Source organism: Mobula birostris, chromosome 15, assembly GCF_030028105.1.
Source record: "Mobula birostris isolate sMobBir1 chromosome 15, sMobBir1.hap1, whole genome shotgun sequence".
Classification (NCBI taxonomy): domain Eukaryota; kingdom Metazoa; phylum Chordata; class Chondrichthyes; order Myliobatiformes; family Myliobatidae; genus Mobula; species Mobula birostris.
Window position 1 is genome coordinate 56,054,130 of NC_092384.1, and position 144,179 is coordinate 56,198,308.

The following is a 144,179-nucleotide window of genomic DNA, read 5'->3' on the forward strand; positions in this document are numbered from 1 at the left end:
AAGGAAGCGTCCATCGCCTGGCTCAGAGTTGGAGACCTCTCCCCAGAAACAGAGGGATTCCTTGTGGCAATACAGTTCCAGGTGGTTAACACAAAAAAAATTATCAAAAATACATAATAAAAGACCCACAAATAAAAGATGATAAATGTAGAAAATGCCGTGAAAAACCAGAAACAATCCAACACACTACGGCATCCTGCAGAAGTTTAACTCAATCTGATTACTTACACAGGCACAATCAAGTGGCAAACGTCATTCATCAAAACCTTGCTTTAAAATACAAACTCGGAAATGAACTCAAACCTTACTATAAATACAAACCTGATCCAGATTTAGAGTCAGAATACCACAAATTATATTATGGATCAGTTATTGCAGATAGGAAAATCCATAATAACTGTCTGGATATAATAATACAGGATAAATATGCAAGAACAACTTATTTAATAGATATAGCCATTCAAAATACACATAACTTACAGAAATCAAGTGAAAGACACCAGAGTTATGCTGAATTAAAAGAGGAAATTGAAAGACTATCGAACATGAACAGGGTATACATTGTCCCGATAGTAATATCTACAACTGATATCATCCCAAAGTCACTACATAATAGCATTAAACAATGAGGCCTCCACAGTAATATTTATGTAAATCTCCAGAAATGCACAATATTAAACACTACTAGAATAGTCCAAAAGTTCCCAGCAATTGACAAATGAGAAACAAGGGAAAATCTGCAGATACTGGAAATCCGAGCAACACACACAAAATGCTGGAGGAACCCAGCAGGCCAGGAAGCATCTCTGAAAAAAAAAGTACAGTCAATGATTTGGGCCAAAACCCTTCAGCAGGACTGGAGAAAAAAAGTTGAGAAGTAGATTTGAAAGGTAGGGGGAGGGAAGAGAGAAACACCAGACGATAGGTGAAACTTGGAAGGGGAGGGATGAAGCAAAGAGATAGGAAATTAATTGGTGAAAGAGACAGAAGGCCATAGAAGAAAGAAGAAAGTGCGGGGGGAGCACCAGAGGGAGGCAATGGGTGGGGATGGAGGCATTACTGGAAGTTTGAGAAATCGATATTCATGCCATCAGATAGGAGGCTACCCAAACGGAATATAAAGTGTTGTTCCTTCAACCTAAGTGTGACCTTATCCTAGCAGTGGAGGAGGCCATCGATGGACATATCGGAATGGAAATGGGAAGTGGAATTAAAATGGGTGGCCACTGGGAGATCCCACTTGTTCTGGCGAACGGAGCATAGATGCTCGGCAAAGCAGTCTCTCAATCAACATCAGGTCTCAACCAATATACAGGAGGCCACATTGGTGCACCGAACATAGTATATGACTCCAACAGACTCGCAGGTGAAATGTTGCCACAGCTGGTTTGGGGCCCTGAATAGTAGTGAGGCAGGAGGGTTAGGGAGCAAGTGTACCACTTGTTCTGCTTGCAAGGATAAGTGCCAGGAGGGAGATCAGTGGGGAGGGACAAATGGACAAGGGAGTCATATAAGGAGCGATCCCTGCAGAAAGCAGAAAGTGGGGGAGGGGAGGAAAAGAGGTGTTTGGTGGTGGGATCCAGTTGGAGGTGGCGGAAGTTTTAGAGAATTATGTGTTGGACACGGAGGCTGGTGGGACGGTAGGTGAGGACAAGAGGAACCTTATCCCTGGTAGCATGGTGGGAGGATGGAGTAAGAGCAGACGTGTGTGAAATGGAAAAGATGTGGTGAGGGCAGTGTTGATGGTGGAGGAAGTGAAGCCCCTTTCTTTGAAAAAGGAGGACATCTCCTTCATTCTAGAATGAAAAGCCTCATTTTGAGAGCAGATGCAGTGGAGACAGAGGAATTGAGAGAAGGGGGTGGCGCATTTACAAGTAGCAGGGTGGGACAAGGTATAGTCCAGGTAGCTGTGAGAGTCTGTTGGTTTATAATAGACATTGGTGGTTAAGTTGCCTCTGGAGATAAAGACAGTGAGATCAAGAAAGGAAATTGACAAATGAGTGTGCTTGGCTATGCCTGTACCTTGGGTGTTACCAGCTTGAGCCGAGATAAAAATCATAAATAATATATAATAATTAAATTGACACTTGGGTGTGTTTGGCTATGCCCTTACCTCAGGTTTTACCAGCTTGAGGAGAAAACATAAATAATAATAATAAATTAACAATAAATATCAAGAACAGGAGATGAAGAGCCCTTGAATGTGAGTCCATAGGTTGGGGGAACATTTCAGAGATGGGGCAAGTGAAGTCATCCACTTTGGTTCAAGATCCTGATAGTTGCAGGGTAGTAACTATTCTTGAACTAGTTTCTGTGAGCCCTATGGCTCTTGTACCTTCTTCATGATGGCAGCAGTGAGAAGAGAGCATGACCTAGATGGCTGGGGGTCCCTGATGATGGATGCTACTTTCCTACAACAAAACTCCATGTAGATGTGCTCTATGGTGGGGAGGGCCTTCCCCACGATGGACTGAGCTGTATCCATTACTTTTTGGAGGATTTTCCATTCAAGGATATTGGTGTTTTCATATCAGACTCTGAACTTTATCATTCTCCTGCAGGACTGTTCTGATATCAGCTATCAACATGGAAGATAAAGAGGACAAGCTACTAGAGATGCAATTAGGGCAAGTTTTGGTACTTGGGGTCAAAAACATCTCTCTAGTGGTAGTGTAGAAATCTTTTTACCATGATACTTCTCTTGTTGGATGGTGCCAGCCATCATTTTGTACCTAGCAAGCTGTAGCATCTGATCAATTTAGATGATCAAAGAAACTTACTTGACCCAGCACTGGTCACTTTCTTGGTCATTATTTTCCAGGGGGGCAAAGCAAAATGTTAGTTGGGAAACAAAGGAGTTTAAATTGAGGGTCAGGCAGAAAATGTAAGTGTAGTTCATTTGGAAATGAAGCAGTTCTTTTTCTGTGTTTTAGTCTTGCCATTAAAATGTTTCACATCAGGGAAAATTCCTCTTTAATCAAGTAGTCCCCACAAATGGCTTAGAATCTTGTTACAGAAAGGCATAATTGTTACTTAGGTGGTAGGCAATGAATAATGAGCAGTGCTTAAACAAACTGTAATGTTTATGGAAGTAGATATTCCCTTTGTGCATTTCATGAAAATGTTGCGTTCCTGGATTTTTTCCTTCCGCACATTCCTTTCCTGAAGTAATAATAAATGAATGTGGAATGCAAAGAGCAATGCCCTGCTCCAATGCCCAGAACATCACTGAGGTTAAAACTTTAATATTATTAAGTGATCTAGGGGATTCTAGGATCAGAACCATTTACTCATTTTCCATTTTGTGAAATGTTTATACTCAAGCCAATTTTGGTAGGTTGCCTAATCGAATTCGTATATTTAACAAATCTTTCAATTCACGTTTAACCTAAAAGGAACCATAACACTGACTTCAGTTGACCAAATGGCAAACAAGTTGTTTAGTTAAGGAAACCTTCCCACCAAGAAGTGTTTTGGATAAGTATTAAGTTCACATATACCCCTATGAAGTGCTGAGCCATTTATTTTTATTTGCAAGATAATATTAGAACAAACCTTCCTAAAGTCATATGGATCTCTAAGGGTTTGTTTTCTGTTTTAGTACAAAATTCCTAACCAAATGATAGATCTTTATTAAAAGTGCCCAAATTGAGACCACCCTGATTCAACATTGCCATAAATAAAACAACTGTCAGATGCAGCAACGAACCGGGAGGTGATGAGGGTTGGTTGACAGACATTGGCACTGGTGGACTATTGAAGTGTGGGAATACAGGAGACAAAAGTACACACTTTAAGCATCAAAAGACCTCATATCCTGGCTGAAAAAAACCCACTAAATTCACTGAAGGAAGTCTTGAATGGATTGATTGGAAGCCTTGAGTGTGGAGTCCACTAGGGAAGGTGACGCCCAGCGCCTGCAAATGCACAAATCCACAGGAGGCTGGAGGCTGGAGGCCGGAGGCGGCCTGTCCTTGGGTTGGAGGATGGTGTTTGTGCGCGGATGGTTGCTTGTTGGGGTCTGTTTAGATGTTCTTCTGGGCATAGTGGGCATGGTGAAGTACACTGGCACCAGAATGTGGTGGTGACGCTTGCAGGCCGCATGTTGCTTATTAACACAAATGACACATTCCACTGTGTGTCTCGTCATGCTTGTGATGAGTAAGATACATCTGAATCACAATCTGAATAGACCAAAAGGCAGATACTGGCTATCAGGAGATAAACTGAAAAAACATAGAAAACCTACAGCACAATACAGGCCCTTCGGCCCACAAAGCTGTGCCAAACATGTCCTTACCTTAGAAATTGCCTAGAGTTACCCATAGCCCTCTATTTTTCTAAACTCTATGTATTTATCTCTTAAAAGACCCTCTCGTATTCGCTTCCGCCACCGTCGCCGGCAGCCCATTCAACGCACTCACCAGTGGGTGAGTTAAGGTCCTTTCCCTTGATATCCCCACTCATCTGAGAGTCCTCTGTCAATAGAGACCCAGCCAGCCCCCCCCCTCCCCCCACCGCAACCACCCCTACCCTGCTCCTTCTCCTGGTGAGTCTTGTTCTCACAATGAACTACTTCCTCTTTCATTCCCTGCTCATTCTCTGAATCATGCAGGGAACCACATGTGTCTACACTATGCCTGCCTCTTTGCGGGATGTTTGTAAGAGTTCTTGTTTCAGCCCACTCAGGTCCCCTTCCTCATCTCTTTATCTGTCCCCTTTAGTATTGCTTCCCATTGTCCGACAGAACATGAAGGTTTCATCACCCTGGTTACAAATTTCACTCTTCTCTCTCTTACACGTGGCCCATCTCTGACTTTTCCCTTCCTTTCCAATTCCTTTTCAAAGGAGAGGTTTATGACCAATGTTCATGAGTCTAACTGCCGCCTTGACTATATGTTCTTTTAATCCACCCCCTCCCAGAATTCCATCCATTCTGCCAGTTTCTCCAGCTCCATCTTACACCCTCTGTGGCACTTAATTAGGTACACCTATACACCTGCTCATTAATGCAAATATCAAATCATGTGGCACCATAAATCAATGCATAAAAGCAGGCCGAGGTGGTCAAGAGCAACAATTGTTATTCAGATCAAACATCAGAATTGGAAGAAAATGTATTCTCAGTGACTTTGAAGGTGGAATGATTGTTGGTGCCAGACAGGGTGGTTTGAGTATCTCAGGAACTGCTGATCTTCTGGGATTTTCAAGCCCAACAATCTCTAGAGTTTACAGAGAATTGTGTTTTAAAGAAGTAATCCAAAGCGGCAGTTTTGAGAGTGAAAATACTTTGTTAATGAGAAAGATCAGAGGAGAAAGACCAAACTGATTCAAGCTGACAGGAAGGTGACAACAACTCAAATAACCATGCATTAAAACAGTGGGTGCAGAAGAGCACCTCTAAACACACAACATGTGGAACCTTGAAGTGGATGGTCTACAGTAGCAGAAGATCTCGAACATACACTCAGTGGCCATTTTATTACTTACAGCTGGTACTTAATAAAGTGGCCACTGAGTGTATGCTGTGATAACAAGACTTCCCACACATATATTCTTTTTTCTTTAACAGGGCGCTTAACAGCATCTATTCTATTTCCTTGCACTTCTCACCTCTTCACTTCCCATCTGCAGCAGCTTAGGGTTCCACATGTCCTCATCTTCCACTTCACCAGGCTCCACACTCAGTGTGATACCATCACTGGATACCCTTCCTCTTTCAGCATCTCAAGAAACCTGTTCCCAGAGGATCTTCCTGGATCACTCTTCCATCACCTCATACTCAAATTCCACTCTTATTTTACCTTCTTTTCCAGAAGATACAATAATGGTCCTTTTAGCCCTTTCCTCGCCGACAACCAGAGCCCCAAAAATCCTTCCAGGTGCACAACTTAGCACTCACGATACGGTCACTTTTACAATGGAGGAATATAGATTGGGCAATCACTTTGCAGAATTCCTGTTTGGTCTGCAAAGGTGACTCTCAGCTTCCAATGAAGTCCAGTATAAGATTGAGGAATGGTATCTCACGTTATGACCGTTAGGGCATATTCTGGAGTTATGGAATATAGCAAATACTAATTTCAACAACAACCAACCTTCAGATCTGAATGTGGATTGTAGATTGAATTTAAAATGCAGTTCAGAACCATGGTATTGGGGTCAGTTGCAAACCATTGACCTGAGATGTCTGCAAATGCATGAATGCAGCTCAGAGACAGTGGTGATTAGCATTCATTTTAGGGTGTCTTGAGTGTTGGATTGAAGATCTAGGTATCTGAATCAAAGGAAGCAGTATGAATGCATTGTATCTATAGAATTTTCCTGCTGTTACTTTTGATCTTGAGCATATAAAAATGTAATGCAACGTGGGGTCAGTGAGCCTCTATCCAGAGCGACTCCAAATGCTGCCAGCTTGTGCATGCAGAATGAAGATATTTTTATTGCCAGCTGCATCTCTCCAGTGGCTTTATTTGACAGTCATAACAATGACTACTTAAAGCCCTTGGGACAATACAGTATTTCCATTACAGAAAGAAATGCGTAATCTTACTGATTTGATACTTGCTTAATTTAGACATGGTGTCTTCTGAACAGGATTAACTGAATACCCAAAATCTCTTTCGTTCAGCTCGAAAACTGGGAATCACACATATAGTCTCGGGTTGCGGGGACTGAGATGGTGGGAAGTTTGTTTACACAGAAAGCTGTAAATATTTGAAATATTCACAAGATCCTGCAGCTCAGTTGATGAGAATATATAAAAGAAGGGAATCAGAAGAAACGGTGATCTGGCAGTAACATGGACAAGACCAAAGGTTAGACGTGTTTTTTTTTTGCATCATTTGAATAGGCCTGAGGAGATTAACAGCCATTCCTAATCTCCGTGTTTACAGTCATGTGCTTTTGAATTATGAGAAGATTTGTGGTGACATTGTTGACACAGCCTTTTAATGGAAGGGAGTAGGGCAGGGGTGTGGTCAGGGCTTCTGTCAGTGCCCACAGCAAACAATGTCTATTTATCATAAGAGTGGTCGATCTACAATGAATGGTAACCATAATTTATGACAGAAACTAACACGACTTCCTCCAGTAAATTTTACAGAAACATTCCAAAGGATCATTAAAAAACAAACTCAGTCACTAAAAACAGTGAAGTCACCAAGCTTTTAGCAAAAGAATTAGCCAATCACTTCTACTCTTCCTGCACAAAGCATTATCACTACATACACGACCATTTTATTTGCTAAATAACTTGATGATCCAAATTTTCGACAGAGCAGTTAGTCCAGCATATATATGACAATTTAAAGTTGAAGATAATCATGTACAAAGAATGAGAAATCAGTAACAAATGAACTCCGATTCATCATTGCATTCAATCACTAACTGAGGACACATAAATCATCAGCACCCAAGCCTCTTAGTTCTGATTAGGCTCGTGGTTCTCATGGCCTACAACTGGATAGAGCTATTATGCCTATTTTCTTCCGATTACTGAAAGTGAAATTTCTTCATGGGTGCCAGGAATTGCCAGCATGGAATTTTATAGGAGAAAAAAAGTAAAAAGGAAACGATTTTTCTAACTGGCATTTGGGGTGTTCAGCATAAAGCAAAACAGTCCAACTCTCAATATACCACAACAGTTGATGAGAAATCTTCAACCACCTGTTGATTTAATGAAATTTTAAATTCTAATACTTGAACAAATATATCACAAATTGCTTCAAATAAATAATAAAATGAACTGCATATTTTTTTAAATAATAAAAAGACCAAAGAGCTGATTGTGGACTTCAGAAAGGGTAAGACAAGGGAACACAAACCAATCCTCATAGAGGGATCAGAAGTGGACAGAGTGAAGAATTTCAAATTCCTGAATGTTAATATCACCGAGAAGCTAGCTTTGTCCCAGCATACTGATACAGCTGCAAAGCAGGCAAGACAGTGGCTATATGTATTTCATCAGGAGTTTGAGGAGATTTGGTTTGTCACCTAAAACACTCAAATACTACAGATGTACAGAGCGTTCTGACAGGCTGCATCACCGTCTGGGATGTGAGGGGCTACTGCATAGGATCATAGGAAGCTGCAGAGAGTTGCAAAATTAGTCAGCTCCATCATGAGTACTAGCCTCCATAGTATCCAAGACATCTTCAAGGTGCAGTGCCTCAGAAGAGCGGTTTGCATCATCAAGGACCCCTCAACACCCAGGACATGCCCTCTTCTCATTGTTACCATCAGGAAGGAGGTACAGAAGCCAGAAGGGGCACACTTCAGGATCAGCTTCTTCCCCCCTCTGCCATCCAATTTCTAAATGGATATTGAACCCATGAACACCACCTCACTATTTTTTATTTATTTATGTATTTTCACTACTTATCTTAATGTACCTATTTAATATACAAATATATGCTTACTGTGATTCAGTTTTTATTTCTGTATTTATCATGTATTGTATTGCACTGCTCCACAAATTTCACGACACATGCTGGTGATATTAAACCTGTTTCTGATGGAATAGCACTTTCAAATCAATGTCAAGTGAATATTCAAAATACCTTCCCTCACTTCACAAGTTTTGTAGAACTCTTCACCTCTTAGTTCAAATATTCCAGATTTGCATTTGCTTACAGTATATGGTGCAATCAATTTTGATTGAAGTACAGTGTTTAGTTTGCATTCTGTGAACTATGATTAGATCTTATTAGGCAGCCTCTCCAGTTCAAGCATAACGAGCTTCTCCTCATACAGTGGGTTCAGAGGAGCCGAGGTCTCCAAAGAGGGATCCACAGATTCTGCCTTGATCAAGTGGGACGAGTGGATGATGTTATCGATCACTTCTTTAGCTCTTTGGCACATGGCCTCTGTGTGCTTCCACAGGAGAACTCAATGGCTTCCTGAAAGTCCTTTCTCCAAGCTGATCATATGAAGGGTCTCAATTCGAAACACTAACTCTCCATTTCCTTCCCAGAATGCTGCCTGACCTGCAGAGTTCCTCCAGTGCTTTGTGTGTGGCCCATTTATTTTCTCCACTATCGTGGTAGATAGTATATCCCGACTTCTACATCATCCAATGTGAGTCCTGACATAGTACTGAAGTAGTGCCATTGCCACTGCAACATCAGTGAAAATACCGGGTGGTCAGCAAGGCCTATTCAGGACATGGATACACTGTCCTGTGTAGAGCCCATTCTAGGGACATGGATCAATGGAGCCCTTGCCAAGGCAACTAGATATACAGTATGAGTGGGTAAACAAAGAATCTTCCAATAAACCCCCAAAGCTTAGACAAGTTTACGGGTACAATTTGAAATTGTAGACTTTCTATTAACCTATAATTCCTTAACTCATTGTTCATTATGTGTTGCATCATATGACGTAAGCAATCATGGTCGTTCCATGACCACGATTGTCCTTGGCAAAATTTTCTACGGATGTGGCTTGCTGTTACCTTCTTCTGGACAACGTCTTTACAACAGCCATTACCAATACGCTTCAGAGATTGTCTGCCTGATGTCAATCGTCGCATAACCAGGACTTGTGATCTGCAGCAGCTGCTTGTACAACCATCCACTACCTGCTCCCGTGGCTTCACGTGACTCTGATCGGGTGGGGGGGGGAGCTAAGTAGGTGGTGCACCTTGCCTAACGGTGACCTGCAGGCTAGCGGGATGCCTTACACTTCTTTTGGTAGAGACATATCTCCACCCTGCTACCCTTTTAAATCATAAAGAGAATAAAACATAGTCACCAGACTGATCGTTGGGATGACAGGACTGTTGTATGAGGAGAAATTGGGTCACATAGAAGAATAAGATCTAGTCGAAATTACAGAATTACAACAAAGGCTGACAGGCTGCAAGGCAACATTTTCAATATGGACAAAATATGAAATTCCTAAATTGGTTTATTATTGTTACATAACTCATTTTGCATGTCTTCATACAGATAATTTCATCACATAAATATATCAAAGCAGTACAAGGTAAAATAAGAACAGAATCCAGAATATAGTCTTGTAGTTACAGAAAAAGTATAGTGCAGGCTGGCAGCAAAGTGCAAAGCCATGGGATAGGTTGTGAAGTCAGGGTCCATATTATCTTACAAGAGGTCTGTCACAACTCTCTTCCAAGGACTCCTCATCTCATGTTATCAATATTTATTGTGTAGCCTGGGGCAAAGTACATACACGGGACAACAAATACTTTTTTGGATTTTAATTCCTTTATCTGTTTTAGATGTTTAAGTGCCAGAAGAGGGTCGCAAAACAAAATGAACGAATTTACAACCAGTTCCTACCATTACAATCTCAGTTTAACTTTCGATCCGTACCCTTGTGTATGGACAGAATTGCGTATGCAGTATAAAAAATACCAGAACTAATAACGGTACTAATACGGTAGTGGCAATCCTTTCCTCACCATGCCCAGCACACTCTGGGAGGACCTCAATTCCAACGCCCTACCACGTCTTCAGCAGAAAACAAAATGGTCCTCCCCCACTATCCCGCGCGTGCGTAATGACATCACCGTCTCTCTTAAAGGCACGGACAACTATTCTAGCATTACCCAGATGGATGCCTAAGTACACTTTTAACAATACTGAATAAGATCTGACAGTCACCTGGTTACATTCTCCCCTGCATTCAACTAATTGTCCTCGATTACTCACTCACTACAAGGGTACTTTTAACCTCCTTAACTGATTCTCTAAAGAGAACTGAACTGAGACTAGCCAGTCACGTTTCCGGTCCACCGTCTGTTCTTGCCCCAGCAGAGCATCCACGGGCAAGTGGGGATCCACCCCAAACAACAGACAGTAAGGCGAGCAGGCGGTGGTTGTGTGAGGTGTCGCATTGTATGCATACACCAACTCAGGTAGATGTTCTGGCCTTCTGCGCTTCTTTTCTGGGAGGCAACATATGCAACAAATCATGCATTGTCCTGTTGAAATGCTCGCACTGCGCGTTGCCAGTAGGGTGATGAGGTGTGGTATGGCGGTTCTTTACCCCGTATAGTTTGTGAAGCTCCGCAATGACCTCACTCTCGAAGTTACGGCCCTGGTCAGGATGCAATCTCTCAGGGACACCGTACTTCATGAACCATTCCCTCAAGAGCACCCTTGCTGTGGTGTCCGCCTTTTGATCCCGAGTCGGAAATGTTTGGGTGAATTTAGTGAAAACGTCCGTGACCACTAAGACACTCTCACGCCCATCAGTTGCCGGCTCCATCACAGTGAAATCTACAGCTACAACTTCAAGCGGCCTAGAAGCCAGAAATGACTTCACGGGAGGACAGATTCTAGACTGCAACATCTTAGTTAGTACACAACGTGGACAATTTTTGACCCACTGTGCCACATCCTCGTGCATGCCCACCCAAAAACATTGGCTTCTCAACAACTTGACTGACTGCAGAGTACGTTCTATGCCTTGATGGCCATGGAGTCATGTACATACTCTAACACTTTGCTCTTCAAGCTGTTAGGTACCAGAAGCTGGTAACACTCCCCAAGCTTCTCATCCTCAACTACCCCACACGGTAACCCTTTACGCTCCCTGATACTGTCCCAGTGCCTTAACAGAGACAAAACAGGTTTAGGCAGAGTTTTACGCTCCTGGCCACTCAGCTTCCTTTTCTGATCCCATAAGTCTCCTAGGACACCTAACACAGGGTCTTGCTGCTGAAAAGTACGCAAGTCCCCATTAGAATAACCTGGGAGGGTTGGTGTGTTCCTTTGCGTCGGACCACTTACCTCACCAGTACCAGCTTCCCAAGCTCGAATTTGCTTAACCCTACAGCTGTTAAGACCAGCGGTAACCAGTGCCGGGTCACGGGCAGTGCCACGATTGATCAAACTACAGATCGCCACAGCCCCATCGAACTCCGCACCCTCTGAGGCAGGCTCAGGCTCCCCTGCAAATGGCTGCCTAGAGAGTGCATCAGCCACGGGATTGCTCCGACCCGGACGATACTGGACATCGAAGTCAAGCGCTGCGTAGACAAGTTGCTTACACTGGCTGATAATGTTCATGCCTACAATACATGGGATAGGTGGTTCGGTGCTAACACGATCCCTGACTACTAGAAAACCACAACTGGGTATCTTCATGCCCATTGCTTGAACCTCTAGCTCTAGATACCCAAGGTAAGGAATATCAAGACCGTTTGCAGCTGCTAGCTTAAGCCAGCCAGCAGTGGACAACATACCCTCATCCTCTCCATTCAAGTGTTCTCGAAAGAACTGCTCGGTCAGGGTGCTTACCTGACTACCTGTGTCCAACAGACAACGGACAGCAACACCTGATATTTCAAGCTCCACAACTGGACATGTCCCTACAGCACGTTGCAGCAACTAGTCACGGGATAGCTGTACATTATCTGTATCTATGAGGTTCCGCCAAATTGCCCGACTCCCAACCTCTTGAGGGCAGGAGGATGCAGACTCCACTTCCCTTGCACCCCGCTTCCGTGGGCAATTCTTGGCCAAATGCCCTCCCACCTCACACTTGAAACATATTGGCTGCCCATCTTCTGTGAACCTAGGCTGTAAATTATGTCCACTGCTTGTAGTGTGTGTAAAATCCCTCTACACAGTGAGATCTTTTGCTGCTTGAGTCAATTCACAAAGGGCTTTGCCCTGCTCTGCGACCACTTTAAGGACGTCATCTAGTGTGACAGACTCAGATTCCTGAGCTTTAAGAATCGAGCATTGTGCCTGGCCACTGCTACACTTTGACTTTCCAGACCTTGTATTTCCCAGGGGCTCTTCTACGAGCCACAGACGAGCCTCCTCCCTCACTTCTATCATTGAGGACTCATGGTGGCCCCACACAAATCTGTGAAGCTCCCTTCTGAGGGAAGGATCCCTGATCCCCTCTATAAATTGATCTCTTAGCACCACCCTCTCATTGGTCACGGCATCAGGGGAGTGCTTCAGCAGCAAGTTAAGAGCTTGGGCTAGGGCATGTGAAAACTCTCTTACATCTCCACCCTCACGCTGTTTGCGACTGTAGAAGCTATGTCACAGCTGGGGTGCACTATGCTTGTCTCTACAAGCTTCCCTGAGGTAGGTGAACAAGTCATCGGCGGGGTCTTCCCCAGCATCTCTGCACATACGTGCTTCCTCTAAGGCTGCACCCTGAGCAGGGACATAACAAAGTCATACTGATCCTGGTCAGACTGATTTCTACCATGAAGTGCACGTTGTATTTCTTCAATAAAGTCATCAACAGACCTCCCATCTTTCTCAACATCCCCCATAAATGGAACAATGTGTCTTTCCCTTGGGACATATACACAGGACCTTTTGCTTAATTTATCTATGGTTGCCTTGGCTTCATCATACCTACTACGCAATTCACTAATTTGTTCATTCAAATCAAGTTCAACTGGTGTGTCCTCTGAGCGTGACATAGTACAAGCTCAAGTCTTTAAAGTTTTCACAAGCCTGCAAAAAGGAGCTGCTGCTGTCCTTTGCTGCAAACGCACTGGCTTCACGACCCGCAGTTCCCTGGATCCACGTCACCGCTCTGCGTCCTGACGTCAGTCGCTGACGTCCCAGCCCATTCCCGAGGATCCAGCGCGCTCTCCATGAGGCAACAGGCTCTCTCCTTCCACCAGACCGGAACTCGGTCCTGTCTTCACCACTACCGTATTAGGTATTGTATATTATACTGCATACCACAGTCAGAGACCCTCTAAACTGGCTTGGAATTAGTCTCACTCCTCCTACCAGATTTTGTAGCCTGGGGAAAAGTACACACGCAGGACAACAAATACTTTTTTGGGTTTTAGTTCCTTTATCGGTTTTCGATGTTTAAGTGCCAGACGAGGGTCGCGAAACAAAACGAACGGATTTACAACCAGTTCTTGCCATTACCATCTCAGTTTAACTTTCGATCCACACCCTGGTGTGTGGACAGAATTGCGTGTGCATTATAAAAATACCAGAACTAATACAGTACTAATTCAGTAGGGGCAATCCTTTCCTCACCATGCCCAGCAAACTCTGGGAGGACCTCAATTCCAACGCCCTACCACATCTTCAGCAGAAAGCAAAATGGTCCCCCCACTATCCCGCGCGTGTGTAATCACATCACCGTCTCCCTTAAAGGCACAGACAACTATTCTGGCATTACCTAAGTACACTTTTAACGATACTGAATAAGATCTGGTTACAATTGCTTATTTATTTATATTATTCCTTTTGCATTTGCACTGTTTATCATCTTCTGCACTCTGTTCGAACCCCCTATTTGGGCAGTTACTCATGGATTTTGCTATAGTTACCATTCTATAAATTTGTTGAGTATGCCCACAAGAAAATGAATCTCGAGGCTGTGTTTGGTGATGCCTACATACTTTGATAGTAAAATTGACTTTGAACTTTGAACAGTTGTATAATAACAGTGGGATAGAGGCTATCCTTCAGCCTGGTGGTACATACCTTCAGGCTTTTGTATCTTCTGCCCAATGAGAGGAGGGAGAAGAGAAAATGACCAGGGTGGAAGGGGAGGCTGGTTTCCGAGCTGTGTCTTATGGAAGCAGCTCTCTGCAGTTTGATATGGTTTTGTGCAGAATACTTAACTTCGCTTTCAGATTTTTAAAAGTAACTGGGGATTAAATTGGAAAACCCTTTCCTAATCTGTCCCTAATGAACTTTAATAATCAATGTTGAAGAACAATAAAGTATGATAGAAAATCTCAAAGAAAAATGCTATCTATGCTTCATACTTTCAAACAAAGAGATTATTCAGATGCTAGAAATCCTGAGCAGTCCACATAAATTGTTTGAAGAGTTGAGGGGAATAAATAATCTCCGGCTTCTACCCTCTTCCTTTCTGATGTGGTAGTTAATGAGTTCACCCTAAAACACTCAGTTAGCTGCCCACACATGTGAAGAGTTTGTATAATGTACAAGTAGTGTTATTAATAAATATCAGTCAGATACCAAGAGGGATAACTGCACTATCCCTCAATATCAAACACAATATGGTGTCAGAAGTGGTTGATTGTCACTGAATTTGTGCTACAGATCGAGTGAGACCCCCAATAAGATAGAATTTGCAGCAGGTCTGTTCTTGTCCACATTTATATGTGGATGGTGTCCAGGGACCTGTCGGCCTGGACTGCCTATGCTAGTCGCTAACCGTGAGCTGAGATCTGGCCAGGGTTGACTAGGTAACATCTTCAGGCTGTACCCAGAAATGGATACATTGTAATAATCTGTGGGCCACTAGCCTGGGGAAGTGCACAGAGACATAGACTCAGCAGGGCAGTCAGTCAAACTCTCAGGGAGAGAGTAGAAAAAGATTTTTGTAGTCCAAATAAATAAAATAATAGATAACCAAACAGGAAAATGGAGCAAATACCTGCAGTACCTACATCTGCTTACCTAATAAAGCCCCTAAAGACATTTGATTTTGATTTCTCTGAATCAGGGGACTTTCAGAGGCGACTCAGAGGCTCTGAGAGATTTAGGGTTATAAGCAATCTCAGCCAGGCTTCAAATGAGCATCAAGTAAGCACACTGATATACTGCATGAGTGACACAGCAGATGACATCATGGGTGGATTAGGACCAAAATGCTCAGAAAAAGGAGTACAAAACAGTGTGGGACAAATGCAAACAATATTTCACAGGAAAGCAAAATGTGATGTATGAGAGGTAACAAGATGCAGTCAGAAAGATGACAGAAAGAGGTGATAGAACTCCCTGTACCGACTATCTTGCTGGCAAACGTGCAGTCGCTGGTGAATAAAATTGATGATCTCAGAGCCAGGGTGCTGAATCAGAGGGCCATTAGGACCGCGTGTGTGTCCCTTGTTTCACGGAATCCCGGTTAACTCCTTCCGTACCGGATGCAGTGGTTCAGATCAACGGGCTTACTATACACTGTCAGGATAGATCTACAGAGTCTCTCAAAAGCAGAGGTGGAGGAGTATGCCTCACGATCAACTCTTCTTAGTGCACAAATATATCAGTGCTGTCCCAGTTCTGCTCACCAGACCTGGAATATCTAGCAGTTTAGTGTCGTCTTTTTTACCTACCACGGGAGTTCTCTGGGGTCATCTTGGTAGCAGTTTACATTCCACCTCAGGCCAATGTCAAGCAGGCTTTAGATGATCCAAGCAATGGGATCAACATGCACGAAACAGCGTACCCTAATGCCTTCACCATTGTTTTGGGAGACTTTAACCAGGCCAGTCTGAAAAAACCACTAAGCAATTACCATCAACAGATCACTTGCAATACCAGAGGAAACAACACACTGGACCATCGCTACACCACCATCAAGAACACCTGCCATGCTATTCCATGCCCTCATTTCACCAAGTCTGATCACCTGGCTGTGCTTCTACTCCCTGAGTATAGGCAGAGACTGAAGACTGCAGCACCAGTAGTGAGGATCAAGAAGGTATGGACAAGGGAAGCACAGGAGCACCTACAGGACTGCTTTGAATCAGTGGACAGGACTGTATTCAGGGATTCATCTTTGAATCTGGATGAGTATGCGGCAGTTGTTACCGACTTTATTAAAAGCCTGTGTGGATGAGTGTGTGCCTATAAATACTTACTGTACATTCCCAAACCAAAAGTCATGGATGAATCAGGAGGTATGTCATCTGCTGAAAGCTAGATCTGTGGCATTCAAGTCTGGAAACCCAGGCCTGTACCAGAAAACCAGGTTTGATTTGCGGAGGGCTATTTCAAGGGTGAAGAGACAATTTTGAACGAGGCTGGAGGCGATATCAGATGCACAGCAACTCTGGCAGGGTCTGCAAGACATTACTTCCTACAAAGTGAAACCCAATAGCATGAATGGCAGCAATGCTTCACTACCAGATGAGCTCAGCACCTTCTATGCCCGCTTTGAAAGGAAAAACACAACTACAGCTGTGAAGATCCCTGCTGCACCTGATGACCCTGTGCTCTCCGTCTCAGAGGCCGATGTTAGACTGTCTTTAAAGAGAGTGAACCCTTGCAAGGTGGAAGGTCCCTACGGAGTACCTGGTAAGCTCTGAAAACCTGTGCCAGCCAACTGGTGGGAGTATTCAAGGATATTTTCAAACTCTCACTGCTAGGGGCAGAAGTTCCCACTTGCTTCAAAAAGGCAACAGTTATACCTGTGCCTAAAAAGAATAATGTGGACTGCCTTAATGACTATCACCCGATAGCACACTCAACGACAGTGATGAAATGCTTTGAGAGGTTGATCATGACTAGACTGAACTCCTGCCTCAGCAAGGACATGGACCCATTGCAGTTTGCCTATTGTCACAATAACTCAATGGCAGACACAATCTCAATGGCTCTCCACACGGCTTTAGACCTAGACAACACGAACGCTTACATCAGGATGCTGTTTATCGACTATAGCTCAGCATTTAATACAATCATTCCACAATCCTGATTGAGAAGTTGCAGAATCTGGGCCTCTGTACCTCCCTCTGCAATTGGATCCTCGAATTCCTAACTGGAAAACCACAATCTGTGTGGATTGGTGATAACATTTCCTCCTCGCTGACGATCAACACTGGCACACCTCATGGGTGTGTGCTTAGCCCACTGCTCTACTCTCTATATACACGTGACTGTGTGGCTAGGCGTAGCTCAAATACTATCTATAAATTTGCTAATGATACAACTATTGTTGGTAGAATCTCAGGTGGTGACGAGAGGGCGTACAGGAGTGAGATATGCCAACTAGTGGAATGATGCCATAGCAACAACCTGGCACTCAACGTCAGTAGGACAAAAGAGCTGATTGTGGACTTCAGGAAGAGTAAGACGAAGAAATACATACCAATTCTCAGAAAGGGGGATCAGAAGTGGAGAGAGTGAACAGCTTCAAGTTCCTGGGTGTCGAGATCTCTGAGGATCTAACCTGGTTCCAACATATCGATGTAGTTATAAAGAAGGCAAGATAGCGACTATACTTCATTAGGAGTTTAAAGAGATTTAGTAAGTCGACAAATACACTCAAAGACTTCTATAGTTGTACCATGGAGAGCATTCTGACAGGCTGCATCACTGTCTGGTATGGAAGGGCTACTGCACAGGACCGAAAGAAGCTGCAGAGGTTGTAAACCTAGTCAGCTCTATCTAGGGTACTAGCCTACAAAGTACCCAGGACATCTTTAGGGAGCAGTGTCTCAGTCCATTATTAAGGACCTCCAGCACCCAGGGCGTGACCTTTTCTCACTGTTACCATCAGGTAGGAGATTCAGAAGCCTGAAGGCACACACTCAGTGATTCAGGAACAGCTTCTTCCCCTCTGCCATCGATTCCTAAATGGACATTGAAGCTTTGGACACTACCTCACTTTTTTTAATATACAGTATTCCTGTTTTTGCACATTTTTAAATCTATTCAATAGACATAATTGATTTACTTGTTTATTTATGATTATGTTTTATTTTTTTTATTATTATTATTTTCTTTCTGCTAGATTATGTATTGCATTGAACTGCTGCTGCTAAGGTAACAAATCTCATGTCACATGCCGGTGATAATAAACCTGATTCTGATTCTGTTAGTAGAGCTCAGCTCAAACAAAGCAGACAAGCTAAACATGTCCAACTGCAGGAGATGTGGCAAGTCTCCGTTCCACGTCAAAGAGCTCTGCCCAGCAAAAGAAGTGGAAATCACAATCATAGTCATAGTCATAGTCATACTTTATTGATCCCAGGGGAAATTGGTTTTCATTACAGTTGCACCATAATAATAAATAGTAATAGAACCATAAATAGTTAAATAGTAGTATGTAAATTATGCCAGTAAATTATTAAATAAGGCCCGGACCAGCCTATTGGCTCAGGGAGTCTGACCCTCCAAGGGAGGAGTTGTAAATGCCAACAATATAATAGAGCTGGCCATGATAAAAGCCAGTGTCACTCAAAAATAGCTCTTTCGGAGGTCAAGGAAGACCATGATTCAGATGAAGGGAGCGCTTTCCTTCGGGCTCTAGATTCAAATAAACAAGGCTGTTGTTCTGCAGTTCAGTTGCAAGATGAGGCAGTGATATTCAAAATGGACACTGGGGCAGATGTCACAGCCGTCCCTGAACCTTTGTTCACAAAGCTGGCAAAGAAAACAGGTATTACACTGAACCTAACAAAGAAGGTGGTCATGGGGCCGGGGAAACACAAGCTCAGTGTGAAAAGAATGTTCACTAATTCTATCCATTAAAATGAGCAACAGTTAAAAGAGGTTGCCTGTGTTGTTCAGAATCTCTCTTCGGCACTGTTGAGAAGCTGAACCTCATTGCAAGGTTGCTCATAGACCTGGGGGTACTGAAAGAAGAGTTCCTTATCCAACTGAGGCCAGGAGTGATGCCCTACACTCTGACCCCAGCAAGGAGCATACCAGTCACATTGATGAACAAAGTGAAAGCTGAACTTGAGAGAATGGAGGCACTTGACTTCATGACTAGAGCGAATGGACCTACTGATCGGTGTGCGGGCCTTGTTCCTGCTCCCAAGCCAGATGGTGCAGTGAGGATCTGTGTTGACCTAACAAAACTGAGTAATGCAGTGAGGTGGGAGAAGCTTATTCTGCCCTCTGTGGAGCACACATTGGGTATGCTGGGTGGAGCAAAGTTCTTCACCAGACTAGATGGAATCTTAAGATTCTGGTAGATCTGCTTAGCTCCTGAGTCACAGAAGGTCACAAACTTTATCACAGCATATAGACGCTATGCCTTTTGGCATCTCATCAGCCCCTGAGGATGAACCAATTATTGGAGGGACTGGAAGGAGTGGTCTGCCACATGGGTGATATACTCGCCTTCGGCAGCTCATGACAAAAGAGTGGAAGCTGCCTTGGAGAAACTGAGACAGGCTGGAATCACCCTGAACAAAAAGAAATGCAAATTTGAAAAGTTGGAGGTGAAGTTCTTAGGCCACCAGCTGTCCTCAGAGGGAGTGCAACCAGATTCAGACAGACTGGCAGGGGTTCAGAACATGGAACAACCTACAAACGTATCAGAGATCCACAGCTTCCTTGGGCTGATAAACCAGCTGGGAAAGGTCATTCCAGATTAGGCACAGAAACCAAAGCCACGACATCACCTCCTCTCTCAGAGAAACCGGAACGCACCACAGGAGACGCCATTCTCATCACTTAAAGCAGATCTTATCTCCCCGCCAACATTTGCTTTCTTTGATCCAAATAAAGCAACCAAGGTCTCAGCAGATGCCTCTTCCTCTGGCTCGGAGTAGTGCTCGTGCAAAACTGCAGTGCTGTATGGACTTAAGTAGCATACGCATCAAGAGCTCTGCTCCCACTGAACAGCCTTATGCCCAAGTTGAAAAGGAGGCGCTGTCTGCCGTGTGAGTGTACGAACGCTTCAGCTGCCACTTGACAGGCACTAAACTCCTACTTGAAACACACCACAAGCCATTTGTTTGCTTCCTCAGCTTGAAACACTTGTAAGACTTACCTCCATGTCTGCAAGGATACGTGAAAGCTTCCCTGCATCACGGAGTAAATTGGAAGAGATTCTCGCTGAGTTGAAAAATGACCAAATCTGCAGCAAGGTCATGCAATACTGTGGGCATGGGTAGCCATCTGTTCCAAAAAGAGCTCATTGACTCAGACGTTACTGGTGCCATTCTTGATGCTAAAGGGCTCTAGACTCGTTATTCCTGCTCCAAAGCATGCCAAGATCATCAGTCAAATTCACCAAGGGCATCAAGGCTTTGAAAAATGTCACCCAAAAGCAAGGCAATCCATGTGGTGGCCTGGTCTAAGCACACAGATTATGTAAAGCAATGTGAAGCATGCAGGAAACTGCACAAAAATCATGCTGAACCTCTCTGACACACAATGTTCCTAGAATTTCCATGGGAATTTGCAGGCTGAAAAGAGACAAATACCTTCTCACTGTGAATTGCCACTCACAGGATGTTGAGGTGTCCAAGCTGTCCTTTACATCCTCAGCATCAGTTATACAACGCCTGAAAGCTGCATTCGCTCACCATGGAATATCAGAGACTCTCGCGTCAGACAAGAGTCTGCAATTCAGCTGCTCAGAATTCAAAGCCTTTGCTGGGGACTGAGCTCAAACACCAGACACGCAGTTCACAATACCCACAATGCAAATGGAGAAGTGGAAAGAGCAGTGCAAATTGCTGAGAATCTCTTGCTAAAGACAAAAGACACCTATAAAGCATTGCTAGCTTATCGCTCCATGCCGCTTGTGAATGGCTACGGTCCATCAGAGCCGTCAGTGGGCTGGAGACCGAGAACGAGCCAGCCCCTTCTTCCTTCCCGTCTCCAGCCTCACTTATCAGACTCAGACAAAGTGAGAAATATTGAGACAACACAGCGTGAGAAAGCCAAGAGCATGCATGATCTCAGACACAGGCCTAAACCTTTGTGGCTGCTCAGGAGTGGTGAAGCTATTTGGGTTTCAGGCCAATTCACCAAAGGAACAATAGTCATTGATCACAAGGTGAAATCAGGCAGAAGAGGCGTGTGCTTGTACACATTCAAAGTCCACGAAAGTTAGAAGAAGAAATAGAGTCGTCCAATCCTTATGACGAGGTCCACATACCTGTGGTGGATGCGCTGTTTCAAGAATCTCCATCCACACCAGCACTTTGCTAAACCATGACTGCTTACATGCCCCACCCCAGAGATGTACTCCACAGCTTAATAGCTTATGGCAAGTGATTAAAGAGGCAGACTAATCTTCTCACTTTGCCAGAGTATTCAAGTAGTCTACCCTAACCTCTGTTAGATGTTGTGTTTTTTTAAAAAGAGCTCTAATGTTGAAAACACTTCACAAAATGAGACTCTGCCAAGAAAAAAAGAGGAATTGCTGAAAAAAGGAAGAAAACAAAACAAGAAGCAGTTATAATATTGACAATTCTTTTTTATGGTTACGCAAGGAGTATGAATTACATACTAGGGATGAAGTGAACTGAATCATGCAATTTCAGCAATTATAATTTCAATGCAGTTCAAGAGACAAGAAGTAGATAACTAGTTTTTGTAATAAAGGGAGATGTTGTGGCAGTTAATGGGTTAGTCCTATGCCACTCGGTTAGCCGCACCCATATGGGAGTAATTCACCGACCGTACAAGCAATGTTATCAATAAAGTTCATTTGAACAGCCTGCATGCTGGCTTCTGGGTGTCTCTCTGCACACTCCCTCAATAACAAACACAACACCTTCCTGATGAAGGGTTTTGGGGAGAAATGTCAACTGTTTATTCCTCTCCATAGGTGCTGCCAGACCCCAAAAGTTTCTCCAGCATTTTGTGTGTGCTGTGTCATATCTACCTTAAGAATTTTCTCAGAATCAAGTTTATTATCACGGGTATGTGTCGTGAAATTTGTTAACCTAGCATGAGCAGTTCAATGCAATACATAATATAGAAGAAAAAAATAAATAAGTAAATCAATTACAGTATATGTATATTGAATAGATTAAAATCGTGCAAAAACAGTAATGATATATATTAAAAAAGTGAGGTAGTGTTCAAAGGTTCAATGTCCATTTAGCAGTTGGATGGCAGAGGGGATGAAGCTGTTCCTGAATCGCTGAGTGTGTGCCTTCAGGCTTCTGTATCTCCTACCCGATGGTGACAGTGAGTAAAGGGCATGCCCTGGGTGCTGCAGATCCTTAATAATAGACGCTGCCTTTCTGAGACACTGCTCCCTGAAGATGTCCTGGGTAAAGATGTAGGCCAGTGTCCAAGATGGAGCCGACTAAATCTACAGCCCTCTGCAGCTTCTTTTGGTCAATTTGATCGAGTTTCAAAGAGATGCACAACTGCAGCAAAATAACAAAGTTTAGGACTCTGAAATGAGCTAAATAGCCACGTGGGTTAGGATAAAAGATGCGAAATGGTGAAAACTGCTTAATGCCGAGTTCACATCAGGAGTTTGGTTCAAGCACGTGCATCTAGCTTAAAGGGAATGAGTAGAAACGGAGAGTTTCCAACCCTTTCTGCTTGTTTTCACATTTCCAGCACTCTGTATTTCATTTCACTTGACTTTTTAACGCAATATTATCAGTCAATGTAGATGTAGCTATGTTCAATCCACAGCTCTGCCTTTACCAAATAAACTGGTTCCTAAGCTCCGGAACCTGGGCCTCAGCACTCAGATCTGCAGCTGGATCTTCAACTTCCTCACAGACAGGATCCAGGCTGTAAGAATAGGGGACAAGCTCTCCTCTACAATCACTCTGAGCACCGGTGCCCCACAAGGCTGTGTACTCAGCCTCCTGCTGTACTCACTGTACACCCATGATTGTGTAGCCAAGTTTCCATCAAACTCAATATATAAGTTTGCTGATGACACAACAATTGTAGGCCGTATCCTCGGGTAATGATGAGTTTGAGTACAGAGAGGAAATTAAGAACCTGGTGGCATGGTGTGAAGACAATAACCTATCCCTCAATGTCAGCAAGATGAAGGAATTGGTTGTTGACTTCAGAAGGAGTAGCAGACCACACGACCCAATTTACATCGGTGGTGTGCAAGTGGAACAGGTCAAAAGCTTTAAGTTCCTCAGGGTCAATATCACAAATGACCTGACTTGGTCCAACCAAGCAGAGTCCACTGCAAAGAAGGCCCACCAGTGCCTTTACTTCCTGAGAAAACTAAAGAAATTTGGCCTGTCCCCTCAAACCCTCACTAATTTTTATAGATGCACCGTAGAAAGCATTCTTCTACTGTGCATCACAACCTGGTATGGAAGTTGTCCTGTTCAAGACCGGAAGAAGCTGCAGAAGATCATGAACACGGCGCAGCACATCACACAAACCAATCTTCCGTCCGTGGACTCACTTTACACCGCACACTGTTGGAGCAGTGCTGCCAGGATAATTAAGGACACGACCCACCCAGCCAACGCACTTTTTGTCCCTGTTCCCTCCGGGAGAAGGTTCAGGAGCCTGAAGACTCGTACGGCCAGATTTGGGAACAGCTTCTTTCCAACTGTGATAAGACTACTGAATGGATCCTGACCCGGATCTTGGCCGTGCCTTCCAAATATCCGGACCTGCCTCTCGGTTTTTGTTTGCAGTACCTTACTTCCCATTTTTCTATTTTCTATTTATGATTTATAATATAAATTTTTAATATTTACAAATTTTAACTATTTTAATATTTTTAATATTTAATATTTGTAATCCAAGGAGTGTGAAGCGCAGAATCAAATATCGCTGTGATGATTGTACATTCTAGTACCAATTGTTTGGTGACAATAAAGTATAAGGTATATACTCATATGGATTAAGCAGTGAGACGGGGTTGTGGTTTGATTCCTGCCTGCAGATTGCAGAGCTGCCACCGGATGGCGCACGAACGCAGACTCCAACACCGCCCCGCAGTGTGCCTGGAATTCTGCGTCCCACGATTCATTAGATCCCTTCACTTGAGATTTTCCGTGGACGTCGTGGCCTGCAACAGAAGTTCCGGGTGGGAGCGACATGGCGTTACCGGATCCAGGAGGAAACGCGCTGCAAAACGCCATGAAGATGGCGCGGGTCGCCATTCAACTGGACACGGAGAGCCGGCAGAAGGTAAAATAATATCACAGATGGCAAGGGTCAGATTGTCAGCGAGCGGAGTCGGAGTGGCTCCCAGAATAACAACTGGACTCGTTTCCACGGGCGGTGAGCGGAGTGGGAGAGAGGATCGAGGGGAGGGGGAGGCGGAGAGGGAAGAGGAGGAAAAGGGGTGGAGTGAGGAGAGAAGGTAGGGTGGGGAGAGGGGACTGTGAGGGGAGGGAGCGGGAGAAGGACGTTGAGAAGGAGGGATAAAGGGGAGGAGGAAGAGGTGGAAGGATTGAGGGGCGGTGGTGTCAGAGAGGGCGGGTCGAGGAGAGGAGATAAAGAAGGGAGCTGTAGGGACAGATGGGGAGAGAGTGTGGGGTAAGGAATATAGTGGGAGAGCAGATCGAGAAGTGAGGGGATAGATTGAGTCTGAAGACTCTGAATAATTTATAAACGGCTTTTTACCCTCTGCCGATGGATTTCTGAATGGTCCATGAACACTACCTCATTTTTTCCTTTTATTGCACTATTTTTGTAACTGGTAGTAATTTTTATGACTTTGTGTTGTACTGCTCCTACAAGACGACAAATTTCACATCATTTAAGTCAGTGATAATAAATCTGATTCTGAGTAGGGTGGTTGTAAGGGATGGAAGGCAAGAGGCAGAGGAGGTGTAGGGTTGGGTGGAAAGTAGAGAAGATGTGGTGTGGACAAAGGTGATGGGAAGGTTTAAATTGGAGTGGGTGGGTCAGAAATTAGGTGTAAAGAATTTAGGACAGTGGAGGAGTGAGGGATTAACAAAGTGGGAGGTTCTTCCCTTTTATGGCTGTTGGCAGTCCAACTTAAAGGTGCATTACTGCCACCAACTGGACTGGAGTGTGGTAAAAAGAATTGGGAAATAAAACCGTGAACCGTGAGTTCTTTATTAAATGAAAGTTAAATCACCCCAAAAATCCCTATAGATTGTAGGTAATGAAAGACGATACTGTGAATTAAATGAAAGTTATTCCCATAATTAGGTTTCTAAATGGAAACTATCAATCCCTAAATGCAGCAAAACCTGCATTTGATTTCTTTCAATTATATATGCAGTAATGCTATATGTTCAACTGTTTCATAATGCTGACAAAATGTATACAACCCAAAATGATGTTCTCCTACAAGATGGAAGGATTACTTAAGTATGGAATGCCCAATTTTAAGTCGTGTCAAAATAATTCCTTCCCTTCTTGTTTTATCCCTTCTCCCATAAACCCAACAGTTTAAAGGTGTCTGTAAAGATGTCTTCCCTTATGCCCATTATCACACAAATCTTGCCACAACCCCCTAATTCTTAACCCTACCAACCTTTTAGCTTCTGATTTGCTAAGCGAGAGGTCTATATCCACTGTTGAACTTTTAACAGCTTTCTTAGCTAAACAGCCAACCCACTCATTCCCCTCAACACCTCAATGTGCAGGGATCCATAAGAAGCAAACATCTAAACCAACACCTTGTATGTGAAATAATGTTTGAGGAGCTTCCAACAGTAAATCTGACCTACTGCTCGAATGACCTGTTTTAAGACTCATCAAAACTGAAAAGGAATCTGAACAAATTGCAACTTTACTTGGACAAAATTCCTCCACCCACTTTAAACCTAAAATTACGGCAACCAGTTCTGCTGTATATACTAATAAATGGTTAGTAAGATGTGGGAGGTTGGAGATGTGACGGAAGGAAGAAAGAATAGACCTCGATTACCTGAGCTATGAATCAGCTGTCTCCTAAGTAATTAACAGATAGAAAATGTTTTAATTTAGAAGTAAATGTCATCCTACAATATGTTTAAGAATTTGCTAAGGCAGTTTTTTCAATGAAATGGAGTAACTCCATTGTAATGCAAAACTTGAATACAAACCCATTGTTAAAAATAATTTAGAGGCTAAAGTTTTCTGTGAGGTAATCACATTCTCAGGAAATAGGCAAAAAACGATTTGTGCTGTCACCTGAAATGCTGGCAGAGATTCTCTGTACATGTAATGATTGTGTGTGTTAAACATTTGTAAATCTCTTTTCTCAAGTCTTGTTGAGAATGTGGTTGCTTTGTCTCCAGCACTGGACATCTTCCCCATCAATTTTGCACTGGTGGTAATTCAATGCGTGGCTATTTGAAATAAAGGTAAAATAGATTCAAGTTGCACTTGTTATTAAAATGTGTATGCAATATACAACCCTGAGATTCATCTTCCCACAGGCAGCCAAGAAACAAAGAAACACCATGGAACCCGTTCAAAGAAAACATCAAACACCCAACATGCAAAAAAAGAACAAATTGCACCAACAGCAAAAAGCAAGCAAAAAAAAAAACACAGGCTAGCTGCAAGGTGATAGGTGAAGTCAGGTAGATGGGAAAGGTCAAGGACTGGAGAAGAAAGAATATGATAGAAGAGGAGAGTAGACAAAGGGAGGAAGTGACCTGGGGGCAGGTGAGAGGAAGTGAAAGGTCGGAGTGAGAAATAGAAAAAGGTTGGGGGAGGGGGAGTTGTTCACCGGAAGGAGAAATCAATATTCATGCCATCATGGAGGCCACCTAGATGGAATCTAAGGTGTTGGTCCTACACACTGAGGGTGGTCTCATCTTGGGAAAAGAGGAGCCCGTGGATCAACACATCAGAATGGGAATCATTATTCAAATGTTTGCTTACCGAGATGTCCTGCTTGTGTCTGGTGGCCACAATCTAACCTTGTCTAAAGATACTACAATGTATTGATCCTTCAACTCCTAGGATGATAAGAACAAGGAGAAAAATGTTGGTAAATGCAGTGAAATAAATTATTTTAAAAAATTGGAGAAGTGGTCTGCATCCAGTACAAGGTTTGCAAATGACTCTATTGATTATAAATATAACAGCTATGTTACTCATAGTAACAGACCACCTTATTGGGGAAGTTGGGGCTCGTTGTCTGTCTGTTGGAGGCCCGAAGCCCTTCCTGAGTTGAAACACTGTGTGTATGAGGGATGAAGAGGGCTTGTTTTGCTGCTGTTCTTTTGTTGCTGTGTTGTTCTGAGCTTTGTGGTTGTGCTAAATTGGTGCTGGAATGTGTGGTGACACTTGCACATCCTTGTTAATGCAAACAACACATGTTTCAATGAAAAATGTGATGAATTGAATCTGAATGTGGATTATTTTAGCTAATTAGATTATGAAGACTTGTAGTCCCCTTTTATTGTCATTTAGTAATGCATGCATTATACATTATTTCCTCCGGTGTGATATCACAAAACACAGGACAATGAAAAAACTGACAAAACCACATAATTATACATATAGTTACAACAGTGTAACAATACCATAACTTGATGAAGAAAATCCGTGAGCACAGTAAAGTTCAAAGTCTCTCAAATGTCCCACATCTCACGTAGGCGGGAGAAGGAAGGAAGAAAAACTCTCCCTGCCATGCTGACCATAATCTGACACTGCGTCATCCGAAAACTTCGAGCTCTGATCAGCTCTCCGACACCGAGTACTGAGTGGCATCTCTGCCAAACGATTCGACCTCCTTCTCGGTTGCCAAAAGCAGGCAAGGCCAGGGATTTTGAGGCCAACCCTCCGAAAGATTCCCGACCACACAGTAACGACAGCAGCGGACAAGCGTTTCAGAAATTACTCCAGATGTTCCTCTGTGCTTTCACGTCCATTCTCCATCAAATCAGAATTGTCCATGGCCCCTATTTAACAGATACAATATCATTTTTCACCGGAGAGCTGCGCACGTGCAACGCGCTGCCATCTTCTCCTCCCGCCTAATTATTATTGAAATAAACATAATTTAAATACCAGGGTAGTTTTGTAATTAGGGTTCGTTCCTAGTCGAAAATGGTCATTAAGTCTATGTGTATTCAGTGAGTATTTTTACTGGGGGAAGTGTCTTGTATAAAAATGAACTGTTCTGATAATGGGGCAAAGACAAAACACCTAGTAACTCATTCGAGATTTGGTTTGAAAGGGAGAAGAAAACTTCAGCTATGAGAATCCCTGCAGCATCCGGTGACCCTGTGATCTCTATCTCAGAGGCCAAAGTCGGAAAGTCTTTCAACAGGGTGATCCCTCACAAGGCCCCGCTGGTGTACCTGGTAGGGCTCTGAAAACCTGTGCCAACCAATTGGCAGGTGTGTTTAAAAACATTTTTAATCTTTTGTTGCTACAGTTTGAAGTTCCCACCTGCTTCAGAAGGGCAACAATCATACCAGTGCACAGGAAGAGCAGGGTGAGATGCCTCAACGATGATCGTCCAGTAACGCTCGCACCTGCTGTGATGAAATGCTTCGAGAGATTGATTATGGCTAGAATCAACTCTTGCCTAAGCAAGGACCTGGACCCACTGCAATTTGCCTATCTCCACAATAGATCTACAGTGGATGCAGTCTCATTGGCTTGTCATGTGTTCTTGGATCACCTGGATAATATTAATACGTCAGGCTACTGTTCATTGACTATCAGTCAGAGTTGACCACAATCTTTCCTGCAGTTCTTATCAAACTGTGCAGCTCCAAAATCTGGGCCTCTGTACCTCCCTCTGCAACTGGATCCTCGCCTTCCTCACTGGAAGACAACAGTCTGTGTGGATTGGAAATAACATCTCCACCTCATTGATAATCACTACTGGCGCACCACAAGGATGTGAGCTGAGCCCACTGCTCCACCCTCTCTACACCCAAGACTGTGTGGCTAGCCAGAATTCAAATGACATCTATAAATTTGCCGACAACACAATTATTGTTCGCAGAATTTCAGATGATGATGAGAAAGCATATAAGAGAGACAGCGATCATCTGGCTGAGTGGTCAGTGTTTAGTAGATGCACCTTTGGTAGCAATTACAGTCTTGAGTCTGTGTACGTAAGTCTCTAGCAGCTTTGCACATCTGGACACTATAATTTTTCCCCACTCTTTACAAAACTGCTCAAGCTCTCACAGATTGCATGGGGATTCTGCGTGAACAGTCCCCTTCAAGTCCAGCCACAAATTTCATTTGGATTGAGGTCTGGACTCTGACTTGGTCACTCTGTTTGACTTTGTTGTTTTTAAGTCATTCCTGTGTAGCTTTGGCTTTATGCCTGTGGTCATTGTCTTGCTGGAAAACAAATCTCTCAAGTCGCAGTTCTCTTGCAGACTGCATTAGGTTTTCCTCCAGGATTTCCCTGTATTTTGTTGCATTCATTTTACCTTCTACTTTCACAAGCCTTCCAGGTTCTGGTGCACTGAAACATCTCCACAGCATGATGCAGCTATCGCCATGCTTCACGGTAGGGATGGTGTGTTTTTGATGATGTGTGGTGTTTGGCTTTCACCAAACATAGCGTTTAGTCTGATGGCCATAAAGCTCAATTTTGGTTTCATCAGACCATTGAACCTTCTTCCAGCCAACTTCAGAGTCTCCCACATGCCTACTGGTGAATTCTAGCTGAGATTTTTGTGAGTGTTTTCAACAGTGGCTTTCTCTTTGCCACTCTCCCATAAAGCTGCGACAGATGAAGCACCTGAACAACAGTTGTTGTACACGCAGTCTCTCCCATCTCAGCCATTGAAGCTTGTAACTCCTCCAGAGCTGTCATAGGTCTCTTGGTGGTCTCCCTCACTACTCCCCTTTGTCCACAGTCACTCGGTTTTTGAGGACAGCCTGCTCTAGGCAGACTTACAGCTGTGCCATATTCTTTCCATTTTTTGATGATTGACTTAACTGTACTCTAAAGGATATTCAATGACTTGGAAATTTTCTTGTAACCATCTCCTGAATTGTGCCTTTCAATACCCTTTTCACAGAGTTGCTTGGAGTGTTCTTTTGTCTTCATTGTGAATTTTTTGCCAGGATACTGACTCACCAGAATTTAGACCTTTCAGATACAGTTGTATTTTTACTACAGTCAATTGAAACACCTTGACTGCACACATTGATCTCCATTTAACTAAGTACAGATGTCCCCCACTTTACGAAAGTTCACTTTACGCCACTTCGCTTTTACGAAAGACCTACATTAGTACCTGTTTTCACTAACCAAAAGAAATCCGAAGAGGATTTTTGCTTTTATAAAAAAAGGCACCGCTTTAGGGCCGCAGACAGTCCTTCCAGGTGAGGCGACACTTCACTTGAGAGTCGGCTGGGGTGACATACTGCGTCCGGTGCTCCCGATGTGGCCTTCTATATATATTGGCAAGACCCGACGCGGACTGGGAGATCATTTCGCTGAACACCTACGCTCTGTCCGCCAGAGAAAGCAGGATCTCCCATTGGCCACACATTTTAATTCCACGTCCCATTCCCATTTTGATATGTCTATCCACGGCCTCCTCTACTGTAAAGATGAAGCCACACTCAGGTTGGAGGAACAACACCTTATATTCCATCTGGGTAGCCTCCAACCTGATGGCATGAACATTGACATCTCAAACTTCGGCTAATGCCCCACCTCCCCCTCGTACCCCATCCGTTATTTATTTATATGCACACATTCTTTTTCTTTTTCTCCCTCTGTCCCTCTGACTATACCCCTTGCCCATCCTCTGGGTTTTACCCCCCCTCCCACTTTTTTTTCTCTCTAGGCCTCCTGTCCCATGATCCTCTCATATCCCTTTTGCCAATCAACTGTCCAGCTCTTGGCTCCATCCCTCCTCCTCCTGTCTTCTCCTATCATTTCAGATTTCCCCTTCCCTCTCCCACTTTCAAATCTCTTACTAGCTGTTCTTTCAGTTAGTCCTGACGAAGGGTCTCGGCCCGAAACGTCGACTGTACCTCTTCCTAGAGATGCTGCCTGGCCTGCTGCATTCACCAGCATTTTTTGTGTGTGTTGCTTGAATTTCCAGCATCTGCAGATTTCCTCGTGCCTGCTTTAAACTCGTGTTTACCCCGAGAAAGACTACCATGATTGCGAAGCCTTGCGCGGACAGGTGTGTGTGCATGCGTGTACGTGCCGATTTTTTTTCTACAAATCAGTTTTGGCTAAATCTTCCTGATTCTGATAAGTGAAACTACACTGTGCATACATTGTTTCTACTTTATATAGGCTGTGTATTTATCATATCATTCCTGCTTTTACTATATGTTAGTGTTATTTTAGGTTTTATGTGCTATTTGGTATGATTTGGTAGGTTACTTTTTGGGTCTGGGAATGCTCAAAAATTTCTCCCATATAAATTAATGGTAATTGTTTCTTCGCTTTACGCCATTTTGACTTACGAAAGGTTTCATAGGAACGCTCTACTTTCAGATAACGGGGTAAACCTGTATGTGATTTCTGAAACCATTTGGCTGCACCACTGATGATTTGGTGTGCCATATTAAAAAGGGTGAATACTTTGGCAATCAATTATTTTGTGCTTTTATTTATAATTTTTTGAGATCACTTTGACATGACAGGGTCTCTTTCTGTTAGTTAGTTAAAAAAAAAGCCACATTAAATCCACTGTGATTCAATGTTGTAAAACAATAAAACATGAAAACTTCCAAAGGGGTGAATACTTTCTATAGGCGCAGAATTTCTGTTTTTTCTACTTCTGACATCACCTGACTGAACTGAGATATTAACTCTGTTTCTCTTTCCACAGATACTGGCTGACTATTAATACTGTCACCATTTTCTCACTTCAGTCCCGAATTCCAGGGTCTACACTATTTTACCTCACTTACCCATTCTGGATGGATTATTGATCCATTTTATTTTCTTATTGACAGGAAGCTTATTGTGAATACCTTAAAAGTATACACTTTATATCACAAGCTTTAATAGAAGATGCCCAAATGAAAGGTACGGTTGTCTTCTCTGTACATGTTTACTATAGACAGTAGACATTTCCTGCATATTTTTGAGTTAAGGTTTGCCTCCCAATTGAGATCAGCACCAAGTTCTAGGGTGACTCATATAAGATGCTGCAGGAATTCGGCAGGTCAGGCAGCATCTATAGAAAGCAATACAGATAATAATTTCTCATGTTTATGATAAATAGTCAATGTCTTGGGCTAAGACCCTCCTCAGGGCTGGAAAAGAAGGGGAAAGAATCCCATTCACCTCTTCTCTCACCTCCATTCAGAGCTCCAAATAGTCCTTTCAGGTGAGGCAACACCACCTGCAAATCTGTCGAGGTTGTCTACAAAATTGGTGATACCCTACGTAGATTGGGGTATTGCTTTGTCGAGCATGTTCGCTCCATCTGCAACAAGCAGTATATCCTGCTGACCAACCATTTTAAATCCAATCCCCATTTCCATTCTGATGTGGCCTCCATAAAAGGGCAGCTTTCTAGTCCAAAAGATAAAATCTCTAACCAGGTAACTTGATTTCTTTCTGTATGAGTCATCCATCTGTGATATTGGCTCAGCCTGTTTGTTTTCCTTTGCTTGTACTACTTTATTCCCTCTGGTAATGGAAGGCAGGTGTAAAAATGCTCTGCATTTTTCAAACACCATATTCTCTTATCAATGTCCTTCCTTTCACTCATTGTCCAGATAACCTTGTTTATAGGTTATCCGCATGGTCATCCCAGCTTCCCCTAATAGAGACACCCCCACCACCACCACCACCCTCCCTTGCAGCTTCTTTTGTTTCTTTCCCAGTTCTGAATAAGGATCTTCCACCTGAACGATTAACACTCTTTCTGTTCCCATGAATGCGACCTTACTTGATGAGTATTTTCAGCTTTGATGGCTTTGTCGACAGTTTGCTGCGATACAAGATAGGTGGAGGAGCAGGTAGTATTGAGGAAGCAGGAAATCTGTAGAAGGACTTTGATAGGGAGAATGAGTAAAGATGACAGCTGGAGTACAGTTAGGGGAGTGTATGGCCATACAGTTTGGTAGAAGGAATAAAGGCTATTTTCTGAATGGGGAGCAAATTGAGAAATCAGAGGTACAAAGGGACATGGGAATCCTTGTGCAGGATTCTCTAAAGGTTAACTTTGAGTTGATGGTAAGGAAGGCAAATGCAACGTTAGCATTCATTTCAAGAGGAATAGAATATAAAAGCAAGTTTGTAATGCTGAGGCTGTAAAAGGGATTGGTCAGACTGCGCTTGGAGTATTGTGAGCAGTTCTACGCCCTGATCTAAGAAACGATGTGCTGGCATTAGGGACCATCCAGAGGATGCTATCAAGAATGATCCTGGAAGTGAAAGGGTTAACATATGAGGAACACTTGATGGCTCTAAGCCTGTACTTGCTGGAATTTAGAAGAATGAGAGGGGGAGTCTAGGACCTGAGGGGGGCACCACCTCAGAATAAAAGAGTATCCCTTTATAACAGAAATGAGGAGGAATTTCTTTATACAGAGAGTGGTGAATCTGTGGAATTCATTGCTGCAGTTGCAAGTCATTGGGTATATTTAAGATGCGGATTGTTATGTTCTTAATTCATAAAGGCATCAAAGGTTGCAGGGAGAAAGCAGGAGAATTGGGTTGAGAAGGGTAATCAATCAGCCATGATGGAATGGTGGAGCAGACCCGATGGGCTAAATGGCCTAATTCTGCTCCTATGTCTCGTGGTCTTTCTGTTTTTACTAAAGTAAATGCTGTGCTGGTTGCAGATGAGAAGGAGCTGGTAACACCTGAAATGCAGAAAATGCTGAAGTTGGCTGATCAGTGCTTAGAAAGGATTAAAACCACTGCTGTTAAACTTGGTGAGTACTTGTACTTGATAGTTTGTGGTGGAGTAGTTGGTTGTCTTTCAGGAACAGGACATCTTGATCTAGAGTTGTGACATTTTCCAGGTAAGTAAAATCATTAATGAAGTTGACTTTATTTACAGTTTTTGATAAAGTAGCTAATCTTACAACGTCCCAGGCAGACGCAGTGTAAAAATTCCGTTTACGAAATTGCAAGCTGTGGATTTGCAGCCCATTGGTGTTTGCTATTTACAAGAGTTTGGGTAGAGTGCCACAATGTGATCATTGAGGACCAAAATACATTCCAGAAACTTTTAACTAAAAGCAGTGATTATAAAGCAAGAGAATTGCACTGAGATAGGGAAGGGAATGCCAAAACAATGATAAATATAGATAAAGCTAAATATTTGTTTTATTTGTCTCATGTATATTGAAGCACAGAGTGAAATTTGCATCAACAACCAACGCAATCCAAAGGTGTGCTGGGGGCAGCCCGCAAGTGTTTCTTGCACCAACATAGCATGCCCACAACTTATTAACCCTTACTGATACATCAGAGGGAGGAAAGCAGAGCACCCGGAGGAAACCCGTGCTGACCCAGGGAGACCATACAAACTCCTTACAGACAGCGGTGGGAATGGAGCTCTAATCGGTGATTGCAAAGTGTCATGCTAGATTTAAACTTAAAGATGATATTTTAAAATGGAGTGAGCAGTTTGTGTCAGCCAGCAATGAGGAAGATGAACAATAAGCTGCGCTTGATGTAAGATAGGGCACATCTTGGATAGAAGGTAGAGAAATGGAAGTCATCCAGGAGGCTTTGGAATTATAGAATTTGGACGTGGGGAGATAAAAGCGTGGAAGAAAGCCTTCCAGAAGATGGGTCTCAACCCAAGAGGTTAACTGTACGTTTTCCCCCATAGACGCTGCTAGTCCTGCTGAGTTCCTCCAGTGTCTTGTGTGTAGCTAGATGAAAGCTTCTGTGAATGATAGATTGGGACAGCCGATAAGTGGTGTTGAAGGGGGATATTTCTGCTGATGGAAACTTATGAAGAATCTCTTTAACAGTTAGGGCATTTATGGTGTGAGGCCAGTTAGATGGGTCAGGAGCGTGGGCCAGTTGTCGGCTGGAGATGGGGTGAGGAATATGGGCTGGATGTATGTCTAAAACTGGAGTTTGGTATGTGGGCCGAGCTGGAGAACAGGACCCTATATATGACAGATGCTGGTCTCCATTCATTGTGGTGACCCCATTACTTGATCAGTGTTCTGTGAAGCCTGTGTGGTTTTAGGTTTACCCCCCTGTGGTGTGACTGTGACTGGAGAAGCAGGTGGATCCAAAAGTCTTCATTCATCACTCCAAGCGAGCATTCTCTAGCAGACCCTCTTGGGAGAGTCTTCCAAACTCAAAATACATCAAGATTTTATACTCTCAAATGATAATAGGAGATTCAACACAATTTCATCATTTACTTCAATAATTTATATCTGACAAATGGTTCCATTGAGCTACATCTTTGCAGTAGAAACATATTTTAACTGATAAGACACCTTTGAATGTTCAAACACCTTTGTATGGACAAACTACTTCAGACGGATGGTCTAAGACTTTACAATGGTAGCGAAGTAGACATCCAAGATTCATGCTATAAGGGCTGGCTCTCTGAGTATATAAACATTCAAACTATTTATAGAGCAACACACATCAAAGTTGCTGCTTGGCCTGCTGCGTTCACCAGCAACTTTGATGTGTGTTGCTTGAATTTCCAGCATCTGCAGAATTCCTGTTGTTTGTATTTATAGAGCAAGTATGCTTGTGATCATGTTTGATAAGCTAAGTGACAAAACTAGTCTGGTATGACTGCCGTGCTTGAACTCTGGATGAGAGGTTCAGCATAACAGTAAGTATCTTGTTTGACGTAGGCCGATTAACACAGCTCCGTTGCTTGAGTTTGGCTGATGCGAATGAAAACGTCTCCTGATCATCTCAGGTTACAAACTGTATCTTGAGCAGCCTGTCCCCTATGATGAGCTGGCAGACTGTGATGTGTAGACAGCTTTTAATTTCAAAACAGATTGCAGGTTTTACCACACATTTCAACAAATTTTATTGTTGAAGACTGGTTGGTTCTTGTTTGCCTTAATACCTACTACCTGATACTGTAGCCTTAAAAGATGTGCCATAAGTGACACCTCGTGCAGGTAACTTCCACTCCATAATCTGCAAGGTCAGGTTTCTCATGGATGATGGACAGAGCTGAACACTGCTCAGCTGTCACAGCTCATTGACTCAAATACTTTGACACTAATTCATGCAGCAACAGCAGAAAGGAGTCTTTGCATAAGGAACACACCACCTCACAAGCTACCCATATCAGTCTTCCTGCCCCAAATGTAGAAGTACAGTACCTGCATTTCCCAACTGGAATGGAAGTAAGTCATTCTCAATCCCAAGGGACTGCCTAAGAAGATCTTTTAGATGTGCACGGATTAGAAAATCATACTAAAAATGGTTTCACCAGTTCAACCTTCTCCATTTATTTCATTAGCAAGATATTGGTGCATTTTCTGCTTTTTGTATGGTTTATTTATTTTATGTATATATAAAAAGAGGAAAGTAAATTCTGCAGGGAGCGGCTGATGTGTTTCATTGTTGTTTGATATATGTCTCAAAGGTGAAGTGGAAAGGCAGCCTGCAGCAAGCCAGGTCACCAAGCCCTCATATACTCTGAGTCATCGAAGAGTCGCCTCAGATGGGGGAAGCACGAGTACATCACTTTTGCCTCCTGAAGTCTTCCAAAAGAAGCAAATTCCGGAAACACTAATAACAAAAAGGTTAGAATCAAGAATTTAAAGAGCAAATGTACGCTATTGTTACTCAAATGAAAGTAGGTCAAGGATGGTGATTATGTTGCTTCTGTGTTCCCATTCTCTAGTTAGCAGAGGAGAATGTCAAAATGCCAAGGCAATAAAAATACAGTACGTTGTCTGGTTTATATTGCCATCAGACTCTTAGATATTACCTAATGTTTGACAGTGAGTTTGTGTGCCCCAGGATCATTTGGTATTTCCTCTGCCTTTAGATAGAATAAAAAAACATTTTGTCTTCCCCACCTCCCAAATAACTGTCCAAATACAGCCTCTTTTCCAATTATGTGGCCTCCCGTGAACAGTTCATAACCTGAACAGTTCGTAAGTCAGAACCGAGGCCAGAAGTTAAGTTCCCATACGGCAGAAGAGTCGCAGGCCTATAGCAACTGGCAAATCCATCCTGCCCGTCTCCAACTGTTCTGAAATGTGCACGGGCTGTATATAAGTTGGGTAAGTTTTAATGTGATCAGCAATTCAGTCTTTGGATTCACAGCCGCATTCTTCAGCACCTGACACGTTGTCTCATTCAGATTTGGACAACTTGGAAGTCCAGTAAACTGTTGTAGTTCAAGAAGTATCCTGAATTTCATTTCAAATCCTAATTTTTGTTAGTAAATATTTCAAAGAATATAAAGAGGCTGTTAACTGTGCTTCAACACTTAGCAAATTGTTAAGGTCCAAGCATTCTCTGGAAGTATTTAAGAGTGTCAAATCCTTCTATCTGATGCTAGACCTGAGAAGTTTATCCCCTTTCTGATAGATTTTAATATAATTCTGAACAGATTGGCTACCATCCACGCACAGAGCTCAGTTACCTGAGGAATTCAGCCTTGTCCAGCACGTGCTGTAATTTTGTTTTATTTGCACCAATTTTTAAGAATTGGTGGTAACAGTTATGTATTTTATTGACATTACTACCTCAATTTAAGAAGGTTGGATTTAGCTGAATCTGTGCAATGCCAAAACATTATATTTAATGTCTCTATTTCCTGAGGAAACTGAGGTCCTTTAACATCTGTCAGATAATGCTGAGGATGTTCTACGAGTCTGTGGTGGCCAGTGCTATCATGTTTGCTGTTGTGTGCCGGGGCAGCAGGCTGAGGGTAGCAGACACCAACAGAATCAACGAACTCATTCGTAAGGCCAGTGATGTTGTGGGGATAGAACTGGACTCTCTGACGGTGGTGTCTGAAAAGAGGATGCTGTCCAAGTTGCATGCCATCTTGGACAATGTCTCCCATCCACTACATAATGTACTGGGTGGGCACAGGAGTACATTCAGCCAGAGACTCATTCCACCGAATGCAACACCGGGTGTCATAGGAAGTCACTCCTGCCTGTGGCTATCAAACTTTACAACTCCTCCCTTGGAGGGTCAGGTACTTTCAATAGGCTGGTCCTGGACTTATTTCTATCTGGCATAATTTACATATTATTATTTAATTATTTATGGTTTTATATTGCTATATTTATACTCTATTCTTGGTTGGTGCAACTGTAACGAAACTCAATTTCCCTCAGGATCAGTAAAGTATGTCTATCTATCTAAAAGAATACATTTCAGACATTAAAAGTGCATTAAGTTGCATATTTCCTGGAAAAATATCCTTCATAATTAAAACTTGAATTCAGTGACTGCTAATTTGCTGTATTTAACTCATTTTCTTAAGTAAAATACCATTTATAATTATGTCTACTTAGAGAACTTACTCCATTGGAAGAAGCTTCAAGACAGAACCAGAAGTTAAGAGCTTCTTACGAGGCAAGGATGGCACGGTTGAATCCTAATCAGGGTATGCAGAAAACATCATTGGTGAGTAGAATTCTGTATGTTGTTCCAATAATATTGGCTTTGTATCATATTTTTCAACAAGGAAGTTCCTACAGCGTGCACATTTGTCTCAATAAAATTTAAAATTATTTCTTTGGCCCCTTTGGTGCTATCATAATCCATTCAGGTCACTTCATCCACAGCAGCTCTTTAAATCAGTCCCAGTTCATTTCCTCTAACCACCTATCCTGCTTCCTTTTGATATCATTAATCACTTACCGTTATGTGGGAAATCCCATCACTTGCTGCACAAAAAACAGTTCTTCCCCAAAATGCAGTGAATTTCTTGCAGGAAGCTGTAAATTTATAACCCCCATATTGTACTTCAGTTGGTTGTTTCGTATGGCAGGTGTTTTCTCTTCACACTTCTGATTGGTTTTTGTCAAGCCGCTCCTCCAGCTCGTGGCCGCATCAGTGGACCGCAACGGAGCCGTATCGGATCAGATGGGGTCGGATGGAGGACGTCTTGGGTTGGGGCACCACAGGGGCAAACTGGGGTTTGTCGGGCACCCCATCGGTGTAGTGTTACCGCCATTTTGGCATGTCGACTTCTGAGTCTATTTGTGGCTGTCCAGCTTTTTCTGGTAGCCGTAGTAAAGCTCAGGAGGAGCGAGTGAGATCGTCAATCAGATCTCTGCCGGGGAGGATTGGAGTGCCAGTATTGGCGCTGTTCAGTGTTTTTGTCATAGGAGCCAAGGTTTTTCGGGATTTGAGTCGGGAAGTTGGAGGAGCATTTTCGATGGGTTTATGAACTGGAATGCTGTTGGTCATATTTTGGATATGCATGTAGAATTTTGCTGAAGCTGCTCTTCTACGGATCTCCAGGAGTGCTATTCCACTCATTGTTGGGAGCCATTGGACAAGTGTGGACTTTAGGGGTCCTGAGATTATTCCCATAGAAGTATAGAGCTGTGTATAGATGATGTTTGTGTGAGCACTTCTCTCCCAGGTGGGTACACAATATTCAGCAACTGAGAAACATAGTGCTTGGCTAAATGGTCATAGGACTGACTGGTTTGTACCACATTTTGTTCCTGTTGTCTTCCTGATCATGGCCGTTCTGGATTTTAGTTTCTTTGCAACATTTTGAAGGTGGATCATATATGAGAGGGTTCCGTCTATTGTGATTCCTAAGTACAGGCGTCCCCCACTATCCGAAGGTAGAGTGTTCCTATGAAACCATTCGTAAGCCAAAATGGCGTAGAGTGAAGGAGCAATTGCCATTAATTTTTATGGGAAATGTTTTTGAGCGTTTGGCGGAAGCACTCCGGACGGAAGCACTCTCGGTGGAGCAGAAGCACTCTGGGCGGAAGCGCTCTTGGCTGAAGCACTCTGGGCGGAAGTGCTCTCTGTGGAGCGGAAGCGCTCTCTGTGGAGCGGAAGCACTCTGTGTGGAGCGGAAGCGCTCTGTGTGGAGCGGAAGCACTCTGGGTGGAGCGGAAGCACTCTGGGCGGAAGCACTCTGGGCTGAAGCACTCTGAGCGGAAGCGCTCTGGGCTGAAGCACTCTGGGCTGAAGCGCTCTGGGCGGAAGCACTCTGGGCAGAAGCACTCTGGGCTGAAGCGCTCTGGGCGGAAGCACTCTCTCCAGTAATCTTTAAACTATGAAGCTGCTGTCACCTCGGAAACCAATCAAACCACCCATGACTACCTTTAAATTCCACTTTCGCAAAAATGTCTTTCATTTATATTGGAAAAATTTTTGTGTGTTCCCAGACCCGAAAAATAATCTACAAAATCATACCAAATAACACATAAAAATACACAGCCTAAGTAGAAATAATGTATGTACAGTGTAGTTTCACTTAGCGGAATCGGGAAGACAGCGAGCTCACTGATGATGGTGTGTTAGGCTGAGGTTGCGGTGGTGGGAGGTAGAGGAGACTGGTCACTAACGTCTTCTATGTCTGTCTGCCTCGATGTCGAAGGCCGAGGTTCATCGTCTGCTGTGGCTGATGTGGAAGGCTTGAAAAAGGATAGTATGCTTGATTACTTAGCCTATGCATTTTTCTATCATATAGTTCTTTGTAAGCACTCAAACCATCCTGCAAGTGTGCCCTAAACCTACGTGCCCTTTCAAGATTAAAGCCCTACTTTTCTGCAATCATTGCAGCGCTGTTAATCGCAGTGAAAATCTCATGCAAGTGCTTCACGTTCAGTTCCTGGACGATCTCACTTTTGGGCTGTTCATTACCGTGTTTGGTTTCCATTCGTATCCTTTCCTCTTGCAGTTGCATCAGCTCTTCATCTATCAGTTCTTAGTCATGGGATGCCAAAACCTCTTCAATGTCATCTTCGTCAGCTTCAACAAACCCAGCCTCCTTAGCCAAAGTCACTATTGCCGTATTTACTGTTGATGGTTCGATGCCTTTAAAATCGTCCACTGCTTCGGGACACAGTTTCCTCCAAACGCCATTTCTTATCGAGACTGTTAGCCTATCGAGAGCATCTCCAAGGCTGGCGATTGCCAATTTTAAATTGTATTCTTTCCAGATCTCTCGCAAAGACACTGCGGAGTTGCCCTCTCTGTCAATGGTACTTACAATAAAACGCATCACATTTTGCTTATAGTAAGCCTTAGTTGTGGCTATTAGGCCTTGGTAGCACAGCTGCAGCAACGATGTCGTTTTCGGCGGTAAGAACACAACACGAATGTTACCGCCATACTCAGTAATGCCAGGTGGATGAGCAACACAATTATCAACAATCACAAGACACTTATTATCGAGGTTATTTTCTCTGCAGTATTTTTCAACAAAAGGACTAACGTATCCACTCATGTACTCAGAAAAAAGCACTTGGGTGTTCCAACCACTTGGATGTGAACAGAACACAACGGGAAATGTTTTCTTATCAATGCTTTTAAGTGCCCTCGGATTTTCTGAATGGTACACTAGTAGAGGCTTAAGGACAGCATCACCAGTGGCGTTAATAATAGGCATTAGGGTAAACCTGTCCTTTGATGCCTTGTGTCCCTTAGCCTGCTTTTCTTCTATCGAAATGTCTTGCTCGGCAATTTTTTCCAATAACTTGCAGTTTCATCACAGCTAAACACTTGCTTACACGAATAACCACCTTCTGTAATTATTTTCTTCAGTTCTGCCGGGAACTTTTCGGCAGCTTCAGTATCAGCCGAAGCACTTTCTCCGGTAAACGTTAAACTATGATGCTGCCCTCGCCTCAGAAATGGATCAAACCACCCATGACTACCTTTAAATTCCACTTTCACAACATTTTCATTACCATTGTCTAGTGCTTTCTGTTTCAGCTTATTAAAAAGACTGATTTCTCCTTAAGTATAAGATAACTTAATGGAACACCATGCTTTGTACACCCATCAATCCACTCAAGCAATAGACTTTCCATTTTATCCATTACTGGATGCCGAGTAAAAGAGACCACTTTGCTACGAGCAGAACCAACAGTAACATCGGCAGCTTTCAAGATTCTTTCTCTCTGCATGTAAATAGTGCGAATGGTGGATGCAGGCAAGTTCAACGCGTGGACAATGTCCTTACTTCGTACACCATGATCAAACCGCTTAATTACGTCCAGTTTTACACTAAGCGTAACACCCTTACAAGCTCTCTTAGGCTTTTCCGATACCTTAGAACTCACCTTGCTAACGGATGCACAAAATAAGTCGAGATAAAGCACAGATGCTTACATACACGTGTTTAAGTTATGGCGGCTAGGATGCAGTTCCGGGGGAGGAGCTTGGCTGCTCGTGGCGCATGCTGCCTTTTTTCGTAAAAGCAAAAACACTCTTCGGTTAGCGAAAACAGGTAACTAATGTAGGTCTTAAAGCAAACATTCGGAAAACAGGGGCGACCTGTACTTTGGGTATGGATCATTGGGTAGCTGTTTGTCGTCTAGTTTGTGTCATGTGTGACGCCAAGCAGAGTTCCCAGACGGATGATGCTAATGAGAGAGATAACGGAAGACTGGAGAAACATTCAAAATGCTAATGAAAGAGAAGGGAGAGATTAACGAGAAAGAAACACAATTCAGATATTGACAGACCGGTTGCTTTGAACCTGAACTGTTTGAAGTTTGATGGACAGGTGATACCCCAGCAGGGGGATAAAAGGAGCAGGTTTGCTAAGGCACGAGACACGCCACGAGACCCCTGGAAAGAGCAGTGTGCCCCCATGAGTTGGTAGGAGTGTGGAGGATCGGTTCGCGGGAACTGATCAGAGGCTCACAGGGTGTAAAGGTACGATCGGTGGGAACCTGGGGTATGTGTCTGCCCTTGCCTGGGTGCCGGGTTCACCGCGGAAGAACGATCGTATCCGGGACGGAGGGGTCACAGTCGGTGACCGCAGCGGGATTAGAAGACATCAAAAGGTCTGCCCGAAACCAACTGCAAAGACATCAAAAGGTCTGCCTGAAACCAAATGCATCTCCTACTCCTACTCCCTCTCCCTCTCTCCAACGGTATAACGACAGCGATTACTTCGAACTGCACTAAACTGAACTGAACTCTGCTTCACTTAAGACTGATCATTTTACCCCTAGACTGCGATAGAGCTTGATTGATTCCTATTACCCTATTTCTGTGTATATGTGTGTATTGTCATTGCTAACCTGTTACATTTATATCCTGACGATTAGAGTAATGTATTACTTATTTCTTTAATAAAAGTTAATTAGTTCCTAGTAATCGCAGACTCCAACGAGCGTTCCATTTCTCCTGGTTTGGCAACCCGGTTATGGGGTACATAACATAAGATACTAAGTTTCTGTTTGATACTAAGTTTAAGTTTGATACTAAGTTTAAATTGTCCAGTTGAAATACGGAAGTTACTGTTTTGTTGACATTCATATTTAGGTACCACTTTGAGAAGTAGTTGGATTGGGAGTTGATTTCTTGGGTAAGGTTTTTTTCAATGGATTCAACATTGTTCATTTGGAAGGCCCAGTCATCAGCATATCCAAATTTAGCAGACTTGGTTTTAGAGAGGTTACTGAGGTACAGATTGAACAAGGTTGGAACCAGAACACACCCTTGGGGGATGCCATTGCAGAATTTCATAATGCGACTGGTTTCACTTCCTAGGCAGGTAGGCTGGTGAAGAGGGAACAGGTGCCTGTCATCCTGTGGAGGAGACATAGGATCTTTTTACATGGGATGATTCGGGCTAGTTTTAACGTTAAGCCTTGGTTCTAAACAGTGTCATATGCAGCGGATAAATTGATGAAAATTGCTCCAGTTTTCTTTTAGAGTTCAAAGCTTGATTTGATGTAGATGTGAGTGCAAGAACTTGTTCATTGGTATTGGGGTGTTGTCTGAAGCCAGCTTATTTGATCGGTATGTAAGGATCTATCAGAGGTAATATTCCAGATAAAATAAAAAGCTCAAAAAGTTTGTAGATAGAGCAGAGGAGAGAAATTGGGTGGTAACTTGCTGGATCATCTACAGGCTTTCCTGGTTTAAGTATTGCAATGAGTTTGGCATGTTTCCAGGTGTGAGGGTATTTTCCTTTTGTTATAACATCAGTGAAAGCTCTAGTTAGCCACTTGATACTCTCTTCTGCAAGATGTTTCAGCATTTCTGGATAGATACCTTCGATGCCGGCAGCTTCTGCTAATTTAATCATTGCAAGGCGGATTTTACTTCACCTGGTGTTATTGGAAATGTAAGTGTGTCATCACCTTCTGACGTGCTATTGTAAAATTTTTGGTATTTGTGACTGACTTGAGTTTCGAATTTATGATTAAGAGTGTGCATTTCCCTTTGATGTGCTTTGCTACCATCTGCACTGACTCGATAATTGGTTTGTTACTTTGGTGCTGTGTTGGGGTCTAATTTTTTGAGGAGAGTCCATGCTGATTTGCTGGAGTGAGTGAAGTCCATGTTTTCGACAGTTTCCATCCGTCTACAGGTGTCCCCCGCTTTTCGAACGTTCGCTTTACGAAATCTCACTGTTATGAAAGACCTACATTAGTACCCTGTTTTGGCTTTCAGAAGGTGTTTTCACTGTGACGAAAAAAAAACTCAGCACGCGATAAAAAATCAGCGCACGAAAAAATCAGTGCGCGATAAAAGGCAGCACGCCCCGAGCAGCCGCTCTCCCCTGGATTCGGAACTGCTTTGCTTTAACAAGTGCCTGTTAGCAGCCATTTGCAAGATGAGTTCTATGGTATCAGAAAAGCCCGAAAGAGCTTGTAAGGGTGTTACACTTACGGTAAAACTAGACATAATTAAGCGTTTCGATCGTGGTGAAGGAAGTAAGGACAACGTGAGTTTGGCTTGTGGAAGCTGACGAACATGATGTTGAAGAGGTTTCGGCATCCCATCACCAAGAACTGACAGATGAAGAGCTGAAACAATTGGAAGAAAAAAGGATAACAATGGAAACCGAATGAGTAATGATAAAGTACGACTTTAATTTTGAAAGGGTACGTCCGTTTAGGGGATATTTGCAGGATGGTTTGAGTCCTTATTAAAGAACTGTGTGATAGAACAATGCGCGAGGCTCAGCAGTCAAGCAAGCCTTCCACATCAGCCACAGCAGACGACGAACCTCGACCTTCAACATCGAGGCGGGCAGAGATAGAAGATGAGTTGCCTGCTCTAATGGAAACAGGCGACGAGATGACACCCCAGTGTCCCACCACCCCAACCCCCAGGCCACGGACAGATACCGATTCGCGGAGAATGCAAAGGTAGCCGGGAGGCACACAGCACATCTTTAAGAAAAAAGCCGAAATAAACATGCTAATTAATTAGGTGCCACCGACACGTAATTGTCGGCCCAGATCAGAGACGACGCAATCGGAAATCGGCACTGATCTGCGTCGACAATTACGGGCGGCAGCTAATTAATTAGCATGTTTGTTTTGGCTTTTTTCTTAAAGATGTGCTGTGTACCTCCCGGCTACCGCTGGACCCCTGCATTCTTCACGGCAATATATCGCTCAGCGGCCCGGAGGGTTGGGGCCACTGCATCACCCAAACTTCGACAAGTCTGACACACCAGCATCACTGTGCTCGGTGCTGTCTTTCCGATTCCCGTAAGTGATACTACACTGTACATACATTATTTCTACTTTATATCGGCTGTGTATTTTTACGTGTTATTTGGTATGATTTGGCAGCTTCATAGCTTAAAGGTTACTGGAGAGTGCTTGTGTGGGATTTTCTGCCGACGGCGCTTGCGTGCGATTTTCGCTACGGAGAACAGTGCAGTAATGATTGTGGAAAAGTATTTCTACTTTATATAGGCTGTGTATTTATCATATCATTCCTGCTTTTACTATATGTTACTGTTATTTTAGGTTTTATGTGTTGTTTGGCATGATTTGGTAGGTTATTTTTGGGTCTGCGAACGCTCAAGAAATTTTCCCATATAAATAAATGGTAATTGCTTCTTCGCTTTACGACATTTCGGCTTATGAATCGTTTCATAGGAACGCTCTATCTTCGGATGGTGGGGGAAACCTGTATTACATCTGGCGTTGTGGAGCGATTTGAGGAGATCGTTAGCTATAGTTGTGTCACCTGTTATTTTAAACTCTTGAAATAGTTCTTCACTTTCTTTAGACCAACAAGGAATGTATTCTTGTCAATGACCTCTCAGTCTTGCCTCTTTCATGCACTTTAGCACGAGTCTACGAAATCGGTGGTGTGTGGTATTCTGCTACACGATTTAGTGACTTGCGTGGTGAATTTTTCCCAGTTTGCTTTTCTGAAGTTCCTTCTAGATTTTGGGACTGAGAGATGAGGATCCAACCGTTATTTACACGGGTCAGTGCTGACAATGAGGAAAATCACCAAGGCTTTCTCGAGTAGCTGGTAGGGGTTCAAGTTGACTATTTGTTGCTACAAAACAGAGGTCTGGTGTGAAATTTTGTTGTCATCCAGCTGTGAAGACTATCCCTTTATCATTAGGATCATATAATAGTTGAAGGTTGTTATTAATGCCCAATAACTGATTGCTTCTCCGGCTGTGTTGTTTTCTGGGTATCCCCAATCTGTATGATGACTGTTGAAGTCGCCAAAGACTGTTGCTGGGTGTTTGATTTTTGGTAACAGTGGGTTTGGCAATGCCTCATTTGGAGTTTTATAGACATTTACTAGAGTTAGATTGGCACCTGTTTGAATAGTAGTGTTGTGGATATTGTTATCTGGTGTGACATTACAACTAGTAACAGAAATGGAAGTAAATAAGTTTTTAGCATAAATGGCTGCCCCGTATTTCTTGTGGAACACACCTGTCTCTGTTACATCCTGGTATCCTATCTCCAGATCGAGCGGAAATGTCAGTAACATGAATTTCTTGAAGGGCAATTTAAATCAATGTGACATCATTGTCAGAATTTTTGAGAAGTATTCGTATTTCGTCATTCACATGCCTTCAGCACGAAGTGATAATATTTTGATTTGAGTTTCCAGTGATCTTGGTGCTGGTTTGCTGTTAGAAAAGTTACCTTTGGGTGTTGAGCTTGTCTGATATCTCGTCTGGCATCTTGTCCACAGCCATTCTAACATGGGTGGCCCTGAATTGGTATCACCTGATAGAGTCCTTAAGGTGTGCAAGCCTCCACAGAATGTCAGAGTGTTGATCCAGGTTGTAAAGGTATACTTCAGTAATAGAAGCCTTTGTCGACCTTATCTGAACCTGTCATAACCTTATATAACTCTACATTAAATGCAAATATTCCAGCCAGTCTATCACTGTCATAATGTTAAGTAAATAGCACGTAATGACAAGATAGTTGCCTTTAACATGATTTGTAGTTTGCCTGTTGTCATGGTGTGCTTGCTTTATAAAGAGCCTATCTGATGAAAATCAAACTAAAGCTTAAAAGATGAGCTTTCTGTCTTGTTGAGGCATGCAATTTGTCTTCTGCTATTTTAATATGCCATTCTACTTGAGTGTTTGTGTGAAGACAGGGAGAGAACCAGAGAGTCAAAGGAAGTAAAGTCTTTCATCTCCAGGTTAGAATTTGAGCGTTTGAATTTCTTACCTTAACCAAAATAGAACAAAAACTAAATTGATGTTGCTGCAAGCTTTCCAAGTTGATGAATAAAATAAGTTATATTCTTGTAATTACGTCCGCAGAATTCAGGTAACTTGTAAGAGTAAGTTAACTGTAAACCATGAAATACTGGCAACTCGAGTTAGTCTAGCTTTTGAAGTGTGCTATTTATGTTGCCAAAAGACCCATGTATGTACACTCAGTGACCACTTTATTAGGTACACCTGTACACCTGCCTCATTAATGCAAACATCTAATCAACTAATCACATGGCAGACAGAGTCAAAAGGTTTAGTTTTGGATTAATTGTTGGTGCCAGATGGGTTGGTTTAACTACAGTGTCTTGAAAAAGTATTTAGCCCCCAACCCTTTGTTCACAAAAATGAGTATTACAGACAGGGATTTTGATCAATTTAACTGAGAATTTTTATTTGTGAATCACATGCTCCTGTTTTCACAAAAACAGGGAAGATTATAAAGTATGAAAAACTAAAAGTTCAACAACTGTGATGTCAGCAATTCATAACTATTCATCCCCTTTTGCTCAGTTCTTAGTTGAGCCACCTCTCACAGCTATTACAGCCAGTAGTCTTTTTGGATAAGTCTCTATTAGCTTTGCAGAATGTGATGGAGCAAGATTTGCCCATTTCTGCATGCAAAATTGCTCAAGCTGTGCCAGGTTTGGTCAGGAGTGGGAGTGGACGGCAAACTCGAGGTCTTGCCAGAGATGTTTGATAAGGTTAAGACGCTGGGCTAATCAAGGATGTCAATTTTCTTCATTTGAAGCCACTCCATCTGGTAATGTGCTTTGTGTCGTCCTGCAGAAAAACAAACTCCCTTCCCAGTTTAAGCTTTCTGGCAAAGACTAGCAGATTTCTATCCAGGATCTCTCTGTATTTCAACCTGACCAGATTTTGAGTCCCTGCTATTGAAAAGTATTCCCATTGACTGATGCTATCTCCACCATACTTTACAGAAGGGATGGTGTTACCCTGCTGATGCACAGTATTAGATTTGAGCCATATGTACCCAGACATCCCACCCTGCAAAAACTCATTTCAGGGAGGTAGCACCCCCGCCCCCTGCAACCCTATATCCTTCACCCCCCCCCCCACCCCGTCGACCTCCAAGGGTGTATGTAATACTTTGTTTAGTGATCTTGTCTAATCTGTAAACCAAGTTGGGTATATGCAGCAAATGTGACATTAAAATATGTACTTACATTATCATGTTTATTCTGTTACAACTTTAAGCAAGTCTACAGGGAGTTTGGCCTCATCACGTAGGACATCAATAGCGTAGCTCCTTGGCAGCCAGCCAGCTAGTTTAGATCAGGGGTCCCCAACCTTTTTTGCACCGCGGACTGGTTTAATAATGACGATATTCTTGTGGACAGGCCAACCCAGGGGGTGGGGGGGTGGGTGGTGGTGTTAAACGCGACGGGAATATAGGTGATAAGTCAACTATAAGTCACTTGTAAGTGGCTAATACACTCAATTTCGTTTCTGAAGGGATTTATCTAACGAATTTAATACTACATACACAGCGCATATTTTCCTCGCATGAATGTAGTGATAAGTCAATTATAACAGTGGTCCCAAACCTCCAGGCCGCGAAGAATGCAGCGGTACAGTGGTAGCCAGAATGCACCCAGCACACCTTTAAGAAAAAAGCTGAAATAAACAAACTAATTGATTAGGTGCCGCCCGGCACGTAAATGTCGGCCCAGATCAGAGGCGATTGCTGATTGCGTCATCTCTGATCTGGGACGACATTTATGTGCCAGGCGGCACCTAATCAATTGGCTTGTTTATTTCGGCCTTTTTCTTAAAGATGTGCTGGGTGCGTTCTGGCCACCGCTGTATTCTTCGCGGCCCGGAGGTTGGGGACCACTGAATTATAAGTCACTTATAAGTCAATAGCATCATAGCATTTTAAGTAATGTTTGGATATTAAACACACAACGCATATTTTCCTCGTATGAACATATAAAACCATTGCAACACACCAATATTGCTGAATCAGTGGGAGCCCTGGGCTTGTTTTCCTGCAACAACGCGGTCCCATCGAGGGGTGATGGGAGACAGCGATACTCGAAGGGGATTCCTTATGTCCAGTCTATTCCGCAACTTAGTATTCGTTGCAGAAAACTCCGCTTCGCAGGAATATGTTGGAAATGGAAGCAACGTTTTCAGTGCTTTCGTGGCTATCTCAGGATATTCAGCCTTGACTTTGATCCAGAATACCAGCAGAGATGTTATGTCAAACATACTTTTCAGCCCACCGTCATTTGCAAGCTCGAGGAGTAGATCTTTTTCCCGCGCTGACATGGATGATTCACAGGGGATATTCACAAATGGGTCACGGACCCATTCCTTTGTACGTCTTGGGTCACTGATGACATTGTGTGCGTTAAAATTCAACAGTGCGTGACAGGGAATGAGGAAAGGTGCAGCTGACTCATATCGTTTCATATCGCCAAATCATATTGTTTCCTCAGTGGTTGGGGACCACTCTCAGCGCGAGGAGAGACCAATCAGGATGCTCGCTCTCCCTGTCCCTCTCCCTCTCAAAAAAATCTATTTCTGAGATATTGTATATAATTTCTGGGCGTCAGGGAGCCACGATCGATATGCGGGAGACTCCGGGAACTTCCGGGAGAGGTGGGATGTCTGTGTACCCCTAAAAAAATGCATATCCTTGCCCATAAAGACTTTGGAAATCGTCATGTAGATGATACTATAATATGTTTAAGAAAATCTTGTAGTCAGATGAGACTTAAGTGGAACAACTTGCAGTACTTCTGGTATAAATCTGCACATCTACCAGACAACACTCTATCCCTACTGTAAATTATAGAGGAAGTTGTATCACGCTGTAGGGATCCCTTTAAACAGAAGGGACTGCAAATTTGGTCAGGATTGATGGGAAAATGAATGCTTCTAACCACAGCGAGACCCTGGATAAAAACCTGTTGGCCTCTGCCAAAAAGGCTAAACTGGGAAGGAAGTCTGTCTTTCAACAGGACAGTGACCCAAGGTACACTGCCAGAACAAACGTGGAGTGGCTTCAGATGAAGAAAATTGATGTTCTTGAGTGCCCTGAAGCTAATAGAGACATTCAAAAAGACTATTGGATATAATAATTCCGAGAGGTGATTCAACTAATTACTGATCGGGTGGGGGGGGGGGGGGGATGTGTAGTGAATACTTTTGAACTGCTGACATTTGAGTTTTTAGTTTAAAATTTTCCCTGTTTTTTGAGCTCTACTGTGAAACAAAGGGACATGTGATTCACAAATAATAATTCTCAGTTAAAATTATCAAAAATCTCTGGTCGTAATACTCATTTATGTGAACAAAGGGTTGAGGGCTGTTCACTTTTTCAAAGTGCTTTTTCACTTTTTCGAAAACTGCTGATCTCCTGTGATTTTCATGCGCAACAGTCTCTTGAGTTTGCAAAGAATGGCGCTATAACAAAAAAACCCAGAGATCACTTTGTTAATGAGAGGGGTCAGAGGAGAATGGTCATACTGATTCAGGCTGACAGGAAGATGGCAGTAACTCAAATAACCACACTTTACAACAGTGGTGTGAATGCACAGCACATTGAACCTTGCAGTGGATGGGCTACAACAGCAGAAGACCATGAACCTACCTCTTGTACCTAATAAAGTGGCTACTGTGAGTGTTTTGTAAATTGCTTTGTGTGGATTGTGACATGAAGAGCAGTGCCATCAAATTAATTTATGTTTAGAAGCATGTGTGAAATGGCTTTATCCTCCCTTGGGACTGAAAAAATAATTAACCTCTTGAATCTGTTGTGATTCTGCCATCTCTTTTGAAGTGGTAGTTCAAAGCAACTCATACAGAGTCTTTGCTTCAACTATGCTACTTGCCAAGAGGGCCATGCCCTAGTGAGTTCACGACCTCAGTGTGCATTGTGTTTATCTGCCACTAATATTTGTCTAAGGCTTTTGAAATGTTTCTTGCTATTAAAAAAGCAATAATCAGGAATATTCATTCTTATGATCTTTCTGTGGTTAATCCATTTTTATTGCCTTTTTAATTTAAGTGGCGTTATCTGGCTTTAATGAAGAAACTAACATGTAAAATTACATCATTATTTTACACTTTTACATGGCCTTGTTTTGAAATATATTTTGGAATTCAAATGTTAAATGTTAAAATAGCTTGTCTTAATTTGTGATTTGTGAATTTGTTTGTCTTAATTTGTGAAAGTGATTTGAAATCATTTGTCCATGTGTAGTGTTGACAAACAAACCAAAGATCCATAATGGCTTCTTAACTGGCATTTGATCTTGCTTTGTCAGCAATGTTCCCATTATTTCTCAGTTCTGATGAAGGGTCCCAGATGTGAAATGTTAAATGTTTCTTTTTCTGTAAATGTTGACTGATCTTATAAGTATTTCATACATTTTCTAATTTCATTTCATTTTTCCAGCATCTGCATATACATGTTTGTACTTTCATATTGATCAATGGTTAACATACCATTTATAAAAGTGAATTAAAATTATTTCAGTACTTTTATAACCTCAGGGTTGACATATATCAGATTATCTGTTCCAATCCTGTTTTTTTTTTGGGGTGGATTTGTCTGATTCAGTGGATTCCAGTTAACTGGGACACTTCAGGACCAGTACATCTTGGCTTAATTAAGTGGCTGCCCCAGTTAACCGAAGGTTCATGGAAATGGTTAGGAAGAAAAATAAAAAAAGACAAACCAAGTAATAAAATAAATATTTAAATTTTTTTTAAAAACGAATTAGAAACCTACCAATGCTACTGCAGTACAGGTGTCCCCCGCTTTTCGAACGTTCGCTTTACGAAACCTCACTGTTATGAAATACCTACATTAGTACCCTGTTTTCACTTTCAGAAGGTGTTTTCACTGTTACGAAAAAAAACCAGCGCGGGAAAAAAAATCAGCATGCGATTAAAAAGCAGCGCGCGCTCTGAGCAGCCGCTGTTCCCTGGATTCGGAACAGCTTTCTCGCCGGCATTGCTGAAACACGTGCCTGTGAGCAGCCATTTGCAAGATAAGTTCTAAGGTGTCGGAAAAGCCTGAAAGAGCTCATAAGGGTGTTACACTTAGCGTAAAACTAGATATAATTAAGCATTTTGATCGTGGTGAACGAAGTAAGGACAATGTGAGTTTGGCTTGTGGAAGTTGACGAAGATGATGTTGAAGAGGTTTTGGCATCCCATGACCAAGAACTGATAGATGAAGAGCTGATGCAATTGTAAGAGGAAAGGATAACAATCGAAACGGAATGCAGTAGCGAAACAAACGTGAAGCAACTGCGTGAGATTTTCGCTGCAATGGTAAAGTACCACTTTAATTTTGAAAGGGTACGTCGGTTTAGGGGATACTTGCAGGATGGTTTGAGTGCTTACAAGGAACTGTATGATAGAAAAATGCATGAGGCTCAGCAGTCAAGCAAGCCTTCCACATCAGCCACAGCAGTCGACGAACCTTGACCTTCGACATGAAGGCGGATAGTCATAGGAGAAGATGAGCTGCCTGCTCTAATGAAAACAGACGACACCCCAGTATCCCACCATCCCACCATCCCAACACCCAGGCCACGGACAGATACCGATTCGCAGAGAATGCAGCAGTATCCGGGAGGCACACAGCGCATCTTTAAGAAAAAAGCCGAAATAAACATGCTAATTAATTACATGTCAGGCGGCTTCGCGGATCGGTATCAGTCGGTGGCCCGGAGGGTGGGGGCCACTGCACCAGCCAAACTCCGACAACTCAGCCTAACACACCATCATCAGTGCACTCCGTACTTTCCCAATTCCGGTAAGTAATATTACACTGTACATACATTATTTCTACTTTATATCAGCTGTGTATTTTTACGTGTTATTTGGTATGATTTGGCAGCTTCATAGCTTAAAGGTTACTGGAGAGAGTGTTTTTGCCAACTGCTCTTGTGTGAGATTTTCTGCCGAGAGCACTTGCATGAGATTTTCACTTTGGAGAACAGTGCCGGCAATGATTATGGAAAGGTATTTCTACTTTATATAGGCTGCGTATTTATCATATCATTCCTGCTTTTACTATATGTTACTAATAGTTTAGGTCTTATGTGTTATTTGACATGATTTGGTAGGTTATTTTTGGGTCTGCGAACGCTCACAAAATTTTCCCATATAAATAAATGGTAATTGCTTCTTCGTTTTACGACATTTCGGCTTACAAACCGTTTCATAGGACCGCTCTACCTTCGGATGGCGGGGGAAACCTGTACTATCAAAATAGTATTACTTCCTAATACTGTACTTAACAATGGAGGAATTCTTCTGCATTGTGTTCTGACTGTAAATGAATAAAATCAGTGCAGACACGTCATACAATGCTGTCGATAAGTGAATTCACCAAAACATTTAAGCTGATTGTTGATTCTTTCAAATTCTTTGTAGTTTCTAACTTGAAGTAGTAAAATCATTTTATTTTCACTCCTAGATATTTCTGACAACTCTAAGCAAAAATGCTTGAAACCTCAGAGAGCAAAACAGTTCTGAATTGTCTTATTGCTTATCTCTCACTAACTATCAGTGACAAAAGTCAGTGCGTTTTGAAGACAAACACACGCAAATGACATGATTTAAATCATTTACTCATTTCTGCATAACTCGACACGGTTTTATCCATCCTTGATCAATCCCTTCCTACCTATGTTCGTGACACTTCTCACGCTGAGAAACTTTTCGATGATTTTAAGTTCCCTGGCCCCCACCACTTTATTTTCACTATAGATGTCCAGTCCCTATATATTTCCACCCCCCATCAGGAAGGTCTCAAAGCTCTCCGCTTCTTTTTGGATTCCAGACCTAACCAGTTCCCCTCTACCACCACTCTGCTCCGTCTAGCGGAATTAGTCCTTACTCTTAATAATTTCTCCTTTGGCTCCTCCCACTTCCTCCAAACTAAAGGTGTAGCCATGGGCACTCGTATGGGTCCTAGCTATGCCTGCCTTTTTGTTGGCTTTGTGGAACAGTCTATGTTCCAAACCTATTCTGGTATCTGTCCCCCACTTTTCCTTCGCTACATCAACAACTGCATTGGCGCTGCTTCCTGCACACTTGCTGAGCTCATTGACTTCATTAACTTTGCCTCCAACTTTCACCCTGCCCTCAAGTTTACCTGGTCCATTTCCGACACCTCCTTCCCCCTTCTAGATCTTTCTGTCTCTATCTCTGGAGACAGATTGTCTACTGATGTCTACTATAAGGCTACTGACTCTCACAGCTATCTGGACTATTCCTCTTCTCACCCCGTCTCTTGCAAAAATGCCATCCCCTTCTCACAATTCCTCCATCTCCGCCGCATCTGCTCTCAGGATGAAGCTTTTCATTCCAGGACAAGGAAGATGTCCTCCTTTTTTAAAGGAAGGAGCTTCCCTTCCTCCACCATCGACTTTGCTGTCCAATGCATCTCTCCCATTTCACACACATCTGCTCTCACTCCATCCTCCCACCACCCCACTAGGAATAGGGTTCCCCTTGTCCCCACCTACTACCCACCAGTCTCCGGGTCCAACATATAATTCTCCGTAACTTCCGCCACCTCCAACGGGATCCCACCACTAAGCACATCTTTCCCTCCTCCCACCCCTGCTTTCTGCAGGGATTGCTCCCTACGCGACTCCCTTGTCCATTCGTCCCCCCCATCCCTCCCCACTGATCTCCCTCCTGGCACTTCGTAAGCGGAACAAGTGCTACACATGCCCTTACACTTCCTCCCTCACCACCATTCAGGGCCCCAGACAGTCCTTCCAGGTGAGGCAACACCACCTGTGAGTCGGCTGGGGTGATATACTGCGTCCGGTACTCCCGATGTGGCCTTCTATATATTGGTGAGACCCGACGCAGACTGGGAGATCGTTTCGCTGAACACCTACGCTCTGTCTGCCAGAGAAAGCAGAATCTCCCAGTGGCCACACATTTTAATTCCACGTCCCATTCCCATTCTGATGTGTCTATCCACGGCCTCCTCTACTGTAAAGATGAAGCCACACTCAGGTTGGAGGAACAACACCTTATATTCTGTCTGGGTAGCCTCCAACCTGATGGCGTGAACATTGACTTCTCAAACTTCCGCTAATGCCCCATCTCCCCCTCGTACCCCATCCGTTACTTATTTATATACACACAGTCTTTTTCGCTCTCTCCTTTTTCTCCCTCTGTCCCTCTCACTATACCCCTTGCCCATCCTCTGGGTTTTTCCCCCCTCCCCCTTTTCTTTTTTTCTCCCTCAGCCTCCTGTCCCATAATCCTCTCATATCCCTTTTGCCAATCACCTGTCCAGCTCTTGGCTCCATCCCTCCCCCTCCTGTCTTCTCCTATCATTTCGGATCTCCCCCTCCCCCTCCCCCTCCCACTTTCAAATCTCTTACTAGCTCTTCTTTCAGTTAGTCCTGATGAAGGGTCTCGGCCCGAAACATCAACTGTACCTCCTAGAGATGCTGCCTGGCCTGCTGCGTTCACCAGCAACTTTGATGTGTGTTCCTCGTGATCTAAATACTGTTTGCTCGAAGCATGGTGTGTCTAACGGCGACACAAGAGCACATGACTGACACTAATTAGAAACTGTTCGGCACCAGTTTCTTGCCCAAACTGAGTGGCATAATGTCTCAAATAAACAAAGGGGATCCCAGTTATTTTCTCAATTAGTTTTTGTTTGAGTTGGCCCAAATAAGTGGTTGCTTCAATTATCCGATAGCCCAATGAACCAGAATCCACTGTATTTTTGAAGTATATTAAAGAAATTGGCATATTGCTCTCCTCTTTGGCTATTGAATGAGTTGCAGAGGTTTTCTAATGATTAAAACGGGTATTTAACTCATGGAATCTATAAATTACCAATTAGCAGAAGAGACCTTTAGATATTATTCACTGTCAGTGTGCTGAAAAAGGATTAGCAAACCACATGATCCTGTTTGTTGACAGAGCAGGATCTCGTTACAATACAGCGACTTTTACTTAGTACTTCATTTCATCATCTATCTTAGTTTGCCGTGACAAAGAAAAATTTTTGGTTGACTTAACAAATGCTGCCCAAATGTCTGTTTTTGTTCCATCTTCACATTTCTCTGACCAATGAGAGATGTTAAAATAGTCTTTCAGGTACAGTAAGATTGGTAATAATTTGGTTGTTTAGCTGTTTGCTAGTCTGCCAATTTTGGTTATTGTTAACAACTGGGACAGTTTTTATCAGATTGCTTGTTTTTTTCAGATTTGCATTGTATGAATCTGTCGCATTTTGATATTTTCTGAAATTTGAACTCATGACTCAATAATATGATGCAAGTGGATTGTTGGTTTAAAACCATTTTAATGCATAATTCCTGAACGAAACAGCTTTTTAGACTTTGACTACTGTCAGATGTCAGTACTGATTAATTTTATTGAATTTTGTTATAGATAGTTGTGCTACTCTTTGAAATGAGGAATGGAGAAATGAAAGTTAGTCTATGAAACTTGAGAGCTTTCTTGTTCTTGGTGGCGGACATGGACCATGGAGATGACCAGTGAAGCATTGCAATGAGCTGTCAATATCTTTAAACATTATTCTGCTGTACAGTAAAACATTAGAAAAGGACTTGGTCAGATTATCTCTCTAAACTCTTTAAGACCCTAGATTTTAACCTTGACTAATCTCTTTAAACAAGACTAGAACCTGCAATGCTGGTAAGCAGAAATTGTATTGGACTGCTATTGATTTTTACTTCCCTTAACATAGAAATTTACCTGCACTGAATTGGAGTTGGTGTTTGTGGTTAAATGCTCCTTCAACAGTAATGACGGAAACAGTATTTTACATGTTTCATTTTTGAAAAATAGCATAATTAGCAAAGCTTTTTTTTATTTCTAAGAGTCTGTTACTCATAAGATAATGTTGAACCATCTTTTCCATCAACAATAGTGCATGTCACAATAGTAATCCTAAAATGATTTAAATGGGGAGTTGCATTAATTAATAGATTTCATTACCTATACATCACCTTAAGGTGTCCTGCTATAGTCTTAAAATATCAAATTCTTTGTTTCTATGTGTTCTTTTGACTGTGTTGAAGCACGTATTCATCATTAAAAAAATTCCTGTCTACCTTGCTGTAATCCTGCAAAAAATAACTTTCTGTGTAAAAATGTCTGCTTTTTTTTTTACCCAGCCTCAGTCCTTTGATTCATAGTATTGCCTGCAATTTTTATCCTCACTTAAATTTATTAGGCATTCTGAATTTATGTAAAACTATTGAAGTGTTACAAGGCTTTTAGGCGAGTTTTAAAAATAATGAATTATCAAAAGAAAGACTATTCTGTCATGCTATCCTTAGAAGTGGATTTCCATCCTTTTGAACTCCCAAGCTAAAAGTCAGAATAAGAAAAATGAAATAGTTTATCTGTAGCAGTAACTTAGATATCAAATTGAAAGACTTTTCAGAAAATGATTTATTTTTACAGCAGTATATGAAATAAAAGTGTAAGGAAATCAGTATAACTGAAGCCTTCAAACAAAGGAATATAGAGTGCAGCTGCCTCATGACATCCTCATGATACAGTTGCATTTCACTTTTAACTTTGTTTGTTAGCGTCAACATGTTGTTTATTAGTTTTCTTGACAAAATCTGTTCTTTTTTCAGACTTTATCTCTTCAGCGGCAGATGATGGAAAACCTGATCATTGGACAGGCCAGACAGGCAGCAGTATCCTTTTATTGGATTGATTCTCTCCAGGGAAAACAATTGCTGAAGATATTTTGGATTGGTCTGTTTAGTTTTGTTTGATGTGTAGTATAATTCTTACTTACAGTATTACTTATAATTTCATTCTAAGGAAATTGACCTTTGCATTTGATTAGATTTTAAAAAGTAGCATAATTAATATTTTTTTTAATTTTGTGATTAGTTGCTGGTACATTGAAGAACTTAAATGAAGTAAGAATTATTTGAAGATGTCACCAATCTTCATTTAGGAAGAACTTTTGAAGATTGAATCATATTAGCCCATTAATATATTTTTATGTTTTATGTTTAATATCTTTTCATAGTCACTGATCTTTGGGTGTGTACCTACTTCTTTGCCATCAAATTCTGTCTGTTTCAAAATATCTCCATTTTAACATTGGAAAAATCTTAACCTCTTACTGTAGTATCTTGTTCTCTCGCCATACGCTTCCTTGGACATTGATGTTAACAATTCACAATCTTGTCATTCTATTTATTAAGAGGGCCATTATTTAACAAATTGAAAATTCATGTACACATTCATTTGGATGTAATTGAAAACTCTTTCAGTGATGTGCAATGAATTCTATTATATTTAATAGGTCAATGTACAAACGTAGATTTTATTAAATCTTGGATCCCTCTTTGAAAGTGCTAAACTATTGGAAAAATGAGAATTTGATCAGTTATGTAAAATATTCCATTCCGTTCTCAACTTCTGCTTTTAAGATGAAAGAATATCATTTTCCATCCTGAATGGATAAACTGGTATTTTAGGTGATTGAACAGAAGAAAATAGGTAATTTTGAACATTAACTTTTGTTAATGCCCCACCTCCCCTTTGTACCCCATCCCTTACTTACTTACTTATTTATTTATTTTCTTTTCTTTTCCCTTGTTTTCCTCTTCTCCCCCTGTCCCTCTCACTATAACTCCTTGCCCATCCTCTGGGCTTCCCCCCCCCCCCTTCCTCCCTAGGTCTCCCATCCCATGATCCTCTCCCTTCTCCAGCCTCGTATCCCTTTTGCCAATCAACTTTCCAGCTCTTAGCTCCATCCCTTTCCCTCTTGTTTCCTCCTATCATTTTGGATCTCCCCCTCCCCCTCCCAAATCTCTTACTCTCTCTTCTTTCGGTTAGTCCTGACAAAGGGTCTTAGCCGGAAATGTTGACTGTACCTCTTCCTATAGATGCTGCCTGGCCTGCTGCGTTCACCAGCATTTTTTGTGTGTGTTGCTTGAATTTCCAGCATCTGCAGATTTTCTTGTGTTTGCGTTTTAAAATAGGTAATTGTTTATTTTCATTTACTGTATATAAATTCATATATTCGAGAAATTTTCTGACAGTTCTAAACCCATAGAAAGTGAGTAAATATCCATAACAAAGATTCATATAGCTGCAAAGAAAGATGGAAGAACGAAGGCTGAGACTTCAGGAAGAAGCAAACAGGTAATCAGTAAAGCCTTAAATAGGATTACTTATTTCCATTCTCTCTCCCCCCCCCCCCCCACTGCCACTTATGCTTGCTCAAGTGATGTCTGTATTCCTTCATTCTTTCATTTTAGACTAGAAAATCAGGGAGATCATAGTTCTGCCTGGAAAGATGACTTAGGCCATATTCTAAAAGGGGAACGTTGAGCCACGACTGTGGGGATAGTTCTTTGTTGTTTGAAGTAGTGACACTTCCTTCCAACAGAGCCTTTGCTTAACCTCTTGTATAGAAGGAGACATGTCCATGAATGCAGAATTATCTCATTACCAGATTGGAGTCTCATCCAAGATACTGTGGTCATTCTCAAGCTTTAGATAAGTTTCTTCACTCCTTGCTACTGGTACCCTTCCACTCATCGCCCCCGTTGCTGTCTTGAATCCATCAGACATATGAGCAGAATTAGGCCTATCGAATCTTCTCACCGTTCCATTAACTCTCTCAGTTCTATTCTCCTGCTTTCTCCCTGTAATCAAGAAACTCTCCACCTCCATAAGAGGTTTAAATACAGGCCCTTCCGGCCCAATGAGCAGCTGCCCAGTTGCGCCCATGAGACCAATTAACCGACTAACTCCTACGTCTTTGGAATGTGGGAGGAAACCGTAGCAGCTGAGGAGACCTACGTGGTCACGTGGAGAATGTACAATTCCTAACAGACAGCGGTGCGAATTGAACCTGGGTCACTGGCACTGTAATAATGTTAGTAAAGGCATCCATTTGTCTTGCGAGACCATGGATCTGCACCTGGAAAGCCTTCACTCTCCAGGGCACAGGCCTGGGCAAGGTTGTATGGAAGACCAGCAGTTGCCCATGCTGCAAGTCTCCCCTCTCCACGACACCAATGTTGTCCAAGGGAAGGGCATTAGGACCCACACAGCTTGGCACCAGTGTCGTTGCAGAGCACTGTGTGATTAAGTGCCTTGCTCAAGGACACAACAAGTTCCCTCGGCTGGGGCTTGAACTCATGACCTTCAGGTCACTAGTCCAATGCCTTAACCACTTGTTACAGGAACCTTTATGCTACTGTGCCATCTGGTATATAAACTCGCTGATTTTGACAAATCTCTATGTATGGAGCACCAACCATTAATTGGTTTTATTTAAGTGAGACTGCTTCATATAATTAATTCTGCTACATCAGTTATGTAAAATATTCCTTCTAGCTACCATCTGCTCAATTTCTGCTTAATGGCCGTAGACAAATGTTTTAACTTTTTTTCCGTTGAGTTCCAGCAATCCCAGTTATTTTGTTAATGATCTCTGTTATTTCTGGCTATACATACTCATCAAAAAACCATTTCAGTGTATCAAATCAGAACTTTGCTGGTGGTTCACTGATGAAGCTACTATTAAGTGCTATTAAAGTACAAAGTAAGCAGCAACATCTAGTGACCACATATGTAGTGTAAACCTTGGAAGCTAGGAAAGATGAAGGGTCTCGGCATGAACCATCAACTATGTACTCTTTTCCATAAATGCTGCCTGGCCTGCTGAGTTCCTCCAACATTTTGTGTGTGTTGGTTGGATTTCCAGCACCTGCAGATTTTCTCTTGTTTGTGTCTAAGCTAGGGAGTTGCTATCTATTTTATTTTGAGCCTAAAGCTGCGCTTTAAGTGAATTTTATTAAGAGACTCATGCTATAAGGAGAAGCTAGACAAAGTTGGGCCATTTTCTATGGAGAGGCTGAGGGTGAAGGGAGATGTAGAGGTTTATAAGTTGATGAGGGGACACAGCCTCAGAATAGAATGGTCCCCTTTTAGAATGGAGATGAGAAAGAATTTCTTTAGCTAGAGAGTGGCGAATCTGTGGAGTTGTTTGCCATAGGCAGCTGTGGAGGCCAAGTCACTCAGTATATTTAAGGCAGAGGTTGATAGATCCTTGATTGGTCAGGGCATGAAGGGATATGAGGAGAAAGTAAGAGATCAGAGCTGAGAGGAAAATTGGATCAGCCATGATGAAATGTTGGAGCAGACTCAATGGGCCAAATGGCCTAATTCTGCTTATGGTCATATAGATACAATAGACAACTGGTACCTTTTAGCAGAGGCAAAATGACTAATACTAGAGGACATAAACTGAGGGGTGAGAAGGAGTAAGTTCAAAGGAGATGCAGGCCAAGTTTTTTTTACATACAAGAGTGGTAGGTACCTGAATGTGTTCTCGAGGTTGTATCGGAGGCAAGTGCAATAGGGATGTTCAAGAAGTTCTGAAGTAGAATGAATATGCAAAGAATTGAGGGATATGTACATTGTATAGGCAAAAAGGATTAGTTTAATTAGCCAGTTAATTAGTTTGCCACAACACCAAGGATTGAAGGACCTGTTTCTGTGCTGTCCTGTTCTATATTCTGCTCAAACACATACAGCACTGTAATGCTGCTGTACTAATATACAGCATGTCCGTCCAAACTAACCAAAAAAGCTTGGAGCTTGTGCACTCTATCATTGGATGTAATTATGCTAAGCAAGCTCTCTGGTACTGGAAATTGCCAGGCCAAATTGTATGATCCTAATTGGTTCTTTGCAATATTCCTATAGCCATGCCATTTTTTTCCAGCTTCATCGTCAACTCAAGCCCCACATCTCAATGTCATGGATATCCAAGCAGTGCAGCCCATTTGGGTATCTAGAGCTGAAGCAATAGATCTAGGCATTGCCCCAGATTATGTTATTGGCCATTTGATAGCTCTTCAATTAGAGACTTAAAAATAGTTGAATTTGAATAATTAATTAAAACAAAGTTATCAGAAGTATATTTTTAAATGAAATAACTCTACTTAGGAATAGACTAAAATTAAAGATAGCATTTACAAACATTATGATTTTTTTTAAACAGAAAGAGACAAGCTTCAGGCATGAAGTGACTATAGCCCTCTAGCTCAAACCTGTGAGAGTACTGGGAACAGTATCAAGAACAGAAGGCCAGATCTGTTGGCATCTGAACTCCGGCATCTACCTGATTACATGTGTAGACATGAAACTGAGAAATTGCGGACGTTGCACTGTTGGCTGGCGGTTCTCCACAGAACTGCTGGCTGACTTTCAGCACTATCCAGACCAACGTTTTCAAGTGCTGGCTCTCACGACACAAATTAACCTTGGGGGATTTCCTTTTCCTTTTCTCTGTCTGAACCCTTTCTTCCTTTCTCTTATTTTACTTCTGGTGACTGATTTGTTATTTGGTTAAGTATTTTGGTTCAAACCACCTTGCATTAATGATCCTTATACCTTTTTGGTAACAATGATATACTGCTACTTTTCTATTTCACACAAACCCCAGTTTTCTGGTTTCCTGGTGAAAATATACATCACAGTACATTTTGTGAAAAAATTCTGAAGAAACATGTCCATACAAGTGTAAATGTAACATATTGTTTGTTTGCCATGGATGACACTTAATGGTTTGGTGATCTTTAAAGCTTATACACCAGCATTGCATTTGTTTTAATTAAGTGATTTCCCCTCTGTGATAAGACTTTAGCTTAGTTAAGTTGAATATAATCTTTTACAAAGAGTCATGATATTGTGTGCAAAGCAGAAAATAGATGGATATTAACACAAATGCTCTAATGTGCTTTTAAGGAGGTTTTCAAACAGTGCCATACTGACCCCTGAGGAGGAGGAGCAGAGAAATGTATATGCAAGCATTTTAGAGTTCGAGCAGGACCACGTAAGTCTCAGAAAAAGAACAATTGACAGCGGCTAAATGCACTGTTATAAAATAAGTGTTGATGATTCATGTCTCCTATAACAAAACAAAAATAATAATTCAATGTATGAGAATCACAAGAATGTTCCTTGTTTGGTATCGCTCTTATAAGATAACATTTTGTACATTTATCAGTTCAGCAATCTGTGTATAATCATCAAGTTGGTCTTGTTTAAACATGCGGAGTTGTAGACCTTAGGAAGCTAAATATTTGATTTTAATCAAGATTTGGATTACTTAGTTGACATCACATACTAATTGGATTAAGGGATCTTTTCCCCATTTATAACCAATCATAATGTTAATGTTAACAGCAATAGTTGTGTTTTAAACTATCCACAACATTGACAAATGTATTGAAGTAATTGTTCATCTTTTTCTTATATTTAGGAGTGGCCTAAACAATGGAAAATGCAATTGAAATCACAACCTAATGATTTTGCACTGGTGGCTGGCCTTGTATCCCAAATACTGAGGTATTGTTTTTTTATCCCTCTGTGACAAGTAGCACAAGTATTGCAAACCAATAGTCATGATTTTCTTAATAACTAACACATGATTATGACAGTCACTTCTTTAATTTGCAAGTTTGCTAGAAGCAGGGATAATCAGGGTCTTAGCAATTTGCCTTGTAGTTATGTGGTTGTTCTTCAGTTTTCCAAAGAGAAATGCTCTAAATACTCAGTGAATCATGTTACACCTATGAAGGAAAATTAACTCTCACCATCAGTTACACAACCTCAATGCAGAATTATGGTTTAAACAGCTGTGAGGTAAAAAAAAATAAAGCTTTTGAACTGATTTGTTTTGAGATTGATCACTGAAGGGAAAACTACAAAAAAAGGTTAAATCCAGGAAAATATAGTTATTTCCTATTTCATTACAGTATTTTTAATTTGTAAAATAGGAAATTTGTGGTAAATCACTGTTTTCAAACACATTTTCAAGGATATGCCACAAGGTACAACATACAAATGTTGATGCTGCATTGTTCATTCCTTCAGCTAATTTGAAGATAACAATTCAGTCTTCCTCTTTTCAATCCCTGTGTCCATGCATGCCCCGACCCCCTACTCACACACATGCACAAATACACACACACTTACCAGACATTTGATTCTCCAAGATTTCAAAGAACAGTTTGAGACTGGAGTACATAATCTACTGATAGAATGCAGTCAAATTAATACTTACAGGGGAAGAGTGCAGGCAGAAGGGTGTTATATCATTCTAAAGTTATTCTACTGTTTTCAATGGACATTTCAAAAGTATTCTTGTTGGTGGTGGGATGCCTTGATGTTAGCTCGCACATAAGGCTGCAATTCAGTTGCAAATTCTAGTGACTGGTATTGTAGTTGTACTGAGGATTACCAAGAACTGAGCACGACGGCAACAGACTGATTTGTTAGCATTGTTCATAGTTTTAAAGACTTCTTAAAGTATGTGAACACCTCCAACTTCAACAGTGGACTCGTTTTTAGGGAATTATCCTTGCTTCGTGATTATTAATAATTGTTCTCACCTCAGGGAGGTATGGCTTGTTTGTGCATTTGTCAGATGTCAAAATCACATTCATTTTAACTTTTAATATTTGTTATTTTTGCCCAATTATTTATCTGTGATATATCACTGCAATATATCACTGAGATGAGCCCAAGTAATTCACTGATACACTTCAGGGAAAATTTTAAAGTCCCAAATAGGGTGGAAAAAAGATTTTCTGGAATGGCTACAGGAAAATGGGACATTGAAGAAAGAGAGAGAGAGCTATATAATCTTAGATTGAGGAACTAGGTGTCCTTCTGGGAGTATGGAAGACTGAGAGGAAATTTGATAAGACCATACTAAATAGAAGTAAGCTAAGGCATTCAAACTCTTGAACCTGCTTTGCCATTCAAAAAGATCTTGTCTGTTCTTCCACTTAGCTCCACGTTTCTGCCACATCAAATTTTGCTTGATTCCTGTAATATACAGAAAGTTATTGATCTCTGTATTGAATATAATCAATAAGCGAGTCTCCACAGTCTTATCAAGTGATTAAACATCCTATAAATGAAGAAATTTCTCTTCATTTTAGGCTTAAGTAAATTATTCTTTGTTTTGAAACTGACACTGGATTCTCAACTTCCTGGCAAAGGGAAACAAACATTTGCTCCACTTCTGCTCCATCAAGTATTGTAAGAATCTTGTATGTCAGTAAGGTTACCTGTCACTGTTCTGAATTCTAGAGAGTAGAAACTCAATCTATCTTCAAATAGCAGTCATATTTACTTTAATTATTCTCATCTACCGATATTAATCTGAGAATATTAGTTTATGGGTATAGTTTTTTGAATAAAATTCCGCAGGATGCAAGATTTTGGAAGGTATGATGAAAGGTGTAATTAATCGTTAAACCGGTGATTCCCAATCTTTTTTATGCCATGGATCATTTACCTCAGTTACCATTAACTGAGGGTCCGTGGACTCCAAGTTAGGAACCCTTGCATTAAACTTATGTTAAGCATACTGTATGTTTCTTTTGTCCTCCTTACCAAGAACTGGCAATTAACTAGTTTTGGTCAATAAATTTACTTCTGCAGCTGCTCAGAATATCCAATCACACAACTACTGAAGAAGCTACAGTGCCGGATTTACAGCAAGCTTTACCCTATTGTGAAATCACAGTGCTCAGACCTGGCTAACATTACTGAACTGTGTCCAGGTTCTACATTGTACACATCGCCTGCCCAGTGCCCACTGATGCCAGATGTAGCATCTTCGTTCAACAGGGGAAGCAAGTTAAAATCTTCCAAAAGCGCATGTTGCTTGGGGAATGTTCAAGATCAGAGCAAGATAAGTTATGGTGGATTAAGACACAGTTCCTCTGTCAGCTCAGTAGTATTAAGTGAACAGAATACTGCGAGCTCAGATATTAGCAGTCAGAGTGCACTGCAACAAAAATTTGCAAGTCAACAGTTCAACCCAGCAGTGAGTGATAGAGCAGATCTGTTGATTGACAAAAACAGCCCTTTTGAAGATTTGGAACACTACGTGATGAAGTTTGAGCAACAACCAAGAAGTGTCACAGACAGCCTGACACTAATGACAAATACTGAACATCATCAAATGGAAGCTGTTCCACTGCAAGACCACCTAAAAGATATTGTGACTGATGTGCATAATTCAATCGGTAATATACATTTTTTTATGACTTTCACAATGTATTTCCTTGTTCCTATTCATGCATTGGAGAAGGGATTTGTTGGTCGGAGTGAATTGTGCTGCTTGCTCATACTATCATGTTATTACTTCTCGGTTTACATCAGTACAATATCAAAATCTACATTCCAGCTGAGTCGCAAAAAAACCACAACCCTGATTTCAATGCCCTCACCTTATTGAAATCAGCTACCAGAATGTCCACCATTCTAAGACCATAACTTTTTCTCGTTTTTAATTGCACTTTGAGCAGATATGTCCAGGAATCCAGAAGGCAGAGGATCTCTCAGTTAAGTGTTGAGAATGATTTAATCAAACACTGAAATGAGGAGCTGTAATAGCATCACTGTTGGGCAAGCATATCATTGATTAGTTTGTGGGACAGATTAAGCCCGGGAGTTGTTTTAAATTTCTAATTCAGATTTGCTAGGAGGCTGGAAAGTTCCTCCGGGCTTCAGAAGGAAACCTTCTAATGCCAGGATTCCCTCCGGTCACTTTTGATGTCTTCTACACTCTCATCTCAACAGCCACTTCTTTGCCTATTGGACACAATTCTTGTAGGTCAGGGGTTTCCAACTATTTTTATGTAATGGATCCCTGCCATTAACCGAGGGGTTTGTGGACCTCAAGTTGGGGTCGAGCCCCACTAAAGGGCTGAAAGCAGGTAATCATTAGTGATGCAGGAGATGCCTACTGTGTCTGAAATAAAGCTGATGCCGTTTCAAACAACTCAATATCATTACTCAGGATGAGAAGGAATCTTTTCTTGTAATTCTCTCAAATATTATCCATCAGCCAGCAAATTGTATTTTTTTATTGAAGCATCTTACGAGGACTTAATTTTTGTATATTGAAAAAAACAACTTGATTGATTAGCTTTAAAGTATTTTGTGTTATCCCAAGGTTTAGAAAGTTGATAAATAAATGACTTTTTATTTTTGTTTTCTCATTCTCCTTCCTGGGCATTTACTCTTTTTTATTCTTTCCTTCTTCCTGCTCATTTTTTATTCTCTATCACAGTTCCATGAGCATTCTAATAGGGTTCTAATTGGTTCACACATTATATACTAATAATACGAAAAGTTATAGAAGGAATCATTCGTCATTTGCCATTTATAAGTTACTTTCAGCTTAGCATGTAGAGATTAAGTTGGTGGGTCTGATTTTTGTTCTCTGTTTTAGAAACATATAACTAACTAATATCTTTGAGGTCCTCTTCGTAAAGAAAAATATTAATATTTAGATAAATAATAGAAATTGATTCAGATTTTTTTTTTGTCATTTTACGCATTCTGTGTTGACACCAGAAACCTGGTGACATTTGCAGTTTGCCCCCAGCATATCCTCAGTTTGTGATGGTTGTTAATGCAAATGACATGTTTCACAGTGTTTCAAGTGTTTGATAAAAGCCCCATTTGATAGTACAGATCTACTGAACATTGAAGGGTACACTGTGGAAGACTTAAAGCATGTAATTATATATAGGGAAAGGGGAGAACCACTAGGTGTCACTGCTCTTTCAGGTTTGTAAATTGACAAACATAATTTTGTGCAGCAAGCTGAAAGAAGATGACTGGTTGGACCACCTATCCATGAAAATTTCTCAGTTCCTTACCCCGCACCTTGGCCTACAATTGCTCCTTAAATGATACCAGCTGAACTCTTCTTTCGCCGGCTCTATCTTGGAGCCTACTTCTTCAGCAAGGACTCTTCCACCCCCACCAATGACCCCTTCTCCCATCTTCAACCCTCCTCCTCTTCATGGACACCTCGCTCTGGATCTCTTTGTTGCTAACTGCCAATGGGACATCAACCGTCTCGACTTCACCACACCTTGTTCCCATTCCAACCTCACTCCTTCCGAACGTTCTGCTCTCCACTCCCTCCGCACTAATCCTAACCTTACTATAAAACCCGCCAATAACGTAGGTGCTGTCGGAGTCTGGCGTACTGACCTCTACCTTGCCGAGGCACAGCAATAACTCGTGGATACCTCCTATTATTTACCCCTCTATCATGACCCCACTAAGGAGCACCAGGCCATTCTCTCCCACACCATCACCAACTTTATCAGCTCAGGGGATCTCCCATCCACTGCTATCAACCTATAGTTCTCACACCCCGCACTTCCCATTTCTGCCTCCTACCAAAGATCCACAAACCTGCCTGTCCAGATAGACCCATTGTCTCAGCTTCCTCCTGCCCCACCGAACTCATTTCTGCATACCTCGACATTGTTTTATCCCTCCTTGTTCAATCCCTTCCCACCTATGTTCATGACACTTCTCACGCTCTGAATTTTTTCAATGATTTTAAGTTCCCTGGCCCCCACCGCTTTATTTTCACCATGGATGTCCAGTCCCTATATACCTCCATCCCCCACCAGGAAGGTCTCAAAGCTCTCTGCTTCTTTTTGGATTCCAGACCTAACTAGTTGCCGTCTACCACCACTCTCCTCCGTCTAGCGGAATTAGTCCTTACTCTTAATAATTTCTCCTTTGGCTCCTGTGTAGCCATGGGCACCCGTATGGGTCCCAGCTATGCCTGCCTTTTTGTTGACTTTGTGGAACAATCCATGTTCCAAGCCTATACTGATATCCGTCCCCCACTTTTTCTTCACTACATCGACGACAACATTGGCGCTGCTTCCTGCATGCATGCTGAGCTCGTCGACTTCATTAACTTTGCCTCCAACCTTCATGCTGCCCTCAAGTTTACCTGGTCCATTTCCGACACTTCCGTCCCTTTTCTTGATCTTTCTGTCTGTATCTCTGGAGACAGCTTATCTACTGATGTCTACTATAAGCCTACGGACTCTCACAGCTACCTGGACTATTCCTCTTCCCTCTCTGTCTTTTGCAAAAATGCCATCCCCTTCTTGCAATTCCTCCATCTCCGCCATATTTGGTCTCAGGATAAGGCTTTTCATTCCAGGATGAAGGAGATGTCCTTTTTTAAAGAAAGGGGCTTCCCTTCCTCCACCATCAACTCTGCTCTCAAACACATCTCTCCCATTTCACGCACATCTGCTCTCACCCCATCCTCCCTCCACCCCACGAGGAATAGGGTTCCTCCTGTCCTCACCTACTACCCCACCAGCCTCCGGGTCCAACATATAATTCTCCGTAACTTCTGCCACCTCCAACGGGATCCCACCACTAAGCACATCTTTCTTTCCCCCCCCCCCCACTTTCTGCTTTCCGCAGGGATCGCTCCCTATGCAACTCCCTTGTCCATTAGTCCCTCCCATCCCTTCCCACCGATCTCCCTCTCAGCACTTATCCTTATAAGTGGAACAAGTGCTACACATGCCCCTACACTTCCTCCCTACCAACATTCAGGGCCCCAGACAGTCCTTCCAGGTGAGGAGACACTTCACCTGTGAGTTGACTGGGGTGATATACTGCGTCTGGTGCTCCCGATGCGACCTTCTATATATTGGCAAGACCCGACTCAGGCTGGAAGAGCGTTTCGCTGAACACCTACGCTCTGTCCACCAGAGAAAGCGGGATCTCCCTGTGGCCACACATTATAATTCCACGTCCCATTCCCATTCTAATATGTCTGTCCACGGCCTCCTCTACTGTCAAGATGAAGCCACACTCAGGTTGGAGGAACAACACCTTATATTCCATCTGGGTAGCCTCCAACCTAAAGGCATGAACATTGGCTTCTCTAACTTCGGTTAATGCGCCACCTCCCCTTCGTACCCCATCCTTTCTTTCTTTCTTTCTTTCTTTCTTTTCTTTCTTTCTTTCTTTCTTTCTTTCTTTTCTTTCTTTCTTTCTTTCTTTCTTTCTTTCTTTCTTTCTTTCCCCTTTTTTCCTCTTTTTTTCTCCCTCTGTCCCGCTCACTATAACTCCTCGCTCACCCTCTGGATTCCCCCCCGCCTTATTTCTCCCTAGGCCTTCCGTCCTATAATCCTCTCCCTTCTCCAGTCTCGTATCCCTTTTGCCAATCAACTTTCCAGCTCTTAGCTCCGTTCCTCCCCCTCCTATCTTCTCTTATCATTTTGGATCTCTCCCTCCCCTTCCCACTTTCAAATCTCTTACTATCTCTTCTTTCAGTTAGTCCTGACGAAGGGTCTCGGCCCGAAACGTCGACCGTACCGCTTCCTATAGATGCTGCCTGGCCTGCTGTGTTCACCACCACTTTTTGTGTGTGTTGCTTCAATTTCCAGCATCTGCAGATTTCCTCGTGTTTGCCTGTTACGATTACATTGATTTCCCTTTGATGTGAAGAACTTCCTGAAATGATTCCACAACTGACCAATAGGTTGAAATTGTATTCTGTTGTGGTTCTCACATAGCCATATTTTTCTCTATTGTTCATTATCGCATCCTTCAAAGATCACAACTCTCCAAAAGAAAGTCAAAATTCTATATAATATTCCAGCTGTGAACTAACCGAGATTCAATATAATTGAAGTAAGATATTTTCACTCTTGCAGTTAAATCCCTGTTAAGAAAGGAACTGTTGTACTATTTGCCTTTCCAGTTCTCTGCTGCACCTGCACATTTGCTGTTACTGAACTATGTTCAAGGACACCAAGATCCCTTCATCAACATTTCCAAATATCTCACCATTTAAAATTATTTTTACCAAAATGGATAACTTCACATTTTTCGCATTTATTCCAACTGTCATCTTGTTTCCCACTCATTTAACTTGCCTATATCCTCTTGAAACCTCATCACTACTCACATTCCTACTTAGTTTTGAACTCGGGAAAATTATACTTAATCTTCTTGCCCATCTTGCTGATATAGCTTATGATTAGTAAACACTGAGCCATGTGATACAGCTGACCTACCTAAGAAGGAGCCTTTTGTTTTTACTCTGTTTTCAGTGCAAGTCCTGTAAATCCTACTTCATATTTTAAATCCCCCAAATTATTTATTTAAAGATACAACATGGAATAGGCCCTTCTGGCCCTTTGAACCATGCACTCAGCAACAATGCCTGATTTAACCCTAATTTAATCACAGGGCAATTTACAAGACCAATGAACCTACTATTGGGTACATCTCTGGACTGTGGATGGAAACTGGAGAAAACCCATGCATTCCACAGAGAGGACATACAGATTCCATACACAGGATGCTGGGATTAAAGTCCGATCTCCAATGCCCTGAGTTGTAATAGTGTTGCACTGCTACACAATGTTCAGCTGCTTTTTTCCGATCTTCTTCATGGAACTGCATCAAAAGCTTCTAAAAACCCAAATGCATTGGTTTTCCCTTTACCTCAAAAGAACTTGAATAGATTCATCAACCATGATTTCCTTTTAATAAATTAATTTCTAAATATCTGAATAATGTAACTTTTGTTAGAGATTCTATCATCCTCCCAACTGCTAGGAAAACAGATTGGTAGTTCTATGTTTTTCCTCCCACTTAACTAATGGGACCACATCCAATACCCTCCAACTACAGGAACCACCTCAGAGTCTGGAATTTCAGAAAATAACAATGAGAGTTGTCAGCTGAGAACCATGGTCAGAGTTTCCAGAGATGACAGGGTCCATTATACATTCTCATTAAGTAACAAACAGGAACGGTAAGACTGAGAATGCTAAAAGCCATATGTAAGTCAGAGATTGTCTTTTCAGGTAATTGGATTCTATTTTAGTTTAACCCTTCTGTACATATTTTCCAACAGACAGATTACTGTCCTTGTGTATTCTGGCCTTTGAACCTCTCAACACTGCGACAGGAAAAGACCAGTGCCTGGCCAGCATCGAGGAGGCTTTGTTCCAGCCTATCTGGGTGTTCCTTTTGGCTCTATTTAGGTATTGCGTTAATGTAAAGTTCACAAAAATGCAAATCTATTTCTAATTTGAAAATATGTAAATAATTAAAAGTTAAAATGATGTAATTTATAGCTTTGCCAAACTCATCACAGAGTTGAGTTGAATTTGGTTACTAAAATGGTTTACTTGTTAAAATTTGTATTGTAGTAATTGCTGTAAAATTATAGTTGCTCCTTTATTCAGCAAAGAATGTGGTGTTTGATAAAAACCAAATTAGAAATACTGTGTTTCGTAGTTTGAGTTCATTCCATTGAGTAAGGGTGTGCGTTTGCTTGCCAGCTCATTCATGAACAGAATCCCAGTAGCCTAGTCATCAGATTTCAAAAGTCCTTTCTAAATAACTTCATCTCACTGTCTTCCTTTAGACCCACCTACTGCCCGTTACACCACTGGCATTTAGGGCAGCAATGAAGGTCCTCCATCTCTGACAGTGCTCAGGGCTTCCTTCATCGTGTCAGTAGCTCGGTTTCCACTACTGTCAGTCATGCAAGTTCCGGGTGAAGACTCAGAAATACTGTCGCACTCAGATGTAAAAGGATTTTTCATTGCTATTTCCATAACAGTTTTGTTTGACCACTCAGGGTTGTTATACCTGAGCTGAATCCAGGAACCTGGAGGACCAGTGAACCACTATTAGTCCAGCCTGTTTGGCATGGGTGACCCTACCAAGAGCTAAAGCATAAAGACCTGACTCCAGCCAACATAGGCGCATAAGACTCCAAACCCTACAACAAGATTGTAGTCCTCTTGGAGGGTATTCCTTTAGAATTTATTATCAAATCTGCCTATTTCAGGCTTATTGGTTACCGTTTCTGATATACGGTTATGCAGCAGTGAGAACTGCTGCCTCATATCTCCAGGGTTTGATTCAATCCTGAAATGAGCTGTTCCTGGTGGAATCAACAGGTCACGTAGCATCTATAGGGAAAGTAAAGGGAGCGTCTTTTAGTTCATAAAGCTCCTATTCAGACCTAATAATCTGAAAGGATTATTGATGAAATTCACCTGCTTGATTGTAAAAGGGTGTGTCAAATTGTAAAAGGGTGTGTTAGGGTTGAGTCAGATGTTAAAGCTGTCTCAGCACTACTCATGGCTGAATTTTACCTCAAAAGAAGACAGATAATCTACTGTTGGATCTGATTCTGTAATTCTTAGATTAGACTGTTTAATTATTGTTTCCTTTGCAGTTTAACTATCTATCTGCGAATATTTTAAGTAGTTCTTACATGCATGCAATAGTTTAATATGTTTCCTAATGGCCACAGTGTATATATGCAGTTGTTCAATGTGTCCCCAAGTGGTTATTCTGGTATGATTCTGGGAAGTTCTGGAAGCTTCTCTTGGTGCTGTATTATTTGAATAAGGGATTTCTAATTGGCAGACTCTTATTTACAAATTTGAATAGAATTTTTCTTACCCATGAATCTAAAAATAGCTGACCACAAGGCAGGTTCTTTTGTCTGTCCTTTCACTTAGTGGTTCTCTAGCACTGTCCGTTTCAATTTCTTTTTGTTCTATTAACACTTAAAATGACGGTGAAGCAACAAATTTTGTGTCTCTTTCCTGACTTCCGGAAGAACCTTAGATTAAAACATCAGAATCTAACACGAATTTCAATAGCAAGTTCAAATCTTCAAATGAGGTTGGCAGTATCTAATCTGTTTTTCAAATGTAACGGCTTACTTGGTTTTCCACAATTCTAGGATCCCATAGGCTTAATGTAAATACAGAAGATTTTGGAAAGAAGATAAATGTCTTTATGAAGCTGTCTGTGAACCAGGAGGACAAGGAGGAGTTGTATTTCCCTTTATTTATTAACCAGCAGTTTTGTAGATTAGATCTGCCAGCTCTGATAGATGAAAAGAAAACTCACTGCACGTAGGTTTCTAGTCAGGGATCTTAGAAAATAAAAAAAACATGGGAGAAATTTAGAATATTGGATGTCTAAAACTAAAACATTGCAGTGTTACCCAACTGCCCCTCTTAATATCCAATCTGTTGTTTCAAAATTATTAGATTCTAAATAAATTGTCATTCTGACGAGATAATCTGCAGATGCTAGAAATCCAAGTAACACACACACAAAATGCTGGAGGAACTCAGCAGGGCAGGCAGCATCTATGGAAAAGAATAAACTGTTGACGTTTGGGGCTGAGACCCTTCATCAGGACTGAAATAGCACAGGAACCTGGAGCTCTGGAAATTAAAAGGAGGTCTCAAAACTGGGCGGCGTAGATAATGTCAGTGGTCAGCACTTTTTTTTCCTTGGAATGGAATTTTCAAATACTAGAGGGCATAGCTTTAAGGTGAGATGAAAACAGTGTAAGGGAGATGTGGGGGACAAGTTTCCTGCATAGGTACATGAACTACGGGTAATGGACAGAGATGGATCATGCTCAGGCAGATCAGATTATCATGATCAGTATAGATATAACGAGTTGAAGAACCTGCACCAGTACTGTTCTGCTGTATGTTCTATGAGGAAGTGGAGAATGGTTAAGTTTCATTTTTTTCATTCTTTCTAGAAAAGTGAACACACAGAGGGAAATGGCACTTGACAAAAGCATGAAGTTGCACAAGTCAGCAGGTCCAGCAGATATTGGTGTTGCAGCTAAACTCTTTCCCAAGGAATCTGCATCTTCAAACGATTCCTATCCATATGAAGCTGCAGTCAAAGAGTTACGGCTAATAACCAAAGAATATTGTCCACAAAAAAAGCTTGAATGTATTGGTAAGCATTAAAGTATATTGACATTCTAATTCTCCTATTGGATGACTTGAATTATTGTTATAATTTAGTATTCCAACTGTGTCTATACTGTATGTTTGCAATATTTACTTTTGCTCTTAAAGTTACAAAGGATCAGCTTATAAGAATCTTTGTAGGCGCATGAACTATTCAGCAGATGATTCAACATCTTTGCTAAAACCAGGTTAAGGTGTCAGGAGTATAAACTAGAATTGCTTATAAATGATTAGAGTATAATGAAATCTTGCACAAATTATTGAACAAGTAGAACTCCTATAAGTAGCTTACCTTAAGTGGAAAATGAGAGGTAATGAAATGGCAGGGATCAGATGTGCATTAGGAGGCATCTTGAGAGAAAAGAAATAAAAATGAAATTTACAATATGGGATTTGTAGGTAAAGGGTACAAAACATCTGGAAGGGGGAAACATCAAAAAAGCTTCAAATTGGCTTTGGACTCAGATGGAGAGTGGGAAAAAAAGTTAAAATGGCTCCAGTTGCGTTTGCAAACATAGAAAACCTACAGCACAATACAGGCCCTATGGCCTCAAAGTTGTGCCATATGTGTTCCTACCTTAGAAATTACTGGGCTTACCCATAGCCCTCTACTTTTCTAAGCTTCATGTACCTATCCAAATGTCTCTTAAAAGACCCTATCATATCCGCCTCCACCACCGTTGCTGGCAGCCCATTCCACGCACTCACCACTCTCTGAGTAAAAAACTTACCCCTGACATCTCCTCTGTACCTACTCCCCAGCACCTTAAACCTGTGTCCTCTTGTGGCAACTATTTCAGCCCTGGGAAAAAGCCTCTGACTATCCACACGATCAATGCCTCTCATCATCTTATATACCTCTATCAGGTCATCTCTCATCCTCCGACGCTCCAAGGAGAAAAGGCCGAGTTCATTCAACCTATTCTCATAAGGTATGCTCCCCAATCCAGGCAACATCCTTGTAAATCTTGTCTGCACCCTTCCTATGGCTTCCATGTCCTTCCTGTAGTGAGGCGACCAGAACTGAGCACAGTTAAACATTATGTTCTTATGATGCTTTGTTGTGGGCAGTCCCTGAGCACTAATTCCTCTTCCCTGGTAATTTGCTTATACAGATAATCTGTAATGTTTCAGTTATACAATTCCAAACTATCCGGAAGTTCCATTCTGCATGTTCTTTCGGTATTGAATGTCATTTCCATATTCTTCTTTGTGGAGTCGAGGAATTTAATTGTATAACCTTGCTCCAATGTTAAATACAATATTGCGCAATATAAATTAGTGTTCATTCTTCTCCAACCTTGTACAATACCGCTGAAGTATTTGACCATATATTTTTGAGTCGGTTATTTAAAACCAAGCCTGGTCACCTTTGCTGAGATCCCGATGTTCTGAAAACGGTATTGTTAAAATCTTTCATTGGGGTGAACTGTAATATCCAACAATGAATTAAGTTAAAATTTTAACGTTTTCAAAACTACTCCTAACCTACCCAGTTTTAACTGTAATGTATTAAGAAGTGGACAGCCTACCTAACCTTAGGGAGCCAGATTGTTAACTGTGGTTAGCTGCCTCAAAATTAAGGCAATTGTGAGGTTTAACAATTGCCAACTAAGAGTTAAGTGCCTTTTACAGACAGTACTCCCTGTGGATTAGTTAGAGTTTTGCCACTGTGGTTATAGTTTCATTATCTCCTATTCCATATGTCCCAAACCCACCCATCCTCCCCACCCCTCGACCTACATATAATTGGTTCAGTGTACGGATTGCCAGTTACTAGTCACAAGAATCCAATGACTGCTTCAATTTATTTCTGCAATAATTTTTGCTTTTTCAAATAATGTACATAAGTGTAATAATTTTTTGAAGAACAGCCTCCAAAAAAAAAGAAATCTTGCTGCAAGGCATAACATTTTGTTTTGCAGATTTCCTGAGTGAATTTTAAAGATACTTGGTTTGCACTAGGTTTTTTTTCCTCTTTTTTTATATATCATTAATGTCTTTCAGGTTTGGTGCAAAATTTATGAAAAATTTAATTTTAACAATACTGTCATATTGTTATAGTGCGAACTCTCCGTCTTATCTGTGAATGCGCTGATCATTACTGCAGTTCTAAGGAAACTGGTACAGTACATGTTACTTCTGCAATGTGAGTATTGTATGTTTGCAGATTAGTAGACTGAAGTGTTTGTCATTCTATCAACTGTCTTTTGGGTAATCTTCCAGAATTGATTGCATGACTCAGTGTTTGTCAATCAGATCTGGATTGTACAGTCTGCTCAGCTGTCTCAAGTTTTAATACTAATAACATTTTGTTTCCTTGCTGCAAAGACCCAAAAGCTTTTCTGGAAATAAAAATGCTTTTGTTTGCCATATATTCTCATCTTTCCTATATTTGAATCAGACCTTGCTGTGAATCTACAGTCGAGTTTGCCATATAACCATTTCGATGCTCACCACCACTGAATTCTCTGAAAATTTTCTTTTGAAAACTTTCTAGCTCTCCTTGTCTCTTAAATCTGCTGAAAGGGTACAGCAGTGAGCAAATTTCAATTAGATTTGCTTCCTGCCACAACAAGCCACTTAAAAATGATGATATTGAACACACACAAAGTGCTGGAAGAACTCAGCATGTCAGGCAGTATTTATGGATGGGAATAAACAGTTGACATTTCAGTCAAGATCCAGCATCAGTCCGGAAGAAGGGTCTTGGCTGGAAGTGTCAGCTGTTTATTCCCCTCCATTGATGCTGCCTGACTTACTGAGTTCCTCCAGCATTTTGTGCATATTGCTCAAGATTTCCAACATCTACAGAATAACTTATGCTATTGGTTAAGGATAGTGCATCACAATATAGTAGCCCTGGGGCAAACAAGAATAATACCCATCACTTCATTCTCAAATTTTCCACTCTCCACATGAGAAAGAGCAAATTTGTCAATGGAACCTCAATACAAATATCTATTTTGTGATCTCCATAAATAAATAAGTAGATCATTTATAGAATGAATACAGAAAATGCTCTAAAAACTCATCAATCAGGCAGCCTATGGAAAGAGAAACATCCAACATTTTGGTAATGCATCCCTTTGTTGGAACCCAAATCATTAACGGTTTCTCTTCCCACAGATGCTGCCCGATTTGCTGAGAGATTTCAACATTTTGCGTTTTTGTTTCAACTTTCTAGCATCTGCCGTTTGCTTCAGAGAATTTAGAGACATCTGTACGAGACTTAGACTATTGTTTGAATTTTTATTCACACCATAGATGTGCACTATCAAGTGAACAGTTTGACAATGTAGTTTGCAATGTGCTTTGTGGCAACACAAGAGATTGTAGATGATAGAGTCTGGAGCTGAAAGCAAACCGCTAAGGTGTTCAGGTTTCTTCAGCTGTTTCTTGCTTTGTGGCAAGGTTTCAAAAAGTAAACGGATATTGCAGGACTTTACATGAGAGTTATGTGCTTGCTGAATTATAAGTAATAGAGTCATACAGAACAAAAATGGCCCACTGTAGCAATAGAGGCCATCAAGTACCTATCTATATTAATTCCATTACCAGTACTTGATTCTGAGCTTCTATGCACAGGCAATTCAAGTGTTCATCTCAACAGTTCATAAAAGTTGTGAGAGTACTTGCCTCTACTTCACACTCTAAAAGTGTATTACAGATTACAACCATCCTCTGGGAGGAAAGTTCATTCTCAGATCCCATCTGAACATTTACCCTGAACCAATGCCCTTTAGTTTTTGGTAACACGCTTATGGGGGAAATATTGCGTCTTGTTTACCTTATAACTTTGTGTTCCTCTGTCAGTTCCAATGTCAATAAGCCTGGTCTATCCATTCTCTCCTCATGACTGAAATGTTCCTACCCTTAAATAATCTGATGAATCTCATCTACATCCTTCCTGTTTATGGCATACAGAAATATACTCCAACTATTGGTTACCAGTGTCTTAATAATGCTGTACCATCACTATTCAACCTTCACCTTCACCGTATCTAGTGCAGACAATCACATAGATCCTTAGACTTGTGCACTGAGATCCCTCTATTCCTCAACCCAAGGACCTGACCATTCAATGTTTATCTCTTCTCTGAGCTGCTGTTCACAAAGTTCATCACCCTATCACTTGTCAGGATTAAATTTCACCACCACTGTTTGCCTGTCTTGCCATCAGATCAGTATCATCCTGTGCTAATGATTATCCTCCTCTGTTAAAAGTGTTATTGATTTTCCTGTTATAACTCTTTACAATTGCTTATAAAAAGCTATGCTAAAATTATGACATTATTTCTCTGTAATCCTTTTCAAGATCCCCTTGAAAACATTTGCCACCTTTTATCAGGCTGTTTTTTTTTCGTAATTTACTTCAATGCTATTCTTTGTCTTGACTTACGGAAAAATTAGACTTTTATACTAGTACATATGCAAGTTTTTCTTATTAGAATTTTAACTGAAATCCTGTTAACAATGCCTCTATAGGAAGTGGTTTTCTTTTAAATGCAATTGAATTTTTTTGCTTGGCTGTCTGCTGGTATTTTAATAATTCCGTTAAATGATATCCATGTTTAATTGCTCACAAAGTTTGCATTCTTTATTACAAGTGTGTTGTTGACCATTCTGGATAATTACTGGTCAGGACGGAATTCTAAATGTATATCAATAATGTATGATATACTTAGAATTCATTTTTTTAAATTTACATCAGTATATTATGATTTTTTTTCCAGAAGTCAATAGGTACAATTCAGCTGATGCTGGCCACTGTTATGCCCCTTCTTGCTTCAGGATCACTTACCTCTACCTGGCCAATCTCATACGTTACTAGCACTCAGCCTTTTGCTAACTCTGCTACTGAGCTTCCAAGCTTTCCCATAGTCTGTTTCCCATCTCCCATCCATGATAGATGGGTCTTAGAGCACTTGGCCCTAAACTATGGAATTCTCTTAAACATCTGGTTTTGTGAACCTATTTTTAAGATGCTCAAAACATTTTATTAACTAAATTTTATTTGCTAACTCTAATGTGAAACATTGTATTTCATTGTATTACACATATATAATTAAGTGGTTCTTGTGTAAACCGTAAAGATGGGTTTTGTTTGATTGGCTAAAGGAGTAATATTGATCCACCAGAGGTCACTGGATACCAGTATAGACTGGGGAGTGAGGCAGTTTTAATCCCTGTTCAGTCAGGCCTTTAAGGCCAATTGGCACATTCCAGTTCAATAAATTCATAATGAGATACAGAAATGTTATACAAAAATAAAAATGGCCTAGTGCCAAATTCAGATTTTATTGAAGTTTATATTTGGATTGCTGTAAATGCCAAAGCTTACTTGGTCATTAAAAATTAAAGCCTGGAAAAGATATCTTTACTACTTAGCTACAAAGCTTTATGATTTATAATAATGATTTTTTTTTAGTCAAATGTTGATACTTTTCCAGTATTTTAGTCTGATTTTCTCAATTCTGCTGTTTAACTTTTGGCATATTTTTGTTTCTGGTAACATTCAGAATCAGATTATTAGCACTGACGTATGCTGTGAAATTTGATGCTTTGTAGCAGCAGTACAGTACAATATAGTTAAATACTGTTAACAATAAGAAATAGCATGAAATGAGGGCAAAACAGTGAGGTAATGTTTATAGACAATTCAGAAATCTGATGGCGGAAGGGAGGAAACTGTTCCAGAAACGCTGAGTGTGTGTCTTCAGCTCCTGCACTTCCTCCCTGATGGTAACAAACAGAAGAGAGCATACCCTGGGCGGTGAGGATCATTAGTGATGGATACTGCTTTCCTGAAGCACTCCCTTTTGAGTATCCCTGATGGTGGGGAGGCTGGTATGCATGATGAAGCTGGCTGAGTACACAACTCTGCATCTTTTTCTGATCGTGTAGTGTCCCCTCCATACCAGACGATGATGCAGCCAGTCGGGATACTCTCCACGGTACATCTGCAGAAATTCTGGTGACATACCACATCTTCTCAACCTCCTAAGAATATACAGCAGTGGCATACCTTCTTTGTGGTTGTATTTATTACGGTGTTAAGACCAGTATAGATCTTCAGAGATGTTGAAGCTGCTCACCCTTTTCCACTGCTGACCCCCTCAATGAGGAGTTGTGCGTGTTTTCCCGACTTCCCCTTCCAGAACCCCACAGTCAGTTTTGTGGTACGCCTCCGCATCACCATCTGAGATTCTGCCAACAACGGAAGTGGAGCAGACTAAATTGTTTTCCCCTTAAATTTCCAGGGCAGTGTATTCTTGCTCCGTTAAAGCTGGAAGAAGTACATTGAAAGCAATATAACCACATGCAGCTCAGTAAAATAAAAATCTCATAACTGAGTGAAACAAACAAAATGAAGAAATGAGTTGGATTTATTACCTTATTAAATGATTCAGCAATGTAACTATGTAATAAAGTACAGGTGGGATCTGTGCTTTCACTAAGGATGTATTCACAAACTGGGAAATCAAAATGTATTACAATTGTTGGAGGTATTTTAAGGTACTTTATATAATATTAGTGTCAATAACACAACTATCATTTCTATTGTCAGTCCAGCATTTTCTAAATGTGTTTGCATTCTTATGGTCAGACAGGAAAACCACAAATGAATTGTAGGAAAATACGCCAGCTCCATTGGGAAAGTTCACTTGCAAATCAAGTGGCACAGTGCTCCACTTTTAGCATGCAATCTTATTACCAGTTAACTGTCTAGTTAGAGGAACACGGTGAAGACATCTTTACCCTCTTTGGCACCATATACCTGCTTCAATCTGAATCCTGTAAGACTAAATTATAGATCTGCAGCAGTTGCCAAATAATAGGCTCTCCATTCAGCCTTCTGTCACTTGGACAATAGTAATAGGCTACTATTAACATCAGGCTACTGTTTTATTACTTAAAGCTCAGTATTCAACACAATCAAACCCTCAGAATGAATCAAGAAACTTCAAAATCTGGGCCTCTATACCTCCCTCTGCAACTAGGTCCTTGACTTCCTCACTGGGAGACTACAGTCTTGCAGATTGGAAGTAACATGGCCTCACTGACAATCAACACTGGCACACAGGAGAAAGTGTGCTTAGCCTACTGCTCTACTCTTTCTACATCCATGGCTATATGGTTAGGCAGAGCTCAAATGCCATCTATAAATTTGCTGAGGACACAACTATTGTTGACAGAGTTTCAGATGGTGACAAAGATGCATACAGAAGTGAGATATATCAACTGGTTGATTGGTGTCACAGCACCAACCTTGCACTCGATGTCAAGGAGTCGATAGTGGAGTTAGAGAAGCGTAAGTTCAGAGAACGCACACCAGTCCTCATTGAGGGATTGGAAGTGGAAAGGGTGAGCAGTTTCAAATTCCTGGGTGTTAACATCTCTGAGGATCTATCTTGGACCCAACATACTGATGCAATTACAAAGTAGGCATGACAACAGCTATATTTCACCAGGAGTCTGAGGAGAATTGGTATGTCATCAAAGACATCCAGGACATGCCCTCTTCTCATTGCTATGATCAAGGAGGAGATGCAGGACCCTGAAGACACACATTCAGCGTTTCTGTAACAGCTTCTTCTCCTCTGCCATCAGATTTCTGAATGGGCAATGAACCCATGAACAACTACCTCAGTATTTTTCCCTTCTCTTTTTGTACTACTAATTTAATTACTTTTATATATAGTTATTATAGTTTTTAGTTTTTATTACTATGTATTGCAATGCACTGCTACCACAAAACAACAAGTTTCACATCATATACCAGTGATATTAAACCTGATTCTGATTCTTTTCCACCAATATTTCCAAATGCTGCAAATGGGGAATAAATTTCAGGTGTAATATTTTGGTAGGCAGTCATTGACATCTTAAACACATCAGGAAAGAGCATGACAGATTGCTAGTTTATTTTTGTTGAAGTGGTTATATTAATTCCTCAAAAGCAGATTATTGTTTTGAATCGTTAGTATCACTATTGCTTAAAAAGCCATGTAATCTCTGCTCGAGGTAGTGTGGATACTGCTCATTATGTATATACTACCACTCATTTAATGAATAAAAACACAGTTGCTAAGTTCGAGTCAGTATTAGATTGAAGAGAACTTTTGGTTAAGAGTAACACAACTGCTATTGTTTAATTGTATTTTTTGCTGCATGAAAATGTTTGTCTATCTGTCAGTGTAAAGATACAGCTAGCATAAAGCTTAACATATTGGTTTCAGAGTCCCTGAGTGCATTGTTGAGCATCAAAATTTTCAGAAAATTGTACAATTTGTAAATTACATATCAAAACTGTCTTCTAATTGTACTATCATTGACTCCTCTCAGCTGGGTCACCTATGCTTGTGCTTTAAACAATGTAATCCTTTATATATTCCTTCCTTCTGTGGTATTTCACTGAACAGACTCGATGGGCCGAATGGCCTACTTCTGCTCCTTTGTCTTGTGATCTTGTGAACAGTTTGAGATCATCTGTTTCAAATACCGCATAAGCCTCATCTGGGGTTCTAATGTTTCTCTGTCATTCATTCTTTGGGGTTTTCTTCTGTTTCATGGATGTCTGCGACGAATAGGAATTTCAGGTTGTATACTGTATACTTTCTCTGATATTAAATGGAACCATTGAACCATTGACCCATTGAATGCAGTGGGATTAGATCTGTATTTCCAGTAAGTAAGGTTAGGTTTTTGGGATCAGTGTTCCAGTGGCTCCTGAATTGAATGGTTAACTGCTTCTGTACTGCTCAGGAATAAAGTTATTGTCAAATAACCAAATCTATTTCACTTCGAAAGGAGGGAGCTTTCTATTATCAGCAGTGAAAACTTCTCTGTTAAGTACAGCCACTAGGAAGTAGTAGTCACACACCAATCAATAATAGTGCTTATGTAAGCATATTAAGTGCAAATAAAAATTGGGTGCAAAATCAAACTATTATTATTGCTGTTAATAAACAATTATGTTCAGTTTGTCCACCTAGAAATTTCTCCACACCAAATTTTGGCATTAAAACAGCATCATAATGCTCTTGTTGGAACTCCATAAACAGCGAGGACTTTGTTGATTCTCCCAGTGTAATGGTGCAATGAAGCTGATATTGTTCTTTTAGCCTCCTCACAGTTGTCAGCTTGTAGCCCAGCAGGTGCAATCTCTACAGATATCTCTCAAAGGGAGCTTACCACAATACTAGCAGTACTCTTCTGACTATTAGTGGTGAGGATGGGGCTAGGGTAATGTTGCTACTCAATGGATGTATGCTGCATTGATGACGGTGGTAGGACAGGGCCCCATTAGGACCAACGGAACAGACCAAACCCAAAGAACAATGTCTGCAAAGACATATTCTTTGTTCTTGGATCTACAGAGACCTTCCAAAGCTACAGATAGGCACTACTGGCAGGGGTTACCAGGGAGATCTCTGTGCAACCTCAAGTATGATGTATGAGTGGATGCCCTTTGGAGAACCTTGTCTAGCAGTCAAGTGTTCCAACCTGCTTTGTGGACTGAAAGAAAAGCAAATGAAGACTTCTGTCCTTGAGCATAGAGATGGAGTGACCGCTGGAATGTAGCAAAAAACAGGTCAAGGTAGAGTTCTGAGCATGGTTCATCATTTCATCCTTGTCAACCTCCTTTGAGCCTTCTCCAAAATTTCATTGGAATTTCCTTTAGACCATGAGACCATAAGACATAAGAGCAGTACTAGGCTGTTTGGGCCATCGAGTCTGCTCTGCCATTCAGTCATGGCTGATCCTTTTTACCCTTCCTCAGCCCAACTCTGTGTAACCTTTGGTGCCGTGTCCAATCAAGAACCTATCGATCTCTGCCTTAAATATACCCAACAACCTGGCCTCCACAGCTGCCTGTGGTAACAAATTCCACAAATTCACCGCCCTCTAGCTGAAGAAATTTCTCCTCATCTCTGGTTTAAATGGGCACCTCCCTATCCTGAGGCTGTGCCCTCTTGTCCTAGACACCCCCACAATGGGAAACATCTGTTCCACATCTACTCTGGCTAGGCCTTTCAACATTCAAAAGGTTTCAATGAGATCCCTCCTTGTTCTTCTAAATTCCAGTGAGTACAGATCCAGAGCCATCAAATGTGCCTCATATGATAACTTTTCATCCTTATGAACCTCCTCTGAACCCTCTCCAGTGCCAGCACATCTTTTCTTAGATGAGGAGCCCAAAACTGTTCACAATAGTTAAGGTGTGGCCTCACCAGTGCCTCATAAAGCCTCAGCATCACATCCCAGCTCTTGTATTCTAGACCTATTGAAATGAATGCTAAAACAGCATTTACCAACTCAATCTTCAAGTTAACCTTCAGGGTGTTCTGCACAAGGACTCGCAAGTCTCTTTGCATCACAGATTTGTGGATTTTCTCTCTGTTTAGGAAATAGTCTGCACATTTATTTCTACTACCGTATACCATTTTAATACCATATTCAGTGAAAGTAGCCAGTATGAAATGCCTAGCATTATGAATTAGTCATGGCTTCAAATCCAGTATATGCTGGTGGGAGTAAATTTAATCTTGCTATTAATTTCTATGAACTGTATTTTCCCCTGCTTTTGTAGCATTGTTTCTTGTTAGTATGGGGTTTCCCAAGTGCTGGCATCTCATTCATTATTGGCTTTATTTTTATTTGTCATATACCTACACAGTCTGGATCAACAGGCCATTTGAACATAACAACAATATAATTAGCCTTGAGATTGCTCTTTCCCCAATGTGGTGACATAAGTTTTCATCTGGAATTGCTTTTCAGGGATGATGGACAATAATACGGTCTGATTTCTCCCCATTAGTCCTCAGTCTAGTTGCAGCGTAATCTCTTGTGCATATGTTTCACTTGTCAAAGCGCTCTGTCTAGAACCAACCAGCAGGATAACTAGGTATTTTCAGCTGATTATAGCACTTGAAACAGTTCTGTTGATTTTGCCAAGATCTAGTGTACTCCTACGCTATGTTGCTTTTGATGTTTTGAGTTTCTATTAAGTAATATGTATAGATTGAATTCTCACTATATAAAACCTGATTTAGTCTTGCTTCGGGCTACAAACAAACCTCTGCTTGCAAGATGCACTGAGAATGGGAGTGTGCGTGAGTAACTAACTAACCACAACTTTAAATAGAAATGTAAAACCTCATCCTCTGTCACGCAAAGCTATTGTTTTCATCGATTTTAGCGTTTGCTTATCAAGCATCTGTGTTTGTAAGTCTAAATACTCTAAATGCAGTGAGTAGCTATTAGATTACTTGGCAGAGTTTTACTGCACTGGGAAATCCTATTTAACCTTAAACAGTCCTGAATTCTGCATGCTAAGGAAACCTTTGAAAGTTTAAAGATTGTATATGTCTGGACACTGAACACCTTTTTCTTTGTAACAATTCCTGTACATTGAAATGTTGAATGCTGTTGTAAAGAAATTCAAAACTTATGTTCCATATATTGACCTACACATTATTTGCTTATCCTGTTGAGGGGCAATATTAATGCAGCATTTCTTTCTGTTCCCTTCAATTTGGAGAGTTTGGCAAAAGAGTAAGATGAAGGAAATCATACAAATGCTAATGATAGATAATTGTTCCAGCAAAGTTTGATCTTCTGATAATACTTGAATGCCATCTATTTTAAATAGTTCTTCAAAGTTCACACCTGCAGCAGTGGAGGCGTCAATTTAAACAGAAGTATCAAAGTGACGGTATAACTTTTGAAATTGCCAGTAATTATGACAATAGCTGCCAGTGATCAGATTAGTCATTCTGGTCCATTGTCGGTCATAGGAGGTGCCTGAAATACAGGGCATTTCATCCAGAATTGGTGCCAACTTGCTGTCTTGTAGTCTTTTTCCATGGTGAACCTCTCATAATGTTAGCTTTCTCTTATGTGCACTGTAACTTTTAACTATAATTCTATGCACTATTCTTGAGCTTTTGCAATGAGGTCACAGTTATTTACTACCATCAAGATCCTGTTTACTTCCGTTAACTTTTTTAATAGAGTATTCCCGTTTTCTTTGCCGGAGGCTCAAGTATCTTTACTTTTATTCACCATCTCTTCTGTATGAGAGTAAACATTGGCAACTTTGGGGGAGAAAGAAGCATCTCTAGCCAGAAGTTATTTCCTTAGATATATCAGATGCATAGATACAGTTAGTTAAATAATTTATTTACAGATCATTTTTGTTCTAAAATATTTCTTCAGATAATGAAATAAAGTTAATTAATGCAAAAGTACTTGAATAGTTTTTCTAATGATTGTGCAGTTCTTTACCTCTCAAGTATTCTCAACCTGAATTTTCATAAATGAATTGAGGTCAATTGAGCTGCCTCTGAGCCATGTGATTCTTAATTTGGATACGTTTAAATTCACCATTTTCATTTGCATTATTTTAGCAAGGTACTCATTTCATAGTTGGACCAATTAGTTTTGCGCACTTATAGCCAATAGTTTCCTGCACGTTTCCCAGATTACGGTTCAAATAACAGATAAAGAATAGCAGGCTTATCTGTCTCAAGAATGGGGGCTATTAGCACGTGGAACATACTTCAAATCCAGTGTTTTTCAGTATCCTGATAGTAGTAGTGAGAAGTTTGCATAGTCTAGGTGGTGGGAGTCCTTAATGATAGATGCTGCTTCCTTGTGCCAGTGCTCCTTGTAAATGCACTCAGTGGTGAGATTTGCTTTGCCTATGATGTGGTGGGCTGTATCCACCAATGTAGGCTTTTCCATTCCCGGACACTGGTGTTTCCCTATGAGGCCATCGTGCAACCAGTTAGGATACTCTCCACTATGCACCTACAGTTGCAAGTAAAAATTTGTGAACCCTTTGCAATTCTCTACTTTTCTGCATTAATTACTCATAAAATGTGGTCTGATCTTCATCTAAGTCGCAATAATAGACAAATACAATCTGTCTAAACTAGTAACACACAAACAATTATACTTCTTCTCGTCAGTACTGAGTACACCATTTAAGCAGTCAGTCTAGATTCAAAAAAGTATGTGAACCTCTGGGGTAAAGCCTTCCTCAAAAGCTATTTAAGAGTTGGGTGTTCCAATCAATGAGATGAGATTGGAGGTGTGGGTTGTAGAGGTGCCCTGCCCTCTAAAATGACACACAAATTCAGATTACTGAAAGAGTCTGCTCTTAAGAAAGATCTGTTTATGTGTACCATGCCTTGATTAAAACAACTTTCAGAGGACCTTAGAAGAAGAATTGTAGAGACGCATGAATCTGGAAAAGGCTACAAAACCATTTCTAAAGACTTCAGTGTTCGTCAGTCCACAGTAAGAGAAATTGTCTACAAATAGAAGAAATTCAGTACTGTTGCTAGTCTCCCTAGATGTGGGCATCCTGCAGGGATCATACCAATGGCACAACATGAAATGCTGAGGGAGGTGAAAAAGAGCCCAACGGTAGCAGCAAAAGACCTGCAGAAATCTCTCTAGAACTTGCTGAAGTCTCTGTTTGTGTGTCCTCTATAAGAAAAAATCTAAACAAGAATAGTGTTCATAGAAGGACACAGAAGAAACCACTGCTCTCCAAAAACAAAAGATTGCTACATGTCTCAAGTTTGCAAAAGACGACTTGGATGTTCCACAATGCTTTTGGGACAATGTTCTCTGGACAGATGAGACAAAAGTTGAACTCTTTGGCAGAAATGTACACTTCTGTTTGGAGGAAAAAGTGCACTGCACACCAACACCAAAACCTCATCCCAACTCTGAAGCATGGTGGAAGGAACATCATGGTTTGGGGTTGCTTTGCTGCCTTAGGGCCTGGACATCTTGGAATCGTTGAGGGAACAATGAATTCAAAATTGTATCAAGGCATTTTACAGGAGACTGTCAGGGTAGTGGTCTATCATCTGAAGCTTAATAGAAGTTGGATGATGCAACAAGACAATGATCCGAAACACAAAAGTAAATCAACAATAGGATAGTTTAAAAAGAAGAAAATTCGTGTTTTGGAATGGCCAAGTCAGAGTCTAGACCTTAACCCAATTGAAATGCTTTGGCATGACCTGAAGAGGGCTGTTCATGTGAAGTATCCTTGAAGAACTGAAACAGTTGTGTATGGAGTAATGGTCTAAAATCCCTGCTCACCTTTCTGCAAGTCTGATCAGTAGCTACAGGAAACGTGGAGGTTATTGCTGCTAAAGAAGCTTCAACCAGTTATTAAATACAAGTGTTCACATGTTGTTTTCTAGCCTGGACTGTGAATGTTTAAACAATGTGTTCAATAAGGACCTGAAAAGTTCAATTGTTTATGTGTTATTAGTTTAGGCAGATTGTGTTTGTCTATTATTTTGACTCAGATGAAGATCACCCCACATTCTATGAGTAGTTAATGCAGAAAACCAGGTAAATGCAAAGGGTTCACAAACCTTATCTTGCAACTGTATATATGTTTGACAAAGTTTTAGGTGACGTGCCAAATCTATGCAAACTTCTATGAAAGTAAAGATGCTGTTGTACCTTCCTTGTCATGGCACTTGTGTCCTGTCAGATCCTTTGATATGATAATGCCAAGAAATTTAAAGTTACTGACTTTAAATTTATATAGATATAATTGGGCTATATATAAATAAAATCTAGGGTGCCTAATTTTAAATATTGCATTGTACTGATGCCGCTAAAAAAAAACTACTTTCATGACATGATCAACCTGATTCTGATGTGTCTCTATTGTGGACCGAGAGTGGGAAGGCAGCAGGGAGACAGGAATCATGATTGAGGGAAAAAAGGTGAATGGAGCAGGGAGGGAGCATGAAGCACTAGAGAAACATTCTGTACTGATCAATTCAGTTGTTTGGAATTGAATGACCTTGCCTGGTGTCTTAGGGTTAGGAGTGTATGCAGCCACGCCACCCTGACACTCCTCCTCTGCCACCTGTCTCACACTCCTCCTGTGGCACCCTAGCCTTGTCATTCCCTACATTCTTTGCTCCAACCAGATTTACGAGTTTGCTCTCCACTCCACATTGACAAATACAGTGGTGTGCAAAAGTCTTAGGCACCCTGGTTATATACAGTATATGAGCCCAAGACTTCTGCACACTATTGAATATGCTGATTTGTTCGAACTTTTATTCCAGCAACAGCAGTGATGTCATTAGCAATCGTAAATACAACATTGGGGCTGAATGTAGCCACACAAACATAGATAGAAAGCAAGTCAGGCAGCTGGCTAAGCACATATCCTTGTGGTACAACTGTGCTGATGGTGATTGCGGAGGAGGTGTTGTTGCCAATCTGTACTAATGAAATCGGGGGTCCAGTTACGTAGGGAGGAGATGCTTCATATTTTTCCGTACTGTTGCAAAAGTTTTATAATTTGTAATTTTTTGAATGAATCCATGGAGTGAACCAACAAATGTCTTGGTCCATGCATAACACACACGAAATGCTGGAGGACCTCAGCCAGTCAGGCAGCATCAGGCTGAGGCCCTTACTCAAGACTGAGAAGGAAGGGGAATATGCCAGAATAAAAAGGTTGGGTGAGTGAAAGGAGGCTAACTGGAAGGTGATAGGTGAAGCCAGGTAGGTAGGAAAGGTCCAGAGCTGTAGAAGAAGTATTTTGATAGGAGAGAAGAGTGGACCATAGGAGAAAAGGAAAGAGGAGAGAACCCAAGGGAAAGTAATAGGTTGGTGAGGAAAGCTGAAAGATCAGATTGGGGAATAGAGGAAAGGGGGATTTGTTCATTGGAAGAAAAAATCGATATTCATGCCATCAGGTTGGAGACTACCAAGACGCAATATAGGTTGTTGCTTCTCTACCCTGAGGGTGCCTCACCTTGACCAAAGAGGAGGCCGTGGACCAGCACGTTGAAATGGGAATTGGGATTAAAACGTTTGGCCACCGGGAAGTCACGCTTGTGGATGGTGCTCTGGAGAAAACATCCAAAATATGTGCAATTAACATGTTGCTCAACGACCAGAAGGACCACAATAACTTACGGTTGGAGACACAGGAGACTACAGATGCAGGATTGATGCAGGGTTTTAACTCGAAACGTTGACAATTCACTTTGCACCTACAGATGCTGTCTGACCCACTGAGTTCTTCCAGCAGATTGTTAATAATCCAAGCGTGTATTAAGTTCATAAGTTCTATAAGGCCTTGCATATAGTGCTGTGCAGGTACCTCATGAGCTTCTGACATATTGATTATGATTCAGAGGTGTCCAGTCCAGACATAATCCCAAAGAGTGCAAATGCAGTCGGAGGTCAAAGGGGTCATTAGCACTGTGCTGATTGAAACTTGTTTTTGAAATGCTCTGCTGGGAATCTAGTACAAGTCTAGCAAGTCTTTCCCCATATCTTGGTGTGGAGGAGAGCTTGTAACGATCAGTGATGAGAGAACTGGGAGTGATCAATGTAGCCACTCATTGTTGAGACATTGTGCTCAGGCTGCCCCTTAGCTGGCACAGTAAGTGTGGGGCGTTGCTAAGGACTGGTGGCACCTGGTCCATTTTTTTTTTAAACACCATCATAGAAGGGGAGTATTGTAACATTTGATCCTTTTTACACCCACAAAAAAGACCCCTTGTTATTTTGGGTCTGTTGTCAGACTCCTTAGGGAAGAGGTAAGAGTGAAAGAAAAGTTTAGAGCAGGTATGTACCAAAGGCAGACTAAACGGACCAGCTCAGGAAGGTATCTAGGTTGGTATGGGCAAATTGGGCTGTATCACTCTGATTCCACAAGTTAAGAATATGTGTTGACAGACTGCCCAGATTATACTGTGTTCCTCATCGCTGCTTGTTAGATGAGTTGGAAGTTGCCAGCTCCCTTTATGGCCCACCGCAAACTATGTATCTCAGCACTGGGCAGCTTCACTACAATCCCTAACTCACCCATCATCACTCCTCACACACACAGTCGCCCCACACCAAACCTTGTTGCAGTGCACCAGCAGAAGCTGGATTATCAGGTCCACAGCACGGCAGTGCAGAGCAGCATAGAAAACTGGATTTGTGCCAGGTTCCCTATACTGCAGCAGATATCCTTCAAGGAATGTCTTTCTTGAAGTACAGAGAGATATGCACCGTGAATATTTGGACTGAAGAATCAGTTCAGTCCAAGGCAGCACAAGTGGGATACTAGTGTAGGTGGGATAAAAGATCCCACTCATTTCCCAACCTATCAACCTGTAAAAGAAATTCTGCTGCTGAATACCTTGCTGTAGCTGGAAAGGTGGATGCACATTTCTGCAGCTAAAGACTAACAGCTAGTGTCAAGTCTCAACAGTTTTCATTTACACTCAGTGGCCATTTCATTAGGTATACCTGAACACCTCGTTGGAGTGAAGTTAGGAAAAGGGAAGTACAATGAGATCTAGGTGCTCTTGTACATCAGTCACTGAAAGCAAGCATGCAAGTACAGCAGGCTGTGAAGAAAGCTAACGGCATGCTGGCCTTCATAACAAGGGGAATTGAGTATAAGAGCAAAGAGGTCCTTCTGCAGCTGTACAGGGCCCTGGTGAGACCACACCCGGAGTACTGTGTGCAGTTTTGGTCTCCAAATTTGAGGAAGGACATTCATGCTATTGAGGGAGTGCAGCGTAGGTTCACAAGGTTAATTCCCGGGATGGAGGGACTGTCATATGTCGAAAGATTGGAGCGACTGGGCTTATATACTCTGCAATTTAGAAGACTGAGGGGGATCTTATTGAAACATATAAGATTATTAAGGGATTGGACACGCTGGAGGCAAGAAGCATGTTCCCGCTGATGGGTAAGTCCAGAACCAGAGGCCACAGTTTAAGAATAAGGGGTAGGCCACTTAGAACGGAGTTGAGGAAATACTTTTTCACCCAGGGAGTGGTGGATGTATGGAATGCTCTGCCCCAGAAGGCTGTGGAGGCCAAGTCTCTGGATGCTTTCAAGAAAGAGATGGATAGAGCTCTTAAAGATAGCGGAATGAAAGGTTATGGGGATAAGGCAGAAACTGGATACTGATTGTGAATGATCAGCCATGATCACAATGAATGGCGGTGCTGGCTCAAAGGGCCGAATGGCCTACTCCTGCACCTATTGTCTATTAATGCACATAACTAATCAGCCAATCATACGTCAGCAGCTCAGTGCATAAAAGCATGCAGACATGTTCATTTGTTTCAGAACACCAGAATGGGGAAGAGATGTGATCTCAGTGGCTTTGTGCCAGATTGTCGGTGTCAGATTTGCTGGTGATTTGTGTATCTCAGAAACTGCTAATTTCCTGGGATTTTCAGACACAGCAATCTCTAGGTTTTACAGAGAATGGTGCGAAAAGCAAAAACCCGCCCAGTGAGCAGCAATTCTGTGGGCAAAAATGCCTTGTTAATGAGAGAGATCAGAGGAGGATGGCCAGACTGGTTTAAGATGACAGAAAAGCAACAGAACCTCAAATAACTACATTTTACAGTGGCGTGCAGAAGAGCTTCTCTGAATGCATAACACATTGAACCTTGAAGTGGATGGGCTACAGCAGCAGAAGACCATGAGCATACACTCAGTACCACAGAATGCACCTAATAAAGTGGCCACTGAGTGTGTTTCTCTTAGTTCTTCTTCCTGCCTTAGCCTGAATTATTAAGTCCTTGCATAGAAAATTAACCAGGCCATATGGGCAGTGTATGAGAAATTACTTTTTATAACTACTCAATTGCTTGTTCATGATACTTATAGGGGGGTGTTCACACAAGGATATATTTAGAGATTAATTCAAGTTAACTTGTCTGAATATTTGGAATTTTTTATGATTAACCTGCTTCATGTTCAATACAAATTCTAACCAACTTCTCATCTCTTATAGCGGTGCCGATGATCTGCTGCCCATCTTGTCGTATGTGGTGCTGAAGAGCAACTTAATGCAGCTGGTATCAGAGTGTGCAGCATTGGAAGAATTTATTCACGAAGGGTAGGTCCAAGTTGAACTACAACAATGTTTTAAAAATATTGTTTTTTAAAAATACAGTATATTTGAGCAAAATATTACAGCTGCTCTTTCTCAATTACAAACAGCATAGAGTGTGGTTTTTCACATCCCTACATTCAGCCCATCCATGTCCAGTAATATATTACTTTGTGGGAATCGTATCTGGTCACTGGCCCCTGTGGCTGAAATCCATACCTAACAGATTAAAATCTTGGTGCCATGATGGTACAGCAGTTAGCGTGACACCATTACAACTTGGAGCGTTCCAGAGTTCAATTCTGTAAGAAGTTTGTATGTTCTCCACAGAACTGCGTGTGTTTCCTCCGGGTGCTTAGGTTTCCCCTCTTGATCCAAAGATATACCAGTTAGAAGGTTCGTTGGCCATTGTAAATTGTCCTATGATTAGGCTCATGTTAAGTAGATGGGTTACTGGGCAGTGTGGCTCATTAGGCAGGAAGGCCACATGGTATCGCTAAATATTTTTTAAAATAAGATGGGTAGCAGAATTTTGGATAAACTGAGGTTTAATGTGAGTGTAAGATGGAAAACCTTGGAATTACTGAGGCTGGGTGTACATGGTGTTTCCCATCCAAAGATTAAAAGATGTATGAGAAATGGCTTATTAGTTTGCAGGTAATGTTCATTATTTTCAAGCTTTGAAGTCCAGTTCCCAAGATATGCAAACATGCTAGAGATGGCAATGCTTTCCATGCGAGAAGATTTTGTCTGCTTCAAGCTCTGCATATTCCTGTTAGAGTAAAGCCAATGCTGGTAGGATAGGGAATTCTGGGTGATGATGATTATTGCATAGGTGTGGGTCAGGTACGCGCAGCTGGGATCAAGTGAATATCTGGAGGAGGATAAGGGATGTAGACGTGTACTTGAAGGAAAACAGGAGGGCAAAAAGGGGGCATGAGATAACTTTGGCAGAGAGTGGTAATGAAAACCAAGAGATGATATAAGTATTTTAAGGGAAAAAGAGTAATTAGAGAGAGAATAGCATCCACAAAGGGACACCTTTGTGTGGAGCTGTAGGAGTTGGGCAAGGTCCTTAATAAATATTCTCCTCTTTCATTATGTAAAAAAAAAACATGAAGACATCAGAACCAGGAAAAATTAGTTGGGAGAACCTGAGAATACTCCATGTTACAATAGAGGAGGTGCTGGATGTCTTACAATATGTGAGGGTAGACAAATTTCCAGGACCTGACCAGGTGAGGTGACAATATACTGGAGGGTAGTGAATCTTGTACCTTTACTTAAGAAGGGTGGCAGAAAGAAACCTGGGAATTATAGGCCAGTAAGTTTACTATTTGTAGTAGGTAAGTTATTAGTGAGGATCCCAAGGGGTAAGATGTACATATATCTGAAAAGACAGGGGTTAATTAGGTGTTACCAGCATAGGGCTTTGTACTTGATTCAAGTTTTTTGTTGAGGAGAAGAAAGTTGACAAGGGCACAGCAATAGACATGGTTTATATGGACTTCAGTAAGACTTTTGATAGGCCTTAGTAAGCTGCTGTGGAAGGTTAGATTGCATGAAATCCAGGGAAAGCTGGTACTCTGTTAAGTACTGGAAGAAACCCTGAGATCAGAGAAGTTGTTTCCCATATGCATTGTTTCAATTGGCCTTTTTTAAAAAGATACGTTTCTCCACATGCTGGAAATGTTGGCAAGGCCAGTTAGTGACAACAATATTCACTTGTGGTCTGAAAGTTTTGTTACAGCCATCTGCACAATCAGAGCTGTAACTTTATAAAGGCTTGATAAGCATTTTATCCACCTTAGAGTCATAGAGCACTACAGCACGAAAACAGGCCCTTCAGCCTTAGTGCTTGCCGGCCTGATCTTTTGCAAGTCCCAGCTAACTGCGCACAGACCATAGCCTTCCTTACCTCTCTCAGCGATGTACTTATCCAAATTTTTCTTAAATGCTACAAATGACCTTGCATCTACTACTTCTACCAGCAGCTCGTTCCATAGTCACCCCACCTTCTGAGTGAAGAAATTCGCCCTCAGATTCCCCTAAAATATTTCATCTTTCACCATAAACCTATGAGCTCTAGTTCTAGTCTCACTCAACCCAAGGGAAAAAAGCCTGCTTGCATTCACCCTATCCATCCCTTCATAATTTTGTGTCCCTCTGTATGATCTCCCCTCACATTCCTGCGTTCCAGTGAATAAAGTCCTAACCTATTCAGCCTTTCCTTATAACTCGGGTCCTCAAGTCCTAGCAACATCCTTGTAAGTTCTCTGTGCACTCTTTCAAATTTATTTCCTGCAAGTAACTGACCAGAACTGCACACAATAGTAATTTTGAGTAACATTACAGTTATAATCATATTTATTTCACTCAATCTGTATTGCTAGTCTATTTTTTAATTAAACTAAATAATCAACTGGTTACAAATCTTCTCCATATGTCAGGTATTTTTGCTTCCCTTGTACAAAATAGTTCTTAGCTGCCTTATTTCATTCTCTTAGAGAGTGCAGTTTTGTTTACAGATTAACGAGTTGCATGTTTCGTTACTTCATCCCTGGGTGTTCTAACCATTAAGAGAGGGCAAATTCCTGATAACCCTTGTTCACTGCTCAGCAATGTACTGTAAACCCCAAGTCATTATTTGCTTATCACTTACACTCAATGGGCACTTTATTAGGAACACTTTTACACTTGCTTGTTAATGCAAGTATCTAATCAGCTAATCATGTGGCAGCAACTCAGTGCATAAGAGCATGCAGACACTGTCAAGAGGTTCAGTTATTCTTCAGACCAAACATCAGAATGGGTAAGAAATATGATCTAAGTGAATTTGATTGTGGAATGATGGTAGGTGCTGGACAGAGTGGTTTGAGCATCTCAGAAACTGCCGATCTCCTGCGCTTCTCTACTGTGAAAAACCAAAAAAAAATCCATTGAGTGGCAGTTCTGTGGGCTAAAATGCCTTGCTAATGAGAGACGTTCGAGGAGCATCTCCAGACGGGTTCAAGCTGACAGGAAGGTAGTAGTAACTTAAATATCAACAGCGACTGCAGAACAGCATCTCTGAATGCCCAGCACATCGAACATTGAAGTGGATGGGCTGCAGCAGCAGAAGACTATGAACATATTAGAAGGCTATTTTATTAATTACAGGAGGTACCTAAACTGACCACTGAGTGTATATCTTTCGTGTAGCTATCAAAGCATTGTTAATTAGCATGCAATTGCCTTCCATTTAGTGACCATTTTAAAAAAAATACTTTCATGAATACATTTTTCATTCAGTATCACTATCAAATGGTAATTGCCAAATACTTCTGTGCAAAAGTAATTGAAATGTTCCAGTATGCAAATACTTTAATACTGTTTGCCGTGGTGCCTAATTTTATATTGGAATTGCTTTAGAGCTAGGGCTTTACTCTTTGGAGAGAAGGAGGATGAGAGGAGACATGATAGAGGTGTACAAGATAATAAGAGGAATAGATAGAGTGGATAGCCAGCACCTCTTCCCCAGGGCACTACTGCTGAATACAAGAGGACATGGCTTTAAGGTAAGGGGTGGGAAGTTCAAGGGGGATATTAGAGGAAGGTTTTTTACTCAGAGAGTGGTTGGTGAGTGGAATGTACTGCCTGAGTCAGTGGTGGAGGCAGATACAGTATTGAAGTTTAAGAGACTACTAGACAGGTATATGGAGGAATTTAAGGTGGGGGCTTATATGGGAGGCAGGGTTTGAGGGTCAGCACAACATTGTGGGCCGAAGGGCCTGTACTGTGCTGTACTATTCTATGTTCTTATAATGTGGTTTTAATCCTAAAGTATATCAGGTATCTCATCTCACATCGGCGCAATGTCGGAAACTAGGTGTTAGTTTTATTAGTATTATTGCATGAATTCTGCTACAGAAGCTTCATCTTTGTGCTGTATATGCAAGTCTTTTAAAGATTAAAAAACATGGAGGTAGTAGGGTTGATTGTTTGATTCAGTATTATTTGATGTTAAATGGTTATAAGGAAACTGCAGATATAGTATTTATTTAATAGATTCAGTTAACCAATTGTGTCCTGCCCTTTATTAAGGGCAGCTGCACTCTCAAGAAGGCCCTGTAGACCAATCCTCATTTCCATCTCACCTTATTATAATTCAAAGGGATTTTTGTTCCCTCCGCTCTGGTTGAAATGATACATGTTTTAAAGCAACAGTGATAGACATTTGTATAGAGTGATTAAAGATAACATTCCGTCTTCAAAGTGTACAAAAAATGCACAGCTAGCTGACAGTGAAAGATTAGGAAAGAGCTAGGGGCCATGCTAGTGAAGTTTAAGAGACTACTAGACAGGTATATGGAGGAATTTAAGGTGGAGGTTTATATGGGAGGCAGGGTTTGAGTGTTGGCAGAACATTGTGGGCCAAAGGGCCTGTACTGTGCTGTACTATTCTAAGTTCTATGCATCCAAGATAAGATCTAGTCAAGTTATACTGGCGTGAGGCTAAATTTTCTTACTCTGATAATTGTGAATCTTTGGATTCATCTATTTCCAGTTTGTTGTAGATTCTTAGTTGCTGAATACATTTGAGTCCAAGTCTGGTACTGAAGGATCAAGGAAATTGAAATGTAGGCAAGAAAGTGGAGGAGATACAGGATAAGCCATAATCATATCCCACAGTTGTACTATTTCATGGGAACAAATGGCCTGCTTCTCCAGTTCCTTTCTGTTCCTTAGCTTCTTTTGAACAAAGTTTTCATCAGAGTTGTCTTTTAGTGGCAGAGTTCCCTTGCCACTGACTGTAAGCCTCAGGCAAGAAGAAAATGGTTGAATTAATATATACTCTTTAGAGGCCCTCTGTCGATCAGGGCTGACCATGAATGTTGCGTACTAGCTGTCTATGATACGCAAACTAGTACACAGGGTAGGGCAGTACGATATAGAGAGCAAGCTGTTGCCCATGTAGCAGGCTTCCCTCTCCCCGCAGCTGATAAATCCAAACTAACGGCAGAGACCGATTCAGTTTGGCTCCAGCAGTATGACAAGTGTTGGCAGTCAGAATTGAACTGAGTATAGGACTTCTTTAGGGACTCCAGCTCTGGATTTTTCCTCAGGATTTACTTTCAAAACCTTCCCTATGGGTGAGTATAGTTGCAAGGCTATGGACGTTTGAGATCAGTGTTTTCCTTCTAGATTAGATTAGATTCAACTTTATTGTCATTTTGCCGAGTACAGATACAAAGCCAATGAAATGCAGTTAGCATCTAACCAGAAATGCAAAGAATAGTGTTATTTACAAAATAACTGCAAATAAAAAGTAAGTGCTACAGCACACAAATATAAAAGTACTGAGACAGTACAATATGGGTGCAATACTGCTTAGCGCTGTGATGTGAGGTTCAGCAGGGTCACAGCCTTAGGGAAGAAGCTCTTACTGTGCCTGCTGATGCAGGAGCGGAGGCTCCTGTAGCGCTTACCGGATGGGAGGAGAGTAAAGAGTCCATGGTTAGGGTGAGATGCATCCTTGACAATGCTTTTCGCCCTGCCCAGGCAGCGTTTATGGTAGATGTTCTCAATGGTGGGCAATTGGGTGCCGATAATCCGCTGGGCAGTTTTCACCACACGCTGGAGTGCTTTGCAGTCCAATACGGGACAATTGCCATACCACACTGAGATGCAGTTGGTGAGTATGCTCTCAATGGTACAGCGGTAAAGGTCCGTCAGTATCCTGGGACCGAGGTGAGCTTTCTTGATGCTCTGCGGGAAATACAGTAAAAGCGCTGTTGCACCTTTTTGACCAGGATGGAGGAGTTCAGGGACCAGGTGAGATCCTTGGAAATGTGGACACCAAGGAATTTGAAGCTTGATACAGACTTCACTACAGCTCCATTGATGTAGATGGGGATGTGAGTGTGGCTCCTAGCATGCCAACCACAGCTGATGAGCCCCACCTACCTGAAGTGATTGGTTGTATAGTGCTTTTGCCCCTTCTCCTGTCAGTAGAAACAGTTTCACTGGGCTTAATAGCTAAGTCACACATGACACCCAGTAGCTAGATTTGGTTGTCAGAGGCTATTTGAGACACATGCCATTGGGAGCATCTAATAGGTAGTGGGAGCTCCTGGGACAACTATTGAACAAAACCTAAATGAGAAAATAGCTGAGATTCCCTTTGTTTCTTTGAGACACTATGCAGCTTAATTGGAACAGGAGACTGTTACCAAGCAGTTCCTAACTACCATCAGTCGCATGCACTGGTTTGAATATTAGAAACTGCACATTGCTTAGAGTGAACAGTTTTTAAATTGGCAGTTATCCATTTGGACCAAAAGATGCCAATTCAAAAGCAGTGATTTTTGCCAGGAAAATTATTGTTGGATTACGGTACTACTTCATGCAGGAAGGCAATAAAGGCAGTCCATTATCTGCACTAGGTGTCTGCACTGATTTTGCTCATTTACAGTAAATCCGATGCACCGATTCTTCAGTGCACTGGGTCATTGGCAGGACTGACAGCAGGGTAGCTGTAATGCCTCGGTTGTGGTGAGGACTAAGCTGGAGGCAAAAAATGAGAATGAAGGCCATTTCTGGTTGGCTGCCAGTGACTAGTGGTATTCCCCAGGGGTCGGTGTTAGGGCCACTTCTTTTCACATTATATTTCAGTGATCAATGATGGAATCAAGGGCTTTGTGGCGAGGTGTGCAGACAATGTTTTCTATGTGGCCGTAAGTTTTCAATCCTCATTTACCATGGGCTCCTGATCTATGCACCGGACTCTTTACCTTGTCAGATGGCTTTCCGAAATCTAAATCTACATCATCTACAAATCTTCTTCTATCTTCTAACCTATATATAACATTTTCAAAGAATTCAAGCAGCTTATCAAATATGATTTCATAATGTTATCTCAGTTTGATAATGTTCAGCCTTCCTAAAATAGTTATTTCCTCTTTGGTTATTGATTCGTCATTTTACTAGCAATCTGTTAAACTTCCTGGCCTATAGTTCCCCCCTTCTATCTTCCCCTTTTGCTGTTTTTCAATCTTTTTATACACTCCCAAAATTTTGTATGTTTTGAAATATTTCAACCAATGGGTCTACTGTCTCTGCCCCCACTTCCTTTAAAATGCTTGGATGCAGGCCATCGGGTACTGGTATCTGGCTTTATTACCCTTTAAGTTTTTATAATACTTTATCCCTTGTGATAGGAACATTTACAAGTTCCACCCTGTTAATTGAAATGAGCCTATTCAGGATTCAAACTTGTTTAATATTATTTCTAGTACACACATGTAAAGGAGAACAAAATAATTATTACTCTGCATCCAATGCAAAAACTACATAAGATTAAAAAGCACAATAAATATAAATATATAAAATAGCTTATATACATAGATTAATTTTATGTCCATAAAGTGACACTAGGCCCGGGAGTGTCTGTACATAAGGTGATTCTGACAGGAAATGATAAAGTACGATTGGTGGGGTAAGTGAGTGGGTGGAGGTGTTGATGTGCTTTGATATTTTGGGAAATAGCTGTTTTTGAGTCTGGTTGTCTTAGCATAGCCTGCTCCCTATGGAAGTGAGACAAACAGTTTATGATCAGGGTGGGTGGGATCCTTCATGATGTTCCTGGCCCTTTTCTGGCGTCTTTCTGCATACATGTCCTTGATAGTGGGTTAGCTGGTGCCAGTGAGGCATTGGGCAGTTTTGTACCATGCAATGATGCAGCATGTTAAAATTGTTGGATTGTGATGTTTATGATCTAAGGTTCCCTTAGAAGTCAGGAAAGAGGCATGTAGCTTGTTGCTTCACAATCATTTTATTTAGAGTTGCTAGGAAACAGGAGCAGAATCTTGTAGCAGAAGGCTTAAAGATTTAAAAAAAAGATGAAGATGCTAAAAAGATTAAGATGGCACTGCTTTGTGTTAGCTATTTATACCACGGAGATGAGAGCAAATTCTATTCACTGTGTGTGTGTGTGTGTCTGTCTGTCTGTCTGTCTGTCTGTCTGTCTCCCCCTCGCTCTCCCCCCTCTCCCCCCCCCCTTGCAGTGAATGGCCAGACCAAGCTCCGATGCAAGGGATGCCCTTTCCACACTTCACGGCACGTGTTTGCTAGATGGCCGTTGACCCTACGAGAGGGTTCATCTACCCTTTAACACGTCTTGTTTTTTGTCCTGCAGAGTGTCTAGCCACCCTCCTCTCTGGGCAAGCCTGGTGGGGGAGCCGGTTTAGTGGCCGACCACCCGACCATGTGACAGGTAGTACTGGGTTACATGGTACCAGTAGCACTCGGACGAGTGACCTGACCTTTCACATTGTAGATAAGAGTTAACCAATGAGAAGGCACTTATTCAAATAATTCAGAACAAAGAAGCTTCCAAAGCTTTCCAGAATTATAGTTTGTATAGCCATAGCCACCATAGGCATATTAAACTTATATGCATGTAACAAGCAGGTAATTGTTAAACTGCAAAGGAAATAATAATTAAACAGTCTAATCTAGGAATTAAGCAGTCAGATCCATCAGGATGCTCTTTGCTGCATATCTGTAGAATGATATGAATATAGCTGTGCATATTTCAGCTCCTCTCAGCCTCATTAGAAAGTAGAGGCATTGGTGGTATTTCCTGATTGTGTAGAATATGTTCTGGGACCATAAGGGTGTGTGCAAGATTTGCACTCCCAGGACTTTGAAACTGCTCACAGTTTCCACTGTGGCGCCACCAATGTAAAGAGGGGTGTGAGTGATACAAGTTCTCCTGAAGTTGCTAACCATGTCTTTTGTTGACATTGAGGAAGGGGTTATTTGCCTAGCACCAGGTCTTGAGCTCTTCCACTCCTCTCTGTAGGCCATCTCATTGTTTTACTGGATATGAGACTGAAAACATATTTTGAAGAAATTTTGCATAAAGATATCTAACATGTTAAGTTATGGGTTTTACATTTTATGATTCTAGTTAAGCAATTTTGAGATTAAACTGGACTGTTTAAAAGCATTGATAAATATCACTGTCTAATATGAACTACAGCGTTGACCCAATTTTCTTTATTTTCCAGATAAATAAATCTGCATTTAAACTTATTTTTGTTCAGCATTGAAAAGCCTTCAGCTAGTAATTACTACATGTCTAGTAATTACTTTTCATGTAGAATTTTATATATCTCATTATGTTATTCCCAGATGGACTGCTCCTAGCTTCAAGTTGTGAGTTCCTAACTAACATGTGACAGTCGCTACAGTAAAGTAGGGCACAGTTTGCCCTTAGGGACTGTCTAGCACCAAGTCCATATCACGCAGCCACCGAGTTCTTGAGCACAGCTAGCACTTTAATCACTGTCAGTTTTGAGAGGAAATACTTCTTCAAAAGATTAATGAAGAAAGATTTATTTTGTGAACATTGTTCAGTTCCGATTGATCTTTCTAATCAATTACACTTGAACAAGTTCCTTTATATTGTACCCAAAGTTTGCCATCTTGGTGAGACATGTAATTGTGTGCAATATTACCACATGGGACATAAACAAAGTTCAAGTCAGTTTGCATATTCACATATCTTAAAAGATTCTTGCTGATTTGGCACTTTCCAGAAGTGAGTAAACTTAATTTAAAATAAACTAAAGCTCTCCCAGCTCATTAGATTCTTCGTGAATGCTTATTTGGAGGGTACATTAGTAAGCGGAGTTTTCCAGAAGAAAGGAAGAACTCAATTCAAGCTAGAGTCCTCATATTTAGACCTTCAATTTTGCAGCGGAATAAAGATATTGAAGGAGATTAGAATGTGGTATCATGTGTGGTTGGCCTGTAGGAAGAGTAATTATTTCAATGTATAAGTAGTTATAAAATTGTAATGAAAAGTAATTAACAAGCATCAAAGAGTTTATTTGATATAATACTGCAGGGGCTCTAATATGAGACTATGAAGCATAACTGATCCATAAATTTTAACTGTGTTGCATTTGAATGCATATAACTCTTAATTGGACATTTATTTCTAACACAATTTGAAGAAATCTAATGCAAATTATTTTTCTTTTTTAGCTATTTAATTGGTGAAGAAGGGTACTGCTTGACATCCATGCAGAGTGCTCTCTCATACGTGGAATCTTTATCCAAAGCTTGAATCGTGTCTTTTTCATCCATATATTTGCTGAGAATGGCTTGTTACAAACATACTTACTAAAAGACTGTTTTTGTATTAAATTCTCTGGTTGAATGTAGTTTTCAATAGATACATAAAATGTTTCAATATTTAGGACTAACAATTTGAAGCTGTCCGGAATATTCTTATCATAAAATGTGGCTTGTTGAGGATAATAATAAAAGACTGCACAAAGGTCAAGTAGAAGATTTAATCTTCCATACTAATGCTGGAGAGGACCACAGCCTACAAGGCATAAGAGCTGGACAAGTTCACACCCTCTCCTTCAACACAGGTACTGCATTTTCTGTGGAATATTTTAGATGCTAGATATTTTTCCTCCTTGTATCTTAATATATTTAAACCAAATCAGTAGGGCTTTGTTCAGTTAATATTGGTTTAAGTTTTAAATCAATAGATTTGCATATGTTGTATTTAATGTTTATTTAAAGGAAACACAATAGGAGTTTTTAATGCTGCTGTACAAATCTTTTAGTGAAAACCTAAGAATGAAGATTCACCAGGGTCACAAAGATTTGAAATTTTGATCTTATAAATAACAAATATTCTAAAGTTTCTGATTAGTTTTTAAATATTATTTTTATTGTATATTTTTCTGTGCATTTGTACACGTGTAAATTCCAAGGCAAGGTGTAGGTTATTGCCAGTGATAAAATAATTTATTGTTATTCTTCTGAAAAGAAAAGAGGCCTTTTTGGGGGTGAAGGTAGGGGAAGAGGAGAGATATTTTTCAAATATCATTGAGTGTGTTTGTGCATTATTATGCCAAAAATAAGACACACTTATGGACATGGGTTTAAGATGGCACTGGTGATGCCCAACCACTACTTACAGGCAGCAAAAGACAAAACAAAGGAAACTACTAAAAATCTTACTAACAAATCTTTATTGATAATGATCAAAGCTAACAATGGAGAGACGAGCAGTGGCGATGGCACAGGTGAATCCTGGTCATGGCAAGCAGAGTAGGGTCAAAGCAGAGTCAAGATGTTCCCAAGAGCAAGGAAAGTCCCAATGTCTGATCGATTTAAGCACCAGGCTGAATTGGAAAGGTCAGGTACAGACTCCAGAGCAGTCTCAGAGTGAGGAACGGCCTGATGTTTGGATGATTTAAGCACTGGGCCAGATTGAAAAGGTCAGGGTGTCAGGGCTGGAGGCGAGGGATGGGCCAGTGCTGCTCACTGCTCCATGATGCTTGCTCAGCTCTACGCTGGAATGCAGTGATGCCTGGCTTCGTGTCTTTCGTAAAACTTCAGTTCTGAAGCTATTTGCCTGCTTTTGTTGTTAGTGAGATTTGTTCTCTCTCTCTCTCTCTCTCTCTCTCTCTCCCTTCTCTCTCTCCCTTCTCTCTCTCCCTTCTCTCTCTCCCTTCTCTCTCTCCCTTCTCTCTCTCCCTTCTCTCTCTCCCTTCTCTCTCTCCCTTCTCTCTCTCCCTTCTCTCTCTCCCTTCTCTCTCTCCCTTCTCTCTCTCCCTTCTCTCTCTCCCTTCTCTCTCTCCTCTCTCTCTCTCTCTCCTCTCTCTCTCTCTCCCCCTCTCCCCCTCTCCCCTTTCCCCTCTCCCCTTTCCCCCGCATTGGATGTTTGACAGTCTTTTTTTTAATGGGTTCTTTTGAGATTTCTTTGTTTTGTGCCTGCCTGTAAGGAGACAAGTCAATCTCAAGGTTGTATAGCATATACATGCTTTGATAATAAACTTACTTTGAGCTTTGTAAAGTAGACAAAAATTACAGTAAACACAAGAAATTCTGCAGATGCTGGAAATCCAAAATAACATACACAAAATGCTGGAGGAACTCAGCAGGTCAGACAGTATCTATGGAAATGAACAAACAGTTGACGTTTCAGACCGAGACTCTTCTTCATGACTGGAAAGCAAAGGGGGAGACGCCAGAATAAAAAGGTAGGAGGAGGGGAAGGAGGATAGCTAGGAGGCAATAGGTGAAGCCAGGTGTGTGGAAAGGGTCAAGGGCTAAGGGCTGGAGAGGAAGGAATCTGATAGGAGAGGAGAGTGGACGATGAGAGAAAGGGAAGGAGGAGGGACACTGGGGGGAGGTAGTAGACAGCAAAGAAGAATTAAGAGGCCAGAGTGGGGAATAGAATAAAAGGAAAGGGGGAGGGACTTTTTTTTGCCAGAAGGAGAAATCACACCATCTGGTTTCTGGCTACCCAGACGTTTGGGCACATGGCCAAGTGGTTAAGGCATTGGACTAGCAACCTGAAGGTCATGAGTTCAAGCCCCAGCCGAGGGAACATGTTGTGTCCTTGAGCAAGGCACTTAATCACACATTGCTCTGCGACGACACTGGTGCCAAGCTGTATGGGTCCTAATGCCCTTCCCTTGGACAACATTGGTGTCATGGAGAGGGGTGACTTGCAGCATGGGCAACTGCCGGTCTTCCATACAACCTTGCCCAGGCCTGTGCCCTGGAGAGTGAAGACTTTCCAGGCGCAGATCCATAGTCTTGCAAGACTAACGGATGCCTTTTTTTTTGGTTGGAGGCTACCCAGACAGAATATAAGGTGATGCTCCTGTATCATCCTCTGCTGATGTTGTAGGTGTAATGTACTTACAGTAACTGGCATAATATGCTGCATGAAGTAACTGCTTGACTGCTGGCCACTTCTCCATTCAGATTTTACAAGTGTGAAATATCAAAATGAAATACACCGTTATTTACATAATCTCACATGTAGAAAATAATAAGACTAATGGGTGAGTATTTTATTATCATATTTGTAAAAGAAACATAGCTGGTTAATTAAGCCAAGCATTAAAGATATTGAAGGAATTGAGGGAAATGTGAATAGTGTTGATAACTGAAAAGACCCTAATAAATAGAGAAGTGGGCTGCTGAGCTAAATGGCTCTTTGTTTATAGTAACACACAAAATGCTACAGGAACTAAGCAGGGCAGGCAGCATCTATGGAAAAGAATAAAGACTCCTTACTCTTTTCCATAGATGCTGCCTGGCCTGCTGAGACCCTCCAACATTTTGTTTGTGTTACTCTGGATTTCCAGCATCTGCAAAATCTCTTGTATTTATGATTTGCTGATCCTGATTATGCATTTTGTCCAACATTACAGGATATAGCAGAAAAGCGTCCACTGTTCTTTTTGCACTCTTTAGTCTTCACTGACCACAACCTTTTATTCAAATTCAGTATTCTTTTGATTATGTGAAAAGGTTGGATATACTTAACTTTTGCTGGAATAATATTTTGATTTTTTTTTCTGTGTTTATATAATTAGCTATAAAGACCAGAGGATATTAACTATTGCATCAAAGCCTGAAATTTGATTCACTAAATACACTAGTTATAGGTAAAATAGAGGGAGGTTATTTAGAAATCTGTAAATGAGCTGCCATATGCAATTGAAGTAAAATATTTCCTAAAGGACTTTGTGTAAAAGAAAAATGCAGGTTAGAGTGTTTCAGTGTTGAGTTACTGGTGTAGCAGACAGATTTCTGACCATTGATTCAGTGATTACACAGTGCACAACTTTTAGTTCCTCAGTTCCAGCAACCAGGATTCATTCTTGATCTCAGCTGCTGTCTGCGTGTAGTTTGCACAATCTTCTTGGCTTATATAGACTTCCCTGGCTGCTCTGGTTTCTTCCCACATTGATGCTAGAAAGTTAATCGGCTCCTGTTAATTACCTCAATGTAAAAGTAAGTGGTAAAAGAATCTCACTATGGTATGGGGGGGATTTGAAGATGCGAATTTTACAAATAAAATCTTGCCTCAATTATATTAACCAGTTTTTTGAAAAAAACAAACAAAATTAACATTCTTCAGAGAAGGGAATTTAACATTCTAACCTGATATCGACTGGAAACATCGATTCCTTTCTTCCCATGGATGCTGCTCCACACACCTTGAGCAAATTGTACGTAGCTACAGATTCCAGCATCTGCAGTCTCTTTGTCTACATTCCTTATCCATCTAGGTTGTATGTGACTTTCAGCAGCTTCCTCAGCAACTAAGCCTACACCATAAATACTGGCATTGTCAGTGATGTCTGTATTTTGCAAATGAATAAAGAGACAAAGTTAGCCTTCATTTCTAACTCCCTATAGGGTTATTCATAGTCGCATTTTAGCAACAGGAAGTGAAGAGATTATATAGCCTGGATAAAAGCCATTCAGCTCAACTAGTTTGTATTGAGTCTCTTCCCAATCCATCTACGTCATTTCAGCCTTTCCGTATCTCTTTCAGATTCCTTACATTCACTGTACTGAAATTTCTGAGTGGAAACTTCCAAGCTTCAAATACTTTCCCTGTTGGCAAGTTATTTTCTCTGAGTAGCGAAATGATATAGAAATTTCTATTTGGAATTTGTTTGCTTATAGTCATTAATTTTGGTTTCTGCCAAAAGTGGATTTTTTTCTTTTATCCAGTCCATTCAGAATTTTAAGCTTTTATAATTAAAATTGGAACTTGGCAATTCAGTATTCTCCAAGTCTCTTTTTTTTTAAAAAAAGAGAAGGGTACTAACCCTTCCTTTTGCAGTAGAAATATTTTTCACTTCTGGTACTATTCTTGTAGATCATTGTTTTTTTTCCTTCATGGTTCTGTTCTTTCTGTTATATAGGCACTAGACAGTCTACACTGTGGATTATGAATTAATTGATAAATATAGCTTGCATAATTCAGATATTAGAAATGCACTTTCGTGATTCATTGTTTTCTTCGTACTTTCAATCGCATTCAAGAACAACAAAATACTGAGAAAAGAACTCTTGTAAATGCTTTGAAGAATATTTTTGCTGTTCTGCCAATAATTTGGCAATAAATTTACAGCACTGCTATATCATCCCATAAACAATATTGAAATGAATTGAAATAATTAGCACAAAATATTGATAGCCTTTAAATGCTAATTAGAAAAATTTGCACTCTAGATATTTGGAACAGAGAATGATATTCTGCTGGAGTCCAAAATATTTAATTTTAGCTGTGAATATTTACAGTGATATTTATTTGTGTATCAGTAATCCTAAACAAATGCTGTACCTGAAACTTCTGAGATAAGGAAGTTTTAATGAGATGTCTTCCCATTATTTCTCACCCCCCCCCCAAATAATTACTTTTGAACTACTTCCAAGTGGCTCCATCAAAAGTCAAAATGCTCTCCTAGATCAATTTACTTTGGCTAGGCTTCTTTCCTGCTGCACGCAAATCAATATCTGAGCCAGTGATGCACTATTTGCTGACGGGAATTGGCTTGTGTTGAGCACAAGTCCAGTCCCTCAGACTATGAAAATGTTACTGTTGTCAGAATACTACGGCTGAGCAGAATGTGTCTGCTGGGAGGTGTATACTTTGTGTTGAACAACTAACCTCTGCCCACATAGGATATCTAAAGCAACCGAAGAAACCTTCATCTTTCTACTCAGAGACAAAAGTGGATTCCTGTACTGAAATAATGAATGCTCTTAATCTTTTGCAGCACCAATTCATCATGCTAGGAAATTTTGATTTAACAGAACCACGTGAAATTTCAATAAAGCTTGCTTTGGATACCCCTCAATTGAGTTGATACCCAGCTTCCTTTGGCAAGGTTGGGCTTTCTTTTCAAATCCAGAGGAGCAAACAAAAATGGTGTTCTCTGAGTTACCTCACACTTGACAAAACAAATATTTAATTTCCATCGAAGGAATATATCCTTTCTAAATGCAAGAAAGGATATACATACATTCTCATTATTAATAAGTGATCAGTTATGTTGAAAGGGATAGGGGTTGATAAAAAAAAATGTGCAGCTATGTGGTGATATGAAATATTAGGTGGTTAGTTACTTGAACTTGCTGTGCATTTGTAATTTGGGAAAGTTTTTCTTTAAATAGTTAAATGTTAGATGATTCAAAAGAACAAATTTATAACCAAGTTACTGCAGCTTTTGAGGTAAAACCCTGATCTTTCAGTTTTAAATATGATCTGACCATGCAAATAAATCCAGCAGATGTTGTATTTACATTTTTGATATATTGTTTATTAATGAAAGTGACTGAATTTTAACTGTTACTTGTGAATGAAATGGAATATGCATGCAGACTATTTTTAAAAGTTTGCATTACAAAAGGGAGAGTCTTTATCCAACTTGTTGTTGTGTACAAAAATGCTATTTGGTAATTATAGTAAAATGGTGAGATCAGTGGCACTGCTTATACATTTTCCTGTTTTTTCAATTGTCACTAAAATTAGTTTTCCCTTTCATTTATCCATGCAACTTCCAGTGATGGGGAAAAATGTGATTGTGCTCACTGGGTATTTGTGCTATATAGATCAATTTATTTGGTGATGGAATTTTATGATAATGCTTCCAGTACAATTGTACCTGGAAAAAAAATATTATGAATTTATTTAAGTTGTGCTCACAGTCGAACTAAATTGCAATTCTTCTGTATAAATAAACATTTTAAATTGTGGTTTCTCCTATGAATGCATTAACATGAATAGGTGCATTACTGTGAAATATATTTTAGAAATAAAGATAAAAAGTTGGTAATTGGAAGATCAATCTTGCTCATTGAAAAATCATTTTACACCAGTTTCTTTGAATTTTAAGTTTGTTTCATAACGCTACACTATTCTTGAAAAATAAAATAATTTAATTAAGTTAAAGTTCAAAGTAAATTTATTATCAAAGACCAAATATGTCACCGTGAGATTCATTTTCTTGTGGGGAAACTCAATAAATCCATAACAGAGTAATAACCATAATAAAATGAATGAAAGACCAAAATCTGTGCATTCAACCAGTGTGCAAATGACCCAAACTGCAAACACAAAAAGAAAGAAAGAAAGAAATAAGCAAGGAAGCAAGCAGTAACTCTCTAGAAAATGAGATGACAGTCCCTGAAAGTGAGTCCATAAGTTGTGGGAACATTTCAATAATGGGGCAAGTAAAGTTGAGTAAAGGTATCCCCTTTGGTTCAAGATCCTGATGGTTGAGGGGCAATAACTGTTCCTAAACTGGTGGTGTAAGTTCTGAGGCTCCTGTGCCTTTTACCTGAAGGCAGCAGCAAGAAGAGATTGTGTCCTGGGTGGTGGTAGTCCCCTGATGATGGATGCTGTATCCCTCGATGACATTTTGTGTAGATGTTCTCAATGGTGGGGAAGGCTTTACCCATTATTGGTTGGGCCATATCCACTACTTTTTTTAGGATTTCCCTTTCAAGGGCATTGGTGTTTTCATACCAGGCTGTGAAGCAACCAGTCAGTATACTCTCCATTACATATCTACAGAAATTTGTCAACGTTTTAGATGTCATGCCGAATCTTCACAATCTCCCAAGGAAGTAGAGGTGCTGCTGGGCTTTCTTCATAATTACACTTACATGCTGGGCCCAGAACAGGTCCTCAGAAATAACAACACCAAGGAATTTAAAGTTGTTGGCCCTCTCCACCTCTGATCCTCTGAAGAGGACTGGCTCATGGACCTGCACTTTTCTCCTCCTGAAGTCAAAAAACAACTCCTTGGTGTGATTATAATATCTTTTTAAAATGGATCCTGTCCAAGGAAAGCATCCGGTCCGGTTGGATTACCTAGCCGAGCACTGAAGACCTGTGCCAACCAGATAGCTTCAACTTCTCGCTCGGCAATGTGTGGTACCCACCTGCTTCAAGCAGGCTTCAATCATACCAGTGCCCAAGAGCAAGGTAACCTGTCTAAATGACTATTGCCTAGTGGCACTTAGATCCAGAGTGGTGAAGTGCTTTGAGAGGCTGGTGTGGAAACATATCAGCTCCTGTTTGAATGGTGACTTGGAACTTCTCCAATATGCCTACCGGTGCAACAGGTCTACAGCAGATGCTATCTCATTGGCTCTTCACACAACTTTGGGACATCTGGACAGCAAAGATGTACCCATCTGGATACTCTTTATTAATTACAGCTCAGCATTTAATACCACCATCCCCTCAGAGCTAATCAGTTAACTCCAAGATCTGGGCCTCAATACCCCCTTGTGCAATGGATCACTTGTAGACCTAGTCAGTTCAGATTGGCAAAAATACCTCCTCTCCTATCTTCATCAGCACAGGAGCACCACAGGGATGTATACTTAGACCGCTGCAATACTCGCTTTACACCCATAACTGTGTGGCTAAATACAGCTCCAATGCCATATATGTTTGCTGATGAAACCACTGGTGTGGGCTGTATCAGGGGGTGATGAATCAGCATACAGGAGGGAGATTGAACATTTGGCTGAGTGGTGAAATAACAACAACCTCTCACTCAATGTTAATAAGACCAAGGAACTGATAGTAGAATTCAGGACATGGAAACCAGAGGTCCATGAGCTACTACCCATAGGTGGCAAAGGTCAGTACTTTAAATTCCTATGTGTCACCATCTCAGAGGACCTGTCCGACTCATCATAAATATTATTGTGAAGGAAGCACGAGATTGCCTCTACTTCCTCAGGAGTCTGTGGAGATTTGGCGTGTCAATGAAAACCTTGGCAAGCTTCTGTAGATATATGGTGGAAGGTGTGCTGACTGGCTGCAATACAGCCTGGTATGGGAACACCAATGCCTTTGAGCGGAAAATCCAACAAAAGGTAAGTGGTTTTGGCCCAGTACATCACGGGTGAAGCCCTCCCGACCATTGGGCACACCTACATGGAACATTGCCGTAGAAAAGTAGCATCCATCATCAAAGATCCTCACCACATAGGCAATGCACTTTTCTCGCTGCTGGCTTCAGGTAGAAGGTACAGGTGCCTCAGGACTCACACCATCACATTCAAGAACAGTTACTACCCCTTAACCACCTTGAACAAAAGGGAATAGATACACTCATTTAAGGACTCTATTGTTATTTCATGCTCGTTATTTAATGCTATTTATTTACGAGGGATGATTGATAAGTTTGTGTCCTAAGGTAGAAGGAGTCAATTTTAGAAAACCTAGCACATTTATTTTTCCTACGTTTACACACTTAGTCCAGCGGTCGTGGAGCATATGGATCCCTTCTTTGTAGAAGTCGGCGTCTTGGACCTCCAGAAAGTGGCCCACAGCAGGGGTGATTGATAAGTTTGTGGTCTAAAGTAGAAGGAGATGAGGAGAAACTTCAAACTTCCTGCATTTTTACACAGAGTTGAACTGCATGTGCGTGTAATGAGAGCCGTATAACTCATCTCCTTCTACCTTAGGTCATGAACTTATCAATCACCCCTGCTGTGGACCACTTCTACAAAGAAGGGATCCGTATGCTGCACAACTGCTGGACTAAGTGTGTACATGTAGGAGGGGACTATGTCGAAAAATAAATGTGCTAGGTTTTCTAAAATGGACTCCTCCTACCTTAGGCCACGAACTTATCAATCACCCCTGGTATATCTGCGTTTGCATATTTTGTTTACAGTTTCACTGTTCTATAGTAGTCAAGATGCGAGGTTGAGATTGCAAAGGGAGCTGGAAAAGGCATGTAATAAGGGTAATGACACAATTGTAATCGGGTCTTCAATATGCAAGAGGATTGGGAAAATCAGGTTGGTGTCTGATTACAAGAGAGGGAATTTGTTCAATGCCTACAAGATGGCTTTTTAGAGCAGCTTGTGCTTGAGCCTACTCAGGGAAAGGTATCTTAGATCGCGGGTTGTGTAGTAACCCGGATCTTATTAGGGAGCTTGAAGTAAAGGAACCCTTTGGAGCCAGTGATCATAATGTGATTGAATTCGTACTGCAATTTGACAGGGAGAAGCATAAGTCACACGATGGGGGAGTCTAGTACGAGAGGGCATGACTTAAGGATTGAAGGGCGCCCATTCAGAACAGAGATGCGAAGAAATTTTTTTTAGCCAGAGGGTGGTGAATCTATGGAATTTGTTGCCACGGGCGGCAGTGGAGGCCAAGTCATTGGGTGTATTTAAGGCAGAGATTGATAAGTATCTGAGTAGCCAAGGCATCAAAGGTTATGGTGAGAAGGCAGGGGAGTGGGACTAAATGGGAGAATGGATCAGCTCATGATAAAATGGCGGAGCAGACTCGGGCCGAATGGCCAACTTCTGCTCCTTTGTCTTATGGTCTTATGTATCAGTATCACAATGGAATAAAGGGAATTACAGAGGCATGAAAGAGGAGCTTGCCCACGTGGATTGGAGGAGGATACTGGCAGAGATGACAGCAGAGCAGAGATGGCTGAAGTTTCTGGGAATAGTTCACAAGGCACAGGACAGATATGTCCTACGTAGGAAGACCTCAAATGGCAAGGGTAGGTGATTGAATGACAAAGGAAGTTGACAACATACAAGCCTAGGAAAGGGCATATAAGATAGCAAAGGTGAGTGGGAAGTTAGCGGCTCCATAATTAAATTTGCAGACCATCTCAAATAATAACAAGGCAACCTACAGAGAGGAAGTCATCACCCTGACACAAGTGCTGTCAAGAGAACCTCTCCCTCAATGTCACGAAAACAAAGGAGCTGGTTGTGGACTACAGGAGGAATGGAGACAGGCAAACCCCTATTGACATCAATGGATCTGGGGTTGAGAGGGTAAACAGCTCTAAGTTCCTCAGCATACACATTACTGAGGATCTCACGTGGTCTGTACATACTGGTTTTGTGGTGAAAAAGCACCTCTTTCATCTCAGACAGTTGAAGGAGTTTGGCATGAGTCCCCATATCCTAAGGACTTTCTGCAGGGGCACAATTGAGAGCATCCTGACTAACTGCATTACTGCCTGGAATGGGATCTGTAATTCCCTCAATCGCAGGACTCTGCAGAGAGTGGTGAAGACAGCCCAGAGCATCTGTAGATGTGAACTTCCCACTATCCAGGATATTTACAGAGACAGGTGCGTAAAAAAGGGTGGAAGGATCATTGGGGACCCGAGTCACCCCAACCACAAACTGTTCCAGCTGCTACCATCTGGGAAATGTTACCGCAGCATTAAAGCCGGGACCAACAGGCTCCGGGACAGCTTCTTCCACCAGGCTGTCAGACTGGATAATTCACGCTGATATAATTGTATTTCTATGCTATTTTGACTGTCCTGTTGTACATACTTAATTATTACAAATTACTACAAGTTGCACATTGCACATTTAGACAGATGTGATGTAAAGATTTTTACTCATGTATATGAAGGATGTAAGTAATAAAGTCAATTCAATTCAATATATCTGTTTAAAGATGTGCCCTCATCTCACCTCCAAAATGGCCTCGCAACCTAGCTAGTTCAAGAGACACAACTAACCCCATGATGGCCTGTGGCAGACACTAGCTGTATGCCAGAGGTCCGTGAGTGTCGAAGCAGGAGTGAGTTCTATTGCAATTACAAAGGAAAAAGTGCTAGGCAAACTCAAAGGTCTTATGGTGGATAAGTTCCCTGGGCCAGATGGAGCACATTCTAGAGTTCTGAGAGGTTGCTGAAGAGATAACAGATGTATTGGTCATGATCTTCCAAGAATCACTTGATTCTGGCATGGTCCCAGAGGACTGGAAGATTGCAAATGTCACTCCACTCTTTAAGGAGGAAGGAAGGCAAAAGAAAGAAAATTATAGACCAGTTACCCTAACCTGAGGGGTTGGGCCACTGTGTGTTGGAGTCTATTATTAAGGATGACGTTTCAAGGTACTTGGAAACTAATGATAAAAATAAGTCAAATTCAGCATGGTTTCTGTAAAGGGAAATCTTGCCTGTTAGAGTTCTTCGAGGAAGTAACATGTAGTGTGGACAAAAGAGAAACAGGGGATATCATTTACTTGGTTTTTCAGAAGGTATTTTATAAAGTGCCACATATGAGGTGCTTAACAGTATAAAATTCTATGGTGTTACAGGAAAGATGGATAGCAGAATGACTGACAGGCAGGAGGCAGCGAGTGAGAATAGAAGGGGCTTTTTCTGCTGCCAGTGACTAGTGACTAGGCGGCACTTGGACTATAGTCAACAGTTTTCGGCCCCATATCTCAGAAAGGATGTATTGCCATTTGAAAGAGTCCAGAGGGAGAAAATTTGGCAGCTTTGGGCCTGTACTCACTGGAAAAGAAGAACGCTGAGGAAGGGGGATCTCATTGATACTTACTGAATGATGAAATGACTAGGTAGGGTGGATGCAGAGAGGATGTTTCCAATGGTGGGGTATCCAGAACTAGAGGCCCCAGCCTCAAAATTGAGAGGTGACCCTTTAGAACAGAGGTAAGGAGATTTTTTTTTAATCCAGAGAGTAGTAACTCTGAAATGCTTTGCCACAGACTGCAGTGGAGGCCAAGTCCATGTGTATATTTAAAGCAGAAGTTGGTCATTTTCTGATCAGTCAGGGCATCAAAGGATATGGCAAGAAGGCAGGTGTATGAGGTTGAGTGGGATCTGGGATCAGCCATGATGGAATAGCAGAGCAGACTCAATGGGCTGACTGGCCTAATTCTGCTCCTATGTCATAGATTTGCTAAGTATGCCTGCAGAGAAATAACCTCAGGGTTGCATGTGATGACATGTATGTACCCTGATAATAAAGTATATTTGAACTTTGAAGTTTGGTCATTGTCATGGTTTGTAGTCCATTCTTCCTGTGGTATTTGGTCCATAAAGTCTATGCCCTGTTTCCATGCTCTATTTCCTTGTAACTTATTATCCCATGTTCCCAACACTAGGGCTAATTTTAATGACTAATTTACCCTCCTGTGCCACTTGTCCTTGTGGGAGGAAACCTACACATCTGATAGAAGCTTGCTACATTGTCACGGGCAGAACTTGCAAATCCCTCTTAACAGCACCTGAGGTCAAAACTGAACTCAGCTCGTCCAGGCCATGCCACTGATACAATGGTGTTCGAAACAGCGGAATGTAGGTTCAAGGGCATCTCAACGTGAGACAATGCGCAGCACAGCCTGAGGCAGGTGAAAGTAGAATTCAAAGCATAGATGATGATTCCACAGACTGGCTCTCATTCCCCGCTAATTCAGACTCTGTAGCAAATAGTCCATAATCATGACCAGATCGATGTGCTAGTGTGTATGTACTTGGTCAGTAGTGAATTCCCAGATAAAACATAGAACATAGAATAGTACAGCACATTACAGGCCCTTCAGCCCACAATGTTGTGCCGACCCTCAAACCCTGCCTCCCATATAACCCCCCACCTTAAATTCCTCCATATACCTGTCTAGTAGTCTCTTAAACTTCACGAGTGTATCTGCCTCCACCACTGACTCAGGCAGTGCATTCCACGCACCAACCACTCTCTGAGTAAAAAACATTCCTCTAATATCCCCCTTGAACTTCCCACCCCTTACCTTAAAGCCATGTCCTCTTGTATTGAGCAGTGGTGCCCTGGAGAAGAGGCACTGGCTATCCACTCTATCTATTCCTCTTATTATCTTCTACACCTCTATCATATCTCCTCTCATCCTCCTTCTCTCCAAAGAGTAGAGCCCTAGCTCCCTTAATCCCTGATCATAATGCATACTCTCTACACCAGGCAGCATCCTGGTAAATCTCCTCTGTACCCTTTCCAATGCTTCCACATCCTTCCTATAGTGAGATACAAGGAATTGCAATGAGAAACTGAACTCTCTCTGAGGCCATTTTAATGTGCTTGCTGTAACGAGGTGTGGTTAGTTGAACTTGTTATCATTACATCTGTTTGGTAATCAGATCTTCGCTTGCACTGATCTGAAGAAGTGAGCTTTGTGTGCCTAGGTGTAGCTATGAGTGTAAGTGCATGCAAAAGGAAACTGACAACTCTGTTGAAATCAGCTTATTTTAGTACCACTTTATTGGGTGTAATCAATCATAGGTGAATTGCAACAGACCAACCATTGAGTCTTAATTCTATTACAAAGAATCAGTTTTATTATCACTCGCATGTGTCGTGAAATTCATTAACTTAGCAGCGCAGTTCAATGTAATACATAATATCGAAGAAAACAATAATAAATAAATAAATTACAGTATATGTTTATTGAATAGATTAAAATTCGTGCAAAAACAGAAATAATATATTTTTAAAATGAGGTAGTGTTCACGGGTTCAATGTTCATTTAGGAATCGGATGGCAGAGGGGAAGAAGCTGTTCCTGAATCACTGAGTGTGTGCCTTCAGGCTTCTGTATCTCCTACCTGATGGTAACAGTGAGAAAAGGGCATACCCTGGGTGCTGGAGGTCCTTAATAATGGACGCTGCCTTTCTGAGACACCGCTCCTTGAAGATGTCCTGGGTACTTTGTAGGTTAGTACCCAAGATGGAGCCAACTAAATCTACAGCCCTCTGCAGCTTCTTTCAGTCCTGTGCAGTAGCCCCCACACCCCCATACCAGACAATGATGCAGCCTATCATAATGCTTTCCACAGTACATCTATAGAAGTTTTTCAGTGTTTTTTTTTGACATACCAAATCTCTTCAACTCCTAATGAAGTATAGCTGCTGTTTTGCCTTCTTTATAGCAGCATCAATAGCTTGGGACCTCAGAAATGTTGACATCCAGGAACTTGAAACTGCTCAGTCTCTCCACTTCTGATCCCTCTATGAGGATTCCTTCATCTTACCCTTCCTGAAATCCACAATCTGCTCTTTCATCTTACTGAAGAAATTTCTGTGTCACACTTCCTGGTGTTATCCTGTGATAAATCGAGAAATATATAAAGAAACAATGATCTGGAAATAATCCAAAGAGTTATTGGACAAATCCTCATAACTAGGCCCATTGAACACTTATCACAAACGAATAAGAACATAAAACCAGCAGTATTATAACTTCAATATTAGTAAAATATTCAATGGATAGCTTTCTGTACCTGCCTATCCATTAGACACCATTACAATGCCCTGACGGCAACAATTTATTTTGGATCTCAATCTCCTTTTCCAAGCAGTTGCAATTCCAATAACAATAGAGTAAGTTAAATTGACTATTTCTGCTACCAAAATAGGCTACTCTAGAAACAAAATTTAACTGTAGACATGGTACAGGTAAATAATTGACCTGTGCTGTAGTCTGCTGGATTTTCCATACCTATGGGTAGACTGGCAATGTCCTGTAATCTTTCAGAAGGTATTTCATGTTCCTGAAGTGCAGCTTTGTTGGACAGATGTGTACAATTACAGGATAATAATCTACTGGACCACTTGCTTCTCTACCCCCATCCAAGAGGGTTGGTATTTTAAATTTGTTCCAGAGGTTTCCTAAGAAATACTTCTCCAGTTTAATTTTTTGTGTCCATTTCCTGCCGTATTTCCATCACTATCATAATTAGATTATTAGTGCATGCCTCTTAATTGTTGGTCTGAAGATGTAAGCAGTATTATAATAATAATAATATAATGCAAAATATAGAAAAGTTTTTTTTCAGTACAAGTTAACTTAGTTAGAAATACATTTATACCTGTGTGCTTGTTTACTTCCTTGCACATGACCATAGCCAATAACAAACCAGGTTTGGAAGGTAAGTTCCTTTATCTGATCCTTCCAAGTACCAAACCTTATCCAATGGCTGGAATCACGACAAAAGGCAGCAAAGTTATGGGTTGAATTGAAAATTTGACACATTCTTGTTCATTATCATATTTTTGATCTACATATGTAAACCTACAAGAAAAAAAAATGTACAATGTACAATTAGAGTTAGAGATTCAATGGGCAAAGGATGTGTCCCTGCTATGTGGGAAGAGATGCAAGGAGTCTCTGGATTTCCATTCGCGCTTTTTTGAGGTTTTAAAAAGAAGGTCTTCCTTCGCTAACCAAACTGTCAAGATTTTATTCTTTCCTGTAAAGATCACGAGTTAATGATAATGAATCAATGGTTCAGGAACAACTTCTTCCCCTCTGCCATCTGATTTCTGAATGGACATTGAACGCATGAACACTACCTCACTACTTTTTTTATTTCTATTTTTGCACTATTTATTTAATTTACCTGATATATATATATATATATATATATATATATATATATATATATATATATATATATATATATATATATATATATATATATACATACTTAATTCAGTTTTTTCTCTATTATTATGTATTTTACTGCTACCACAAAGTTACCAAATTTCACAACATACGCTGTTGATATTAAACCTGATTCAGAACTAAATAGTGGTATGTTATTAGGTGAGTATTCTAAGGCCTGGAGCTTAGTGTAGAGCCAAACACATTAGCTGGGAAAGTTAAATGTGAAAAAAATTGTACACATTGGAAGTTAAAAGTTAGTCTCAGTGATAGTCATTACAAAGCTTTTAGAATGTCATAAAAAACAATCTGGTTCACAGAATGGAAATCTACCAGTATATTAGTCCGAACCCACAGCTTTCTGAGTACCTTGAGAAGACCAACAGGTTATTGAATTCGGGAGCATTTATAACTAGAAACTAATGTTGGCTTGGTAAGTGATACCCAGGACCTATGAATGAATACAATTAAAACAAAATGTTACTAAATTAAAATTATACATAAGATGAAGATATTCCTTTGCAAATAATTGAGCTGAACTAAAATGCATTAAAATTTACTTTTGATGTATGTATTTCAAAGCTTATTTGTATGGGCTTTACCTTTGATAAGTCTTTTACCAATTATATCCATATACACCTTTTAACATCTTACTTGCCCACGAATCAAACTGAATATTGTTTAAATAATATTAAAAACATACCAACTGAAATGCACTTTGCTCATTGTAAGTACTGATGGTCTTAAAGTGTTTTTTCATAGTTAATTTATATCAAAAAATACTTCCCCTTTACAATCATTATAGCAATATTTGATTCTGCACTTCCCACTCCCTGGATTACAAATATTAAATAATAAAAATAGTTAAAATTAGTAAATATTAAAAACAAATTATAAATCATAAATAGAAAACAGAAAAATAGAAAGTAAGGTAGTGCAAAAAAACCGAGAGGCAGGTCAGATATTATGAATGTGTTAATTATAAAGTATCGTTAATGATATGTGCCTATTACATAAAGTACCAGATCCTAAAAAAAACTTTTACATTATGAATTAAAATCGTAATTTGCCAACACACTTGCATCATCTCACTGAACTTCTTACTCTAAAATGAATCTTTGAAACTCAATGTCACAATAAGATTCCTGGTTACATTTTAACTTTTGTTTTGTGGTAAAAGTACAAGCCAAGCATGATCATACAACTTAATGTCCAAGCTACAAACTTTGTGGATCTACTTTTATCCTCTGTGCTTTCTAAACAATTTTTACTTCTCTGGAAGATTTATCTGGCTGCAACTAGCTTACTGCCCATGATTTAATAGAGATGTACAAGCTGATAAGGGGTATAGATAAAGTCGATAGTCAGCACCTTTTTCCCAGGGTGGAAATAGCTAATTTGAGGAGCATCATTTAAGGTGTTTGGAGGAAAGTTTGAAGGTGACTGTCAGAGGTGGGTTTTGAACATAGTGGTGAAATGTAGGTGTGTGGAACACACTGCCGGAATGGTGGTAGAGGCAGATACAACAGGGACATTTAAGTCACTCTTAGATAGGCACATGGATGAAAGCAAAATGGAAGTCTATGTGGGATGGAAGGGTTAGATTGACCTTGAAGAGGTTAAAGGGTCAATACAATGTCAGGAGCTAAAGGGCTTATACTGTACTGTAAAAAGTTAGATAATGGCTGTAGTTAAATATCTTATAATGTATAATAATCACAATTATGAGACAGCTGCTATGTCAATGTAAATAAATTAAAACATAAATGTTTGTATATATAAAAACAATAGGAAACAACTTCATTAAACAAACTAACAAAGATTTTTTATTTATTTACTTATTGATGTTTTGAGATGCAGCACAGAATAGGCCCTCTTGGCCCTTCGAGCCACAGCGCCTAGCAACCCTCAATTAACCCTAGCCAATGACCAATTAAACTACTAACTGGTACTTCTTTGGACTGTGGGAGGGAAGCAGAGCACCTGGAGAAAACGCACACATTCCACTGGGAGGACATCGGAATTGAACTCCATACTCTCACGCCCCAAGGTATAGTAGAGTCACGCTATCCACTACGCTATCATGATAACTAAACTTCCAGTTAACAATAAATCCTGGTGACTCTATGAAATGTCAAGTTGAATCAGAGTAGGCCATTCAGCCCTTGAGTTCATCCAACATGCTCTTTTTAAGATCCTGGCCAACAAGAATATTAGCTCTATAATCTGCTTTAGATATATAACTCCTATTTTAAAACTCTTAGTTGACCCAGGAAAGTCTGATCCTGTTTTCCAGTATGTGTGTGAAGAATAATTTCCTGATAGCTTCATAATAATCTCATTTTACTTTAAGATTATACCCACTGGTAATAGTTTCTTTTTACCCATACTATCAGCTCTTTTCATCATCTTATACATTTCACTTACATTACCACCTTAATCTTGTAAACTCAAAGGAAAACAAAATTGATCTACGTAGTTTATAATTTGATTATTTTTCTAGTATTCCTTCAAGGAGAATGGATCCTCCATCAGATGTGGATTCTTGAAGTTAATGCAACCCCAAAAATTGAGAAATAGCAAAGTTCCAAAAAACTACTTTTTAATTCATTTTTTCATTTATGGTGCTAACTTCAGGCTTTAGATGGTCTGAGCAATAGGATCAACATGCACGTAACAGTGCATCCTAACATCATCATTGTTTTGAGAGATTTTAACCAAGCCAGGCTGAAAAAAAATCACTAAACAATTCCCATCAACAGTTCAATTGCAATACCATTGTTACACCACCATCAAGAATACCTACCATGCTACTCCATGTCCTCACTTTGGGAAGTCTGATCACCTGGCTGTACTACTCCATGAGTATTGCAGCTATACAGGACCCTAGTCAGACCCCACTTGGAGTACTGTGCTCAGTTCTGGTCACCTCACTATAAGAAGGATGTGGAAACCATAGAAAGGGTGCAGAGGAGATTTATAAGGATGTTACCTGGATTGGGAAGCATGCCTTATGAGAATAAGTTGAGTGGACTTGGCCTTTTTTCCTTGGAGCAATGGAGGATGAGAGGTGACCTGATAGAGGTGTATAAGGTGATGAGAGGTATTGATCGTGTGGATAGTCAGAGGCTTTTTCCCAGGGCTGGAATGACTGGCACTGATTTAAGGTGCTTGGAAGTAGGTATAGAGGAGATGTCAGGGGTAAGTTTATAATGCAGAGAGTGGTGAGTGCGTGGAATGGGCTGCTGGTGACAGTGGCGGAGGCGGATACAATAGGGTCTTTTAAGATACTCCTGGACAGGTACATGGAGCTCATAAAAATAGAGGGCTATGGGTAACCCTAGGTAATTTCTAAGATAAGAACATGTTTGGTACAGCTTTGTGGGCCGAAAGACCTGTATTATGCTGTAGGTTTCCTATGTTTCTATAGGCAGAGACTGAAGACTACAGCACCAGTAGTGAGGACCAATTAGGTATGGACAAGAGATGCACAGGAGCACCTACAGGACTGCTTTGAATCGGTGGTCTAGACTGTATTCAGGGATTCATCTTCAAATCTGAATGAGTATGCTGCAGTTGTTCTCGAATTCATTAAAACCTGTGTGGGTGAGTGTGTGCCTACAAAGACTTGCTGTACATCCCCAAACCAAAAACCGTGGATGAACCAAGAGGTACGTTGTCTGCTGAAGGCTAGATCTGTGGCATTCAAGTCTGGCGACCCAGGTCTGTTCCAGAAAACCATATGAGTTACGGAGGGCTAACTCAAGGGCAAAGAGACAATTTCGAATGAGGTTGGAGGCAACATCAGATGGTTGACAACTCTGGCAGGGCTTGCAAGACATTACTTCTTACAAAACAAGATCCAAAAGCATGAATGGCAGAGATGCTTCACTACCAGATGAACTCAATGTCTTCTATGCCCGCTTTGAAAGGGAGAATATAACTGCAGCTATGAAGATTCCTGCTGCACCTGATGACCATGTGATCTCCATCTCAGAAGCCAATGTTAGGCCATCTTTAAAGAGGGTGAACCCTCGCAAGGCAGAAAGCCCCAAATGAGTACCTGGTAAGGCTCTAAAAACTGTACCAACCAGCTGGTGGGAGTTTTTAAGGACATTTTCAACCTCTCACTGATATGGGCAGAAGTTCCCGCTTGCTTCAAAAGGCAAAAATTATACCAATGCCTAAAAAGAGTAATGTGAGCTGATTTAAAGACTTTAGCCCAGTAGCACTCACATCTACAGTGTTAAAGTGATTTGAGAGGTTGGTCATGACTAGACTGAATTCCTGCCTCAGCAAGGACCTGGACCCCTGCAACTTGCCTATCACCACAATAGGTCAATGGCTCTTCACACGGCATTGGACTACTTGGACAATACAAACACCTATGTCAGGATGCTATAGCTCAGCATTTAACACCATCATTCCCACAATCCTGATTGATAAGTTACAGAACCTGGGTTGCTGTACCTCCCTCTGCAATTGGATCTTTGACTTCCTATCTGGAAGACCACAATCTATATAGATTGGTGATAATATCTCATCCTCCCAGATGATCAACACTGGTGCACCTCAGGGGTGTGTACTTAGCCCATTGCTCTACTGGCTGTATACCCATGACTGTATGGTTAGGCATAGCTCAAATACTATCTATAAATTTGCTGATGACACAACCATTGTTGGTAGAATCTCAGATGGAGATGAGAGCGTGTACAGGAGTGAGATATGCCAATTTGTGGAGTGGTATCGCGGCAACAACCTGGCACTCAACATCAGTAAGATAAAAGAGCTGATTGTGGACTTCAGGAAGGGTAAGATGAAGGAACATGTACCAATCCTCATAGAGGGATCAGAAGTGGAGATAGTGAGCAGTTTCAAATTTCTGGGTGTCAAGATCTCTGAGGACTAACCTGGTCCCAACATATCGATGCAGTTCTAAAGAAGGCAAGACAGTGACTATACTTCATTAGGAGTTTGAAGAGATTTGGTATGTCAACAAAAACCTCTATAGATGTACTGTGGAGAGCATTCTGACAGGCTGCATCACTGTCTGGTACGGGGGTGTTGGGGGCTACTGCACAGGACTGGAAGAAGCTGCAGAGGGTCATAACTTTAGTCAGCTCCATCTTGGGTACTAGCCTACAAAATACCCAGGACATCTTCAAGGAGTAGTGTCTCAGAAAGGAAGCATCCATTATTAGGGACCCCCAGCACCCAGGACTTTTCTCATCGTTACCATCAGGTAGGAGGTACAGAAGCATGAAGGCACACACTCAGCGATTCAGGAACAGCTTCTTCCCCTCTGCCATCCGATTCTTAAATGGACGTTAAACCGTGAACACTACCTCAGTTTTTTAATATATATTATTTCTGTTTTTGCATGATTTTTAATCTATTCAATATACATATACTGTAATTGATTTACATATTTATTTTCTATATTATGTATTGTATTGAACTGCTGCTCCTAAGTTAATAAGTTTCACAACACATGCCGGTGATAATAAACCTGATTCTGATTCTGACTAGTGAATCCATGCCTGCATTTAGGTGTCCCTGCTCCCCCAGGACCCTTAGCCTCTCGCCATGTTGAAAACATGATGCATCTATCATTCAATATGGTTGACCTAATATATCCCCAATCTGTACCTCTCAAGCTCCTCAAACTCACCTATTGCTCTGCAACATTTTACATCCAGCTATATTATATATTTTTTTTAAACTATGCTACTTGGTCATCTGAGAAGATATAGGATTTCTTATAACTTTGTAACTATATTGAAAAACTGACAACTCAGTAGGGCTTTGTGGGAGACACCAGTAGTCATGTTCTATTAATCAAAGAAAATAATACAGTATGTCCATTATCTATATTTCTTGTCTCCACTTAATAACTTTCCAACTTTTTAGAGAATGTGTAAAACTAGAAATTTATGAAAAATTGTCAGTAGTGTGTTCTAGGAGGGTGAAATTTCTTTCTTAAACTCTATGACTGGAGAGAGGCAACTTCAATGGAAACATGTCAGGATGTCCTTTTGTGTTGTAGTTGTACAAAATGTTGCTTAGACAGTATTTGGAGTGTTATGAGCAATTCTGCTGACTCCACTATAGGAAGGACATAAGATAGTGGAGATGCAGAAAAGATTCACAAGGATATTGATGAAAGACTATAGATACTGGACTTTGGAACAGTAAGTGAGCTTCTGAAGGAACTCAACGAGTCAGGCAGAATTTGTGGAGGGAAATGGGCAAATGACATTTCAGGTCAAACACGTTCGAATGAAATAAAAAAAGTAGAGGCATTATTGCCAGTATGAGCAGATGAGGTGTATGACAGGGAGAAGAACCAGTAAGGGATAGCACAGTCTGAGACTCTGCATAGTTTCTGCAGAGGGAGGTGGTTTAAAGGAGATCTAAGGGGTAAACTTTTCATACAAAGAGTAGTAGTTATCTGTAATAAACTCTCAAAGGAGGAAGGAATACATAAGAAACATAATTACAGGAACTTGAATAAGCAAAGCAGAGAGGAATATGGAATTAATGAGGGCAAATGGGATTAGAATAAGTAGCCGCTATGGACAGCATGGACAGGCAAGCCAGAAGGCCAGCTTCTCTGCAGTACTACTCGACAACAATTATCCTCCAAATGTAACTCACACATCACACACAGTTATCAACATTACTGCACAGAAAAATATTGGCAGTAACCACTTTAACTCATGATTGAGATAAAGAATCTCATAAGAAGCATGACGTTTGTTCACATCTGTGCTTGGGTAAGGATGGTAACCAAGTAGGGTGTTAATACACAACCTCTCTCTCAACGTCACAAAAACAAAGGAGCTGGTTGTGGACTACAGGAGGAATGGAGACAGGCTAATCCCTGTAGACATCAATGGACCTGGGGTTGAGAGGGTGAACAGCTTTAAGTTCCTCGGCATAAACATCACCAAGGGTCTGACATGGTCTGTACATACCGTCTGTGTGGTGAAAAAGGCACAGCAGCGCCTCTCTCACCTCAGACGGCTGAAGGAGTTTGGTATGGCCCCCCCAAATTCTAATAACTTTCTATAGGGGCACGATTGAGAGTATCTTGACTGGCTGCATCACCGCCTGGTATGGGAACTGTACTTCCCTCAATCGTAGGACTCTGCAGAGAGTGGTGCGGACAGCCCAGCACATCTGTAGATGTGAACTTCCCACTGTTCAGGACATTTACAGAGATAGGTGTGTAAAAAGGGCCCGAAGGATCATTGGAGATCTGAGTCACCCCAACCACAATCTATTCCAGCTGCTACCATCTGGGAAATGGTACCGCAGCATAAAAGCCAGGACCAACAGGCTCCGGGACAACTTCTTCCACCAGGCCATCAGACTGATTAATTCATGCTGACGCAACTGTATTTCTGTGTTATATTGACTATCCTGTTGTACGTAATATTTATTATAAATTACTATAATTGCACATTTCAATAAAGATAGTCAATAAGTAACATAAAGATTTTTACTCCTCATCTATATGAAGGATGTAAGTAATAAAATCAATTCACCTTTTCCTGAGCTCCTCAGAAGCTGGTTGTTGCAATCCCTACTCCTTTCACATGTTACTTTGGAATTCCAGCAACTGCAGAACTTCTTGTGTTTATGACCTCTTCACACATTCTCAAAAATAAAATTATTGTGACATGGACTTCTGGAGCAGGCAACCTGAGCTAACCTATATTTTTCTTCCAGAAAAGCAACAACTAGTCAGTTGCCCACTCTCTATTTTAATAGTGTTTTCCCATAAGGGCACCCCGAAGCACAACGGTTAGGCGACATTATTACAGCCCGGGGCATACCAGAGCTCAAAGTTCAATTCCAGCGCCATTCTGTAAGGAGTCTCTGTAAGTCCTCTCGGTGGAATGTGTGAGTGATCCCCATGTTTCAGTTTCCTCCTACAGTCCAAAGGTGCATGGGGTAGGTTAATTAGTCATTGTAAATTGTCTTGTGATTAGCTTATGGGGTTAAAGGTCACCTGCTTCAGTGATGACAACTCAACCAAGAACTTCAGATTCATTCCGAAGCAATTGGCTGGGCTGAAAACAAAACACTTCTATTATCCTTCACATGAGATTCCTTACATCAATAATGACATTAGTTGAGGTGGTTACTGCCAGTTTTCTTTCTAATGTATTCATAGTGGTTGGTTTGTTGTTCCCTGTGGCATGTCCTCACAACCCTGACCTTTAGTTAGTTGTCATAATCGTAATCCAGAGAAAGCAAGATGAATCAGATGTGTATGTTTGGTTGCTTGGTACTCTCGGGTATTTTGGTCACAGAAATAGGCTCCTCGGCTCTGCAAGTCCACGCCTACTATCAAGCACCTTCCACAGCAGTTCCTGCTTCATTGGTAAGAGCACCATTGGCAAAGGCTGTGATATTTCCCATGGTCTAATTGTGTGGAATGCATTATGTAGGTATGCAAATTAAGAACTGCATGTTCAGACAAAAGCCATAGGTGGTTTAAGTGCCTGAGAAATTAGACTTCAGTCTGTATTCAACAAGGATTCTTTTTCAAAAGCAAAGGACAAAGTCAAGGCCAAAAATATATCAACAGCTGAAAACTCGTATCTTAGAAATACATACATACAAAAATTTCCCAAATGAAGCTGTGTCTGAAGTAACCCTAAAAATGTTCACTTACAAACCAAACAGGCATTCATGAGTTAAAAAGCAACCTTACAGAGTTTATTGGGACATACTGTAAATAGGAAGATAATTTGCACTTATGACTTCTTGAACTATTCAGTAAGATAATGTGTGATCAACTATTTCTGTAGCAATGCCTCATTGATCAATATATTCCTTCATTCCAGTGTGTTGGAAAATCCCATTCTCGAATGTATTCAACCACTGAACATCCAGAGTTACTCACAGACACTTACAGAACAGAAAGAGGTCAGCTGACTGTCATGTATGTTAAATAGAGAAAACTATTCAGGATAGTCCCATACTGCAATTATACGTTCATAATCAGTCATTCAGCTGTTACTTAGTAAATGTGTTAATGACTCCTCCTTCTGTTATGAGACTTCCAGATCCCACTGCTCACTGAGTGAAAGAATCTTCCCACATTATCCCATTAATCATTCCATCTATGTCTAGTTTAAGGAATTAGATCCTCCCTATTCCCATCCTCAATTTCCTCAGCCTTCATTGATCTTCCCATAGCAAACAACCTTACCTGCACATTCTCCCCTCTTTCTTATAACTCTCCAGAGTTGGCAACATTCTATTAAGCTGTCTCTGTCATCCCATTGTTTCATTCTGTAGGTTACAACGAGAACCATGTGCTGAGTACACTGCTGTAAACTCTGCTGACACATGACTGCACAGCCAAGTACCCAAGTAATCACATTATCATATTTGCCAATAACAGGACATCGGCGGGGCTCATCGCCAACAAGAATGGCCTACAGAGAGGATGTGGAAGAGCTCAAGGCCTGGTGCTAGACAAATAACCTCTTCCTCAATGTCAACAAGACAAAGGAAACGGTTATCAACTTCAGGAGAACTCACACCCCTCTTACGTCAGCGGCATGGCAGTGGAAACTGCGAGCAGTTTCAAACTCCTGGGATTGCCCATTTCACACAAACTCTTATGGTCCCAGAACACATTCTAGTCAATCAGGAAATTTTATCAATTCCCCTACTTTCTGTGGAGGCTGAGGAGAGGTGAACTCACCTATACTCACATCTTTCCACAGATGTTCAGTAGAGAGCATCCTAATAAGTTGCATCACTGCATGGTACAGAAACTGCACTGCGGCAGACAGGAGGGGTCCACAACGGCGATCGAAGCTGCCCAGTGCATCAATGGCACCAGACTACCCACCATCAGGAAAAGGCCAGCAACATCATTAAGGATTACACCCACCCTGCTCATGGGATGTTTGTCCCACTCCCATTAGGGAGGAGGCTCTGTAGTATCCATGCCAGGACTACCAGACTCAAAAGCAGTTATTTTCCTCAAGTCTGAGGCTAATCAACACCTCCACCCACTAACCTACCCTACCTAACCCCTCAATACCACTACCTTCTCATTTCCTGTCAGAGTTTCCTTATGTATAGATACTCCTGCACCTGGCGTCACTTTATAGACATACAATTAATCTATGTACATAAATTATCTTACGTATTTATATTTATTGTGTTTTTTTTGGGCTGTATAGGATCCAGAGGAACTATTATTTCATTCTCCTCTATACTTGTGTTCTGAAATGACATTAAACAATCTCGAATCTTCTGTAATGTAGTGTCCAGAGCCACAGCCAGTAGACAACCCTCTACACTGTTCAGAATCCATCAACTTATTTGCATTCTTCTTGCCTTATTTGTTGTTCCCATTTTCTGCTCACCTTGGTTTTCCGTTACTGCCAACTCCTTGGCCATACAGCGAGTTTTGGTGTCAATGGCAGACTTCATAATCCCAACGTCTACATTTACACATCAGACACAGGTAAATCATAAAGACCAAGGGATATAGCACTTAAATTCCACTGAACAGAGCACTCCAGATACTAAAACCTCTGTGACAATTGTCTTTGCTTTCTTTTGCTGAGTGTATTTTGTACTAAACCCACCAGTGGATCGATCTGCCTTGTCAAAGGGCTCACCTCAAATGCAGTGTCTGCTCCAACCATCTTTGTTATAGCATCAAAGAATTCAATAATTACTTAGGCAACACACATCAAAGTTGCTGGTGAATGCAGCAGGCCGGGAAACATCTACAGGAAGAGGTACTGTTGACGTTTCGGCCCGAAACGTCGACTGTACCTCTTCCTATAGATGCTGTCTGGCCTGCTGCGTTCACCAGCAACTTTGATGTGTGTTGCTTGAAATCCCAGCATCTGCAGAGTTCCTCGTGTTTGCAATAGTTACTTAATTTGCTCATCCTTACCATTTACTGTACCTCCTCAGGAGGCTAAAGATATTTGCACTCACCCTTGCCCTAAGGTGACCTATAGGCTAACGGAGAGAAGGAGCATCTTATACCTCCTTTGGTAGAGACATATCTCCACCCTGCCACCCATTCTGCTTATTAGCCTTCAATAATTTCATGATTCATCTGCAAGGACAAATAAATCTCCCTAAAAATGAACATTAACTTATTTTAAGAATGAAGAAATACACTCAGTGACGACTTTCTCACCTCCATTACCTAATAAAGTGGCCACTGGGTGTATGTTCATGGTCTTCTGCACTCCACTGTTGTAATGCATGGTTACTTGAGTTACCGTCGCCTTCCAGTCAGCTTGAACCAATCGCCATTCTCCTCTGACCTCTCTCATTAACAAGCCTTCTGGCCATCCTCCTTCCCTTCCCCCTACCTTTTCATTCTGGCATCCTCTCCCTTCCTTCCCAGTCTTGAAGAGGGGTCTCGGCCCAAAACATCAACTGTTTGTTCATTTTATGTTTGTTGTCTGATCTGTTGAGTTCATCCAGCATTTTGTGTGTGCTGCTGACTAACAAGTATTTTTGCCCACAGAACTGTCACGCACTGGATGTTTTTTAGTTTTTCCACGCCATTCTTGGCAGACACTAGAAACTGTTGTGCATGAAAGTCCTCAGAGATCAGCAGTTTCTGAGATACTCAAACCACCCCATCTGGCACCAACAGTCATTCCATGGTAAAATTCACTTAGATCACATTCCTTCCCCATTCTGATGTTCGGTCTGAAGAAAATACTGAACCTCTTGATCATGTCTGCATGGTTTTATGCATCGAGTTCTGCTGCGTGATTGGCTGATTAGATATTTGCATTACAAAGCAGGTGTACCTAAAACAAGTGGATGCTAGGTGTATTTTGTCCATTCTACTGAAATCACCCACTCCCAAATAACATTGGACAGTGAATCACTAGAGCAGATCCTGGAAGTGCAAAGCTTATCCTCTGGAGAACCAGACCTCTTTAGTATCTGTTCAAAGAGCTATCCCTCCCAAGTAGGAAGGTATCTCTCTTCATTTGACTGGGTGCAATTTCAGACAACTTGGAGATCTAAGGGCATCTCCCAAACCCACAACCTCTACTGCTGGGAAGAATAAAGGGCTGCAAACACACTATCATCTACAGAGCCCTCTCCCCAAGTCCCACAGTAGGCATTTGTGTTGTCCACATCATAGTCAGTCATGAATGTCAGCATAACTTTCAGCATGATTTCTCCAATTCTTCGCCTTATGCCCAGGCCAATATCATTTGATTCATGTTTTATTATTGTTGCCTCAGCTACATTTTACTTGGTGGCTTTAGTATGAGTCAGAGAATGAGAGAGTGAGGTGTCATCATTTTATTGACACAAATACTTTGCTAATTTGTTTATGTATTTATTCTTTCATGGGCATTAATATTTTAGTCATATTTTTGCTGCAATATCACCAAACAATTACTGAAGTCTAGCTTGGCTTTGGGACTCTATTCCTGAGTTCTGCTTTGCTTCATTCCTGTGCTTTACGTTATGTATTCATGCATTAGCCAGACCTAAATAGCCTTCCGTGACTAACTATCACTGTGGACAACATTATATTGGCACAATGGCAACTCCCTCATACTTTTGGAGGGCCACCACTGCAGTTCAGCTGAGTACAAATAGTAACCAATACAGCTTTAAGTAGCGTTTCTGAATCTTGTCCAAAATAGTTTGGCTTTTATGCCTTCTGTCCTATAGCAACTGCACAGCACAGTTAATGCGGTCAAGAGAGATGAAATTCGAAGAAATGAGAAAAAAAATGAAATGATGCCCCATATCTATGCAAAATAGAATATAATTCCCTCACTAAATACCTTCAGTGGAATATTGTGCCTTTTTACAGGGCATTATCTTCAGGAGGTGAAATTGAGTGATTAGAGAGCAGTGCAACAGAACAGGATATATTTGTCATATGTGATAAATCAAATGGAAGGAGCCACAGAATGTTGAATGTTTCCAGAGAAACAAAGTTGGGAGTTCAGAGAAACCTTACAAAATGGAAAGTTGACAGCGAACAGCTTTAATGACATTCAAATGGAATTAAATAAAAACTTGAAATTGAAACACATCAGCAAAGGGAAAAATTCAAGGTTCATGTAGAGAGAGGTGCAAATGACAACGCAGCACCAACACTGCTGTAGTATGCAGAATTGCCTCTTCCTTGTAATTTATGCCATTCTACCTCACATAAATAAGCTATTGCACTTTAGCAATATCTAGTCAATGGAATGATCCTGCAACCAGTCACAATTCTATATAACGCCACTGTATCACAAACTGTTGTGCATTTTGTTTCAGTAAAAACATTGTCTTGCCAATTCACCATCAGCTTCTTCCAGAGCAGTTTGCATCATGCATTAATTTTATATTTTTAATGTAATTTCCCTTGCGTGGATTGGAAATGGTTGAAATTCAAAGGCTTAATTGCTTGCAGCCAGAGAGAACATTCATTCATCACAACACATAGTTGAGAAATGACTACCACTCATCCCTTTATTCCAAAGGCAACCAAGTCTACTTTGCCTCTGGAAATGCAAGGTATGGATTTCTATCCAATGATCATTTTGCTAAGAATATATGGAAGGTAAGTAAATAAAAGGAGATAAAATCAGCACTTCCTGTGGCAAAGCTGGTGCTCCATTATGTATTAACACTGAAAACCTCTTCACCCCAACAGCTACCTAGATTAGGCTAAGTGTTTCAATTACATTGTGGGAACAAAAGCATATTAAATGAGAACAAATTATATTCTCGATGGTCTTGAAATATTCATCAGATTCATTTTAGGATATGCACTGGTTCTTAACAAATGAGGCACTTGCTGGGTGTACCAGATGTTTGGGTGTAATTCTAGCATGCATCCAAGAATGGTGTGCATCAGCTGTATGAATTCATCAGCTGCATGGAGAGGGGGAACCTGCGACATGGGCAACAGCTTGTTCCCCATATTGTACTGCCCTGGCCTGCAATCACATTTTACAGCTGGGACACATCCTTGGTCTGTCATGGTGGGGAGGTGCTGGGAGCAGACCCAAATGCAAGACACAGACACTGAAGTACTAGGAACAGGACTAGGACTAGAGTTAAGCAAGAGAAGTGGGGAAGAAAGGACGCTGGACATGATACAGGCCCTGGACGAGACAAGGATACAGGGCCTGAGCTAGGACTTAACTAGGATAGTGGAACCAGGACATGGTACTCTGACTCCAAGCCAGAGACTGGACAAGGATCCAGAACCTGGGTCTGAACTCAGGCTTGGACCCCAGAACTAGACGAGGACATGACATGGCTACAGGACTGGACATGGCTTGGGTTCTTCGAGTCTTGGGTTTCTTCGAGGTTTGGGATTGGACTCCGAGCCAGAGACTGGGCAAGGACCCAGAACCTGGGACTTGACTCAGGCTCAGACTCAGACTCCAGAACTAGGCAAGGACAAGACATGGCTCCAGGATGAGGAGTGGCAACAGGACTGGACGTGAGACTCCTGGACAGGACAAGGGAACCCCAGCACAGGATGAGGGAACCCAGCACTGGGCTGGGCGAGGTAGTCCTCGGCTGGGCAAAACACATGGACAAGACAAGAACACAAAGCCATGGCTTGGACAGGACAAGACCCCAAAGCCTCAATGGAACATAGAGCCAGGACTCCTCCTTGGAAACAGGATGTAGGGCCAGACTCATTACCAGAATGCAGAATACAACAAGACAGTTCCCAACAAAAGGCAGCAGCAGTCAGCCAGACCTACCTAGCAAAGGTGTGGACACAGACAGTTCCCAACACTAGGTAGCAGCAAACAGCCAGACCTACCTAGCAAAGGCATGGATACAGAAACAGTTCAAAACAATGATAGACAGCTCCTTATCTTGCTCCAGTAATTGAACTAGACAGCAGTGCAGGCAAGGTGGTTGTGATCAGGATCAGAGGGGATAATACAGGAGCAATCCATCCACCAGAGGCTGAATCCTGAAGCTATTTATGAGGCCAGCCAAATGAGAATCAGCTGCCTCAACAGAAACTGGGGAAAACCGGAAAACCCGGAATAAGGAACTTGGACCGGACCGTGAACCGGACTGCGGATTTCACAGACTGGACCATGACATGGTCGACCCTGAACAATGGAGGGGACTGGCATCCTACAACATCCAAACTGCAGTCAAAATATACAAAATAAATGTCATGCCAGGATTTAGTAAGAAAGGCAAATGATGAACAAAGCTGGTGGATCTAAGAGTTTCACACCAAACTTCCCTATGCTACCAAAATGCCCCCTGAACTCTCAACAAATTAACCATCCATCCAGGACATGCCCTCTTCTCATTACTGCCATCAGAATGGAGGTACAGGAGCCTGAGGATCCATACTCAAAGTTTTAGGTATAAATTTTCCCTCCATTATTAGATTTCTGAAGGGTCCATGAAAACGACCTCACTATTTTGCACTTTTTTTTGTTGTATTTTTCTCTTATATTCCTTTTGAACTACTTTCACTGCAATCTGCAACATGTAAATTTCCTCTTAACAAAGGACTACGAAACTACATTAATGATCTTCAGATCTCACATTCGACGGTTAAATGTGGAACAGTTGATTAAACTCGGCTCCTTTAAGGATGAACGCCATGGTCATGGCCGAAGACACGGCAGAAGAGGCGGGATTCAACCCAGGCAGAAGCGCGAAGGGATGAGCTCTCCTCTTCCGAGCATCTTGTTAGAGAATGTACAGTCACTTGAAAAATGAGATTGATGATCTCAGGGCAAGGCGGCTGTATCAGAGGCAGTTCTTGGTTCCTTGTTGCATTGAGACTTGGTAAAGAGCGAACACGCTGGACGTAGCTATCCGACCAGAATTTTCAGAATGGATCGAACCTCGAATTCTGGTCGGGAAAGAGGTATCAGCATGTGTGCATTTTAGTCAATTCTCGCTGGTGCACGGACGTTGTTGGGGTCATGCCAACTTCTTGTTTCCCTGACTGGGATCGATTAAACGTAGACCATTCTACTTGCCTCGGGAGTCACTCATCCCTGATCCTGTCCGTAGTTTACATACCAGCAGCGGCCGATGATAAGCAAGGCACTCGCGAAATTGCATGATACTGTCTGAAAACAAGTAATGGCCCATCCCGATGCATTGCAACTGAAATTTCAGTGGCTTTAACCGCAGGCCTGTTTGAAGAAAACCTTCCCCAATTATCACCAGCATGTGACCTGTTGCACCAGAGGTCGCAACACACTGGACCTCTGCTACATTACGATAAGGAATGCCCTTCGTTCCTTCCCGAAACCGCATTTTGACAAATCAGATCATTTGTCTGTACTCCTGCTACCCGCATACAGAGTTTAAAGAGCAAAGCTCCAGAGATGGAGACAACTGAGAGGTGGTCGCAGGAGACTGAGTAAGGTTACAGCATTGCCTTGAGTCACTGGACTGGGCTGTCTTCAAGGACTCATCTGAGGACCTGAACGACTACAGCAAGGTCATTACAGACTTAAATAAACAGCTGTTCGCCCCATCAGCTGAATGATGAAATCCAGAACCCGCTGAGAACTGGGTCAGAGGCATTCAAGTCTGGAGATCAAGAATGCTAGAAAGGGTGCAGAGCTCTGGAAAGCCACCTCTGGGGTGAAGTGAACATTCCAGACTGGAATGGAAACAACCAGGGATGCTCGACAGCTGTGGCAGAGTTTCAATGCCGTAACCTCCTACACAGTTAAATCTTGCAACATAGGGGACAAGAAGACCTTCGCTCAATGCCTTCTGTGCTTGCTTTGACCACCAGAACAGGGAGGAACCATCGCACACAAGATCACAAGACAAAGGAGCAGAAGTAGGCCATTCAGTCCATGGATTCTGCCCCGCCACTCCACCATGAGCTAAACTATTCTCCCATCTAGTTCCAGTTTCCGGCTTTTTCCCCATATCCCTTGATACCCTGGCTAATTAGACACCTATCAATCTCCTCCTCAATGATCGGGCCTCACATGTCTCCTGAAGATCCTTTGGTCTCAGTATCTGAAGATAATGTGCAGGCTGCTTTCAAGGGAGTGAATCCAAGGAAAACATCTGGCCCGATCGGAGTACCTGGCCGAGTGCTGAGGACCTGTGCCAACCAACTGGCTGGTGTTTTCATGGATATCTTCAACCTCACGTTCTGCTGGTGTGTGGCACCCAACTGCTTGAAGCAGACTTCAATCGTACCGGTGCCCAAGAAGAGGTTGGTAACCTGTTTAAATGACTATAGCCAAGTGGCATTTACACCCACAGTGATCAAGTGTTGGTGTTGAAACATATCAGCTCCTTTCTGAATGGTGACTTGGATCTGCTCCAATTTGCCTGCTGAACCAACAGATCTACTGCAGATGCCATTTCATTGGTTCTTCAATTAACCCTGGAAAATCTGGACAGCAAAGATGCAAACATCAGGATGCTTCTTATTGATTACAGCTCAGCGTTTAACACCATCATCCCCTCAGAATTAATCAGTAAACTCCAAGACCTGGACCTGTGCAGTTGGATCCTGTAGACCCCAGTCAGTTCAGCTTGGCAAAACCATCTCCATCAGCACAGGAGCACCACAGGAATGTGTGCTTACCTCCCTGCTCTACTCGCTTTACACCCAAGACTGTGTGGCCAAGTACAGCTCCAACACCATATATAAGTTTGCTGATGACACCACTGTGGTGGGCTGTACCAAAGGGGATGATGAATCAGCATACAGGAGGGAGATTGAAAATTTGGCTGAGTGGTGTAATAGCAACAACTTCTCTCTCAATGTCAGCAAGACCAAGGAACTGATTGTAGACTTCAGGAGAGGGAAACCAGAGCCCCATGAGCCAGTACTCATTGGAGGTTGAGAAGTTGGAGAGAGTCAGCAGATTTAAATTCCTGGGTGTCACTATCTCTGAGGACCTATCCTGAACCCATCATATAAATATAATTACAATCAAAGCACGACAGCACTTTTACTTCTTCAGGCATCTATGGAGATTCAGCATGTCATCAAAAGCCTCCCAAACTTCTACATATGCGTGGCAGAAAGTGTGCTGACTGGATGCATTGTGGCCTGGTATGGGAATACCAACACCTCTGAGTGGAAAATCTTCCATTAAGCCCAGTACATCATGGGTAAAGCCCTCCCAACCATAGAGCACATCTACTTGAAAAGTTGTGGAAAATCAGCATCCATCATCAAAGATCCTCACCACATAGTGAGCTCTTATCTCACTGCTGCCGTCAGGTGGAAGGTACAGGTGCCTCAGGACTTACAACGCCAGGTTCAAGAACAGTTATTACCCCTCAACCATCAGACTTTTGAACAAAAGGGGACAGCTACACTCATTTAAGGATTCTGTTATATTGTTATTTCAGGCTCAATATTTATTGCTATTTATTTATATCTGCATTTGCACAGTTTGTTTACAATTAGTTCCTGATGTTTGTTTACAGTTACCGTTCTATAGCTTTGCTAAATATGCCTGGAGGAAAAGAACCTCAGGGTTGTATGTGGTGACATGTTTGTACTCTGATAATAAATTTAACTTTGAACTTTGAACCTTATTTATTTTTCATCTATTTCTTATTGAAACTTATAATTTTTATATTGCACTGAGCTGCTGCTGCAAAAACAACAAATTTCACAACATATGTCAGATTTTGATTCCAACGCCAACTCTACATTTGCAAAGCAATGCTCTTTCAAACTCCATTCCATTTGTGCAATGAGATTCTGTCCACAATGGGAGAGTAACTTGCTCTGCTATGTTATCTCTTATGTATTGGAGACTCCTGATCTTTGATCTTCATTCCATCGTCTGCAATAATCTTAATCATCTTCCTCTGGATGGGGAATTAACTTCTCTGTGCCATCATCAGGCTGAAGTTCTTGCAATTTTATTCGCTGCAGATTGCTAAATGCAAATCAATTGACATTCTCCCATATTTTAAATAACTTAAGAGTTTATATGAAATAGATTACATTAAATCTGAATTGAATTGAATTTAATTGACTTTATTTCTTAAATCCTTCACCTACATGAGGAGCAAAAATCTTTGCAGTACCTCTCCGTCTAAATGTGCGATGTACAATTTATAGTAAATTGTAATAAATAGTAGGTAAAACAGGACAGTCAATATAGTATAGAAATACAATTGTATCAGCGTGAATCAGTCTGATGGTTTGGTGGAAAAAGCTGTCCCAGAGCCTGTTGGTCTTGGTTTTAGTGCTGCGGTACCGTTTCCTGGATGGTAGCAGCTGGAACAATTTGTAGTTGGGGTAACTCGGGTCCCCAATGATCCTTCAGGCCCTCTTGAATGGTCGCAAGGCTGCGGGACCAGACAGCATGCCAGGACGAGTACTCAGGATGTGTGCAGCACAACTGGCAGGTGTGTTTACAGACATTTTTAATCTCTCCCTCTCCCAGTGTAGAGTGCCCTCCTGCTTCAAAACATCCACCATTGTCCCTGTACCAAAAAGGACCAAGATAACATGCCTGAACGACTGACATCCTGTCACACTCACCTCAATAATAAGCAAATGCTTTGAGAGGCTGGTCAAGGACTACATCTGCAGCCTGCTACCACCCAACTTGGACCCCCTACAATTCGCTTACTGACACAACCAGTTGACAAATGACGCAATAGCCACTGCTCTACATACCATCCTTACACATCTGGAGAAGAAGGATGTTTATGTGAGAATGCTGTTTTCAGACTACAGTTCAGCATTCAACACCATAGTTCCATCCAGGCTCGACAAGAAGATCAGAGACATCAGCCTTCACCCTGCCTTATGCAGCTGGATCCTGGACTTCCTATCAAATCTCCAGCAGGCTCCCTCACCTCCAAGCCACTGACTCTCAATACAGGAGCAGCTCAGGGCTGTTTACTGAGTCCCCTCCTTTACTCCCTGTATACCCATGACTGTTACGTCACCCACAGCTCCAATCTGCTAATTAAATTTGCTGACAATACTACATTGAGTGGCCTTATCTCAAACAATAACGAAGTGGCCTACAGGGAAGAAGTCATCTCTCTGACACAGTGGTGTCAAGAAAACAACCTCTCCCTCAATGTCGCAGAAACAAAGGAGCTGGTTGTGGATTACAGGAGGAATGGAGACGGGCTAACCCCTATTGACATCAATGGATCTGGGGTTGAGAGGTTAAACAGCTTTAAGTTCCTCAGCATCTACATCACCCAGGACCTCACATGGTTTGTACACACCAGCTGTGTGGTGAAAAAGGAACAACAGCACCTCTTTCACCTTAGACGGTTGAAGAAATTTGGTATGGACCCCCAAATCCTAAGAACTTTCTACAAGAGCACAATTGAGAGCATCCTGACTGGCTGCACCACTGCCTGGTATGGGAACTGTAACTCCCTTAATCACAGGACTCTGCAGAGAGTGGTGCGGACAGCCCAGCGCATCTGTAGTTGTGAACTTCCCATGATTCAGGACACTTACAGGAACAGGTGTATAAAAAGGGCCCGTAGGATCATTGGAGACCCAAGTCATCCCAACCACAATCTATTCCAGCTGCTACCATCTGGGAAGCGGTACCTCAGTATAAAAGCCAGGACCAATAGATCCGTGTCAGCTTCTTCCACCAGGCCATCAGACTGATGAACTCATGCTGATTATTACATTGACTGTTCTATTTATTATAAATTATTATAAATTACTATGATTGCACATTTCACATTTCGATGGAGACGTAACATGAAGATTGTTACCCCTCATGTATGTGAAGGATGTAAGAAATAAAGTCAATTCAATTTTACATACCTGTCTCTGTAAAAGTCCTGAATAGTAAGAAGTTCACATCTACAGATGCCTTGGGCAGTGATGCAGTCAATCAGGATGCTCTCAATTGTGCCCCTGTAGAAAGTCTTTAGGATTTGGAGACTCATGCTAAACTTCTTCAACTGGCTGAGGTGAAAGAGGTGCTTTTTCACACACAACCTGTATGTACATACCATGTGAGATCCTTGGTGATGTATATGCCAAGGAAAATAAAGCAGTTCACCCTCTCAACCCCAGATCCATTGATGAGGCTGTCTCCGTTCCTCCTGTAATCCACAATCAGCTCCTTTGTTTTTATGACATTGAGGGAGATGTTGTTCCACTGTGTCAAGGTGATGACTTCTTCTCTGCAGGCTGCCTCGTTATTATTTGATATAAGGCCAATCAATGTAGTATTGTCAGTAAATTTAATTAGCAGATTGGAGCTGTGAGTGGCGACACAGTCATGGGTATAGAGAGAGTAAAGGAGGGGACTTAGGACACAACCCTGAGGGGCACCTGTGTTGAGGAGCAGAGGTGAGGGAGCCCACTCCTATCAACTGCCGGCGATCTGACAGGAAGTCCAGGATCCAGCTGCGCAAGGCAGGGTGAAGGCCGAGGCCTCTAATCTTCTTGTCAAGCCTGGAGGGGATTATGGTGTTGAATGCAGAACTGTAGTCCAAGAATAGCATTCTCACATAGCATCCTCCTTCTCCTGATGTGTAAAGATGGCCATTCACTTAACCTATCTATATCTCTCTGAGGACTTTCTGTATCTTCTGCTCAACTTTTATGAATAATTCCTCTGAGCAATAATTAGTGGGATAGATTTTGATTACAAAGAATGGAGAACTGTTTTTTTTAATCCAGAGAATGTTTGATGCAAGTGGAAAGAAATTATGGTTATTTCACAGAGAATGTGGTCACACTGACATTTCCTTTTATGAGCTGAGCGTCGATGGTTCTCATTTCATTGGGAATTTATTTATTTCACCAACATATTCTTACACACCAGTCAAGGCCTGTTTCTTAAGTTGTTGAAGTGAACTGGCCATCTCTCTGCCTAATCCCTCAAGAACCATTTTCAAGAAATGCTCTCTTCTCATTAATAGCATCAAGGAGGAAGTACAGGGGCTTGAAGTCTCCCACTCAACATATTTAGTGATAATTTCAAGTTATGGTGGCAAGATAAAAGTCACACTGCTTTTTTTCCTGTCTAAATAGCGTCTTGAACTACTACTCATGGAAATCATTATTTACGTATCTTGGATTAAACTCCACGTTAAGCACTGAATTATAGATTAAAGCTAATGTTATTTACTCTGTTTAAAACACTTCTGTGGTTGTTAAAATAGTTGTAAAAACGTCCATGGAGCATCTGTAGAACATTAAAGATTTTTGAGAGAAACAGGAGAAATTATGCGAATATTGGAATTCCAAAGCAAAACACACAAAATGCTGGAGCAACTCAGCAGGTCAGGCAACGTCTGTGGAAATGAGTAAACAGTCTATGTTTCGGGCTAAGAATCTTTTTCCTGTTTTGGATATGCCGCTTACAATGCTACTAATTTTACCACCACATAAACTTATCCAAGTTCTTTTATTTTCTTACATTAAGCCAATTAAGGATATTATCAATGTATAAAATGAAATATTATTATAAAAGTTATTCTGCATGTAATATCTTAAACCCCTCAGAGTAAGATAGACAGATACTTTATTGATCCCAATGGAACTTACAGTGTCACAGTAGCATTACAAGTGCACGGATCAACAAATATTGGAAGAGAAGTAAGAAAGAATAAAAAATAAGTTACCTTAAAAATAAGATGTACAAGATTTACAAATCAGAGATTACAAGATTTCCAAGTTCACACAGATAAGATGGTATTGCCAGAATGACTGTAATATTATACAGTAACGGGTGCACATTCACTCCGCCCAGATAAGAAGTGATGGTTGTATTGCACAGGGTGTCTGTTTTAGCAAAGTGTGGTAAACAGAGCTCTGGTAAACAGAGGTTAATGACAATCTAACAGGAGGAGGTCATCACTTCCCTGGCTCATTATAGAGCCTAATGGCCAAGAGTAAGAATGACTTTGTAGCAGCACAGTTGTCTTATTGTCTTAGAAAGTAAGACAGACTTCAGGAAAGTTTTGAACTTGTAAATTTATCACTTTAGTAACAGCTTCATACCTTTCAGAGCAACACTCCATACACTGGAGCAACTCTACAGGTCAGGTAGCAACTATGGAGGGGAATAAACAGTCGATGGTTTGGACTGAGACCTTCATCATAACTTTCAGTCTATCTTGTACAATCCTGGAAGATAAATGACTCAGTAAAAAGCTGCAGGATTTACGAGTAAATGAATTTAAACCACAGACATAAAGACTTGCAGCTGCAGAGCAGATTTTACATCTTCAGGAGATGCTTTCCCTCCAGCCACTGCTGTAATGTAAGAAAATAGCCACTTAGTTATATCCCACCAACAACACTGAAATAAATAACTGCTTTAAATGTTAGGACTAAGAAAAATGCTAACTAAGACCCAAAGGGAAATCAATGATCTTGTTCAGTGAATATTTTGTAGTTTAATTCTTCTAGGCAGACATGACCTAAATAGCCCCTCTTCAAAATAGGACTTCCAACAGTGCAGCGCTCATAACATTGAATAGATGTGTCAGCATAGATTACTGCTTAAGTGCAGAAGGCGGTTTGAACTCAAATCATTCTGGCGTAGAGTATGCTGACACTAAACCAAGCCCAACTGGCCTGAATTAGAATGCAAATAAGTCAGGTCATTGCGTTGCAAATTCCCTCATGCATCTTAAAGCA

General features: G+C 41.3%; 1 protein-coding gene across 3 annotated transcripts; it reads left to right on the forward strand.

Annotated features, from left to right (window-relative positions):
• The first annotated feature begins 24,372 nt into the window (after window positions 1-24,372).
• On the forward strand, window positions 24,373-111,150 carry vps9d1 (VPS9 domain containing 1). 3 transcript variants are annotated; one of them, XR_011889268.1, is made up of 16 exons: window positions 24,373-24,548; window positions 32,235-32,307; window positions 34,077-34,169; window positions 36,830-36,989; window positions 38,727-38,838; window positions 58,522-58,584; window positions 60,000-60,052; window positions 63,674-63,761; window positions 64,191-64,276; window positions 66,383-66,972; window positions 72,663-72,792; window positions 75,339-75,544; window positions 77,623-77,707; window positions 94,385-94,489; window positions 104,519-104,913; window positions 108,858-111,150. XR_011889268.1 is itself a non-coding variant. In XM_072279833.1 (15 exons), exons 1-15 carry the CDS (start codon window positions 24,456-24,458, stop codon window positions 104,598-104,600), a joined length of 2,019 nt encoding a protein of 672 aa, XP_072135934.1. In that variant the 5' UTR covers window positions 24,373-24,455; the 3' UTR covers window positions 104,601-111,150. The 3 variants fall into 3 exon arrangements, 2 of the variants coding, with proteins under 2 accessions (XP_072135934.1, XP_072135935.1); XM_072279833.1 differs by having other exon boundaries at window positions 104,519-111,150; XM_072279834.1 differs by lacking the exon at window positions 32,235-32,307 and having other exon boundaries at window positions 24,481-24,548; window positions 104,519-111,150.
• Window positions 111,151-144,179: the final 33,029 nt, after the last annotated feature.

Coding starts and splice junctions, on each gene's coding strand:
- vps9d1 (XM_072279833.1), top strand. CDS start 24,456: ATGGCGTTACCGGATCCAGGAGGAAACGCGCTGCAAAACGCCATGAAG. Junction 24,549..32,234: donor ACACGGAGAGCCGGCAGAAG/GTAAAATAATAT, acceptor TCTTATTGACAG/GAAGCTTATTGTGAATACCT. Junction 66,973..72,662: donor TGATGTGCATAATTCAATCG/GTAATATACATT, acceptor ATTTTCCAACAG/ACAGATTACTGTCCTTGTGT.